The sequence below is a fragment of the Phyllostomus hastatus genome, unplaced genomic scaffold (genome assembly GCF_019186645.2).
Source record: "Phyllostomus hastatus isolate PE091 unplaced genomic scaffold, TTU_PhHast_1.1 phas_scaffold_60, whole genome shotgun sequence".
Taxonomy (NCBI): Eukaryota; Metazoa; Chordata; class Mammalia; order Chiroptera; family Phyllostomidae; genus Phyllostomus; species Phyllostomus hastatus.
Genome location: NW_025334038.1, coordinates 14,979,207 through 15,087,459, shown reverse-complemented (window position 1 = coordinate 15,087,459; position 108,253 = coordinate 14,979,207). Strand labels below are relative to the sequence as shown.

At 39.7% G+C, this 108,253-nt stretch overlaps 2 protein-coding genes across 5 annotated transcripts; both read left to right on the top strand.

Annotated features, from left to right (window-relative positions):
* Positions 1 to 50,919: 50,919 nt before the first annotated feature.
* On the top strand, positions 50,920 to 77,924 carry AMMECR1L (AMMECR1 like). Of its 4 annotated transcripts, XM_045825963.1 has the most exons (9): positions 50,928 to 52,072; positions 53,701 to 53,807; positions 64,757 to 64,840; positions 64,979 to 65,423; positions 67,791 to 67,901; positions 68,221 to 68,335; positions 68,995 to 69,085; positions 70,906 to 71,002; positions 72,678 to 77,924. In XM_045825963.1, exons 4-9 carry the CDS (start codon positions 65,017 to 65,019, stop codon positions 72,787 to 72,789), a joined length of 933 nt encoding a protein of 310 aa, XP_045681919.1. In that variant the 5' UTR covers positions 50,928 to 52,072; positions 53,701 to 53,807; positions 64,757 to 64,840; positions 64,979 to 65,016; the 3' UTR covers positions 72,790 to 77,924. The 4 variants fall into 4 exon arrangements, with proteins under 4 accessions (XP_045681921.1, XP_045681919.1, XP_045681918.1 ...); XM_045825965.1 differs by lacking the exons at positions 64,757 to 64,840; positions 72,678 to 77,924 and adding an exon at positions 71,925 to 71,985 and having other exon boundaries at positions 50,920 to 52,072; XM_045825962.1 differs by lacking the exon at positions 64,757 to 64,840 and having other exon boundaries at positions 50,932 to 52,072.
* Positions 77,925 to 80,640: 2,716 nt separating this feature from the next.
* POLR2D (RNA polymerase II subunit D) lies at positions 80,641 to 98,432 on the top strand. Its single transcript, XM_045826276.1, has 4 exons — positions 80,641 to 80,775; positions 86,910 to 87,090; positions 95,688 to 95,783; positions 97,217 to 98,432. The coding sequence occupies exons 1-4, from the start codon at positions 80,703 to 80,705 to the stop codon at positions 97,293 to 97,295; spliced, it is 429 nt and encodes a 142-aa protein (XP_045682232.1). The 5' UTR covers positions 80,641 to 80,702; the 3' UTR covers positions 97,296 to 98,432.
* Positions 98,433 to 108,253: the final 9,821 nt, after the last annotated feature.

Below are 108,253 nucleotides of genomic sequence, written 5' to 3'. Positions count from 1 at the left end.
AACACAACCATCAACATCTGAACCTAAACAAAAACAAAAACAAACTAAGCAAATAAGTAGAACAGGAATAGTATCACAAAAATGGAGATGACATGGTGGGAGGAGACTGGGGAAAATGGTACAGGAAATAAGAAGCACAGTTCATAGGTGCAAAATATACAGGGGGAGGTTAAGAATAGTATAAGAAATGGAGAAGCCAAAGTACTTACATATACAACCCATGGACATGAACTAAGGGGGAGCAGAATGGTGGGTAGCGGTGCAGGGTAGAGGTGAATAAAGGGGAGAAAAAATGAGACAACAGTAATAGCATAATCAATAAAATATATTAAAAAATAAATAAAATTGTGGGTTACTTTTGCTAGTCCTGTGAAACATGCCATTGGTATTTTCATAAAAATCACATTGAATTTTTCTATTTGTGTATCATGGACATTTTAATTATATTATTTTTTTCCTATCCATGAGCACAGTATATTCTTCCATTTATTTGTATCTTCCTCAATTTCTTCCTTCAGTGCCTTATCATCTTCTGACTGCAGGTCTTTTACCTCTTTGGTTAAATTTGTTCCTAGGTATTTCATGTTTTGGTGCAATTATAAATGAGATTTCTTTTTTGCTTTTCCTTTCTGTGTATAAATGCAACAGATTTCTGGATATGTGTTTTGTATCCTGCCACTTTACTGAATTCATTTATCAGTTCCAATAATTTTCTAGTGGAATCTTTAGGGTTCCCTATATTCAATATTACATCACGCACATATAATGACAGTTTTACTTCTTCCATTCCAATTTGGACTCCTTTTATGTCTTCTGGTCTGATTGTTGTTGCTAGGACTTCTACTACTATGTTGACTAAGGGTGGTGAAAGTGAACATTTCTGTCATTTCTGATCTTAAGGGAAACAATTTTATTTTTTTCCCACTTAGGATGATGTTAGCTTTGAGTTTCTCATATATGGCTTTTATTATGTTCAGGTATGACCCCTCTATTTCCCTTTTGCTGAGAGTTTTATCATAAATGGGTTTTATCATTTCAAATGTTTTTTCTGCAACTCAATTTGATCATATCATTTTTATTTATTATGTTTATGTGATGTGTCACTTAATTGATTTGTACATATTGTCCCAATGTTGGATTCCAGGAATAAATCACACTTGATCATGGTGTATGATTTTTTTAATGTGTTGCTAAATTCAGCTTCCTAATATTTCGAGGATTTTTGCATCTATGTTCACAAGGATTTTGACCTATAATTTTCTTTCTTTGTAGTGTCTTTATCTGTTTTTTTGCATAAGAATAATGTTGTCTTCATCCAATGGGCATGGGAACTTTCTCCTCTCTTAAATTATTTGTAATAGTTTGAGAAGAATGGGTGTTCATTTTTCTTTGAATGTTTGATAAAATTCACCTGTGAAGCCACCTGGCCCAGGAATTTTGTTTGGTAGGAATTTACTTTTTACTTTACTATTGCTTTGATTTCATTAACTGTAATTGTTCTGTTGAGATTTTTAGTTTCCTCTTGATTCAGTTTTGGAAAATTGTATGTTTTTAGGAATTTTCTCCAGATTGTCTAATTTATTATCATATAGTTTTTCAAAACTTCTTAACATATCTTAAAACTCACTGATGAAACCATGTGGTCCTGGTATTTTTTCTTTTTCTTTTTTAATCCTCACCCAAAGGCATTTTTTCATTGCTTTTAGAGAGAGAGGAAATGAGAGAGAAACATCGATGTGAGAGAGAAATATCAGTGTGAGAGAGAGAGAAGCATCAATTGGCTTCTTCTCGTATATACTTGAACTAGGGGTCACACTCACCTGTGCCCGAACCAAGGATCAAACCCGTAACCTAGGTACTTTCTCTCACCAGAAATCAAACCTGCAACCTTTTGGTTATGCAACGACACTCCAATCAACTGCACCACACCAGCCAGGGGTTTTCTTTGTGGAGAGTTTTTGTCTTCTGATTTTGTTCCTTCTTAAGTGTTGGTATTTCTGTCTTTCTAAGAATTTATCTATTTCATTTATTATCTTATTCTTTAGCATACAATTGTTTCTACTATACTATTTTTTTAAGATTTTATTTATTTATTTTTAGAGAGGGGAGAAAGGAGGGAGAAAGAGGGCAAGTGAAACATCAATGTGTGGTTGCCTCTTGTGTACCCTCTACTGAGGACCTGGCCTGCAGCCCAGGCTTGTGCCCTGACTGGGAATTGAACCAGCAACGCTTTGGTTCGCAGGCCCTCACTCAATCCACTGAACTACACCAGCCAGGGCATTTTTTTTTCTTTATTTACTTTATTTTTAGACAGAGGGGGAGAGAAGGAGAAAGAGAGGGAAAGAAATATCAATGTGTGGTTGCTTCTCACACACCCCCCTACTGGGCACCTGGCCTGCAATCCAGGTATGTGCCCTCCTGGGAGTCGAACTGGTGACCCTCTGGTTCTCAGCCCATGCTCAATCCACTGAGCTACACTAGCCAGGGTTACTACTATATTCTTATAAATTATTTCTTCAATATCAACTCCTTATAATTATTAATTTCTTGCTCTCTTTCTTCTCTCTCTGGCACCCCCACGATGTAAATATTGGTACACTTGAAGTTGTTCCAAATGCTCCTTACATGTATCCTCATATTTGGGGATTCTTTTTTCTTCATGTTGTTCTGATTGTGTGTTTTATCTCCCCTTTATTTCAAATCACTGATTTTCTTCTTGGCTTCATGTACTGTACTGTTTATTCTCTGTAAATTGTTCTTCATTTCAATTAGGTTAGTTTTCATTTCAAACTGGTTCTCTTATATAGTTTCCATGTCCTTTTTTATGCTGTTGAAGTTCTTTCTAAGCTCATCTGTTCTTCCCCTAAGTTCACTGAGCATCCCTGTAACCAGTGTTTTAAACTCTGCATCTATGCTTGTCTCCACTTTGTTTAGTTCTTTTTCTAGAGTTTTGTTCTGTTCATTCACTTAGGCCTTGTTTCTTGGGCTCCTCAATTTGGCAGCTTGTGTTTGTTTCTACATATTAGGTAGAGCTGCTATGACTCTCTGGCTTGGTAGAGTGACCTAATGTAGTAGGTGTCCTATAAAGTTGCATGGCCTCCCCTATCACCCAATCTGGCTACTTGAGGTACACCCACCATGTGGGCTGTGAAGACCCTCCTCTTGTTGTTGAGACTTGATTGCTGTTGGCAGGTCAATGCTGTTGGCATGCTGAACAACTGTAAAAACTGGCTGTGACCACTAGCCACCACTGCGGAGGGTCACCTCTGCAGCAGCCCATTCCACAGAACAGGACTTACTTCAGCAAGGCTCTAGTGCATGCTAAGTATTCCCTTTCAGTCTATGACTTGTGGAAGTGGTTGGGTGGTGGTGCTGTGACATTGTTTATAGGTAGCCACTGGGTTCATTGGCTCTGGGATTCCAGGAGGTGCAGTCCAAAATCAGCCACCATCTATGTTCTGTCTGGGTCCACCCAGCATAAGCTACAAAGTGATCTGCAGATAGTTGCTACTGGTGCTGGCCTTGGTGGAGCCCAAGTGAGGCCAAGCTGTGAATGGAAGCCAGCTGCTCCTAGTGCTGGATCTGGCACACTTAGAAAGTAGTACGTGGTTTGTTGAAGCCAGATACTGCTTGTTAGAGAGGATTTAGGAAAATCTGAAGAATGAGCCAAGACAAAACATTTTTATGGAAAAACCACTGGCAGCTTGTGTGAGCCAGAAAATTGGGTGGGATAGAGCCTCAGGGATCACCAGGTTAGGGCAAACAGTGTGATCCATACTGATGGAGCCTCAGATACGGTGCCCTCCTGCCAGCTCTGTGGGTTGAAGGCTCAAAAAAGGAACAGTGGCCTCTGCCAGCACTTCTGTCTAGGAGAAAGCAGTCCCCTAGCTCTCACCCTGATACCAGAAACTTCAATTCCTACCGTATGTCTCTGATGGTTTTCAAGCTGCTTCCCTCATTCTGGAACTCAGAGGGAATGAATCTGAGTTAAGTACATACATATATGGGCCCTTCAAGGGGGCTGCCCGGAATCCAGCAGTTTCTATCTTCCACAGCCTCAATCCCCACTGGTTTTTAGAGCTAGGAGTTATGAGGATTTCAGTTGCAATTTTGATGTGGTTGTGTGAGGAGGCAAGCCGTATTTACTTAGGATGCCATCTTCCATCATATGTCTTTTGATTGCAGCATTTAATTCCATTACATTTATAGTGATTATTGATAGATATGTATTTATTGCCATTTTATTTTTCATATTTTTATTGTTTTTTCTTCTTTAGAAAGACCCTTTAACATTCCTTATAACTCTGGCTTGGAGGCTAGTTCCTTTTGCTTTTTTTTTGTCTGGGAAGCTCTTAATCTGTCCTTTTATTCTAAGTGATATCTTTGCTGGTAGAATAATTTTAACTGTAGGGCCTTCCTTTTCATCATTTTGAATATTTTGTGCCAATATCTTTTGGCCTAAAAACATCCTTCTGAGAAATCAGCTGACAGTCTTATGGGAGCACCATTGTAGGTAACTACAGTAACTACTATTCTCTCACTACTTTTAAGATTCTTTGGTTTTTACCTTTGGCAGTTTAAAATTAGATTATGATGATGAATGTAAAACTTTGTATATATGCTAAAATCCATTAATGTGTATACTTTTTTCAGGTAAATTTTATGATATATAAATTGTATTTGAATAAAGCTGTTTTTAAAATGCAAGTTTCTCTAAGCAGACAAAAATCAAAATCATCTAAGCCTTCTCCATGCCAGATTCAGTGGCTGAAGACTATAGGATAATGTCTACAATATTCAAAGGAAAAGATTAACCTAAGAATTTTATACACAGTCAAAATGTCTATTAAATTAAAAAGAAATAGGCAAATTTTGGAAAAAGCAACTTAGGTTTGAAATTGAGAACAATGAGAAAGACTCCACAAACTCAAAAATGTAGAAGTAAAATAAACAGATTGGAGATGAAAACTGAAACAAGTTAAATATAAAGTGAAGATTAAGCAATAAGAGAATTACTAGGAAAATCTGATTTGAAATAGAATGTAAATAAAAACAAAGATCACTGAATTATTTTTTCTATTTAAAATATAATTACCATACAATATTATATTAGTTTCAAGTGTAAAACATAGTGATTCAACATATATATTCCTTGCCATATGATCATATTAAGTCTAGTAGTAGCCATCTGTCCACATGCAAAGTCATCATTACTGACTATATCCCCCTTCACCTTTTCCACTCAGGTCTCCAACCCCATCCCCCTATCACAACCACCAGTTTGTTATCTGTTTCTATAAGCCTGTTTTGTTTGTTCTGTTTTTCAGATTCCACATACAAGTGAAATTATATGGCATGTCTCTTTCCTCATATAACTTATTTCACTTAACATAATACACTCTAGATTCATCCAGAAGTATTTTTACAAATGGCAAGATTTTATTCTTTATATTTCTGAATAATATTCCATTTGCTGTGTGTGTGGCTATATACTTCATTATTCATTTATCTATCAATGGTCACCTAGGTTGCTTCCATATCTTGTCTATAGCAAAAATAATGCAATAAAATTGACTATTATAAATAATGATACAATGAATATAGGGGTGCATATATCATTTCAAATTAGTGTTTTTGTTTTATTCAGATAAATGCAAAAAATTGAAATTGTTGGGTCCTATGTGAAATCCATTCTTAATTTTTTTAATTTAATTTTTTGTTTAATTATAGTTGAAATTTATAATATTATTTTGTATGAGTTTCTGGTGTATAGCATAGTGATTAGACATTTATATACTGAACAAAGTGAGTTCCATGATATGTTTATTACCCTCCTGACATCATAATATGTATTATAATATTACTGACTATATTTCCTATGCTGTACTTTACAACCCTGTGATGATTTTGTAACTACCAATTGCTACTTTTTAATCCCTTCACTTTATTTACTCAGCACCCAACTCACCTCCCATCTTGCAACCATCCATAAATTCTCTGTATACATGAGTCTGTTTCTGTTTTGTTTTTTTGTTTACATTGTATTCTAGGTTCCACATATAAGTAATTGTAAGGTATTTCTCTTTTTTTATTGTTGTTCAACTACAGCTCTCTACATTTTCACCACACAACACCCCCACACCCACCCGTCTCCCCCTCCCACCATCAAACCTACCCACTTTGGCTTTGTCCTTGTGTCCTTTATACAAATTCCTTGATGGCCCTTCCCCATTAACTCTATTATCCCTCTCCCCTCCTCTCCTGTTACTGTCAGTTTGTTCTTTATTTCATGTCTCTGGTTGTATTTTCTTGTTCATTTGTTTTATGGATTAGGTTCCACTCATGGTGAGATCAAATGGTATTTGTCCTTCACTGCCTGGCTTATTTCATTTACCATAATGCTCTCCAGTTCCATCCATGCTGTTGTGAGGAGTAGGAGCTCCATATTTATTTCTGCTGTGCATGATTCTATTGTGTAAATGTACCACAGTTTTTGGATCCACTCATTTATTGACGGTCACTTAGGTTGCTTCTAGCATTTTGCTATTGTAAATTGTGCTGCTATGAACATTGGGTGCATAAAGTTGTTTTGAACCAGTGTTTCAGGATCCTTGGGGTATAATTCCACCAGTGGAAATACTGGGTCAAAAGGCAGTTCCATTTTTAGTTTTCTGAGGAAAATCCATACTGTTTCAACACTGGCTGCACTAGTCTGCATTCCCACCAACAGTGCACTAGAGTTCCCTTTTCTCCACAACCTCTCCAACACTAGTTGTTTGTTGCATTGTTCCTGATGGCCATTCTGACTACTGGTGTGAATTATCTCATTGTGGCTTTAATTTGCATCTCTCTGATGGCTAGTGATGCTGACTATCCTTTCATACCTCACTGGACCCTCTGTATGTCCTCCTTGGAGAAGTGTCTGTTCTAGTCCTTTGCCCATTTTTTAATTGGGTATTTCTCTTCATGGAGTGGAGTCATGTGAGTTCTGTATATATTTTGGAGATCAAACCCTTGTCCAAGCTATCGCTGGCAAATATTTTTTCCCATATAGTTGGTTCTCTTTTCATTTTAATGCTGTTTTCTTTAGCCATACAGATGCTTTTTATTTTTATGAGATCCCATTTGTTCATTCTTTCTTTTATGTCCCTTGCTCTAAGGGACATATCAGGGAAAATATTGCTGTGTGGAATGTCTGAGATTTCCTTGCCTGTTTTCCTCTAGGACTTTTATGATGTTACGACTTAAATTTAAGTCTGTTATCCACCTTGAATTTATGTTTTTGTGTGGTGTGAGTTGGTGATTGAGTTTCATTTTTTTTGCATGTAGCTGTCCAGCTCTCCCAGCACCATTTGTTGAAAAGGATATTTTTACTCCATTTTATGCTTCTATCTTGTTTGTTGAATATCAATTGATGATAGACACTTGGGTTTATTTCTGGACTCTCTGTTCTGTTCCATTCATCTATGTGTCTGTTCTTATGCCAGTATCATACTGTTTTGATGACAGTTACCTTGTAATATAATGTGATATCAGGTATTGTGATACCTCCAGCTTTGTTCTTCTTTCTCAAAATCTCTGTGCCTATTCATGGTTGTTTATAATTCCACATAAATTTTTGAAATGTTTGTTCTAAACCTGAAAATAAGTCATCGGTATTTTAATAGGGATTGCATTGAATCTATTCATTGCTTTGTATAATATGGACATTCTGATGATGTTAACTCTTCCATTCCATGCACACAGTATGTGAATCTGTTTATTTGTGTCTTCCTTAATTTATTTTGTCAGTATGGTGTAGTTTTATGAGTAAAAGTCTTTCACCTCCTTGGTAAGTTTATTCCTAGGTACTTTATTTCTCTTGTTGCTACACCAAAAGGAATTTTTTCCTGATTTCTGTTTTTCTGATCTTTCATTGTTAGTGTATGAAAATGCCTTTGATTTCTGAATATTGTCTTTGAACCCTGATATTTTGCCAAATTTGCTTATTAGGTCAAGGAGTTTCTTGGTAGAGTTTATAGGGTTTTCTATGTATACTATCATGTCATCTGCAAACAATGACAGTTTTACTTCCTCCTTTCCAGTTTGGATGCCTTTATTTCTTTTTCTTGTCTGATTGCTGTGGCTAAGACATCCAATACTATGTTGAACAGAAGTGATGAGGACATACTTTTCTAGTTCCTGATCTTAGTGGGAAAGCTTTTATTTTTTTGCCCATTGAGTATGGTTTTGGCTGAAGGTTTCTTGTTTATAGTCTTTATTATGTTGTGGTAAGCTCCCTCTACTCCCAATTTGCTGAGTGTTTTTATCATAAATGGGTGCTCTACCTTATCACATACTTTTTCTGCAGTACTGATATGATCATGTGATTTTTCACTTTCCTTTTGTTTATATTGTACCATCTTTGCATCTGTGGAATGACTCCCACTTGATCTTTTTAATGAATTGCTATATGCAGTTTGCCAATATCTTATTGAGAATTTTATCATCTATATTCATTGGAGATATTGGCCTGTAGTTTTCTTTCTTTGTTGTGTCTTTCTCTGGTTTGGAGGTTAGGATGATGCTAGCCTTATACAATGAGTTTTGGAGTCTTCCCTCTTCTTGGATTTCTTGGAATAGTCTGAGAAGGACAGAGGTTAGGTCTTCCCCAAATGTTTTATAAAATTCTCCAGCAAATCTATCTGGAGCAGTGCTTTTGTGTACCATTGTTACAGTACAAAAGGGGGGAGTGCCAAGGGCAGCTGAGGCAATATACTATTACCTGAATGAAACCCCCTCAAGTTCATTATGTCCGCCGCCAAAGGGAAGACATCTCTCAATGCCCAAGATTCATGAAAAGGAAAGGAATTTATTATTCATTTGAAATAACACAAACTAAAGTTCCCCACAAATGCACACAGTCCTCCCAGCACCCTCCACGTGGCAAAAGGGAGTGCTTCCAAAGCCTCGTGGCCCTGACTCTCACCCAAGCCTCATGGTCCCAACCAAGACACCAAAAGCTGCGTAGTCCTAAACAGACACGTGGTCCCAAAAAGAAAGACGCCCAATGGCTGCTGTGCCTCCGTTTAAATCCCAGCGCTAATCTTCCTCTGCAGCCTGATTTCTGGTTCCTCGTACAATTGGCCACAGCTGCCTGCATTCTGGGCAGGTGTGGCCCTGTGATGTGGAGCCAATTATCTCCAAGCTCTTCTGGACCCTATTACAAATCCCTATTTGGGGCTCCCCTCTTGGCTGCACCCTGTTACACCATAACTTTTGTGATTACTGCTTCTGTTTCACCAGCAGTTTATGGTCTATCCAGGCTTTCTGTTTCTTTTTCATTCAGCTTTGGAAGATTATACTTTTCTCAAAATTTGTCTATTTTACCCAAGTTTTCAAATTTCTTGGCATAGAGTTGTTTGTAGTAATATCTTATAATCCTTTGTATTTCTGTGGTATCAGTTGGAATCTCTCCTCTTTCATTTCTGATTGTGTTTATTTGGGTCCTCTTTTTTTCTTGATGAGTTTGCTTAAAGGCTTGTTGATTTGGTTTATCTTTTAGAATGACCTGCTCCTGGATTTATTGATCCTTAGAATTGTGCTTTTAGTCTCTATATCATTTAGTTATGCTCTGATCTTGATTATTTCCTTTCTTCTACTCTCTCAGTTTTTATTATTGTTCCTCCACTTCTTGTAGATGTAGGATTAGGTTGTTTAGTTTAAATTTTTGTGTCTTTTTTAGGTAGGCCTGTATCACTATGAATAAACCCTATTGACAAAAGACCTATACTCAGAAAATTACACAACACTGAAAAAAAATCAAGGAAAACACAAATAAATAGAAATATATACTATGTTCATGCATTGGAAGAATTAACATCACTAAAATATCCCTATTACCCAAAGGAATTTATAGATTCAACACAATCTCTATTAAATACCAATGACATATGTGACAGATATAGAACAAACATTTCAAAAATGTATATGAAATTGTAAATGACTGTGAATAGCCTCAGCAGTTTTGATAAAGAAGAACAAAGCTGGAGGGATAACAATACCTGATATCAAACTATATTACAAGGCCACTGTAATGAAAACAGTATAATATGGGCATAAGAACAGACACATAGACCAATAGAACAGAATAGAGAGCCCAGAAATAAACACAAGTCTCTATCATCAATTGATATTCAACAAACAGGATAGAAGCATAAAATGGAGTAAAAATAGACTCTTCAACAAATGGTGCTGGGAGAGCTGGACAGCTACGTGCAAAAAAAAACAAAAAAGAAAGAAAGAAAAGAAAAGAAACTCAATCACCAATTTATACCATACACAAAAATAAATTCAAGGTGGATAAAATACTTAAACATAAGTTATAACCCCACAAAAGTACTACAGGAGAACATAGGCAGGAGAATCTCAGATGTTCCACACAGCAAAATTTTCACCAATATGTCCCCTAGAGCAAGGGACATAAAGGAAAGAATAAACAAATGGGATCTCGTCAAAATAAAAAGCGTCTACATGGCTAAAGAAAACAGCATTAAAATGAAAAGAAAACCAACTGTATGGGAAAACATATTTGCCAATGATAGCTCAGACAAGGGTTTGATTTCCATAATCTAAAAAGACTCACACGACTCCACTCCAGTAAAAAAAAAAAACACACAACTCAGTTAAAAAATGGGCAAAGGACTAGAACAGACACTTCTCCAAGGAGGATGTACAGAGAACCCAGTCAGGCATGAAAGGATAGTCAGCATCACTAGCCATCAGAGAGATGCTAATTAAAGCCCCAGTAAGATACCTCTTCACACCAGTCAGAACGGCCATCATAAGCAAATCAACAAACAAGTGCTGGTAAGGTTGTGGAGAAAAGGGAACCCTAGTGCACTATTGGTGGGAATCCAAACTGGTGGAACCACTGTGGAAAACAGTATGGAACTTACTCAGAAAACTAAAAATTGAACTGCCTTTGGACCCAGCATTTCCACTGCTGGGTTTATACCCTAAGAAGACTGAAACACCAATTCAAAAGAACCTATGCACCCCAATGTTCATAGTAGCACAATTTACAATAGCCAAGTGTTGGAAACAACCTAAGTGCCCATAATAAATGAGTAGATTAGAAAATCATGGTACATTTATGTAATGGAATACTATGCAGCAGAAAGTAAGAATGAGCTCCTACACTTTGTGACAGCATGGATGGAACTGGAGAGCATTATGGTAAGTGAAATAAGCTGGCAATGAAAGACAAATACCACATGATCCCACCTATAAGTGAAACCTGATCAACAAGACAAACAGGCAAGCCAAATACAACCAGAGGCACTGAAATAAAGAACAAACTGACAGTAACCATAGTAGAGAGGAGAGAGGGATAATTGGGGTAAATAGGGGAATGGTCTATCAGGAACATGTGTAAAGGACACATGGACAATGCCATACTGGGTAGGTTCAAGGGTGGGAGGTGGGTTTGGGTGAGGTAAGTTCGTGTGGTGGGGTGAAAATGGAGACAAGTGTACTTGAACAACAATTTTAAAAAAGGGAGAGAGGAAACAATGAAATAAAATTCCTCACTCAACTAATCAGGAGTAGGGTGAAGGTAAAATTGTGTAAGACAGTGGGAGAGTTTTCTATGGGGTTTAAAGTAAAAATAAATTGTAAATAAATAAGAGTTCCTTTGGAGAAGTACAGCAATAACCATGATATTTCACCCAATATTTTATTGTTTATAAAATATGAAAAAGAAAAAAGACTCTCATTAGACAGGAAAAAGAATGTGAGCTGACTTAAGGAAGAATAGCACTTTTGTGAGGGTAGAGGGAAGAGTAAAAATTAAGGTAATGTACAGAAACTGGGCATAGTGTGAGAGTAAATAAAGTTAGCCACAACAGTAATACATCTCAGGAAGATTGTGAAATGGATTAAGAACAGGGAAGTGCACTTTGTGGGATATGGAATAACACTATGATAAGATATATGTAATCTGAGTTAAAAGAATAAGAAGTAAAAGACCATGAATGGTATATTATTGGTATATGAGTAAAGCAAAAGAAGATTAATTAAGATGCAATATGAAAGGGGGGATAAAAAATAAAAGCACACAAACAAAACAAAAATAAAATAAATAAATGGAAATAAGAGTAATTAAAAAATACACATTCTGAAATATAGCAAAGTGAAATTTGTCTCATCTGTTGGTGTTCACCTTCTGATCTCTTTCTGGAACTGTCTCCGGTTTTCTCACAAGTCCATGTCTTACTGTCTTACTGGACCATTTTTATGTATCCTCTGCACACTTTGGCTTCCAAATTTCGTATCACCTGAGATTCTGTTACTTGTTCATTCTGTTCTTCGGAAGATCGGTAAGGGATCCCATTTGGGTACACAAGCAAGTGGACTCAGCTCTCACCTACACTGCTACCATCTTCATCCTAGCTTCAATTTTTTAAGGCTGTTATTTTCCATATCCTTCATTTCTGACTGTATATTTCTTACACTGTTGAGGTTCTCACTAACTTCATTGAACATCCTTATAAACTCTGCATCTAGCAGATTGCTTATCTTCATTTTGTTTAGTTCTTTTTCTGGAGTTTTATTCTGTTCTTTCATTTAGGCCATGTTTCTTTGTCTTCTTATTTTGGCAGACTCCCTGTGTTTCTATTGATTATGTAGAGCTGCTATGTCTATTAGGCTTGGTAGAGTGGCCTAATGTAGTAGGTATCCTATAGGGTCCAGTTGCACAACCTATTCTTTCACCTAATCTGGTGCCCCCACAATGTGGGCTCTGTACACCCTCCCCTTGTAGTTGAGCCTTGATTGCTGTTGGCATGTTCTAGGTCAACCACCACCTGTGTTCTCTCTTGGTCCACCCAGCATAAGCTACAACATAATCTGTAGATGGCTGCTAATAGTGCTGGGCTTGGAAGTTCCCAGGAAGGGCTAAACTGTGAACCAAGGCCAACTGCTGCAGGCCCCTGGCCTGGGAACTCTTAGCAAAAGGTATGGAACTCACTGAGTCCAGATGCTGCTGGGTTTGAGTGAGCTTAGAGAAATCTGAAGCATGACCGAGACAACACATTTATATGGAAAAGCCACTGGAAACAGCATGGGTAGGCCTGAAAGTTAGGTGGGACAGGGCTTCAGGGAATCACTAGTGTGGGGGAAACAGTGTGAGCCAGTTTCATATGGCACTGGCCTGCTGGCTCTGTGGGTGCATGGCTCAGAAAAGGAACAATGGCCTCAGTCAGCACTTCTGTCTAAGAGAAAGCTACCTCCTATCTCTTACCCTGATGTCAGACAATTCAGTTCCTGCCCATATGTTTCTGGTACCTTCAATCTGGTGCCCCCATACTGGAGCTCAGAGGGAATAAGTCTGAGTTAAGTCCTTGCATGAACCCTTCAAGAGGAACTTCGTGGGACACCAGAAGAATCCATCTCTCTCAGCCTCAATCCCTGCTAGGGACATATCTTACTGGCACTAGAATCCTGGACTGGGCAGCCTGATGTGGGGCTTGGATCCCTCCTATAGGAGACTGTTCTGCATAGTGTGGGTCCAGCTCCCCTCAGGAGATGCACAGGACCCATGACCACAGATAGATTCTCCCGTGGGGAATCAGGCCTGCATTGTACCTAGGCCACTTTGAGACTTGCTTTTGCTAAAACTCCCTCACCCTAAATTGAGGCACAAACACTTACTGCATATCTTTAAAGTAACTTCCTAAAATCCATGCTAAACCTTCCAAGGACAAGTGTAACCAGTTCAACCACTTTTCCCTTTGCATTTGCAAATATCCTTCTTCTGTGATGTGATTATCGGCATCCTCTCCTTTGTTTTCTGTAAAAGGTAACCACCTAAAGCAAACCTGTGCATAGTAAATGAGGACCATCATGTAATGTGCCCAGAAAAACAATAAAAGCTTGTGAAAACAAGGGCCGAGGCTTTTCTCCTCTTGAGAGAGAAGCCACGTCATGTCATCCCTTTTCCTCCACAGGACTCGGTAGTTCATGTGAATTTGTCATATTTCATCCATAATGTGGCGGACCCCATGAGCTGAGGTCTGCATCACCCTCCCTCTTAAGATACCCCTTTTTATTTTCATCCACCACACGACATTGTGGGACCAGCCCATTCTGCATCTCTACCCCTCCTGCCAGTCTCTATGTAGTTTCTCCTTTAATTCTGTACTGGTAGACTTCCATTCAGCTCAATTTCTGGTGGTCCTTAATGATGACTGTTCTGTAGTTTAGCTGTAATTTTGATCTAATATGCATGTTAATATACATTTTAAGTCATGTTTCCAGGCACTTGTTGCATGAATTTACATCTTAAAATTCACAGTACAGTAAAAAGGCATTTTAATCTGCATTGTTAAAATTTCCTGAGTTTCCTAAAACGTCCAGGCTCGGTTGTAGGCCAAAGAGGACAGGATTGGCTCTTGTTGGCAGTAATAGACAGTAAAAGCTTTTATAATGTTACAAAATAGACTTGGGGGTGGGTAAACAATATACTGTTATCAAATAGACCCCCCTTCTGTTCTGGGGGTTCCCCCATACTAGGTTTACCTTACCTGCCACCAGGGAAAGACGTCTCTCAATGCCAAAGATTGATGAAAAGGAAAGGAATTATTCATTCAAAGAGTTATACAGACTTAGAGTATAATGAAGATTTAATGTCTTCATTAAAATACTAAAGTCCTTTAGAATACCCACAAATGCACACAGTCCTTCCTCCTCCCTCTGCCCAGTCTAGGGTACCGTATCTCAGGAAAAGAAGTAGGAGTCCGTGGTTCAGGTAGCCCCTTAGCTCCCGGCACCATCAGCTGTGTTGCCACCACAATCTCCAATTAATCCAAAACCATGTGGCACCTTCTCATGGCCCACCGGCAAGAGTCCTTTCACTCCTTTTCTTCCTAGCAAGGTCTCTCCTTCTTCCTAAGCCACGTAGCAAAAAGGAGCACTCCAAAGCTGCATGATCCTGACTCTTGCCAAAGCCACATGGTCCCCACTTACTCCAAAGTTGGGTGGGCCCCAACCTTCCTTCTTTTCTCTCTCATGCAGGCACGGTAACCAGAGACAGTTGCCTCCCAGTTCCACCCTGGGTTCAAGTCCCTCCCATCTCCCTGGCTCAAAATAATGACCACAGCTATTTAACATATCCATGAAACCAGTTAAAAGTTATAGATATGTTAAATGACCATGCCAGAGGTTACCTGCAAAACTGTTGCTATGCAAAACAGCTCTCAGTGGTCCTGCTCCATATGTCCCATCCCCCAGTTCAGACTTGTGTGGGTGAGGACATCCTATATTTTTATTCTAATATTTCCTGGACACCCTGAGTCCTGGATCCCATTACAAATCCCTCTTTGGGGGCCTCTGGCTGCACCCTGTTACAATAACACATAAAATTGCAATTAGCTTGATTTTTTAAGGTTATTCAGGAAGTCTTTATTTGACAGCACTCGCTTAAGACAGTGATTACAAGCAATAAACTTAATGTGAAGGTATCACAGCTGGAACTGAATATGATTTCCTTGAAGGTAAATTGTGAACAGTCTTTCATAGAAAGTTTAACTTCTAAAGAAACATTACAAGCTTAGCCAATAAATGTTTAGGGGTTAATGGCCATTGTAGAACCTGATTTAAAGATGTCTTCTGCCCTGGCCATTGTGGCTCAGTGGATTGAGTGCCAACCTGTGAAGCAAGGGGTCCCTGGTTTGATTCCTGACCAAAGCACATGCCTGGGTTGTGGGCCAGGTTTCCAGTAGGAAGTGTGTGAGAGGCAACCACACATTTATGTTTCTCTCCCTCTCTTTCTTCCTCACTTCCCCTCTAAAAATAAATAAATGAAATGTTAAAAAAATAAATTTGTCTTCTTATTTTACCTGCATTTCCATCATCCAGGCTGTAGGACTTTGCCACAACATGGTTCCCATTCAAAAGCATGATGCTTAAACTTCCTGAGTTCTGTGTGTATACAGGTTAACTGCCAGGACAGGGATTTTACATATGTTGTTTCATCTTTGAAACCAGAGGGCTACTGAGTCCTAGGCTCATGCTGCCTGACACTGTTCAGCCCAAAAACAAAGACAAGGACTGGATTATAATGTGCTTGTATTAATATCAAAGAGAGTAATGGGTCTGAGAAAGTAGCAGGTTAAAACCCTAACTTCCCCCTTCCCTTGAGCTTTCAGAAGCAAGTTTATATAGGAAAATGTAGGAATTTTGGAGGGTGAAATTCTTGGGGAAGAGCAGACGTACTGTTTCTCTTGGGAGGGGGAGCTGAAAGGGGAATCCTATAGCTTCTTCCCAAGTAGCTCCTTTGTTCCGGTGTAATCTCTCCATTAGCACTGGAATTCCTCTTCCTTTCTTCCAGAAAGGACTGTGGTTTATGGCCAGGGAAGTTAAGTATTCCCTGGTTAGGGAAATGAGTTATAAACTATTTATTTCAAGTGTCCTTGGTTAGAAGAGATAAGGTCTTGTGATTTACTAGCTGCATATAAATTGCTTGAATTGTTTGGCCTGGTTTAATTTTCATTCCTCAGTTTCCCCATTTTATTTGCCCAGGAATTTTCCTAGCTTCTTACTATCCTGGCAACTCACCTGTTAGAGGCAATTGATCAAAAAAGAAAGATGGGATTCAGAGAGGTTAAATGGCTTCATGGGCAGGTAGAAGAGCCTGAGTTCAAGCTTCAAACCTGTGCTTTTCTCCTGTACCCTCTACTCTTTCTGTGGACTCCTGATTTCTCTCCCAGTTTCCTCATTTGCATATTCATTTGGCCTTTTATCTAATGAACTAAAGAGAATTGACAAATAATTCTAACAAGTGTGTCCTGTATGCTCAAAACTGTCAGGTGCCTCATGTTAATTTAAACATAAAAAGACCTTTCAGCTCTGGCCAAGATGGAGGCATAGGTAGATATGCTTCATTTCCTTATACAAACAAAAGAAGGACAACACCAATTTAAAAACAAAGACAACTAGAAGTGCCAGATTGAACTGTATGGGAGTCCAACAACCAAGGAGTGAAAAAAGAAACACTCTTCCAGACTGGTAAGAGGGGTGGGGACAGGCAGCTGGGGCAGAGAAGACATGTGGCAAGGCAGTAGCAGGCAGATAGGGTGGGAGAGGTGGCAGCCGGTGAACCGGGGGTGGCGCATTCACATGTAGATAAACTATGAAGAACAACTGGGGAGTCAGAGAGAATGCACAACCCAGGTTCCAGTGTGGGAAAAGAAAGCCTCAAAAACCTCTGGCTGTAAAAAGCTGTTGAAGTTGCAATGGTGGGAGAAACTCCCAGCCTCACAGAACGGTTCATTGGAGAGACCCACAGGGTCCTAGAGTGTACATAAGCCCACCAACCTGGGAATCGGCACCAGAAGAGCCCAATTTTCTTGTGATTGAAAGCGGGCAGAGAGCCGAGCAAACAGCATTGTTCCCTCTTGCAACCCTCCCCCACAGCACAGCCAAGTATGTTGCCCCAACCTGGTGAATACCTAAGCTCCACCACTTACAAAGTAACAGGTGCACGACAGAGACATATGGCCCAAATTAAACAACAGATCAAAACTCCAGATGAAGAACTAAGCGATGAGGAGATAGTGAACCTAGAGCCTATCAGATGCAGAGTTCAAAACACTGGCAATCTGGAAGCTCACAGAAATGATTGAGCACAGCCATAAAATAAAAGAAGTGAAGGCTATACAAAACAAAGTCAAGAAAAATATACTGGGAACCAACAGTGAAGGGAAGGAAAACAGGACACAAATCTATGATTTGGAACAGAAAGAAGAAATAAAAATTCAAGTGGAATAGAATGAAGAAACAAGAATTCAAAAAATTGGGAGAGGTTTAGGAACCTCTGAGCAAGTTTAAATGTTCCAACATTCAAATTGTAGGGGTGCCAGAAGGAGAAGAGAAAGAGCAAGAAATTGAAAACTTATTGAAAAAAATAATGAAAGAAAACTTCCCCAATATGACAAAGGAAACAGACATACAAGTCCAGGAAACTCAGAGACTCCCAAAGAAGTTGAACTCAAAGAGGATCACACCAAGACATATTATAATTAAATTACCCAAGATATGGAGAGAGTCTTAAAAGCAGCAAGAGAAAGGAGACAATTACCTACAAAGGAGTTTCCATAAAACTATCAGCTGATTTCTCAAAACAAACCTCACAGGCAAGGAAGGGCTAAAAAGAAGTATTCAAAGCCATGAAAGGCAAGGCTCTACATCCAAGATTATTCTATCCAGGAAACCTATAATTTATAATGGAAGGTAAGATACAGTGCTCCCCAGAGAAGGTAAAGTTAAAAGAGTTCATCATCATCAGGCCCTTATTATATGAAATGTTAAAGGGACTTATTTAACAAAAAGGAGCTAAAAAATATGAACAGTAAAATGACAACAAACACAGCTATCAACAATTGAACCTTAAAAAGAAACAAAAACAAACTTAACAAACCACTAGAACAGCAATAAAAGCACAGAAATGTTCATCACATGGCAGGTTATCAGCAGGAATGGGGAAGGAGAGACCAGGGGAACAGGTACAAGGAATAAGAAGCATAATTGGTAGGTACAAAGTAGACAGGGTGGGGTGGTGGTGCGTGGGTTAAGAATACTATAGGAAATGGAGAAACCAGAGACTTATATGTGCATCCCAAAGACATGAAACAAGGGGTGGGGAGGGAATGGTTGAAGGAAGGGGGTTACAGGGTGGAGGGGGATAAACGGGAGAAAAAATGGGACAACTGTAATAGTATAGTCAATAAAATATACTTTAAAAAAGCCTTTTAAAGGGAAAAAGAGCAAGCATTTATTAGAGATCTAAAAGGATAGCTATTTGGGAGGTAGGAATTCAGACAGAAGCCCAAATACTGTTCCAATTACAAGACAAAGGTAATGTGTATTTTTATGAGAAAAGGAAGGGAGACAATTACACCAAATAGAAAGGAAGGTAGATAAACTAACATAGTGATGCTAATTCTAAACACTGTTTTAAATTTTCAGTCTATTAGTCATGAACTTCTTTTTTGTTAACTTTGAAAACAGTTCTTTGGGACACAAGTTGCTTTAGGCTCAATCTGTAACAGACCCACTGGGTTCTACTGCCTGCCACTGGAAAAAACTGTGGCTCTCAATGCCAGAGTTTGGTAGAAAAGGAAAGGGATTATGTATTTAAAAGTTATACAGGTTTAAATAATGGTAGAACATTCCCATTAAATCCCACTCCCTTTAACACACACACACACAAACACACACACACACACACACACACACACACAGAGTCCTGCCACCCTTTTGTTAAATCATGCTTGTTCCAGAATATGCCGACCAGATAGCCTCTCTTACAAAAAAAAAAAAAGAAGAAGAAGCCTGACCTTAGCATTCCAGATTGTAGCTCAGTATCTCAGGCATCCCCCATTAATCTATGCTTGGCTGGACAGATCCTGCAATCCACAGTTCCCTCAGCCCTGTCACAGCATTCTCCAGCTCTTAATCTGAAACCATGTGGTACCTCCTCATGGCAGGCTGTGGGGGATCCTTCTAAACCCTTTCAACCTGCATGGCCAAAAGGCATGGTGGCCTGTGGTTGAGTTTTACATCCCAGCCTGGATATTCCTCCATATCCCCAATTCCAACCCCTCCCACAATTGACTATACCTGCCAGCCCTCCACTATTCTGTCTTTCTCTGGCTGCCATTGTTAGTCCTGGCAGGCATGGCCCTGTGATGTAAAGGAAACCCCTTCCTGCTCTCCTACAGGCACAGCAACTGGGGAAAGGCCTCCTGGCTATATCATGGGTTAAAGTCATGCCCATCTCCCTGGCTCAGAATGCCTACCACAGCTACCTAACATATCTATGAAGCTAGCCAGCTATTACTTGTCAGGATGGGCTGGGTAGGACAAAATGGCACCTGGACTACAATCAATCATGGCGGCTGAACTATAACCCGGAAGAGATGGCTGATGTCAAACCAGGATGAGAGGGGAACCACCAATGATATGTTGCTGCTTTGTTCACAAGGAACCAATCCCCAGCTCCCATGGAAAGAGCCCACCAGAATAAAACCCTGCCGCATTCCCTGCTCGGGGCGACTTTCTTGGCCCCACCATGCAGACCGGGAAACCTCATCCGGGTGTGCAAATTCCAATAAAGTTCTATACTGCCTAACTTTGTGGCTGATTAGCATTTATTCCTCGAAGGAGCCTAAGAAAACCTTTCATTACTGGTATGTAAAGTGCCTCTCAATGGATCTATCCACTTCCCCATCCCCTAAGCAATGGCTGTGGGAGGGGGGAGTTCCTATATTCCTGGGCACCCCAAGTTCTGAACCTCATTCCACACCTGTTACAAATCCAAAGATTTGTTATTTTTTCCTGTTTTAACTTTCCAAAGATTTGAGAAATGAGAAGTCAGTTCCTCTGAGATAGAAGCTCAGGCTCCATTTTAAAGTGTCTCCATTTACATTATTGTTTACATTTACATATGTTATCTCTTTATCTTCACAATTCCAGGAACTTCTAATTTGAATATTGTCATTTATTTTTTAAGTGGCAAATACATGCAGATAAGTACACAATCCTTAGTGTAAGCCCAGTGGAGTTTCACAAAGCAAATACACCTGTGTAATCACACTCATATCGAGAAATAGAATATTACCAGTATTTCAGAAGTTCCTTTGTACTGTTTCCTAGCCCTTGATCCCAGCTTTCACCCCAAGAATAACCACACACCTGGTTCTTCATAGCATAGATTGGATACTGGAATAAGGGTCTCATTTCTGTAGCTGACAATGGATTGGTCATTTCTTTATTTCTGAATTTTTCTTACCTTAATTACCTGCTATAACAAAGTACCACAAAATTGGGTGGCTTAAACAATAGTAATTTATTTTTCACAATTGTGGAGAGTGGAAGTCCCAGATCAAACTGCTGGACAATTTGGTTCATGGTTAGAGCTCTCTTTCTTTATGTCTGGCTCATAGACAGGCTCTTCACTGTGTGTCCTCACATGGAGGGAAGAAAAAGAAAGAGCTCTCTTTCTATTTTCATAAGACAGAGTCCTATAAGATTACAGCCCCATTCTTTTTTTTATCCCCTCCCCCCCCCCCCGTTCTTATTATGTCTTTTAACTTTAATCATTTCCTAAAAACAGTTTGTATACAGTCACACTGGGGATAGGGCTTCAATATATGAATTGGGGGGGAGGGGCACAATTCAGTCCATAGCATAAGCCAGTGTTTCTCAGACTTGGGTGGCTTTAGAATCCACTGCAGAATGTATTGATTGAGATTTTATAACATGTCTAGAAAACACTAAAGAGGAGGCCTAAGGTGGAAAGTGTCCTCTGTATTGGTAACCTGTTCTATTAATACATTCACACTCTAGCTGAAACCACTCTGTCAAGTTGTAACTGAGCAAAGTGGGGCCCATGCACATTGTGCCTTGATGCATGACCCAATAATTAGTGTTGGAGCAAACAAGTTTTTATTTACAGGATTCCAACCTTGGGGGTGCTGATAGCACTTCTCAGAGCCCTGTTCCCCACAAGACCCAGCACTTCCCTTGCTCCCCATCAGGCTATAAGCCAACCAAGCCCAGTAGTTCCACACATCCTTATCTCTTCTTAAGTCGGCTGTGCAAATAATTGTCCATCCCCTCTGGAAATGCACTTGTAGATTGCAAAGTCTCCATCTTCTCACAGCAGCTCTCTGCTTCAGGATCTGGTTATGTTGTTCTCCACCTCCATGTAATAGTCTAGGAAAACATGTGCCATGTTACACTGCATTATTGTGAAGTGATGCAGACTCCATCCTGTGGAGTCCATATGTTGTGGATGGGACGAACAAATTCACACAGACTACAAAAGTCCTGTGGAGAAAAAGGGATGGCACAGCCACTGTCTGATAGAGAGAGGACCTTGACCCTTGCCAGGATAGGCTTTTATTGCTTTCTAATAGTATACATCAAAGAATGTTTTCATTCATTATGCTCAGGTTTACTGTAGGTGATTACTTTTTACAGATAAAAAAGGAAAGGGTGTTACCAATTACTTCTTACAGATTAACAAGGAAAAAATGTTGCAGATTCAAGGGAATGATAAGAGTCATTTGTCCAGTTACACTCCATCCTTGGGAGAATTAGCACAGACTTCAGGAAGTCACTTTAAAGAGATGCAGTAAATATTTGCTGCTTCAATTCAGTGTGAGGGAGTTTTAGCAAAAGCAAGCCTCAAAGCAGCCTAGGTATAACACAGGCCTGGTTTGCCACGGGAAAGCTGATCCATGGATTTGGCTCCTGTGTGCCAACTCATGCCTATCAGTTTTCCGATAGGGCTGGGCTACATTTGCCATTCTAAGTGGATAGGTTCCCTATAGTGAAGTCTGGGAAAACACATGTCCCAAGAGAGTGGGTTCTCTGCACATCCTCCAGAGAAGCTGAAGTCAGCATTCCCTGGTCAGAGTTCAGCATTCCCGACATTTTCCCCTAATCCATGCTTAATTCAACAGGTTCCTGCAATTCCCAGACCCATTAGCTTTGCTGGCATCTTCTTCAGGAAGGCTTCCCAGCAGGACTCCTATTTCATACTCCAGCTCCTACTCTCTACAGATCAGCATGCCTTCCTACACTACAGCCTGCTTCCTACACTACAGACCACATGATCTCATAGCTGCCTCTTCCTTACTACACCCAGCCATATGACAGAAACCTGACTACAAACTGTATGGCTGCTTGCTGCTTTTTCTCTCAGACCTCATGGCTGAATCCTTCATGGCTCCTTCCATATGTCTGCCTGTTCAGAGAAGCAGACATAGCTCTGCCCTCCCTATGGGTAGCATGGCTGAAACTCTCTCATGTGGCTTCCCTCTTCACTACCGACCATTGAGGTTGTTACCTACACTCTGTGCTCTCATGGAATACCTGCCTCTCTGTCTCTGCTCACCCTTAGTTTAAATCCTGAACCAGATCTTCCTTTGTGACTGCATGTCCACCCCCCACAAAATGAGCTACATTTTCCAGTTTCCCCTATCTTCTATCTTCTCTCAGCTGCCATCTTTAGTCAGAGCAAGAGTTCCCATGACACAGGTGATTCCAGGGAAGGAATTCACCTCCCTTGGCTATGGCACACGTCCCTGAATGCTCTCAGAGTCACAAAGACACCCTGTGCCTGGGGCAGTAGCACAAATATTAGCTTGCCTTTTGTTATACAAAGTATCTTAAGCCATATCATCAGCTTCCCCCACTTCCTAACCCCCAACTATAGTCTGTGGGGAATTTTAGGGGGCCCTCACTCTTCACTCTCAGGATCAAGCTGAAACTGCCTCTTTTTCAGCAGTTTCTCTTCCTGACCACCCCCCTAACTTATCCACCTTCTCTCTAGCTAACACACTTATCTCTTTGCAGCTTACATGAGGATTTTTGCGTCTGATTTTGAAAAGGTTGCAAATAATTGAGGAAACAGCATTTTTTTAAACAAAGGTTTTATATTGTACAAACTCGAAATGAGATTGATAAGCCAGGCCTTAACTGTCATGTGGGACTAACTTGAATGAGAAGGGCATAGGTAATGATTTTAAATCAAAATCTTTGGTAAATGTTCCAAAACATTTACTAGAATACCCTAGATTTCCCCATGTTAAAAGGCATTTCAGAAATATTTCTTTTAAATAATCATGTCTCCTTCAGGTATTGAGCACCAAATATACACCAAATACACTGAATAGACCTGCCTGCCCAGGCTCCTTTCCCAAACATATCTCCTTCTGCAGCCAAAAAAAAGAGGCCTGCCTATAATTGTGCATTTGAGCACCAACTCTCAGATTTTCTCTGACACCAACTCACTGTCCAATAATTCAATTCAATTTAATTCAATCCAATTCAATTCTGATACTAACTGACCAAAATAAGTATCAGACCACACAGGTGTAAGGGTTCAGTTTTACAAGACTACCTCCACTTCAGACACCAACTACAAGTTCTCAGAGCATCACCCATACTTCTGATGAACCATCTATAAATTGGATGTTCCCACACCCCCTTCTCATTTCCAATAATGACTTATAGAACTCAGGAAAATTCTTTAGTTATGTTTATTAGTTTATAAAGGATACAGGGCGAAGATGGAGGCATAGGTGGATGCACCATACTTCCATGCACAACCAAGATTGGAACAACAACAATTTAGAGGCAGAATAACATCCAGAACTGACGGAAAATTTATCTGAATGGAAGTCGGACAGCCAAGAAGTTGAAATAGACCTGTTCATCCAAACGGGTAGGATGGGAGGAGATGAGCAGCCAGGCACCGGTTGTGGCTCAGAGAACAGAGAGAGTTGGGTGCATAAGGCATCCAGGGGCATGTAAGGCATCTGGGGTGCACAAGATCTCAGCAGGTGGACCCTGAGTACGCAAGCGGCAACTGGCAGACCCAGTGAGGCAGTGATTGTGGAGCAGGGCAGAGCACACAACCCAGGATCCCAGTGAAGGGGCTGACATCCCACAGAGAATGGAGCAACCTCCATTGTTCCCTCTTGACCCCGCCCCCACATACAACATCACAATCTAGCAACTGGGGTGCCCAGCTCTGGTGAACACCTAAGGCTCCGCCGTAGGTGGAGTGACCAGACCAAAAAAAAAAGGAGAGAGAGAGAGAGAGAGAGAGAGAGATGGCTCAAACAGAAGCACAAATCAATGCCCCAGAATTCATCCTTTTACGCGACTAAGAGATAGCCAATCTATCAGATGCACAGTTCAAAACACTGGTCATCAGGAAGCTCACAGAATTGGTTGATTTTGGTCACAAATTAGATAAACAAATGCAGGTTGCGATAAAAGAAATGAAGGAAAATGCACAGGGAACCAATAGTGATGGGAAGGAAACTGGGACTCAAAAAAATAGAGTGGACCAGAAGGAAGAAAGAAACAACCAAACAGGAAAGAATGGAGAAATAAGAATTCAAAAAAACGAGGAGAAGCTTAGGAACCTCTAGGACATCTTTAAACGTTCCAGCATCCGAATTACAGGGGTACCAGAAGGGGAAGAGGAAGAGCAAGAATTGGAAAACTTATTTGAACAAATAATAAAGAAGAACATCCCCATTCTGGCAAATGAAATAGACTTCCGGAAGTCCAGGAAGCTCAGAGAGTCCAAAAGAAGTTGGATCCAAGAAGAAACACACCAAGGCACATCATAATTACATTAGCCAAGGTAAAAATGAAGGAGAAAATCCTAGAAGCAGTAAGAGATAGGGAGACAGTAACCTACAAAGGAGTTCCCATCAGACTGTCAGCTGATTTCTCAAAAGAGACCTTACAGGCAAGAAGGGGCTGGAAAGAAATATTCCATGTCATGAAAGACAAGGACCTACATCCCAGATTGCTCTATCCAGCAAAGCTCTCATTTAGAATGGAAGGGCAGATAAAGTGCCTCTCAGATAAGGTCAAGTTAAAGGAGTTCATCATCACCAAGCCCTTGTTTTATGAAATGTTAAAGGGACTTATCTAAGAAAAGAAGATAAAAAACATGTATAGTAAAAGGACAGCAAACTCACAATTATTAACAACCATACCTAAAGCAAAACCAAAAGAAACTAAGCAAACAACTAGAACAGGAACAGAACCACAGAAATGGAGATCACATGGAGGGTTAGCAACAGGGGAGTGGGAGGAGGAGAGAGGGGGAAAAGGTACAGAGAATAAGTAGCACAGATTGTAGGTTGAAAATAGATAGGGGGAGGGTAAGAATAGTATGGTAAATGTAGAAGCTAAAGAATTTATAAGTATGACACATGGACATGAACTAAAGGGGGGGTGTGGGTGGGAGAGGGTGTACAGCGTGGAGGGGAGTGAAGGGGGGAAATGGGACAACTGTAATAGCATAATCAATAAAATATATTTTTTAAAAAGGATACAACCCAAAAATAGCCAAATAGAAGAGATGATAAGACAAAGTATGGGAGAAGGGTAGGAGCTTTTATGCTCTCTCAAGGTGTACTGTTCTTCCAAGCTTTTAATGTATTTACCAACCAGGAATCTCTCTGAGTTCTGCTGTTTAGAGAATTTTTTAAAAGATTTTATTTATTTATTTATTTTTAGACAGAGGGAAGGGAGGGAGGAAGAGAGGGAGAGAAACATCATTGTGCAAGAGATACATTGATTGGTTGCCTCTTGCATACCCCCAACCAGAGATATGGCCCAAAACCCAGGCATGTGCCCCAACTGGGAATTGAACCAGTAACCCTTTGTTTTGTAGGCTGGTGCTCAATCCACTGAGCCACACCAGCCAAAGTAGAGTTATTATGTTTTGTTTTAGTAGAGATTTCATCATATAGGCAAAATTGATTAAATCATTGGCCTTTGATTATCAAATTCAATTCCTAGCCCTCTATCCTTGCCAGAGATTAAGAGGGCTAAAAGTTCCAACACTTTAATTAAATGCTCAGTTCCTCTCACAACAGGCCCCTCTGCTGAAGTTATCTAAAGGCCCACCATGAGTCATGTCATTAGCATAAACTCAAATATGGTTGAAAGTTTAAAGGGGTGCAGAAAGAAGGATCCCCAAGGTCACCATAACCTATGGTTGGGGGATGGGGGAAGGAGATGATACAGATCTTTCATAACAAAAGGAAGAGTAATAGCTGTGCTACCATCCCAGGCAAAAGGTGTACCTGATTTTCAGAATGTTTCCAGACTCATTACATAGCCAGAGGAAACTGAGGCCCCTGAATCACTGAATCACTTTTGCCCTGAGTAAAGATGGCAGCCAAATGAAGGTAAAGATTTGGGATGACTGGCATAAGTAGCACATTGTAGGAGGGGCCAGATATGAGGTCATGTAGGAAGTACCTGGTCAGCATTTAAAATAAGGGCAGTCGGAAGGAGAAGGGAATTTGGTCTGCCCTGAGATCTGTGGTGAGATAGGACCTATGTGGGCTGTTGCAGGAAGAGCCATAAAGTTCAGCCATGAGGAGAGAGAAGGAGGAGGTGGCCATGAGGAAGGAGCTATGAGTCAGAAAAGATTCTACCATGCTGCCTGTAGTGAGGAAGGGGCTACATCTGCTCCTTGAAGGATTCTGTCATGTGGCCTGTGCCAGCCACAAAGGTAGAAGCCATGCAGTTTGAAAAGATGTAGAAGGGCCCCCCCACCATCTTCCATGAGGTGTATAAGGAGGTGCCACACAGTATTGGACTAAGAGCTGCAGTAAGAAAGAGGAGACCCACTGGGAAGCCTGCCTGAAGAACATGGCAGCAAATTTGATGGAAATTGTGGGAACCTGCCTAACCAAGCATGGCTTAGTGGCAGATACCCAGAATGCTGAACACTGTGAATGGGGAATGCTGAGACTGCAGACTTTTGCTTCTCTAAAGGACATATGGAGAGGCTACTTTCTTGGGATATGTGCCTTCACAGAATTCAGCATGAGCCAGTACAACATAGCACATGTTTTCCTGGACTACTATATGGAGGCTAAGGTCAATGTACCCCAGATCCTAAAGGAGAGAGCTGCTGCTTTGAGACAACTGTAATAGCATACTCAATAAAATATAATTTAAAAATGTAATACTAAGAAAAGAAATGTACACTTGAAATCTATATAATTTTATTAACAAATATCATCCCAATAAGTTCAATAAATTTTTTAAGTTCTCTTACAAATATAAATACAAATATAAATAAATAAATAAATAAGGTGGCTACATTCACATTATTGCTTGCAAGATTCATTCATGTTTTTTTCAATTTAAGGTTGAATAATACTCTATTGTTTTATTTTTTTAATTTTATTTTAACATTTTATTTTAAAGGACAGAAAACAAGTATAGTTTTCTGTCCTTTACTCCCATCCCGGCCCACCCGCCCATCCCTCCCTACCTCCCCCACATTTCCACCACCCATTGTTTTTTCCATGTGTCCTTTATACTTGTTCCTGTATACCCTTCCCCTTTTCCCCTGAAATTTCCTCCCCTCTCCCATCTGGTCACTGTCAGCCTGTTCTCTATTTCAGTGTCTTGGGTTGTATTTTGCTTGCTTGTTTGTTTTGTTGATTAGGTTCCTGTTAAAGGTGAGATCATATGGTGTTTGTCTTTTACTGCCTGGCTTATTTTGCTCAGCATAATGTTGAATAATATTATATTGTATGTATAGGAATAATAGTACAGTTGCCTTTAAGAGGATGGCAACTTTGAAACCTATGAATGTACCTTCCAGAGGAGATAGAGAAAAATTTGCACAATCGGCTTAGAAACAGATAAAGATATAGGGACCTACTGTGCATAGTTTTGGCTTATAGCCTGGTGGGGAGCCAAGAAAGTGCTGTGTCTCATGGAAAAAGAGGGCTCTGAGCAAAAGTGTTCCCAGAATCCCCAAGGTTGGAATCCTATAATTAAAACCTAGTTGCTCCAACACTAATTGTTGGGTCATGCATCAAGTAACTATGTGCATGGGCCCCAGTTTGCTCAATTACAAAAGGACTTACTATAAATAACAAAGATGTTCCTATAAATCCTATTACTTGGGAGATCCTAAGGGTTTTAGGACATCTGTACCAGAAACTAGGGACAAAGACCAAATATACATTTCTTATTTTACCACAATGGTAATTGAGTTGAGAGTTTACTTCCTTTTTTTTTTCAGATTTTATTTATTTTTAGACAGAGGGGAAGGGAGGGAGAAAGAGAGGGAGAGAAACATCAATGTGTGGTTGCTTCTCCTGTGCCACCAAATGTGGACCTGGCCCACAACCCAGGCATGTGCCCTGACTGGGAATCGAACCAGCAACCCTTTGGTTTACAGGCCAGCACTCAGTTCACTCAGCCACACCAGCCAGGGCATGATAGTTTACTTTTAATTTTGATTTTCCACAGTGAAGGTATTGTATTTTAATTGAATTTTCCCCTCTTACGTCCTCAGATCAAGAGTTAGGTCAGTGTCCATCTTTTCATCTCCTCAAATAGTGAAAAAAGAGATCTCAGAAGGGCTTCACTATGTGTGAAAAGACAAAGCCAGCACCATTTGCGATTGTGGCACCATTTGCCTAGGAGGCCTATGACCTTGTTAAACATGACTGCCATTTTACTCTTATGAGTTTATGCCCTCAGGACTGAAAATTACTGGAAAGCAAGAGCAGAACATGACTAACTGCCCCCAAAGCCACAGGCAAAAGATAACACTGGATCAAACTGCAACTGATGCAAAACCTCCTGTGTTACAATGCCCCCAACAGTCCAGGGGCCACACAACAGCAATCCCCCAACACTTTTTTAATACAATTATAATTCAATAAAAGCTCAAAGCTCTCACCATTCAATGCTGGTGTATCTCTAACCATTATGCCCCTCTACATTTGTGAAGAGTGAATAACCACCTTTACTGTCTATACTTTCTTCTCTTTGTGAAATCTTTCACAGCCCACATCACTGACCATACTAACAATGTGTGTTCACTGGGAAATAAGCATTTTAAAGCCAGACTTGACTACATTCACAATTCATTAATAATTATTCCTATACATACAATAGAATATTATTCAACCTTAAATTGAAAAAAAAATGGATGAATCTCATAAGCAATGATGTGAATATAGCCACCTTTATTTATTTATTTATTTATTTATTTATATTTATAAGAGATCTTAAAAAATTTTATTGAATTTATTGGGATGATATTGGTTAATAAAATTATAGATTTCAAGTGTATACTCCTTTTTTAATACCACTTTTTAAAATTATATGTTATTGAGTATGCTATTACAGTTGTCTCAAATTTTGTCCCTTTTTCCCTCCTCCACCCAGCACTCCCTCAAGCAATCCCCCCGCCATTGTTCATGTCCATGGGTCATGCATATAGGTTCTTTGGCTACCTCATTACCTATACTGTACTTTACATCCCCATAGCTATTTCAAGTGTGCACTTCTAATAATATATCATATGTATATTGTTTTTGTGTGTTCACCACCCAAAGTCAAGTCTTCTTCCATCACTATTTATCCCCCATTACCTTCTTCTCTCTTTTTCACCTTGCTTTCCCTTTAGTAATTACCATACTGTTGTCTCTGTCTATAAGTTTTTGTTTTTTTAAGATTGTATTTATTTATTTTTAGAGAGAAGGGAACAAAGGGAGAAAAAGAGGGAGAGAAACATTGATGTGCAAGAGAAACATCAATCAGTTGCCTCTAGCATCCCCCCAACTGTGGCTCTGGCCTACAACCCAGGCATTTGCCCTGATAGGGAATTGAACCAGTGACCCTTCAGTTTTCAGGCCAGCACTCCAATCACTGATCCACACCAGCCAGGGCTGTTTTTCATTATTGGGTTTTTGTTTGTTTGTTTGTTTGCCTAAACCTTTCACCTTTTGACCTAGCCCCCTGCAACCTACCTTCCAAATAACAGCAGTCAGTCTGTTCTCTGTATTTATGAGTCTGTTGTCATTTTGTTTGTTCGTTTATATTGTTCATTAGGTTCCATATATAAGTCAAATCATATGGTATTTGTCTTTCTCTGACTGGCTTATTTCACTTAGCATTATATTCTCCAGGTCCATCCATGCTGTTACAAAAAGTAAGACTTCCTTCTTTTTTACATCTGAGTAGTATTCCATTGTGTAAATGTACCAGAGCTCTTTTATCCACTCATGTACTGATGTGCCTTGGGCCGCTACCAAATCTTGGCTATGGTAAGTAACACTACAATGAACATAGCAGTGCATATATTCTTTAAAATTACTGTTTCAGCTCTCTTCAGATAAATTGCCAGTAGTGAAATCTCAAGGTAATATGGCAGTTCCATTTTTAATTTTTGAGGGCCCTCCATACTGTTTTCCATAGTAAATGCACCAATCTTCATTCCCACCAACAGTGCACAAGGGTTACCTTTTCTCCACATTCTCACCAAAACTTGATATTTGTTGATTTATTGATGGTAGGCATTCTGACAGATGAGGGGTAATATCTCATTGTGGTTTTAATTTGCATTTCTCTGATTATTAGTGATGTTGAACATATTTTCATATGTCTATTGGTCATCTGTATGTCCTTATAGGAGAAGTATCTATTCAAGTCTTTTGTCCATTTTTACATTAGATTGTTTGGGGGGGGTTGGTGTTGAATTGTGTAAGTGCTTTATAAATTTTGATTATGAACTGTGGAGGACAGTGAAGGCTGGTGTCAAAGCTAAGGTTGAGTGCTTGCAAGGCCTCACTTGACTGCTTGCATCTGCAAGGTGGATCAAGCCAGCAGCGACAACAGCCAGGACCTGCAGGGGTTAAGAAGATAGTTAACTGCAAGCTTCAGCTTAATGCAACTGTAACTTTTGCAGAAGAAATATTTATCATTTAGGTAGCCTGGGAATGGAGCAATTATGCCTGCAGTTTTTCACTGAGTCTGCAAAACATCCTTGAGCTTTATCTAACTAACCATTATAAAATAAACATGGAAACCATGTTCAGGGTCATTGTCTCTCCATCAGAGGACAATGCCCCACCTGGCCCCCACTTTTCCTTAAACTGTCTGTGTCTGTGTCTTTCTTAATCTCCCGTTGCCCCACGTCAGGGAATACCTCCCCTCACTGGTCGTGGCAATGAACCCCTTATTAGATGTGTCATTGACAATGATGTTCTCCCATTCAGTGGGTTGTCTTTCCATTTTGTTGATGGTTTTCTTTGCTGTTCAAAATCTTTTTAGTTTGAAGTAGTCACATTTGTTCATTTTTTTTTTATTTTTCTCTCTTTCTTCAGGAGATATATCAGAAAAAATATTACTAAGAAGAGTGTCTAAGATTTTATTGCATATGTTATATGTTTCTTTCTTTTTTTATTATTTCAAGTCTTACAATTAAATCTTTAATCCATTTTGATTTTGAGTATGCTATCAGAAAGTACTCTAAATTCATTTCTTTATATGCACCTGTCCAGTTTTTCAACACTATTTATTGAATAGATTCTTTACACCATTGTATGCTCTTTTTTCCTTTGTCAAATATTAGTTGACCATAGAAGTATGAGTTTATTTCTTAGCTCTCTATTCTGTTTCACTGATCAGTATGTCTGATTTTATGCCAGCACAGGTTGTTTTGATTACTATGGTCTTGTAGTGTAATTTGATATCAGGTAGCATAGTAGCTCCAACTTTGTTCTTCTTTCTCAAGATTCCTGTGGCTGCATGGGGTTTTTTATGGTTCCATATACATTTTTTAAATATTTGTTCTGAAATATGTCATTGGTATCTTGATAGGAATTACATTGAATCTATAGATTGCTTTGGGTACTACAGACATAATGATGTTAATTCTTCCCATACATAGACAAAGTATATGCTTCTACTTATTTTTATCTTCTTCAATTATTTTCCTGAGTATCTTATAATTTTCCAAGAACAGATCTTTTAACTCCTTGGTTAAATGTAGTTGTAAGTATTTTTATACAATGTAAATGGATTTGTTTTCTTGGTTTTCCTTTCTTTTCTTAAAGTAAATTTTATTGATTATGCTTGGAGATGGAAGTGTTGGGAACCACCCTACCTCCTTTCAGAAGCTGTAACCCCCCATGGCTAAGGCTGAGTGAGCAACCTTGGGACCCTAAGCCACTAAGGAGACAAAGCTTATCTCCCTGGCAGGGGTGCCACCTCTGCTCCTTTTACTTCACCCTGCCTGGCCCCCAGTGCTTGATCAGTTAGCCAATGACAGGTAAGATTCCTCAAGGGAAGGATGACCTAAGACAGGCACAATCACAGGGCCCCCAGGGAACAACTTGGGGAGCTATAGAAAAAGGGGGTGATGGACCCTCCCCCCTCGGCTTTGACATAGCCTTAATCTTCATTCTGTCTTCAAGAAGTTTCCTAATCTCTTGGCTGCCTTACTTTCCCTGCTCAACCTAAGTCTGAAACAATGCCAGAGGTGGATGTGGCCCTGTGCTGGAAAGGGCAGGTTCTCCAGCGATCAGGCCTAAAAAATAATGCATAAAATCCTGTGAAACCTGCTTTGCTAATACCCTCAATTTAAATGATAAGGGTCCAAGCCTGAAATAAGTTGGTTTCCCCAAAGTTTTATGGCTCTTTAACTATCTGACCCTGACTCAGAATAAGCCCTCCAAGTTCTTTGAATGTTATCTATTGTTTAATAATTTCTGCCTGACAATGATTGATGAACTTTATTCCTGTGCAGACTGAACCCAATAAAAGCCTGTCAATGAAAGAGTAGGAGTGCTCTCCTCTTGAGAGGGTGGCTGAGGTGCTCTGAGACAGTTTCTCCTCTTGAAAGAGAAGCCATACCATCCCTTTTCCTCCACAGGACTTGGTAGTCCATGTGAATTTCTTGTATCTCATTCACAATGTTGCCGACCCCATGAGCTGGGGTCCACATCACAGAAGATGGTGGTGTTGAAGTAGGTGGGCGCATAACCCAATTCTCCCTGTGCCCAACTGGAACACTTAGCCAATCTTCTGAGGAAAAGATTGAACAGCCTACAGAATCCCAGCTTATATGAAGTTTGGAGGCCAAAAATTGTAGAGGACATTGAAGAACAGATGGTGAGGAGCTTCTGTTGGGATGCTAAGGTCCCTGGGATCTTCACGGGGACCTAGGCTGCTGTGGACCCCTCGTCTGCACCACCAAGCACCTGCTGCTGGATACCTGGAGGAGAGTTAGGGCACCAACTTTCTCCCCTACCAGAGCAGAGAGGGCAGCCTGATACCAGGAGGCACCTGGATGCTTGAAGTCGCTGGGGGTAATAGAGAGTAAGTAGGAGACACAAAAAGGCAGTGTACACCCACTGGGACTGTGCACACTGACCAGGTCATTACCGGAGAAACTGGGGAGCTGGACAACACCTGGAGAAGGGCTGTGTGAAAAGTCCGGCACTTGTTAAGAATGCTAGGCTTAAACAAGAGGGTTTTACTCGAAGAATAAAAAGAAGAAGGAGGAGGAGGAGGAGGGAGGGGGAGGAGGAGGCAGGAGAGGGGGAGGGGGAGGAGGAGGAGCGGAGGAAGAAGGCGACCCACAGTTACTTTGTAAGGAACTCTCTCAAAGCAGCTGGCTCAGTCCAAGGGTGATTTGAGCTGAGCACCTACACTGGAATCGGGCAGCTTGCTAGGCAGATGATTTGCCCTGATCACCCTGAGGCTGATTCAAGCTGCTTGCCTGCACCTGACTCAGGCTGATAACCTGGCAGCTGAGTCATGCCACTTGCCTGGAGGCTGACTGGTGCTCCTCATCCTACTGATTCTGGCTGCTCGAAGCAGCACTCACCTCAAGGCTGATTTAAGCCAAGTGCACCTGAGCTTGATTCTACCTGCTCATCCAGAGGCTCAGTGCCACTGCGCACCTGGCAGCTGACAGGCATTGCTTCTCTGGTGGTGGGGTCTAGCCACGGTGGGCTTTCAAAGAGCAAGGAAGAAGCCCATTGCATGGACCTCAGTGCAACTTGTGGATTAAAGGCACAGGCCTGCTGCAGATGGACAGTGGGGGCTCAGCAGCTCATGAAGGACCTGGGACAGAGGCTGAGCAACTGTGAATATTGCAGCCCAGATCTGCCCCCCATATTTGCAAAGCCATAGAAAGGGAGAAAAGCAAAACCCAGCCACCATCTTTCTGTGGCATTAAGGAGGACCACAGAACTCACTGAACAGGTTTAAACTCAGGTGGCTTTTTTTTTCTTCTTTCCTCTCTTTTTTTCTTTTCTTCCACCAAGTGAGACAATAAGACCTGGAGTTGCAGAAGATCCAGAGACAGATCCAAAGGGAGAGCACAAGACTAACCCCCAAAACTGAGACACTGAGGCAGATTTCACTTTTCTATCCCATAGAACTGGCATTTTATTTTTTATTTGTATTATTTCATTATTTTTACTTCTTTTATTTTATCAGTATTCTTTATTTCTCTTTTTTCTGTTTAGTTTTCTTCATCTTATTTCTCTGTTTAATTACATTGTTTGACTCGTTTTCCTTATTATCTCTTATTGTATTTTAATTTTCCTCCTTTCACTCCACTCATGTTCCAATAACACACTACTCTTGATCATGTACTTTCTATTCTGGTTATCCAAATCATATATATCTTGTCATACTATTTCTGTTCAAGTACTATTGTAAATAAATGTTGTTCCATACAATTGTAAATACTACACAGCATCCCTCCCTCATCTTAGTCCATTTCACTTTATTCCTGAGCTTTATTATTGTTTTGGTTAACTCTATTCACTCATACACTATGCCTGCTTTCTATCCTTTACTCTTACTATCTGCCATCATCTAACCTTGCAAAAGTGCTTTGTTTTCTGAATCCAGCCCACAGTCCTCATCACCTCTAATAAGAGTCTTATCTCTCTTTCACCTTTTGTTGAAAAGTGCCTAGTTGGGTGAAATATCACAGTTAATGCTATACTTATCCAAAGGATTGTCTATCTCTTCTCTACATATTGGTACTTTAAATCCCATTGAGTACTTTCCCACTGTCCTAATCCATTTTGCCTACCCCCTGCCACTAATCACATACAAGAATAGGTGGGGGCTGTGAGCATCAGTATACCTGCTAGAGGAGAGAAACCACCAACAAAGGAACCACCAACAGGTAAAAAAACAAGTACAACAAGAAAGCCCACACAAACAGAAGAAAGGGCAAATCTAGAGCATTCAGACAGGGGATCAAAGAGACCACACCACTGAATCCCATATAATTCCTACCATAGGAGTTCACCCTACAAAGACCACTATCAAAGCAAAACATCAGGAAGCACAGAACCAAACAAAAAGAGTCACCTAAAATGGGGAGACAAAAAAAAGAACCTGCAGTCAAAAGGATTGGAAGACTTCCCACTAAAAGAGCTAAATGAAAAGGAGGTAAGGAAACTATCAGATATAGAATTCAAAAGAATGGTTATAAGGATGCTCAAGGAACTCACAGACAACTACAGGGAACTGAGTGACAACTACAATAGTATGAAAAAGGAAATAGAAACTAGAAATAAAAATCAGAAGGAAGTGAAAAATACAATTTCTGAGATAAAAAAAAACACACTCAAAGGAATTACAAGCAGTCTGGATGAAGCAGAGGACCGAATGAGTTAGCTGGAAGACAAGGTGAAAAGAAGCACCCAGGTAGAGCAACTGCAGGAAAAAAGACACAAAAAATATGAAGATAGCTTAAGGGAGCTCCAAGATAACATGAAAGGCAACAACACTAAGCTCATAGGAATACCAGAAGGAGAAGAAAAGGAACAAGGGATAGAAACCCTGTTTGAAAAAAATAATGACAGGAACCTTTATGAACCTGGAGAGGGGGAAAAACATGCAAGTTCAGGAGACACAGAGAGTCCCAATCAACATGAACTCAAAGAAGCCAACTCCAAGACATATCATAATTAAAATGCATGTATTAAAGACAAAGAGAGAATCCTAAAAGCGGCAAGGGAAAAACAAGAAGTAACATACCATACATAGGAGCTCCGATAAGACTAGCAACCTATTTCTCAACAGAAACTCTCCAATCCAGGAGACAATGGCAAGAGATATTCCAAATAATGAAAAATAAAAGCCTGCAACCAAGATTACTCTACCTAGCAAGGTTCACAATTAAAATGGAAGATGAAATAAGGATCTTCCCAGACAAAAGAAGGCTGAAAGAATATATGTCCACCAAACCAGCCCTATAAGATTTACTAAAAAGATGACTATAAGAAGAAAGAGGAAAGGAGTGAAAGAGAGAGGAACATGGGTATAAAGGGGGGAAATGAACAAATACCTATCAATTATAACCTTAAATATTAATGGATTAAATGCTCCAATCAAAAGACATAGAGTAGCTGAATGGATAAGAAAACATGACCCACACATATGGTGCCTACAAGAGACCCACCTCAGGACAAAAGACCTACACAGACTGAAAGTGAAGGGCTGGAAACAAATACTCCAAGCAAATGGACAGGGGAAAAAAGCCAGGGTAGCAATACTCATGACAGACAAAATAGACTTCAAACATATGGCCATAAAAAGAGACCCAGAAGGTCACTTCATAATGTTCAAGGGAAGAATTCATCAAGAAGACATAAACATTATAAGCATATAATAGGTGCAACATAGGTGCACCCAAATACATAAGGTAACTCTTGGAGGACTTCAAGGATTATATAAACAGCAACACACTTATAGTAAGGTATTTTAACACCCCACTGTCAAAAATGAATAGATATAACAAAAATTCAGGAAGAATATTGCAGTGTTGAATGATGCCCTAGATCAAATGACTTAATAGATATATACAGAACAATTCATCCCAAAGAAACAAAGTACACATTCTTTTCAAATTCACATGGAACATTTTCAAAGATAGACCACATGATAGGACACAAAACAAGCCTTAACAAACTCAACAAAATTGAAATCATATCAAGTATTTTCTCTGACCACAAGGGACTAAAACTAGAAACCAACCAGAAGGAAAAAACTCAGAAACACTCAAACTCATGGAGATTGAATAGCATGCTATCAAATAATGAATGGGGCAAGAATGAGATTAAGGAAGAAATCAAAAAGTTTCTAGAAACAAATGAAAATGAACTCACAGCAATCCAAAGCTTATGGGACATAGCAAAGGCAGTCCTCAAAGGGAAGTTCATAGCAATACAGTCCTACCTAAAAAAAAGATAGAAACATTTCAAATAAACAATCTAATCCTACACCTGCAAAACTGGAGGAACAACAGCAAAGACAGCCCAGAGCAAGTAGAAGGAAGGAAATAACCAAGATCAGAGCAAAATTAAATGACATAGAGGCTAAAAGCACAATTCCAAGGGTCAATAAATCCAGGGGCAGTTCCTTCTAAAAGATAAACCAAATCGACAAGCCTTTAAGCAGACTCATCAAGAAAAAAAAAGAGAGGACCGAAATAAACACAATCAGAAATGAAAGAGGAGAGATTACTACTGATACAACAGAAATACAAAGAATTGTAAGAACTTACTACAACTATATGACAAGAAATTTGAAAACCTAAGTGAAATGGACAAATTTCTAGAAAAATATAATCTTCCAAAACTGAGTGAAGAAGCAGAAAGTCTGAACAGACCAATGACAGCTGAAAAAATTGAAGCAGCAATTTAAAAAAACTCCCAACATACAAAAGCCCTGGACCGGATGGTCTCAGAGGAGAATTCTATAAAGCATTTAAAGAAGAGCTAACCCCTTTTCTTTACAGATTATTCCAAAAAATCCAAGAAGTTAGAAGACTCCCAAACTCTTTTTATGAAGCCAGCATCATCCTCATCCCAAAACTAGATAGAGACATAATAATGAAAGAAAAATTCAGGTCAATATCACTGATGAATATAGACACTAAAATCTTCAACAAAATGTTGGCAAACTGCATCCAGCAATACATTAAAAAGATCATACACCATGACCAAGTGGCATTCATCCCATGGATGCAAGGATGGTACAATATTCTCAAATCAATAAACTTAATACATCACATAAACAAATGCAAACACAAAAATCACATGACCATATCAACAGATGTGGAAAAAGCATTTGATAAGGTACAGCACTCATTCATGATAAAAACACTCAGCAAAGTGGGAATAGAGGGAGCATTCCTCAACCTAATAAAGGTCGTATATGAGAGACCTACAGCCAACCTCATACCCAATGGGAAAAAACTAAAAACTTTCCCACTAAGATCAGGAACAGGACAAGGTTGTCCACTTTCACCACTTCTATTCAACATAGTATTAGAAGTCTTAGCCACAACAATCAGACAAGAAAAAGAAATGAAAGCCATCCAAATTGGAAAAGAGGAAGCAAAACTGACATTGTTTGAGGATGACATGATAGTGTACATAGAAAATCCTATAGATTCCACAAAAAAACTGCTCAACCTAATAAGTGAATTTGGCAAAACAGTAGGGTACAAAGTCAATATTTGGAAGTCAAAGGTATTTTTGTACACCAACAATTAAATATCAGAATCAGAAATTAGGGGAAAAATCCCACTTGATATAGTAATGAGAAAAATAAAGTACCTAGGATTAAACCTAGCCAAGGAGGCAAAATACTTATAATCAGAAAACTACACAACACTGAAGAAAGAAATTAAGGAAGACACAAACAAATGGAAGCATGTACCATGTTCTTGGATTGGAAGAATTAACATCATCAAGTTGTCCATAGTACCTAAAGCAATTTATAGATTCAATGCAATCCCTATTAAAGTATCAATGACATATTTCACAGACATAGAGCAAACATTTCAAAGTTTTATATGGAACCATAAATGAGCCCAAATAGCTGCAGCAATTTTGAGAAAGAAGAACAAAGCAGGAGGGACCACAATATCTGATATCAAACTGTATTACAAGGCCACTGTAATCAAAACAGCCTGGTACTGGCATAAGAACAGACACATAGACCAATAGAACAGATCAGAGAACCCAGAAATAGATCCAAGTCTCTTTTGTCAATTAATATTTGACAAAGGGGGCACCAGTATAAAATGTAGTAAAAATAGCCTCTTCAAAAAATGGCATTGGGAGAGCTGGATAGCTACATGCCAAAATATAAAATTTTATCACCAACTTACAACATACACAAAAATAAATTCAAGGCAGATAAAAGACGTAAATATAAGTCATGACACAGCAAAAGTTTTAGAAGACAACATAGGCAGGAAAATCTCAAATATTCCATGCAGCAGTATCTTCCTTGATATGGCCCCTATAGCAAGAGATATAAAGGAAAGGATAGACAAATTGGGATCTCATCAAAATAAAAAGCTTCTGCATGGCTAAAGAAAACAGCATTAAAATGAACAGAGAAATAATCATATTGGAAAACATATTTGTCAATGATACCTCGGACAAGAGTTTGGTCTACAAAATATATATAGAACTCACACGACTACACTCCAGGAAGACAAACAACCCAATTGAAAAATGGGCAAAAGACCTGAACAGACACTTCTCCAAGGAGAACATACACAGCCACAGACATATGAAAAGACCCTCAGGATCACTAGCCATAAGAGATGCAAAATTAAAGGCACAATGAGATACCAATGCACACTAGCCAGAATGGCAATTATAAACAAATCAACAAACAACAAGTATTGGAGAGGATGTGGAGAAAACAGGACCCTAGTTCCCTGTTGGTGGGAATGCAGACTGGTGCAGGCACTGTGGAAAACAGTATGGAATTTCCTCAGAAAACTGAAAATGGAACTTTGTTTTGACCTGGCAATGCTATTGGGATTATATCTTAAGAACTCTGAAACACCAATCCAAAAGAACCTATGCACCCCAATGTTCAGAGCAGCACAATTTACAATAGTCATGGGCTAGAAGCAACCTAAGTGCCCATCAGTAAATGAATGGATCAAAAAACTATGGTAAATTTGCATAATGAAATACTACACAGCAGAAAGAAAGAAGGAGCTCCTACCCTTTGAGACAGCATGGGTGGAACTGGAGCTTTATGGTAAGTGAAATAAGCCAGGTGGTGAAAAACAAATATCATATGATATCACCTTTAAGTAGAACCTAATCAATAAAACAAACAAGCAGGCAAAATATAACCAGAGACAATGAAATAAAGAACAATCTGACAGTAACAAGAGAGGAGGTGGGAGGGGATAATGGGGAGAAAAGGGAGAAGGGATTTCAGGAACAACTATAAAGAACACACGGACAAAACCAAGGGGGGGTGAATTGGGGGAGGGAGGTTGGGTGGGTGGGGTTGGAGGGAGAGGTGGGAGGAAAATGCAGACAACTGTACTTGAACAAGAATAAAATAAAATTAAAACATCAAATTATATTCTATTGTCTCTGAGATGTCTGAGATCCTCTCCATTAAGATAGACAAACACAAACAAAAAGAAACAGAAAGCAAGTGTCCACATTAAAGGTAGAAAGCTCACAAAATAAAAGAAGAGCTTCAGAAGGCCTGAATTTAAAAAGAACAGATTTTCCTAGAAGAGATGGTGCCAGGGTAGAACCTGAGTACAAGTTGGCAGCTGATACTTGTATGGTGACAAAGAAGATGGGGAAGGGGAAGAAGATTCCTCAGACACTATTTTGTTTAAGGACCTAGCCAAGTATAACATTAAATTCAGATACCTATTTGATGGTGTAACCCTGATGATGTCCCCTCAAATACACCTTAAGTGTAAGCATGCTAACAAATGTTTGTGATAGGGGCAAGTTCAAGCTTTACAAATGAGGTACACCACCACGTGGACTAAACCCAAATCTGGATAGATAGCCTCTTTCCTCATCCAAAAAAACATTTGTACCTACCCCTTAGGGTCCCTTTCCTGATATGTCCTATGTAAACAAGTAAGGATGAGAAAACTGAAACTCAAATATCTGACCTAATAACAAAATGAGAAGAAATTCCTTGAATCTGAATCTTCCATTAAGATGAGTGAAAGCTAGCAAACAGGAAAAACAATGCTCTGATAAAGGCCAGAATAGAGGACTTCTGGCCAAGATATAGGTATAGGTAGATACACTTTGCCTCCTCACACAACCACAAGAAGGACAGCAAATTTAAAAACAAAAAATAAACAGAACTGTCAGAAATTGAACTGTATGGAAGTCCGACAAGCAAAAAGTTGAATAAGAAACATTCATCCAGACTGGTAGGAGGAGTGGAGATGGGCAGCCAGGGCATAGAGGACGTGCATCCAGGCAGCAGCTAGAGAAGCAGAAGTTCCCACATTTGCAAGCAGATAAATCAGGAGGAACAAATGGAGAGCAAAACAGACCTGCAACCCATGGTTGCAGCATGGGGAAACAAAGCCTCAAAACCTCTAACTGTAAAAACCTATGGGGGGTGCAATAGCAAGGATAAACTCCCAGCCTTGCAGAAGAGTTTGTTGGAGATACCTACAGGGTCCTAGAATGTACACAAGCCCACCCACCTGGGAATCAGCACCAGAAAAGCCCAATTTACTTGTGGATAGTGCAGGGTAGTAACTGAAAGCCAGCCAAGTGCTGAGCAAGCAACTTTGTTACCTCTTGGAGCCCTCCCTCACATACAGTGTCTTAATGTGGGTTGCCCAACTCTGGTGAATACCTAAGGCTCTTCCCCTTACTATGTAGCAGTTGTGCTGAGATTATATATATATATATATAAAACTTTTTTAATTTGAATATATATATATTCCAAAAGAATATATATATTCTTTTATATATTCTTCTAATATATATATAATATATATTCCAAAAGAATATATATATTCCAAATGAAAAAATATATTTATATATATTTAAATATATAATATATATAAAATAAATATATTATATAATATCTATAATATACCTATTATATATATAAATTATTATATATTCCAAATGAAAAAACAGATCAAAGCTCCAAAACCAGAACTGAGTTGTGAAGAGATAGCCAACCCATCAGATGCAGAGTTTAAAATACTAGTAATAAGGATGCTCACAGAAATTATTGAGTATGGTAGAAAAATAGAGAAAAAAGTGAAGGATATGCAAAGTGAAATTAAGGAATATGCACAGGTAACCAACAGTAATAGGGAGGAAACCAGGACTGAAATAAACAATTTGGAGCAGAAGGAAGAAACAACATTCAACCAGAACAGAATGATGAAAAAAGAATTTTAAAAAATGAGGAGAATCTTAGGAATCTCCAGGACAGTTTTAAACATTCCAACATCTGAATCATAGGGGTGCCAGAAGGAGAAGAGGAAGAGCAAGAAATTGAAAACTTAGTTGAAAAAATAATGGAGAACTTCCCAATCTGGCAAAGAAAATAGACTTCTAGGAAGTCCAGGAAGCTCAGAGAGTCCCAAAGAAGTTGGACCCAAAGAAGCACACACCAAAGCACATCATAATTACATTACCCAAGATTAAAGATAAGGAGAGAATCTTAAAAGCAGCAAGAGAAAAGGAGATAGTTACCTGCAAAGAAGTTCCCATAAGACTGTCAGCTGATTTCTCAAAACAAACCTTGCAGGCAAGAAGGGGCTGGAAAGAAGTATTTCAAGTCATGAAAGGCAAGGACCTACATCCAAGAATATCTAGCAATGCTGTCATTTGGAATGGAAGGACAGATAAAGTGCTTCCTGGATAAGGTCAAGTTAAAGGAGTTCATCATTACCAAGCCCTTATTATGTGAAATGTTAAAGGGACTTATCTAAGAAAAAGAAGATAAAAAATATGAACACTAAAATGACAACAAACTCACAACTATCAACAAACAAACCTAAAAACCCACAAAAACACAAGCAAATTAAGCAAACAACTAGAACCGGAATAGAATCACAGAAATGGAAATCACATGGAGAGTTCTTAGTGGGGACAGGGTGAGGGGAGACTAGGGGAAAAGATACAGGGAATAAGAAGCATAAATGGTAGATACAAAACAGACAGGGGGAAGTTAAGAGTAGTATGGGAAATGGAGAAGCCAAAGAACTTACATGTATGACCCATGGACATGAACTAAGGTGGGGGAATGCTGGTGGAAGGGAGGGGTACATGGCAGAGGGGAATAAAAGGGAGAAAAATGGGACAACTGTTAGAGCATAATAAATAAAAAGTATTTAAAATAAAATATATATAAAGGTCAGAAGAGGCTCAACCTAGCAGAGATTTTCAGATCTAGGAGGATTTACTGCTGAAAGACATATGGAAGAAAAGGGGCCCTATATTAACTTGACAAGCTGGGGGAAAGCCTGAGAGGCAGCCTTACGAGCTCAAAGGCATAACTTAACCACAAAGGATGGGCTAAAATAGAAACTTACTAATTAAAAGCAGTTCATGTCTGGTGTTCATGTCTTATGCCAGTATTTTTCCCTAACAAAGGTCAATCTTTACTTTAACTGAGCCTCTCTATTGTTTCTTGGCATCTATGATAACAAACCTCTGGAATGTCAAGGTAACTTACTTTCTTCCCAGACCTCTAGGGCACAAGGAAGGGCTGAAAATCCCCTGTTGTTATTGTTATTATGTTAATTGTTGATTGTTAACTATCTTTTACCCGCCTATGTAAAAGAAGTATGTGTCTATCATTTCACCTTTTATCCAATCCCACAGTTTTCCCTGCTTTGCTTTTTCCTGCCTCCCCTAATATATCACCAGTGGACTTCATGTAACCCCCATATGACTCCTCCTTTGATTCTAATGTATAAAATAAGATGTTAAATTGCCATTCTCCAGAGCATTTCTCAATTATTTGAAATATTGCTTCCCAGTAATTGTCATCAGTTTGACTTCAATAAACTCACCAAAAATTCTCTACGGGGTTGAATGTCCTTTTTTTTTTCTTTTGAATTTTAAGTACATGTTATTGATTATGCTATTAGAATTGTCCCAATGTTCACCCTCTCTTTTTCTCCCCTCTGCCCAGTACCTCCCTTCCCTCCAGCAATCTTCCCCTTAGTTCATGTCCATGTGTCATGCATGTAAGTTCTTTGGCTTCTCCATTTCCCACACTTCTCTTAACATCCCTCTGTCTATTTTGTACCTACCAATTATGCTTATTCCTTGTAACTTTTTCCCCATTCTCCTCCTTCTCCTCCCAGCTGGTAACTATCTAGATGATCTCCTTATGATTCTGTTCCTGTTTTGGTTGTTTGCTTTGTTTTTGTTTTTTAAATTCAGTTGTTGATAGTTGTGAGTTGTCATTTTAATGGTCATAGTTTTGATCTTCTTCTGCTTAAATAAGTCCCTTTAACATTTCATATAATAAGGGCTTGGTGATGATGAACTGCTTTAGCTTTCCCTTGCCTAAGAAGAACTTTACCTGCCCTTCCATTCTAAATGATAGCTTTTCTGGATAAAGTAATTTTAATTTAATTTTAGTTGTATGTCCTTGCTTTTTAAAACTAAATACTTCTTGCCAGTCCCTTCTTGCCTGCAAAGTTTCTTTTGAGAAATCAGTTGATAGTCTTATGGAAACTCCTTTGCAGGTTACTCTCTGCTTTTCTCTTGCTGTTTTAAGAGTCTTTATCTTTAACATTTGACAATTTAATTATGATGTGTCTTGGTGTGGTCCTCTTTAGGTCCAACTTGTTTGGGTCTCTCTGTGCTTCCTGGACTTGTATGTCTATTTTCTTTGTCAAGTTAGGTAAGTTTTCTTTCATTGTTTTTTCAAATAAGTTTTCAATTTCTTGTGCTTCCTATTCTCTTTCTGGCATCTCTGTAATTCAGATCTTGGCACATTTGGAGATGTCCCAGAGTGTTCTTATTCTCTCATTTTTTAAAATTTTTGTTTCTACTTTATGTTCTGGTTGACTGTTTATTTCTTCCTTCTGTTCCAATTTATTGATGTGAACCTTGGCTTCCCTCCCCTCACTGTTGTTTCCCTGTAGATTTTTCTTTTTTTTTTTTTAGTTTTTTTTTATAGATTTTATTTAATCATTTTTATACAGAGGGGAAAGGAAGGAGAAAGAGAGGGAGACAAACATCAATATGTGGGTGCCTCTTGTGTGTCACCCATCAGGGGCCTAGCAACACAGGCATGTGCCCTAACTGGGAATTGAACCCGCAACCCTTTGGCTTGCAGGCTGGCTCTCATTCCACTGAGCCACACCAGCCAGGGCCCTATGGATTTTTCTTTATTTCACTTAGTGTAGTCTTCATTTCTTCCCTTATGATTTTGCCATACTCAATGAGATCTCTAAGCATCCTAATCACCAGTGTTTTAAACTCTGCATCTGATAAGTTGGCTGTTTCCATTTCACCTAGTCCCTTTACTGGGGTTTTGTTCTTTTATTTGAGCCATATTTCTGTCTCCTCAATTTTGCAGGCTCCATGTGTTTGTCTCTGTGTATTAGATAGAGCTGCTTTGATTCCCTGCATTGGTATACCTCTTGTACCTCTTAGTTTACAATTTGTATACCAAGTTGTATTGGGCAGATCTTTAATCACTTGGGTAGGGCAGCCCTCTTCAGTGGTTTGCAGCCTTGTATGTGGGGGAGGAGTCAGAGAGAAGGCAATAATGGTGCCTGACTGCTAGAGGCTTCTTTGGCACTTGCCCTGCTTCCAGTCGCTTATGTGAATGGCACCACTCTAGCTGTTCCCCTGGTGGTGATACTCAGAGCGTGTGGGTTTGCATATGTTGTAGGACCCTGCAGGCCCTTTAAATGGACTCTCCTGAGAGACCTGCAGTTTCTTCCGCCATCCAACTCCCTACTGGTTTTTTACAGGCAGGAGTTTTTAGAATGTATTTTCCCAGCTCTGGAACCCTGGGCTGTGCGGTCTGGCCTGTGGCTAGCTCCCCAGGTATCCCTAATGTGGGGCAAACTGTTCTGCCAGCCGCCTGCCACCACCTCTTCACTTCCGCCTCACTGCCACCACATGTCCTTTCTGCCCCAGTTCCCCATCTCTGCCCCTCCTACTCATTGGATGAATGTTTTCTTTAAATCCTTGGTTGTCAGACTTCCATACAGTTCAATTTTTTGGCAGTTCTGGGTGTTTTTTGTTTCGAAGTTAGTTGTAATCCTTCTTACAGTTGTGCAAGGAGGTGAAGGTTGTCTGCCTACACCTCCATCTTGATTGGAAGTCTTGAATGTCTCTTAAATTGATAGACAGAACCACCAGAGGAGACAGTAGAAAATAATCATCTCTTGTTGATACCTTGCATGAATGTACTATAGCACCAGGAATGGGAGGACAATCATGCTAGAATTCCACCACTCATATTACTGCAAAACAAAATTCATTTTAGACTGTAATAAAGTATTTGAGCAAAAAGGAACTGCAGCCAGGAGACAAGAAATTCAGGTAGCAACCTAAATTTGTGTTCCACTGAAAAAAAGGGGAGGCCACATTTTTTTATAATAAAGGCTCCCTCTCAGATTCTCAATTAGGTCCATTTTATGTAAATGAGGCTTTCAAATTGTGCAGTTCTGATTGGACAGGGCAGATCTCAGTCCATTGGTCAAAAGACAAAACCAAGTTTTCCTTGCAGTGGTCAACTCAAATTGCATAAACAAGAGTGGCATAGTGTGGGAGGTTTCAGTGTGAAGGTTTTCCTGATACATACAGTAATGAGAAGCCCCTGTCATCAAATTACTGTTATGCTCTTATTATTCATAGTGTATGGGTCCTTGATTGACCATGGAGTGTATAACTCAGCAGATAAATTCCTTCTCAGGGTTCACATCAAATGAATCTTTTTTTTCTCGGTGTCCACAAATAAAATGTGACTTTCTAAAGCATCTAAGGTACTTGCCAGTTCCTGCTCACTAGGTCCATTCAACAAGATGTTACCAATGTAATGAATCAGTGTGATGATCTACGGAATGTCAGGAAGATGAAGTTCCCTACAAGCAAGATTATGGCAGAGAGGACAGATGACATAACCCTGAGGCTTGACAAATGAAGATGTATTTTTATCTCTGAAATACCTTTTTCCTCACTGATTCAGTTGCCATTTTAACTACTGCAATGTGAGGATGAACTACATTGAGGTTGCAAAATAATATGAGCTCTTACAAAAAAAAAACTTAAATCTCTAGACTCAGAGAAAGAAACGAGATTGTTTTAAAATAATGTTGAATAAACAAATTCAGGCAAAATCATTCAATATGTATTTAGTATTCATTCAATATGTATTGAATGGCATAGTAGTCTGTGCAGTAAAGAAAAAGAACTGTAGTTGCATATAACCAAAGAGGTAAATTTCTGGAACATAATGTTGAAAGAAACAGACATGAAAGAATACATACTGTATAAGTCCATTTCTATGACATTCAAGAATAAGCAAAGCTAACCTATGGTGACAGATGTCAGAATAATTACCTTTTGAAAGGGGAGATGGGCAGAGGTACAAATGGAGCCTTCTGAGCTGCTGGAAATTCCTACATCTAGGAATATTTATAGAACAAATGGATGCGTGACTTCAGCTTTCCAACTTGGTTTCATTTATTTCACTGGTAATACGAGCAGAAGTTTAGAAACTTTTTGAAGTTTGTATGGACAGAGCTGATTCTGTCTTGAAGCTCACCTACCATCTTAACTTCTGAGTGAATAAACCTGAATTTTGATTGCTTCCTTTTTCCCAGGGGGACTCTGGAATGTGTAGAGGCTTCTGGCTAATTATGGAATTTCCATTTACCCTTCCTCTGAGGTGAGGCACACTTTATGTTATACAGCTCTTAGTTCACCCTGGTGCCAGAGCCTCCCTGTATCTGGTCCCTTTGTTCCCTCTGATCACCCATACATTCCTTTCCTAGCATATAGGTCCATCTCTTAAGAGGTCAGGAGAGAAAAACAAGTGGTCTAGGGGGTGAAAGCTATAGAGATCTGAACATCCTGCTGTGCCCAGGGACCACATTTCTGTACATAAGTTCCTTATCAAATGTATCAACCAAAAAACTAAATTCATTTGCCTCATTCTTTGGTCTCTCAGTCCCTTTCGTGTTTAAGCACCACTTTGCGTATAATGGTCTTTTCATGGAATAATGTTAAATCGTGTACCCAGGTGACATACATAGTTTAAAATACATCCTATCAGAGTAATATGGTCTAACTTAACCACAAACAAAATAATGTGGGTCTTATTAGTTTAAATAAACTACTTTATATTTCTGAAATAACCGATGTACTCATTTATATATATAGATAAAGGTTTGTTTTAATCAAATAAGGATTCATCATTCCTTTTAAGTGCCCAACTGGACTTATCTTGTGAAAGATACACAGGAGACAGGCACTATCTCTGTAGATTACAACTTCTCTGTGCCTGCCTTTTGTGAAAACTGGAACATAGATTCAGATTCTATCTCCTACCAAGACCAGACTCATGTCAACCTGGAAAGTAAAATAGATGAAATCTATATCACTCAACAATATCTCCTGTAAATCTTATTTCATTACTCAGATTGGCAAATGCCTTTAGTGCTTCAATGCATTGCTTCTCCAAAGTGCAAATCAAAAACAATGTGTGTTTCTGCTGTGCTGGCTAATTTCACCCTTATCACAACATCCTAATATTTACTAATGAAGTTCACAGCTATTAGCATTTTTGACATGCTATTCCTATAACAGCTTTATGTGTATAAACTTATTTAAATCTCATAATAACCCTGAATTAGATACTGCTACAAAACCCATTTTACAGATGATAAACCAAGTCAATGACATATTAACTTGCCCTAGGTTCACGAATATTCAGTGTCAGGGCTGGAATCTGAATCCATGCATTGTGATTCCAAAGTTCGTTCGTTGGTTCATTCGTTCATTCCTTCCTTCCTTCCTGATTTTATTTATTCATTTTTAGAGAGAAGGATGGGAGAAAAAAAGTGAGAAAAATATTGGTGTGCAAGAGATACATCAATCAGTTGCTTCTCGCATGCCCCCAACTGGGGACTTGACCCACAACCCAGGCATGTGCCCCAACTGGGAATTGAACCAGTGACCTTTTGGTTCCCACACCAGCACTCAATCCACTGAGCCACACTGGCCAGAGCCAGAGTGCACTTTCTCAATAATTACCATATATTCTTTTTTTAAATTGAGATATAATTAACATAACATTGTATAAATTTAAGTTACAGTGCACTGAGTTGCTACATGCATATGTTGCAATATTATTAATTACTATAGAGTTAGCTAACACCTCTGTCATGTCCTATAATTATCATTTCTTTTTGTGGTGAGAACAATAAGATCTATGGTAAATAAGATACATTTACCATATATTTTTAACCACTCAGGGCATTAGGGAGGCAAATGATGTGTTTTGAGGTAGTTTTTGGTAAACAGTGGTACAGCTATATCATAGATTGGAATGACATTTCAGAACCACGTAGAGAGCTTGGACCAGCTAGTTTTTCTGCAGGTCACCTTTCCCATCTGTATTATTTTCCCAGTGCTTGCTGGCTTTCTTCTTCACTTATTCATTAAGGCCACAGATAATTATATCCCTACTGTGTACAACCAGATTTATTATGTGTAGGAGATGAGAATATAAATAAGACACAGCGTCTCCTAAATAAGACATATATTGCCCTTGGTTTCTTCCTCCAGTTCATAATTTGATTCTGTTTACCTTTACATCATTTGCTTGCTGATGTGAGGTGACCCCAAAGTGACTTTTTAAAAATCCCAACCTTTGCCTTTTGGTATTAAGCAACAGTAGCAGCATCTAAGTCCTGCTTCTTAATCAAATGCCCTTTTGACAGCACAAAGCAAGGTTTCCATTTCAATTTTGGAGTGTTTCAAGTCCAGCTTAGTTCCATGATTTACCTTCCCACAGCCTGATAATCAGGGACCAATAGCTCTTACCTGCAGGCTGTTAAATGACAATCTGGTACTACATTTGGAGCAATAGTTAAGGCCCTTTTTCACATGCCATGTTTTAAGACTTTCAGCTGGAAAGACCTTCACTACTTGAAATTGATTCTGATTATTATAAGTCAGGATTCAGTGTTATTCAGAAACAAACCAAAAAACTGACCTCTGGATATTGCCTCCTATATTCCTCGCTTTCAGCTATATGAACAATCTAATTTGTAGATTTTCAGGTAGCTGGGTTGGAAACGAAAATGTGGCCTCAACAGCAGATAAAGCATGTCAAGACTGAGAGGAATTATGAAGACTGCTATAGAAATCACTTTAAAAAAACTGAAGTCACTTGTTATACAAAGCACCACAGCCTCTTCCTTTCTCTCTGGTTATTTACCATGTTCTCTTTGAGAGTCCCAGGTCCATGAGGAACCAGTCAGACATTGTTTCCTCAGTTTTTGTAGCCTACAATTACGTAAAAGTCTGTAGTAGTAGATATTATACTTGAGTACATATTGCATTTTTATACTACTTTTCTTTGCTCACTGAGGACAAACCTGTTAAGGATTCCTTTGTGCATAAACAGAATAGCAAAACATAAAACAGTCTGTGGGCTCAAGTGTTGTTAATAAGACTGGCATTGCTTTAAAACAAGAAAGACTTTTAGTGCAACTCCATCTGTGATTAAAAATAGAAGTGCTAAGTCATCAGTTCAAATAATAAGTACGTGGAATTAAAATAATTTATTCTTAATTTTTAAAAAATGTTTTCTATTGTTCTTTTTGAGGTCCTTGCCCTGCTGGCGCTGAGGAATGTGCTTAGTCGCTTTACTGAGTTATCCTGTACCGTGGGTAATTCCACTGAAGTCATCTCCAGCCTAGAAGTTCTGAGGCTCAAGGCAAAGATACGGACTACTGACAACCCCCGAAAAATTAATGCAGTTTGCCCTTCCTGGGCCATTAGGAAGCTGGCACCGGGCCTGGGACCCTCCTGGAGGACTTCGCTGGCCAGATGGTCGGCTTGATTTAAAGCTGGTCAGAGCTGCTCTTTCCTGGCTGCTTTGGAAGGCCACAGACGGGTCGGGTAGGGCAACGTGAGCCTCGGCGCTCGGGAAGAAAAGCCGTGGACTGCTAAGGGTTGTGCCCTAACATAGGGTAGAGCAGAGCAGCCAGGCCAAAAACCCAAGCCAGCGTCCGCAGCCACCGCCCACTGAGCCTGCTTTGCAAATCCCAGCCGGCCCACCGCTCTCTCCCACGCTCACGTAGCCGAGACGTCTGGCGTACGCTCCGCCTCCCGGCGTGACAGCGGCCCCCTAGCACGTCCGACTATTTGCGGCGACAGCCTCTTTACGCTCTTCTCTGCAGGTCCCTCTTTATTCCAACTGTCCAGGATTGGGCCCCACCACTGCAAAACAGCCAGCTAACTTCAACTCTAGCCAATAAAGTGCGCGGGCTGGGACCACGTGACAGCAGTGACGTGTGCTCCGTCGGCGCCCAGATCTCGTTCGTTTTCGTAGATCGCCTAGAGGGCGTGTAGTCTACTGGAGAACTCCCTACATCCGACCTCCATTACCGCACTGCCTCCGGTGGCTGCTGGGATACCGGGCGCCTGGTCTAGGCACTACTCAGTCCTCCAGCTGCCCGGGAATACCTCCAGTTCGGCCGCGGCCCGCCGGCCTTCCTTGCCCCGCCTCGTCCGTGCGGCGCGTCCGGTCCGCTCGCGGGCCCACTTCTCTCGGGAGCCCCCACCCAGGCGCATGGCTCCATGAAGCAGAAGAAGACAGAGCGCGAGAGGTGCCGTCCGCCCCGGCTGCGCCTGGACCAAGAGAGAAGGTGGGAGGAACTGGGGCTGCACCTCCTCCGCTGGGCTTCCTCAGCCCGGGAAGCGGAGCAACCGGGCTGCAGGCCCCTGGGGTCAAGGTGACGGTCTGGGCAGCGTGGGTTAGGGGACCCTGGGCGTCGGGGAAAGGAGGCGGCATGCGGGCGAGGCCTGCGGCCCGCGTGTCCCTACTGAGGGCGGTGGTCTGAGGCTTTACTGGGAGTGGTGGGCGGTAGCCCCTGCCCTAGGCGGCGAGGCGAGGCTCCTGCTCCTTTCCTCACGCTCTAGCGTAAACAGTCTCGGGTCCCGGTAAAGTTTGGGGGTCTCCGGCGCCTCCTGGCGGCCCCACCCGCCGCCCCCTCCTCGCTCCTCCTCTCCCCTCCCCCCCCCCTTCAGTCGGGCGTCTGGATTCCACCCCAGCGGCTTGGCCCCGCTGCTCCTACCCGTCGCTGGGCTGTCTACCCTACTCCTCCTCCCAGCTCTCCGTACTCCTCCTTCCTCAACCCCCTTTTTTCTTACTTTTCGCCTTTTCTCTTGGTCTGCTTTGCCCCTGCTCGCCCGGTCTCTCTCTTCCCCGCTCTGCTTGGTCCTTTTCTTGCTTCACTCTTTCTCTTCTTTTTTTTTTTTTTTTTTTTTTTGCCAACCCCACTTTCAGTCTCTCCTTCCTTACCTACCCACAGCTCCCGTTTCCTTTGTTTCTTCATCCCAGGTTGTGGGGTTTGCCCTTCATTCCCTGCCCTTCTCTATTCCGCGACCTTATCGGAACTCCTCACTTTGACACACTCACCCTTTTATCCCGGTGGGCCTATCCTCTTTCACTGCCCTCTTCTTGGATAGAGTGGGTGGGGCCGGAGTCTCCAGCTTACATCTTTGAGAATAGCTCAGTTCTCTACTAATAGGGGGTGGGGAGAGTTGGTGAAGAGATTTATGCAACACTAAGGGTAAGGATAGATGGCTGTTACTAACAGTTTTCTTCTCCATCTGGAATAACAAGATGGTATGTCCTCAGGACCTGGCACTGGCATACTATCCAGTAATTCTTCAGCACCATCTTTGCAGAGGATTTGGGAATATGTTTGTATTCTGAAACCAGTGGAGAGCCTTGAAATGATATATCTTGGCCTTAGAGCAAGTTATGGTCTAAATTAATGGTGGAGAAAGTTTTAATGTGTATCTCATGTTCAGGTTCAGTAAAATCTTTGATCTTCAATGTTCTCATTTCTTGGTGATTCAGTACAAGGGACTGCTATTGCCGCCTTTTATTTAGATTTTGAAATGTTTTGAAGTAAGGCAAGCCTGTTCCTTGGCTGTTTGTTTTTTAGAAATTGCATGGTTGAGCCCTGGCTGGTGTGGCTCAGTGGATTAAGCGCTGGCCTGTGAACTGGCATGCAAACTGAAAGGTTGCTGGTTTGATTCTCAGTAGGGCACATGCCTGGGTTTTGGGCCAGGTCCCAGGTTAGGGCCTTGCAAGAGGCAATGGATGGGTATTTCTGTCCCTCTTTCTCCCTCCTTTCCCCTCTGTCTAAACATAAATAAAATATTTTTAAAATTGCATTATTGAGTTGTAGTTTTTCAAAAACCATCTCTTACCTCTACACTACCTTGATTTTGTTTATTCACTACACCTGCATTTCCATCTTAGGTACAGGAAGAAGGAATGGAATCAGAAGGAAGAAAATTCATTTCAGAGACAAAGTAGCTCCCCTCTTTTGTAGCTGTTACCCTGGAAATACAAACTTTCTGCTTTCAGTGAGTATAACCTTGAATATTAGGAATAGAATTTCTTTTTTTGTTGTTGTTATTTTTGTTTTTCTTTTAGACCTATGTTAGGATATAGGTTTTATTTGGTTGAATCTTTGTACTTCAGTGAGAAGGTCCTAATGTGGACAAAATTCCTTCAGCTTGCTTTCTTTTAAAATAATTGAAATATGTAAAGATAAGTTTATTGTTCATAATTCCAATAGAATGACCTATGACGTAGATGGTGGTGTAGCATTACACTTACCCTCTGTGTCTTTAGTACATAAGCCTGGCTGTGCTCCCTCCCAAATTACTACTACATTTTTTTAAAGACAGTCAAAGAGCACAACTCAGATTAATGCAATTCCTCTCCAGGTTAATTATTAGGTCTCTAACATACAGTTATAATCTTAAGATTTGGGGGACATTTTGCCCAAAGTCTGTTGTGGTGATACTATTATCTTGGAAAAAAATTTGAACAAAGTCCTGGAAAAATGTTTATTACCGCTGCATCCCCTTGAGTTTATTAATAATGTTATGCCAACACTTGTAAGAGAGTTTTTCAGAGTTGCTTCACATTGTATTGAAGCCTCACAAACCATCCGTTGGGGGGTTGGGGGAGGCGTTGGGGGAGGCAGGCAGGAAACAAATACTTTCATTTTACAAATGAAAGAACAGGCCTGGACAGATCTGGCACCTTGCCATAGGTCACATAGTAAAGGGAGGGGATCTAAAAACAAAACTTTTGACTCCTATGTTTATGTTTTTTCTTTAAGCTAAGCTGACCTGAAAATATGAAGTTCTGTGCAGTTTTCTAAATCTGTAACTTTTAAAGCAATTATATAGGTAGATCTGTATTTTGCAGGGCAGTTTTTCATACAGCAAGTGTTTTGTGTATGTGTTATGATAGGGTTTCCAAAAATACAGAAACAATTATTTGAAGTGATTACCACAAAGTTTGTAGGGTGTATTTTTTGTTTTGTTTTGTTTTTTTAACATTGTTTATTCTATTACAGTTGTCCCAATTTCTTTTTTTTTTCTTTCTTTCTTTTTTTTTTTCCATTTTGCACCCAGCCCACCCCTCTCACCCGTGGTCAATCCTTTCTCCCTTATCCATGTTCATGAGTCATTCATACATGTTCTTGTTTGTGGCTTTTTCATCTGATTGTTTTTTTTGGAATATTTCCATAAGTAGGCTAGAGTTGTAGCCCAGGTGCTTTCTTACTACTCATGATGCAATTATTGGTTTAGACAAAAAGTCCGTTTAGTTTTTTCCATGAGAAAATACATGTTTTACATTTTCACCAGTAACTTTATTGATTTGGATATTTTAAATATGTTGGCTATCTCTTGCTGTTGGCTTCTAATGGGTAGAGGCCAGAATAAACATCTTCCATTGCAATAAGACAGCCCCACAGCAAAGAATTATTTGACCGAAATGTCAGTAGTACCTAGAAACTTTGTAAACCACTTGACATGATCAAACAGTCACAGCACCTTCTCCATATACTGCACAAATCTTTTTCTGTGTTTCAGTTTAATTTTTACCTTTCTTAAAATAATAAAGCAGCCTTGGCTGGTGTGGTTCAGTGGATTGAGTGCCAGCCTGGGACCTAAAGGGTGGCCAGTTCAATTCCCAGTCTAGGGCATATACCTGGGTTTTGGGCCAGGTCTCTAGTAAGGGGGCGCACAAGAGGCAACCACACATTGATGTTTCCCTCCCTCCTTTCTCCTCTCTAAAAATAAATAAAAATTTATTTTTTAAAAATTTTAAAGCATAATATGCCAAAAATGTTGCTTATTTTCTTCCATCTTAAATATTAAAATTGCTACACAAAATTCACCACTTTTGACTTTTATTTTTTTAATGCACACTGTTATGACAGCTGTTAGAATACAGTCTAACAAAATTGTTTCAAAGTTTTGGCCAACCCAATATTAAATTGAATTTCTGTTTTAACTCTCTGTCACAAAGGAAACGACACCCTTGTTTCCTTCTGTATAAAGCTTGGTTCGAACAGACATCTGGACACCAATAAGAAGGAGGAAAGAATTCAGAAACCACTTTTTTCTTTGCCTCTTTCATACCTTACAAATCTTTTTGGTATAAGGTCACACCCTCTAATAAACTGTTTTGTAGCTTGTTTTCAAAAGGTGAAACTGGAGGGGGTTTTTTTACCTCCAAGCTTTTCTAGATATTTTAATGTGGTTATTGTTTGAAATCTTACTACTTGGATTCAGTGGTTCTATTAGTATTCAATACATACCAAGTCTTCTATAATAATAGCATATTTATCAAGTTTAGTTTCTTTTTAGTATAAGCTTAAAAGAGGACCCAAGTAGAATAGAAATGTGTACAACTCTCAGACAGCCCAATATTCTTTCTTATGTTTTCTGGCATTCACAATGAAAAGAACAGTGGATGACTTACAAGTTGTTGCTCTCCAAAGAGGGAAAGCATTAGGTCATTGAAGTAATAATCACATGTTAATAATGATATTTTAAACTACAAGGTGGTTCTTAATAGAAGTTCATTATGAAGGTACTTACTTCTGTAGATATTGTAAGAACTCAGAGCTATATTGTTTTTGGAACCAACCCTACTTTTATTAATAGAGGTAATGGTAATGGTTATAGTACATACTTTAAATAGTAGTTACATGCCAAAGAACTTCTAGGTGCTCTTCATATCTTGCACATTGACTGCTCACAAATGACCCTGTGTTGTAGCAGGAGCCCAGTTCCACAGAGATATGACAAACCGACAATCAGCCTGAGTTGGCATAGCCAGTATGTGGCAGGTCATAGCCAGTATGTGGCAGGTCCTAGAATGTAACCCCAGAGCCTAGGTTCTGTTTTCTGAAGATGAACGCTGCTACAGGAAGATGTCAGTTTGGGATTTTTGTTTGTTTTTAGATTTTAGTTTGAGAGGGAGAGAAACATTGATTGGTTGCCTCTCTTGCATGTCCTGATCTGGGACCAAACCTGCAACCCAGGCATGTGCCTTGACTAGGAATTGAACCCATGATCTTTCTCTTTGAGGCACGACGCCCAACCAACTGAGCTACACTGGTCAGGGCAAAAGACGGCAGCTTGTTGTTTACAGCACTTAGGGGTCTTAGAAGAGGCCCCCTAGTAAGGGAGGAAGGTCCTCTACCCAGCCAGCCACTTCAATCGTGGTGTCCTCAATTGAAAACATCCCCTCAATACTGGTCTTTATTTTTGAAAACATCAATTTATAAGACATCATTTGTATTAATTCCTGAAATCATACATTGCCCTCAAAGCAAATAAAAGGGCTCCATCATTCATAAAGAAAATAAAAATTCTTCCCAAGTGCAGTTGAGAAAGTAGGTTTGGCCTATTAAAGGAAAGCCTTTAGCAACCTAAAATTAAGTATCACCTGAGGCCAAGTCCAGGACTGACCAGTTACTGGTGTGTTTCAGCAAAGAAGACAGCTGCCAGCATAAATCAAAGAAGTTAATGTACGGGATATTTGACCTGATGTTTTAATGAATTGTCACATTGGCTATCCATTTTACTATGAATGAAACCATTCCTAGTTTTTGAACAGAGTTGACATTGTTAAAAAGAATAGATATTTAAAATTTAGCTTCAGTTTCTGACATACTTCACAGTTAGCACATTACAATGGAGCCCAGTACCTAAAGACTATGGCACAAAGTTTCGTGCCATCAACTTTCTTCTTATAAAAAATGCAAACTTGCCTTATCTGGTGTGGCTCAGTGGGTTAAGCACCAGACAGAATCAGAGGGTTGCTTAACCCTCTGATTAGGAATCAGAGGAATCAGTTTAATTACTGGTCATGGGCATGTGCCTGGGTTGCAGGCTAGGTCCCTACTTAAGGGCGTGTGAGAGGCAGGTGATAGATTTTCTCTCCCTCGTTTCTCCTTCCCTTTCCCTCTCTCTAAAAATAAATAAAATCATTTCTTTATTATTTTTTAAAGATTTTATTTATTTATTTTTAGAGAGGGGAAGAGAGGGAGAGAAACATTAGTTATGTGAGATAACATCAATCAGTTGCCTCTCACATGTCCTCAGTTGGGGGCCTGGCCTGCAACCCAGGCATGTACCCTGACTGGGAATCGAACTAGTGACCTTTCAGTTTTCAGGCCAGCACTCAATCCATGGAGTCACAGCAGCCAGGGATAAAAATTTTTTTTTTTCTTTTTCTTTTAAAGCAACCTTAAATGAAGTAACTAGGAGATCTATAGATAAAATGGCTGGTGTGTATATGTAGGATCCTGAGTTAGGTGTTGTGAAAGACAAAGCACAAATGCCACCTGGCCTCTGAGACTAAAGTTGAGGATGATTTCATTGTTGGCTGGAATAAAAGTGGTCATAGAACCCTGCTCAACTTTCTTGCAGAAAGGGAGGAAGAGTCATCTGGTTTTTGTTACAGGCCCTGAAGGAGGGCGGGACACCTGAGTGCTGCACGTTAGGTAAATACGTGGTGATTTTTCAACACTGACAGCATACTGTATTCAGCACTTGCTGGATTAGGAAGCCTCAAGTGAAGAGGTAAAACAGTAATTTATGAATTTGTCTCCATCTGGTGGAAATCCATTTTACCTAGCACATTCTCAGTGAACTCAAGTGAACAGAGGAAAATTAGGTAACTAATACTGGCTCTTAAAGTAGCCTTTGAGTTTAGTTTTGAAAGTAAGGAAATGAAGGCTTGAGAGAGTGTCAGTGATATATATGTCTGTAAGGCAAAGGTTTTTACACTTACAGTTACTTCAGATGAACTGACTTCACACTGTGCAGTTACTCCTACTATGATCAAAGTACCATTGTTGGTAGTTTTTTATGAAATTTTTAGAAAGAGTAAGATTTCCCACACCATTTCAGAAGACACGTTGAGTATGTCTTTAGTGGTATTATTATTTAAGCTGGTCAGACAGCAGGTTTGTCTCTTGTATTGAAATTCTGTTATTCTGAGGTATCTTACACTGTACTCTCAGACACCAAGTTGTTGGAGAAGTGAGTCCCTTATTGTAGGTTGGTCCTAGAAGCTGAGTCTGGGTCTACTTGGTAATAGTGAGATGCCTGCTTTGTTGGAATAGGCTTAGAAGAATCTCCAACCTAAAGAGAAAATTTTTATGGAATTAGTAGATAATGGTTAATGTTGTAAATACAAAGTATTTACTACCAGCACCCTGTTTTATTTCACATTCTTTATTGTACTTCACTTAATGTTTGCTTTATACTGACAGATAAAGTATTGGTCTCCTTTAAAATATGCCTTCAAAATAATTGAGTGGAGGAGGGGAGATGGACTGAGTAGGTAGGCTACAGATGAAAAATATTGAAGCTGGATATTGGGTTCGTTATGCTGTTTCATTTTGTTTGTGTTTTGAATTTTTCATGTATTTAATTTTATAGAATAAATTTTTAAAGTGACACAGAAAGTTGGTAGGGCTACCTTTGGTCACTGATTGAGAATATCATTTGAATTGTTTCCTTAAGTGATCTGAAAAGTGCATGGGCCTAAAGAACCACAAGATTTGGGTTGGTTCTTCTCCCGCAATGTGTGTGTGTGTAAAATTGTCATTCAAGTACAGTTTCTCCATTTTTCTTCCACCTCCCACCCTGAAACCGAAACATAATTATTAAGAACAAATGAAAGAAATAGATGTAGGTAAAGATGTCAGCTAAATAAGGTTAAAATTACTATTTTTTTATTGGTGAAGTACAGTAGTCTCCATTTTGCTCCCACAACTCTACCCCGTGCCACCCATCCCTACCTCCCACCTACGATCCTACCCCCCTTTGGCTTTGTCCATGTGTCCTTTAAACATGTTCCTTGACGATCCCTCCTCTTTTTTCCCCCATAATCCACATTCCCTACCCCCTGGTTACTGTCAGTTTGTTCTCTATTTCAATGTCTCTGGTTATATTTTGCTTGCTTGTTTGTTTTGTTGAATAGGTTCCACTTACAGGTAAGATCATATGGTATTTGTCTTTCACCACCTGGCTTATTTCACTTAACACAATGCTCTCCACATCCATCCATGATGTCACAAAGTATAGGAGCTCCTTTCTTTCTGCTATGTAGTACTCCATTGTGTAAATGTATCATCATTTTTGATACACTCATTTTCTGATGGGCACTTAGGTTGCTTCCAGCATTTGGCTATTGTAAATTGTGCCGCTATGAACATTGGGGTGCATGGGTTCTTTTGAATTGGTAATTCAGGATTCTTAGGGTATAAACCCAGCAGTGGAAATGCTGGGTCAAAAGGCAGTTCCATTTTCATTTTTCTGAGGAAATTCCACAGTGGCTGAACCATTCTGCATTCCCACCAACAATGCACTAGGGTTCCCTTTTCTCTATAACTTCACCAGAACTTGTTTGTTGATTTGTTCCTAATGGCCATTCTGACAGGTGTGGAGTGGTAATTGCATTGTGGTTTTAATTTGCATCTCTCTGATGGTGAGTGATGCTCATTTTTTAAAGAGATGGAAGGAGAGAGAAAGGGAAACATTGATTTGTTGTTCCATTAATTGATGCATTTGTTGGTTGATTCTTGTACATGCCCTGACTGGGTATCAAACCCACATTCTTGGTGTATCATGACAACGCTCTAAACAACTGAGCTACCTGGTCAGGGATGGGTTGCTTCTTTAATTTCAAAATCGTTGTTTGGGAGGGTGTAAGAAATTGTTAAATGGAATGAGTTGTGACCATGTTGACTGCAGATCAGTAATTGCCATTGTGTGTAGTCAGAATATTCCTAGGCTTCAGTTCCTGAAAATCTTCTATTGCTGTGTTGTAGGGTGTTTCGCTGCTGCGGTAGTTGATAACACCTGCTAAAGAACACCTGAGTTGCCACCATCTCCTAACACCTTGCTGTTTTCTTCAGGTTTGTTTTAGTGTAATAAGAGTGAGGAAATTTTTTTCTAACCTTTGTGTTTCATCCCTTCTTTTTTGTTTCTTTGAATTTTGGGCTCTTTAAAGGCAGAGCCTCTGGGTGGTTCTGTTGTTTCATTAAACACATGTCCTAAATCCCTTTCCTACAGCTACATAAAAGGTAGAAAGGCAAATAAGAGCTCAGAGGCCTTAAAGTGACATCCATTTGTGAACTCAAATGATAATGTCAAGGGGACTGGTAAATATTTGGGTGATGGCTTAGGTGTTGGTTTTGAATTTTTCCTGCTCTATTTTTCTTGGCAAGATTCTGCCACCTATTTGGCTAGCTTTTAGTATACCCTTGAATGCGGTTTGTTTTTCATCATGCCTTTAGGAACGGGACTGAATCCAACGGCTATTATTGGCAAGCCTCACACTTCTTTGTGACTTGGTGGGAAAACGAAGGCCTTGGAGTCTAACAGATAAGATTGTGGTCCCAATTTTAATTCTTCCACTTAGTGGTAGTCTAACTTTGGGCAGGTTTTCTGACTTATTAAGCCTGAGGTCCCACTTCGCTTGAATAGGTTTGAGGGTTTGTGAAACCCTGTGTAAAGAGCACCAGTGCAGAGTAAGTTCTGGCCCTCCAGTAGTTCCTTACTTGCGGGAGCAGCTAAATAAATTGACACTTAAGTGTATGAAGTCCATCACATACATTAGTCTCATTATCCTAATAACCACATGAGGCAAGTCCTATTGTTCCCATTGTGAACAAACTGAGTCAGAGAGGTAATCCTGAGGGACTCAGGATTTCAACCCAGGCCAGTGACTTTGGAGTTAACGTTTTCAACCAAGACATTCTGCTTCCTCTCTTAATAGTCTGAACAAGACAACAAAGTCCATGCTCAGAAACAGTATACTTTTTGAACGTTTTAATGGATCAAGTACATAAGGTTTTTTTCAAAAAGAAGACCATTTCAAGCCCCACTTGAAGTTTACAAGCTATTTTTCCTTGGTTATAGACAACTTACATCTCACAAGGAACTGCTATAGATGCAAAAGTGTGTATTTTATGGATCAGCATATATCAAGAAAATAAATATTTGTGAAATGTTTATGTAATTCAACTTAAAAATATCTGATTTGATTTTTAAAATTATAGAGTTTATAACCAAAAACCATGTTGTAGAGCAATGTCTAAAAAGGCAATCGTGTGCTATGTGTTCAAATCATAGAGAAAATTTTAGGTAGAACAATACATATATAATTTGGGGGAGGGCCAGCACTAACATTAATGATTTGGAAAAAAAGCAGTATTCTTTTCTCATCAACAGAATTTTACAGACTTTGGTATAATTGACATTGAAATAATTAGGATCTATTCTCCTGATTCTGTTGATTATTGACAGAACAGAAAGGGGATCATGGTCATGTTATAGCTATACATTTTTACCTTACGCTTAAGGTGTGTTAAGAAAAAAGATTTAGTGATTTCCAGCCAAGATGGAGGCATAGGTAGATACACTTTGCCTCCTCGTACAATCAAAAGAAGGACAAGTTTAAAAACAAAAAATAACTAGAACTGCCAGAAGATCAAACCTACAACCAAGGAGTTAGAATTTCATCCAGACTGGTAGGAGAGGCAGAAAAAGGCATCCAGGTCAGAGAGGGATCGCAGTAAGGTGGCACTTGGAGGACTAGGTTGGGTGGGGTTGTGGCTGGCAGAACAGGCCATCCCACATTTGCATGCAGATAAACTGGGAAGAACAACTAGGGAGTAAGACAGATTGAGCAACCCAGGTTTCCAGCCCAGGGAAATAAAGCCTCAAAACCTCTAACTATAAAATTCTGTGGGGGTTGCAAAAGCAGGAGAAAGGAGAAACTCCCAGCTTCACAGGAGAGTTTGTTGGAGACACCCACAGGGTCCTACAATGTATACAAACTCACCCTCCCAGGAATTAGCACCAAAAGGGCCCAATTTGCTTGTGGGTAGCGTGAGAAATTATGAGAGCCAGCCCAGAGCTAAGCAAGTGGCATTCTTCCCTCTTAGACCCCTCCCCCACATACTGCCTTGCTCTGGCAAATACCTAAGGCTCTGCCCCTTACTACTCAATAGGTGAGTGGACACAAAAAAATATGGCCCAAATGAAAGAACAGGTCAAAGCTCAAAAAAGAACTAAGCAATGAAGGGATAGCCAGCCTATCAGATGCAGAGTTCAAAACACTGGTAATTAGGATACTCACAGAAAAGATTGAGTATGATCAAAAAAATAGAGGAAAAAGTGAAGGCTGTAGAAAGTGAAATAAAGGAAAATGTACAGGGAACCAACAGTGAAGGGAAAGAAACCAGGACTCAAATCAGTGATTTGGAGCAGAAGGAAGAAATAAACATTCAACCAGAACAGAATGAAGAAATAAGAATTCACAAAACTGAGGACAATCTTAGAAACTTCCAGAAGAACATTAAACATTTTAACATCCAAATCATAGAGGTGCCAGAAGGAGAAGAGCAAGAGCAAAAGATTGAAAAATGAAGGAGAACTTCTCCAATCTGGCAAAGGAAATAGACTGAGGAAGTCCAGGAAGCTCAGAGAGTCCCAAAGTAATTAGACCCAAGGAAGCACACACCAAGGCACATCATAATTACATTACCCAAGATTAAAGAGGAGAGAATCTTAAAAGCAACAAGAGAAAAGGAGACAGTTACCTACAAAGGAGTTCCCATAAGATTGTCAGTTGGTTTCTCAGAAGAAACCTTGCAGGCAAGAAGGGACTAGACAGAAGTATTTCAAGTAATGAAAGGCAAGGACCTAGTAATACTCAAGATTGGAATGGAAGGGTAGGTAGATAAAGTGCTTTCCAGATAACATCAGGTTAAAGGAGTTCATCACCACCAAGCTCTTATTAAATGAAATGTTAAAGAGATTTACCTAAGAAAAAGAAGTTGATCAAAAATATGAACAGTAAAATGACAACAAACTCAACAACTGTCACCAACTGAACCTAAAAAAAAACCACAAAAGCAAACTAAGCAATCAACTAGAACAGGAACAGAATCACAGAAATGGAGATTATATGGAGGGTTATCAGCGGGGAGGGTACTAGGGAAGAATTGGGGAAAAGGTACAGAGAATAAGAACATAAATGGTAGGTACAAAATAGACAGGGGAGGTTAAGAATAGTATGGGAAATGCTGAAGCCAAAGAACTTAATATGTACAATGCATGAACATGAACTAAGGTGGGGGAATGCTGGTGGGAGGGGCGGGTGCAGGGCAGAGGGGGAATAAAGGGGAGAAGGAAAGTGGGACAAGTATAATAGCATAATCAATAAAATATATTAAAAAGAAATAGATTTAGCATAAATGATCCTCTGGTTCACATCAGATGGGACACTCTTTTTCTGGCCTGATGCCACATTATGTTAAGGTAAGTAGCTTTACATAAGTCTGCTTTGCTATGACAGGGCAGAATGGCTACCTCACAAAAGGACTATGAAGCTTGGGTCATTTGTATGAATAAAGGTTCCTACTAGATTGTAGCTTTTCTTGAACGAGCCTTTAAAAGGATAGAGAAATGTGGAGAAATTGAAGTGAGTTCAGAGAACTAAGGAAACAGTAGTATCAGAAAATGATAGCTGTGGGGGTGCAGAAAGATGGGAGCCTTGTGTTAGAAGGTGTGCTAAAGCTCTTTCTTGAGAATGACAGCTAACTGCATTTCACCTTCACTAAGGTCTGGGGCTGAAGTTACATATATATATATATGTATTTAGGTTAGTGTTGCGGAAGATGCTGAAAGGATGTGGTTAACAAGGAGAAGCGTGGAGGTTCCTCTGGGGTCCTTTAAAAATAGAGTGGTTGAGTTTGGATCCTATGAAATGGTAGAGAAAGCAACCTGATGAAGAGTCTGATGGGTCAAGTATAATTTTTTGTCTTTTTTGAAATGTCCTCTATCATCTAGCTTCACAATGGCTACCACCCAACTCTCTCTTCTGCCCAGGAGAGTCCTGGGCAAGAGAACTTTGTTGCCTGCCTCCATTCATGGTGATCATAGCTTTATGGGAAATTTTTTTTAAATGTCCCCTTTAGGAAAAGTTTGGGAGTTGCTGGTCTGGAACTCAGGATATCTTCTAGCCCTACTGGTCTGAGACCCTTTGTGACTATGTGACTTGGGTGAGAAAGAGAATTAATCACTCTTGCCTCTCTGTGGAGACTCTTTTTCTTTGGTTTTTGTTTTCTCATTTTGCCTTCGGTTTTTGATTTCTCCTTTTAGCTAACCATTTGAATTAATGTTTACCTATTCCTTTCTAGAGTTCTCTAGCATTCCAAATCTCAAGCACTGAATCAGGATGGGAAAAAGACGTTGTGTTCCTCCACTCGAGCCCAAGTTGGCAGCAGGCTGTTGTGGGGTCAAGAAGCCCAAGTTATCTGGAAACGGAACACACGCTCACGGGAACCAGTCCACAACTGTCCCTGGCTCTAGTTCAGGACCTCTTCAAAACCACCAGCATGTGGATGGCAGCAGTGGTCGGGAGAATGTGTCAGACTTAACTCTGGGACCTGGAAACTCTCCCATTACACGAATGAATCCCGCATCGGGAGCGCTGAGCCCTCTTCCCCGACCCAATGGAACTGCCAACACCACCAAGAATCTGGTGGTGACTGCAGAGATGTGCTGCTACTGCTTTGATGTCCTCTACTGTCACCTCTATGGCTTCCCACAGCCACGACTTCCTAGATTCACCAATGACCCCTAGTGAGTAGATCATCAGGACAGGACAATGAGAAAGGCATGATGGCATCTTTCTACTACTATAAGTAGAGAGAGTCTGCTACTTATAAAATCTTTAACATGATATGGGCAAAAGGGAGCAGTAATATGATAAATGTCTAACAATATTTGTAATGTTCACTGAATTTGGTATTGGAAGGGGACCAGGTTACATTTAATCTCTCAAGTGGAGAGATCCACTATCACACCATTGTGGACCCCAGTAGTGTTGACTCCAAGTAAATTGGGAGCATCTGAGGGCCAGGTTAGAAATTAGGAGCTCATTTAGTGGGAGCTGTGATGCTCTTAATAAGGGTCCCTACTTTGTTCATTGGCAATCTCATGGTAATTCCATAGGACCACTGGCATCCCACCTAGAATGTCAGAATCTGCTTTACTGTTTTTAATTCAAGACTGTTGTTTGTCCCCAGCCTTCTCATGTGTCAGTGATATAAACAGGGAATGTGTATAAAGCTTAAAGTGAAGAAATTCATGCTAGTGTTTACTCCTTTCTCAGAATTGGAAGCAGCTCTGAGCTAGCTTGCAAGAGCTTGCTTTTATTTTTTTATAAGATTTTATTTATTTTTAGAGAGATAGGAAGGAAGGGAGAAAGAGAGGTAAAAACAAACCATTGATTGGCCTCTCACACACCCACAACTGGGGACCTGGCACGCAACCCCGGCATGTGCCTTGACTGAGAATCGAACCAGTGACCTTTTAGTTTGTGGGATGACAGCCAACCTGCTGAGCCACACCAATCAAGGCTGAAAGAGCTTTTTTGGTTTTGTTTTTCAAAGATGCTTTTGGAGCACTCATTGACCTGAGGTCATTCACTCCTCAGCTGTCAGTGCATAGGAAGGCATTGCACAACCCTAGTGGGCAGGGAATGGAGGGGCATGAAAAAAAAGTCCTTGTTCTTGGGATGCTTGTTGACATGGCAAACCACACATACAAAGCTAAATAGTGTGTGTCACAGAGTGTGGACAGAGGAGAGGGGAAGTCACTCGTGTAAATTGTGTCAGAGAAAAGAATATGTAGAGAAAAAGCCCACTGTTCAGGGCAATACTGCCATGGTACAAAACAAAACAAAACAAAACAAAAACAAACCTGCTGAGCAGCTGGAAATGCTCAGCTTTGGTCTGAGTGGGATTGGATGTATCCTGTAAAGGAGAGAGACAGGTTTGGAAGAGTGGGTGGTGGTTGCAGCATTGCAGGGTATAGGCTGTTATATCCAGTGGTTTATAGTCTCATCTTACAGAGAATGAAATACTTGGAGGGTTTTTGAGTGGGTGTTGAGACAGTAGCTCTGGCAGGTGCTATTCAAGTGTTTTAGTGCACGGGAAAGATATGTAGCTAAGAGATCGGCTTTGTAATAGTGATCAAAGAAGTAGGTGACTTTAAAGTTTTAATTTGCTTTTTAGAAGTATTTAACTCAAGAATCTAAGAGGTAATGGCATAGGAGTTTGGCAAAATCTGAGGAAGAGTGACAGACCTGTGACCTCTTTCTAAAAAACCTGTCATCATCAATCTGATGTATCCTAATGAAGCATGGCTTTGGCCTAGAAACAGAGAATGGCAACTTCTACTAAAAATAAGCTCTTTTCTGGAAACATGGTTTTTCTTTCCTGAACACTTAAGAGCAGGAAATATTTATAGTTGCCAATGGCAGAAATAATGATGGGAACAATGTGGGGTTGCATCAAATGCTTACAGGTAAGGAGGAGAAGTTGTATAGATCTAGTGTGTCTTCATGAAGGTTGGAATTAAGGAACTTGGACATTCAAAGTGAGTAAAGAAGAGGAGAAAGACAGAGAATTAAAAGGAAAAAAGTGGAGTCTTGAACTTTTTTCAGGACTGGTTCTGAGGAAGAGAGAAAGAGGAATAAGCCCTGGCTGGCGTAGCTCAGTGGATTGAGCACGGGCTGGGAACCAAAGTGTCCCAGGTTCGATTCCCAGCCAGGGTACATTCCTGGGTTGCAGGCCATAACCCCCAGCAACTGCACATTGATGTTTCTCTCTCTATCTACCTCCCTTCCCTCTCTAAAAATAAATAAATAAAATATTTTTAAAAAAGAGGAATATATATAGCACATACATGTGGTATCTAAACTGACAACAAGGCACATAGGAAAGGCTGCCCAGAGAGTCTTTCTTCATACTCCCTTGTGAGTTATCCTCTGCATTTCCCTTCAGGAACTGCATGACTCCCAGAAAGGCAGAGAGTCCTTCAGATAGCTGGCAGCTCAGAAAACATCTATTTGGGGAATAACAAATGAACAGGAATAAAGCCAAGGTTTTGTTCTTACCCATGATTAATTTGGGGCTGGAGAGTGTTTGTGTTTTGCTTTTTTAGTCCGCTCTTTGTGACATGGAAGACAGGGCGGGACAAGCGGCTTCGTGGCTGCATTGGGACCTTCTCAGCCATGAATCTCCATTCAGGACTCAGGGAATACACGTTAACCAGGTAATTGAATGAGGCCTCAAATCGGTGGAATAATTAACAATCAATGTATCCACGAAATTGAAAACAACTGCCTGACTTTATGTCTTCTAAGTAATAAAGAATGAACGTTCTCTTTTGGTAATCAGGAAATGGGGAGTTTTAATCTGATGAGTCACCACTTTAATCAAATATAGACAGTTAATAGAATCAAGTTGTTTTTTAGCACATTAGTATTGATGATAAAAATTGAGCTATTCTCTGCATAGCTCAACTTATAAATATTCAGGCACATGCTCCCAACTCTAGAGTGGCCTCACTTATGTTTTCTGTTCTCTTCCAGTGCACTTAAGGACAGTCGATTCCCCCCTCTGACCCGAGAGGAGCTGCCTAAACTTTCCTGCTCTGTCTCCCTCCTTACTAACTTTGAGGATGCCATTGATTACCTGGACTGGGAGGTGAGAACAGCTGCATTTGGAACTCTGCATCTCTCGTTGCATTTGGGTTCGGGTTAGTACATGGTAATGTATCTCCTTCATTGAGAGGGCATAAGAATGTGAAAGCTAAGTTTGGAAGCAATTGTGAGCAACATAGGTGACAGAAAAGGTGCTATAATATTAGAAGCAGAGAGTTATGAAGACCTTCTCTTTCTTCCCAGTCCACTCTGGTTCACATCCTCTTCCCATATGTCTAATAAGAAAAAATAATGAGGATAAAGCACAATATTCCAGATCCCTCTGGGTAAGCCCTTGAGTAAAAGTTATTAGAATCATTTGTGAATAGTCATGAACTCAGATCAAAACTCCGTGGTGTATTCATTTAATGGAATAGATAGTAGGTAGACTATTCAAGATTATTACATAAGCTATTGAAATCATTTATTTCTACAGTCTTTATACTCTCAGAGAGCTGGCTACATGTAGAATCACACCTTATTTCAAGCTTTGGGGGGTGGGGTACTTCTATACCTGAGAGTCTGGTAGTGATGATAATCAAGAGGTTCTCCTTTTCTCAGTCCCGGATCAAGCTGGTCAGGGGACAATGTCAGTTTACATATGGATGGCTAAAGTTCCCTAAGTAAATGCTATTGATTTGGTTTTGGTTTTTTTTCTCATAGGTAGGGGTCCATGGGATTCGAATTGAATTTGTCAATGAAAAAGGCATCAAACGTACAGCCACATATTTACCTGAGGTTGCTAAGGAGCAAGGTGAGTTGGACAAATGGAATTTCAGTAAACAGTACTTTATAGTGTTGCTGACTAAAAAGCATGACAATGGAGTGTGTGTCTTTCACCCCAATTGCAACCAAGAGTAAGTGCCTTTTTTCCTCTCAATATCTATCAGATTCTTATAGAATGAAAAAAATAAACTCTCTTAAAGATGCAGAAATTGGGAAAAGAAAAGGGGTAAAGATTACTCTTACTTGCTTAATTCACTTTCAGTGAATAGCTTTATTTATTGTCCTCCAAGATGGGTAATTATAGCAAAATTCCACAAATCAACTTGACCATATTGTGGAGTTCATTGTTAAAGGGAAGCTGCACATATTGGGGTTTTGAACTCTTAGTCATAAATTATTAAACAGTATTATGCTTAGAAAAAGACAAAACATAACTTCTTTTTTATAAAGAACTTGGGAGAGGTAGGGAAAATAACTTGGTAACACTAAGTAACACTAAGTTGTTAACACTAAGTTGCAACATTAAAGGTAGGACATAGGTTGGGCAAGTTTTCTCTTTAAAAGAATACATTTAGCCCTGGCTGGTGTAGCTCAGTGGATTGAACGCTGGCCTGTGAACCAAAGGATTGAGGTTTGACTCCCAGTCAGGGCACATGCCTGGGTTGCAGGCCAGTTCCCAGCAGGGGACGCAAGAGAGGCAACTGTACATTGATATTTCTCTCCCTCTCTCCTTCCCTTCCCCTCCAAAGATAAATAAATAAAATCTTTAAAAAAAAAAATAAATAAAAATACGTTTAAATGTTGCTTGTGCATTCAGTGGTATGTAGTTCAGTATATCTGAACTAATTATGTGGACAGCAGTTGCCTTGTTTTTGTTTTTGTTTTAATTAATTTTGAGAGTGAGGGGAAAGGAAGGAGAAAGAGAGGGAAGGAAACATCGATGTGTGAGAGATACATCAATCAGCAGCTGCCTCTCACAGCCCCCCAACAGGGGACCAGGCCCACAACCCAGGCATGCGCCCCGACCAGAAATTGAACCAGCAACCTTTCAGTTTGCAGGCCAGGGCTCAATCCACTGAGCCACACCAATTAGAGTGCCTTGTTGGTTTTATTGTGGTTTTGTTTAAACTTTTTCAAGAGTAGTGTGGATATGACATAAAAAAATTAATAAAATGACATAAAAAATTTAACATTTCTTTACAAGGTGGCACACCATAAGTATTTTCTAATACTGAAATGTGACAATAACTTAGGTAAATAATCAAATAACGTTTGCCATTTGAAAGTTGATTGGGAAAATTGTAAAGTGGCACATTTTGCAGTAATTTAGGGAGTTTTCTTTGGTTTTCAGATTGATATATTTGGTTTTATCTGTTTTAAAATGTGTAAGAACAACATGATAGTATATGTGTGAACAACTTTCCCACCCATCCGGAAGGAATAGCTTCCTTCCTTCCATTAATTCTGTATGATACATAGTAGATCTCCTAGAAATCCTCGAAATGAAGAAGGGCCACACAAAGGAATATAAGCTGCAGAATTTGATTTCTCTCTTTCCACAGAACAGCCCTGGTTACCAGCACTAGGTCAATAACCAGTCTTATGTTGGGATTACCTCTGACAGGAAAGACACAGGAGCAGGGAGCCTGGCGACAGCCACATGTCATGTGTCAGGTCATAATCTCAAATCTCCAAGGTTTTCCTTGGTCTGTCAGTGAGGCAGACAACTCAGTGCCCAAGGCTTCCTTTGCCCCTCCCTAGCAGACTTGGCAGTTTCTCTCCTCTCATGGTGTTGAAACATGTCCCCTCTGTCATTGTGCATTGACCTCAGTGTGTGTCTCTTCTCAGACTGGGATCAGATCCAGACAATAGATTCCTTACTCAGAAAAGGTGGCTTTAAGGCTCCCATTACCAGTGAATTCAGAAAAACGATCAAGCTTACCAGGTAAGCCCCTTTCTCATTTTCCTTGTCATTTTAATTTAGTTGGGTTTGGATGAAGGGTACTTTTGATAGCAAGGGGAAAAAAATTTTTCTCTGCTTTCTCTCTAAACCACAGAAGTATTGTAAGGTTGAGGCTCTGAGGAGACAGTGATAGCAGAGTTAGACTCCCCAGCATCATGAGCATCTTGACAGCTAATCCAATAGCAGGAGGAGCAGGGCTGGGCCACTCAGCAAATTGTGGGTGTCTTTGCCAGACTTAATTTTTTTGGGAGAGACTGAGGGGGGAATTTGAAGTCAGGAGAGAAGGCCCTCAGTGCAGAAGGCCAAGGTCAGTTGAAGTCACATGCAGTCAGGTGGCAAGGATATAGGTGGCATGTTAAAGGAATAGTTTTTGTAAAAAGTTAAAAGGAAACCTGCTTGTTTGGGGTGAAGGGTTCTTCGGGGAGGCTGCCTAGTGTGGTAGAAAGTACATGAACTTGGGGTCTGAAACTCAGCTCCACCACTTAGCTATGTGACCTGGGTCAGTTATTCTGCCTCTCTGAGTGAGAAAAAATTTCCTGTCTGTAAAAAGTGAATGATAGTGCCTTGGGGTTGTTTTAGGTTGTGTAAGGTATGTATGAGGAATTCTAGTCCAGGGCCAGGCAGTAGATGTCAGTTCTCTTCCCATCCCTACTGAAATCGAAAACACTGAGAGGTTTACCTTCTGTGGGCTTCAGTGGGCCTCTGGCCCCCTAATCTATAAAATGCTAAATAATCATATAGTAACCTCACAGGTCTATTTGGAAGATAACCCAGTGTTTTTGAAATGCTTTGGATTCCCCCCCCCCAAAAAAAAAACAAAACTTCAAATACAAAGCATTATATCATTATTATTATTATTATTATTATAATTTATTTGAACAGCCATTTCCCTGTCAAAATTCAGGAATAATCACCTTGCAATGGAGGAGTGATTACAGTGGGAAAGAGATGGCTCTGGGTAAGGATTGTCACACCCAGCTCCTGTGGTCTGTAGTAGGCTCCATAGGTTTGTAACACCCCATGCTTTGCATCCTGACTCATGGCTCTTTCCAGAGCAAAGCCAAAGTGCTATGAATTCTGTTCTAATGACCCTGTGATATGATATGGCATATTCATCCAGGAATTGAGACCTATCCTATATAGCCCCAGGATTCTTTAACCTGCTTCATGAGAATTTGACCCAGAGTTAGATTACCTGTGCCCCTTTGGTTATAAATAACTCGTTTGTTGCTTTTTGCAAACTAAGGTTGCATTTCTGTTAATTCATTTTAACCTGAGTAGATAATGCAGTTTATACTGGGCATTGGTTGCATCATCTTCCAATCTGCCACCCATGTAATTTGACTTGAAATTCTTCCTCCAGGCCCCAGTTGCAGATTGCTTAAGAGCAGCCTGATGATAAGCATATATAGTGTTTAAAGGTGGGATGTGCAGAAAACACATTCTCAGGGGTATTGTGATTGTGCTTTTTCATCTTGTTCATTTGTAATAACATTGTTTTTTTGTGCTGTCTTTCATTTTCTGTAAGTAAGGTTGCTCTTGGTCTTCCATTTTATTCTTTCAAAATGTGGAATAAGCTTTTGGTTTTCTCTGCTGAGTGACTCTCCTGAATGAAATATTTGGGGTTCATAATACCCTTCCCTGTTTCCTTACACAGGTACCGAAGTGAGAAGGTGACAATCAGTTATGCAGAATATATTGCTTCACGACAGCACTGTTTCCAGAATGGCACTCTTCATGCCCCGCCCCTCTACAATCATTACTCCTGACACAAGGCTGCATGACCAGTCCCACCCCCCTGTGGCCACGAATGGCTATGACATCATTGGAGCAGATGCCTCCTCTTCCTGGTCCAGTTACTTCTATTACTGCACCATTTTATGATGCTAGCATCCGTTGCCAAGTCTGCCTCCAGCTGACCGGTGGGGGCGGGGGGACGTTATATTGAATGAAACAACTTGAGGGGCCCAAGCCTTATCTCAGCCTTTCCTCATTATGGGGTTCCATTGGATTGGGGCTCCTCCATGACTAGTGAGAATTGCCGTGTGGGTTCAGAAGATCCTTGGCATGCAAGTGGCTACCTGTGTGTTGGCCACACAGTGGAAGCTGGAATTGATGATTCTTGAAGGCTCAACCCACAGGCACCCTTATAGCCTCCCCAGATTAAGGAGGTGTATTCCCTGGCAGTCTGGGCAACGGAGACCAACAAGAAACATTTTTAGGTTGTTTTAAATTCCTTTTTTTAAATCTCCAATTTATTGCATACCAACAGTTGATCACAACCTCCATGCTTCATAAGTGGACGCCATGTTAGGGTTGAACGTGGGCACTTTGAGTCCTTCGAGGCTCCTGGACAGAAACCCACATCGTATTGGATGGCGTGGCATATCTCATTGCTCAATCAGCTTTGAAGGATTTAATTTTCATCCTATTAGCAGTTGGATGTTCTGACACTTCTTCCATTGAGTCTCCTGGTATTGAACAGAGAGAGCTCTGTGGTGTAACCTGCTGAGGAATGAACTGGGATGCCTGCAGGAGGTCCTGACATAATTGCTACATGCAGTGTGAAAGGAGAGACTGCTTCCTTACCACCCGGCTACCTCACTCCTTTACTGGTAGCAGTGCCTATAGCTGGATCTAGGTTCACAGAAGACATACTCAAACAAGCACCTGGGTTGGGCTTTAGAAAGACACGTTGTCACAGGAGAGAATATAGGATCTCCAAGCTATTTTTTTTCTTTTCAGGCAGCCATCTTTAAGGGACTTAAAAAACAGTGGAATTTCTTTTTCTAGTTCCCCTGTAGAAGTGAGAAAACAGTTTATAATTTAGTCCTTTATAGGACTTAAGAACAAAGCTGTGTAGTTAAACAAGGTGAATTGTTATCTTGCTTAATATGCTGGGAATCTTCACTGCATCAGGGCAGAGCCAAGTAGCTCATTTTATTCTAGGTCATTTAGATTTTCATGTGGCATATTTCCCTTTCCCAGTGTTGCTTACTCTAAATAGCTCTCAGCAACTTTTCTCTTTCCTCTTGCCTGTTCTCTCACTGGTGGCAAAGTTTATAGAATTAAGGAGTTGGAAGGTGCTTTGGAAACATTGTCATGGAGGCACTGCTGAAATTAATCACAGGTAGGAGGTGGCCAGTTGGAAGAAAAGACTGTAAGGGTAATACACTGGTTTTCAACAACATGCAAGTGGATTGGGTGTCAACCTGGTGGACAATGTTTTGATTTAATTTATTTTAAAAAGTTTATGTGGTGATGGTATGGCTTTCCAGAATGGGCAGATAGTAAAGTCTAACAGAAATGGGGTGGAGGGAACAAGGACACAGTGTAAGAAATGACATGTGCTATTACAGGCATTGCTGTCTCATTTCCTGGAAGAGGTGAATAGAGGTGAGGTGAGCAGATATGCTTGGCATCTTCTGTTCATGAGGATGTGGACTGCAGGGGGAATGGGCCAGCAGCAGGATGCCGGGCTGCATTCCTGCATCCTGCCACTCTTCCTACAGAGTTATTGAAAACTATTGAAGATGAAGGATTCTTTCATGATTTCCTGCTGCTGAGAATAATAAATATCTTATTACACACGCGACAACAGTTATTTTAGGTGCCACGGATTGATGTCAGGGTGGTCAGTTTGGGACTAAACCACCCACCTTCAATTTGTACAACAGTATTGATACATAGGGCTACACTCATTACTGTTCAAATGTTCTATGTTAAAAGTTGTGTTTAATTTCTAAAGATTTAAAAATCAAAAAAATTGGTGCTAAAATTTTATCCCTGAGCATGCTCAGTGAAACTGGTCATGCAAGCATTTACAGTGCCATGCTCTTCAAGCCTTTTTTTTTCTTGTAGAAATGTTGCCCTATTTAATTTTATTTTATTGAGGGTGGGGTAGGATACCTGCCATTTAAGGAAATGAACAAAATTTAAAACCTGCAAAATGCAGGGGAAAGGGAATCAGTGCACAAGAATTGGGCTGGTTAAGACCAGCACCACACTGCAGTGGGCTCAGTATTTGTGGAGAAGCCTTACTCTGCACGTTCCTTCATGCTCCATACAAGTCCAGCCACGGAAGTGCTCGAGGTCCTCTTGCTTGTCAAGAGTACTTGAGTTGACGAAAAAAATTATTTGGCCCTGTAAGCAATGGCACTATAAGTGTCCATTCCAAATGGGGCTTATTCAGGAAGCAGTCTGGAAGTAGATGGTCATGGTCACCTCATAAAGATGTGTGGCAGTGGCTCTCTGGAAAGATACTAAGTCTGGATCATCCATGTGGCAGCTTTGTGTAGGGGGATGATGGCTCTAAACTGAAACTGAACTGCCTTCCACTCACTTAACCAATGCAGTGATGAGGATGGCCAATGTGTGAGTGGTGGGTTTAAAGAGAAGGGTTTTTTTGCTTGGTGTTTTGTTAGTCCTTGTGCTGCTCAAGCTGAACAGTAGGTGACCACTGTTTTAAAGGGACCAGCCCAACTTGGCTGGTTTGGTTCAGAATTTGTTTCATCCCTAGCTGTGAGTGCCTTTTGATCTGGAAAGTTAGGTTGTCTCATAATACCCACAGCTGGGACATTCTCTCTGTAATTATGAATTGTGTTTGTTTTATATTAAAAGAGAATGTCTTTGATCTCACTAGAGTTTGTTGGTGTTAGATTGTTTCCACTGTGAGTTTCTTAAACTTTTTCGCTTCATAATTAATAAAGCAATTCATGTTAGAGTCTCTTTCAACATGAAAGGTTTGTAATTGAGACATTTTATTGTTTATAATAAAAATAATCTATACAGGAGTGTTAGGTGTTAATTTTAATATTTGCACAAAATCTGTTTTCCATGTTAACACCTACAGTTTCACTAACTGTTGATGTCGTTTTTCTGTTGAGATTCTGGAGCTTAGGGAGCTTGTGGGGCTTTTTTTGTTTTCTGTTTTCATCCTTATTTCCCTGAAGCAAGAGACTTTGTATGACCTTCAAGTGCAAGGACTTCATACCAATTCTTCACATTACACTTGGTTGCCTCTTGGCTATATAACTTCTGAGTGCAAATCATTGAACTCTTTAACAAAGTATTGTAGAGAATAAATCATAATGGGTAAAAATTGTTTGGCCTCTTTTTTTGGAACATTGGTAACAGTCAACAACAATATAGTATTCAGTCAGGCTGCATATTTTGTGTGGTATTAATGACCTCCAATAACCATGCACTTGTGTGTGTGTGGTTTTAGCAATGCTGCTGATGCTTCAGAGTCAAGTTTCCTGAACCAGGGTTCATGAACCCTTTCAAGTTTAGTCTGGAAGAAGGTTCATAGATCTCGTTAGCTTTCCATTGAAACCGATTTTGCCCATAAAGTTAAAAACTTTAGTAAGGGGGGAAAAATGCTCAAACTTAAGATGATTTGGAGACATGAAGCAAAGACATTGGGACAATGGTATGTTCTAACCTAAAAAAAAATGTTTATTCTTGGATGGCCCAAAACAGATGAGATGTATTTGGAAAAAGTGACAAGTAGTTTTTCAAACATTCATATTCTGCAATTGTCAGCCTTCAGTTTAAATTTTTGCAGGTAGTAATTTTTTTTTTAAGATAACACAGTTCTGAGGCCCTTACACTTGGCAGAGCTCATAAGCATATGGCCAACATGTAAGGTGTCTGGGTTAGATAATTTTAGAAATAAACTACAAGCAACTGATTAAACATACAGTTTGATAATAACTCTGGGTTGTTTGAGAGGAATTGTTTCTTCAAGAGAAAAGAAGGTTCTAGAGATGAATATTCCATATTACATGTAACAACAATTTCATGTTACTGTTCCAAGTGGGACTTGGTGGTACACTGTAACAAAATTTGCCATATTAACTTATCCTTATTGTCTGAAATACGAACTAAGTCATCTGGTCAGAGATCAGTGGTGCTAATTCTGATGCGAGTGGAGGTGGGGAGGTACATTAGAGCTGTTTCCATATTAATAACAGTATGTGACCTTGGCTTGAATATCTGGCTTTGAAATACTACTTACTTGTTGAGCTAGTTGACAGACTTGACTCAAACCAATACTGTACAAAGAACTTGTAGTAGCATCCTGAGGAATGAAATGCAAATCCCATTCTCTCAGTCTTTTTCCTTATCTAAAATGAAGCTCTGACAGATTCTAGGATCTCTGTCTTCCTGCTGCTTATTCATTTTCTATGTATATTCTGTAGGCTACAGTGAACTAACTGAAAAACAAGTCACCCCTCTGATTTCAAAACTGTTGATAAGGGGAACCAAACAGGTCTCAAGTTCACCCAGTCACTCAATCCCCTACCACAGTATGGCCATTCTGGTTACCAAAGAAGTAACCTGGGGTGCTGACATTGAAGCCTTCATAGGCTGTCAATCAGACCTGAGATGGAATCTTTGCTGTTATTTATGAGCCAGACAAGTAGCTGAATTTCCTTTTTGTGACAGGAGTATGCATCTCTAAGGCAGCCTGTTGATGATGCTTTGCCCAGGCCCCAGCACAAGCTGTGAATGGCTGGATGGCTGTTGACTATCCACACTTGTCCAGTGCTAGGTGTAGATGGGAGCTGTGGGGCCAGTGTGAACTTTCCAGAGCTATGGGCATAGACAAGAAGCAGCATAATTGGTGTGCTCAGCCCCTCAATTCAGGATAATCTTTTTGAGAGATGGGTACTGAAATAGGCCCAGATTCACCTCAAGAAGAGTTCTCATGTCCTGACCAGAGCCACTTGGTTGGACATCATCCCTCAGAAGCAAAAGGCACTGGTTGACTCCTGATTCCCAGTTAGCCTGAGTTGTGGGTTCTGTGCCTGGTTGGGGCACATGCAAGAGGCAGCTGATCGATGTTTCTCATGCCAGTGTTTCCCTCTCTCCTATTTCTCCCCTTCTCTCTCTTTAAAAAGGCTCTCAAAGCCAAATGGACATTACCACAGGCAGATAGGACTTAGAATCAAGTTTGGAACTCCAAGGACAACCTGGAGGTTTTGGTACCTATACAGAAGTCAAGGACAGTTTGCAGAATAACACAGCCACCAACCCCTCCCCCAAATACCCCATACCTTTGTATTGCTAGACACTTCTTTTGTAGCACCAGTATGTTTCTAGCAGCAGGTGCCACAGATTTCTTTATGATAGAAATTGGAGATTCTCTACAATAACCTTGAGTATATGGAAAACTGAGAAACATTGTCATCCTATTTTAGAGGCAAAACATCTGGGTCCAGGTAGAAAACAATGAGGGATTCAGTCCACAAGGGATTCTTTGAGAAGTACTCTAAAAGGTTATAAAAAGTGGAAGTTATTCTTTTGATTAAAAAAGTGATATAGCAACATTAATGAAAAGTGTAACATTGCTCCATGTTTGTATAGTTACTGTGACATTTAAGAGTATTGAAATGTGAATTTACCTTAATGAATATTCAGCTATGTATCTGATGATTTTTTTCGTGTTACCGCTCCTACATCTCTGACTACATGTTGAGGAGCAGTGCCAGCTCCTGCTCCCGGATCCTCTTGTGACTCACCTACTGAGAACCAAAAGTGATCTCTTGCTCTCTGTATTATTCTATAGCACTTTCTTTGACTTTCTTTCATACCACTTGCCACTTTCTGTCTTTTATTCTGGAAAATAAGTCCAGATCTAGCATCAGCTATTCTTGGTGAGCTCCCATTGTGGAGAGATGGGTGACTGATGGTATTTTTTAACCCTGGAGCATTGCACATAAATATTTATTGTTTCCTGAGTGAAAATGGTGGACAAACCAAGCTGTGAAACATCACTACATATATTATTTGTTATTTTCCTTCTCTCTTCATCTGTTGTCTTCTCAATAGACCATTGTATGTGCAGAAGGTACCAAGTGTTGGATATCCAGCTAGCCCTTGGGCCAGCACATGGTAAGGTACAGTAAGTAGGAGTTGCTCTGTAAAGGCCTATTGTATGGATAGATGGAAGAAAGAGGCCTACACTGAACTGCAGGCCCATTTCCCACAGCCAGCTGCTGGATGCCCCAGAACTCCTCATCAGTACATCTGTTCACAGCTCTAATAAACTGTGTAGGAAAGCACTTTGAAACTAATAAACTCTGCCAGTACTATATAATCTATTATTTTACCCATGGACCAAAACGAGGCCAAATACTAAACCTGACAAGCTCAGGGAAGGCCCACATAGCAAGCCTTACAAACTTGGAGACTGAAAGTAACCACATAATATAGTCTGAAGATAAAAATTCCTAACAAAAAATGGGTCATGGTGCATAGTCATGTGCTAGGCCTGTAGCTTCCCTGACAAAGGTCCAGCTTTACCTTTGAAATTGTCTATTGTCTTTATGCACCTAAGATAACATACCTTTGAAATTTTCTTTTCCAGATCCCTCAAGGCGTACCCACTGTATCAGAGCGAGAGACCACAGCACCCCTCATTGTTATCTTGTAACCCAAATACCATCTTTATGAACTGTAATGTCTTCTACATTGGTGGGCACAGACCCAACAGTACAGAAGTATGTGTCTCTCCTTTTTACTTTTTTCCAATCCCGCCCTCTTAATCTATCATCAGTGGATTTCATGTAATCCTGCTTACCCATATTTCGCTATGTATAATGCACACCCACGTTTTGTGCATTATTAATCCCATGGTATGTGATCATTATACCCATGTTTAATGTGCATTCTTATTTTTCCCCATAAAAATTTGGGCAAAAAGGTACACATTATACACAGCAAAATGCGGTATGTATCCTCCTTTGATTCTAATGTATAAAATAAACTGCAAAACTGCCATTCTCTGAAGCACTTTCTGTCTCTGGAGATTTTGCTTCCTGTCAATTGTCAGCTTTGATCAAATAAAGTCTTATAAGGCTTTTTCTTAGGCAGGAAGTTCTTTTGTCAACATACCCAATACATTTCTTCTGGAAATACAGATTTAAAGCAAAATAATTTTGTAAAAATTTATAAAGCAAAGGAATATAATGTACATACTCTTGTCCGGTAATTCATTTTTTTAGTTAACAGTTTACATGATACCTAAACACTGTTCGCTACTGAGCCAAGTCATGCACTAGGGTTATGCCCTTTATTATACAACCTTCTTTTCTCTGAAATTGAAAACAGCATTTTTCATTTGTTTTTCTATGATGGGCCAAATGTTTCAAGAGGTGCTAAAGGCTTCTCAATATCACTGTCCACAAGCTCAGGAGTATCAGAATAATCCACTAAGGGAGCATCTAGAGATCTTGCTTCTAGGAGTGTCGCCATTTTGGTTTAAATAAACTCATAAAAATTTTTAAGAATCCACTACAAAGCAATCAAATTTTTTAAATGTTTAAGGCACTGGAACAAATTCCACTTTATGTTTTCGGAGTTACATACCCAGCTTTCCATCAGCCGGAGTTCCTTGGGCCAATTAGCGCATTCCCACGTCTCATCTAGTCTTTACCCACACTTGACAGGTGAGAAAGCTGAAGCTCAGAAAGGATAAGTGATCTACCCAAGACTCGTGACCCAGGTCCCAGTAGAGAAGAGAAACAGCATGTTTTTTCCTTTGCGGGCCGCAACCTTCCCGACTCCGCCCACCCCACCTTTGGGCCCCGCCCCCGGTCCCGCCTTTTCCTTGGCCCCGGCCGGCGGCTCCGCGCGTCCTCTTCCGGTGCTGTGGGTGTCGGCGTGAAGCGCGGCGATGGCGACGGGCGGTCCCGACCCGCGTGGTGGCGACGTAGAGGAGGACGCTTCACAGCTCGTCTTTCCCAAAGGTGGGCCCTGGGGCTGCCCGACTACTTTGCATTTTGGCGTGGTCACTGTAGGCCTAGTTCTACCCCGCTCCAGGTCCAAGGCTCGGCAGGTCCAGGTCCTGCAAGGGCTCGAGTACCCGGCACTGTGTCTGGAGAGAGGGTGCCTGGGTCCCTTGGCGCCTCTCCACACTGCCCTGGGGCATCTCTGGCTACCTGTTGCAATAGTTTATTTCCTCTACTACACTGCGAAGTGCGGGAGAGACGTATCGGAGATAAACAAAGCCGACACTAAAGTGGTCAGGACGGATTTTAATCAGCAATACGTTATTAGAGAAGAAAGCCTAGCGTGGATTGAACTCAACTTCTGTTTGTATAGTGGTGACTGGGCGTTTTAAAGGCAGAATGAAGGAATGAGGGGGCGGTAAGAGGGTGCTAGTCGGGACAGGGAGACGAAAATTACGAAAAGTGGGTAGGGTAGTTGGTCCGTTTGAAGTGCATTTGGGTTTTTAGGCTGGCATTTGTGGAAATTAGGTTCCTACCCTCCCACAGCCCTCCCTCTGTTGGCTGAAACAAACAGTAAGTTATTTTGACAGCTCTTAATATTCACAGGCAGGCTCTTTGAAGGAGCTAGGGTCATCCTCGGGATTCAGCCCTGAATTGTTAGATATCATGTCAGTGTTTTACTCAAGCCTTTGTGGGCTGAAGTTGAGGCCTAGTCAGGAAGAGACTCACAGGACTCTGGCTAGTTTGGTCAAGGAGAGAATTTTTGTCAGTGGTAGTATGTGAAGCACATTTGCTATCAGGGAACTTCCTCTATGCAGTGTCATGTCCTTTGTAATTTTGAAACCAAAAATAAAGAGAAAGCTTAAGATTTTAAAATAAGTTTTGTAGGTACTGAAAAACAAAGTAAATGGGGGAGACCTTAACAATACTTTCCTGTTTAAAGAATTGTTATATAATTTTTCACAATAAAAAGTGAAACTCCCTACCCTGTCTGGTGTGGCTCAGTGAACTGAGCGCTAGCCTGCGTACCAAAAGATCACCTGTTCCATTCCCAGTCAGGGCACGTGCCTGAGTTGTGGGCCAGATCCCCAGTAGGGGGCGTGTGAGAGGCAACCTATAGATGTATCTCTCACACACTGATGTTTCTCTCTCTCTTTCTCCCTCCTTTCCCTCTCTAAAAATAAATAAATATTTATTTATTTGTTTTATTATTTTTATTATTAAAATTTATTTTATTTTTATTTGTTAATAAAATCTTTAAAAAATTTTTATTTATTTACTTTTAGAGAGAGGAGAAGGGAGGGAGGAAGAGAGGGAGAGAAACAACAATGTGCGGTTGGTGGGGGTCATGGCCTGCAACCCAGGCATGTACCCTGACTGGGAATCGAACCTGCATCACTTTGGTTCACAACTCACGCTCAATCCACTGAGTTACGCCAGCCAGGGCCAAATTATTTTTTTTAAAAAGTGAAACTCCACACCCTTTCTTCCAGAGGAAACTACTATAGACAGGTTAGTACTTGTTCTTCCATATTAATTTTATGCTTATTCATAAATATACACATAAATTCTTTTCTTTGCAAAATGGGATTATGCTATAGAAATCATACAGCTTTTAAAAATTTTGACGGTATATTGTATAGAACTGTCCTATTCTTTTAAAAGGTTAGATAGTACTTAATGGTTGTACTGTAATGCTATTCATCTATTGATAGATTGCTTAGAATTTTTTATTTCATAGACTCAAGTGCAATTTCCATAGGATAGCTTACATAAGTTTTTTTTTTTTTGCATAATGACAGTATACATTTGTTTCTTTTTAAAAGTGTAATAACCAAGAAGGAGCTGGTTTTCTTAATTTCATGATAAATTAAACCAATTTTTTGTATTTGGGTTTTGTCCGGGTACTTTTTATTTAATTTTTTTCTAACACTCTGAAAATACTTGTTTTATAAAATCTGGTACACATGAAAATTGTATTGAATGGATATATTTAGATCTTAGATCCTATCAATCTTTTATCATTAACTTCTTAGTTAATATAGGCATATAAAGTGTTATGTATTTTAGAACATATGTAGATATACAGAAACAACAGTAAGTATTTAAAATATAAGAAAATCCTTTGCTATAGGATGGAAAGTAAACAAATGTGTAAAATTAATTGTAGGACTGAAAGAATGGAGATGACTGAAAGCTACTGAGTATTTTTAGTGGCAATTTTCACAAACATATTTGCCCACAAATAAAGTTTGTCCTTTATCTATGTGATATAATTAACAGCAACTCGACTGAAGAAATTAGAAAATAAGCCATTTTTTCTAGAAAGGAATATAATCCCAACCATTCCCTACCTAAACTAAAGAAATCCCCTATTTTTGTACTTGAGAGAAAAATGCACAGTATAAGAAGACCATCTGAAATGGCCACCCCTGTCATGAAACACTAATGGTTGCAATGAAAGGTCCTCAAGGAAATTCTCAGATGAGGTACTGGCCAAGGAATTATTTTCCTTCTTAGAGGAATGGGGATTAATGAATTGTGGCTATTGCTCTTAAAATATATGCAGAGAGGGGTAATATCATGTAGATCCCCTGATCTAGTTCCTTTTGTTTTCCAAATAAAATATGTATAGTGTGTGAGTGTGAGAAATTTCACAACAAAATGGTTTGTTGTGGTTAACTATGAGTAGACGCTTTGGTCCTCACTTTCCATAGTTATAAAAAAGTGTTTGTACTCCCTCTTCTCTCCCCAATTATGATTTCAAATCCTGGAAATGCTTCTGTGGTAGGTCTCAGGCACCCCACTCCCCCCACTCCTAGGTCCTCCAAGTCACAATTAGACTGCCTTGACCTTTCATTAGTTGAAAAGAGTGAAAGTGATATATAAGTAGTACTTGGGCATTGCCCTCAGTGAAGAGTAGAGACAGATGCCTAGTCTCCTGGTGTCCTGAATTCTATCCATTGAATTTCACAGGTAAATTTGTTTAGTGCAGAAAGGGAAGCATCTCTAACTTTGGGCACTTTTCCAGAAGCCTTCAAAACATCAACAACTATAACAAGCTTGGAGGTCATTAGCCGTTACTCTTGTTTAGCCTTTTAATTTTCATTTTGTAAGGCTGCACTAATGCTTCAGCCTCAGAAGCTGAGACTAACACTGTTTAGCTGCTATTGCCTTTCCCCTCCCTGATGTCACTTGTTACTTTCACTTCAGAGACATTAGGATCATACTTCCTGATATTTCATGTGTTCTGTACTCATTGCTCTGAGGCAATAATTTCTTCACCTGTACACCACCTCAGAGGTTTGGACTGGAATTAACTCTGAGGGACCTCTTCTTCAAACTATGCTGCCCTCAGGTAGAAAGTAGCTTTGGGGTGCCTATTATATTCAGTAGCAGTGAGAACCTTTCAAATACAGTTTCCTTTTCACACCCCCCTCCAAAAACACATGTGCATATATACACACACCGTTGTGAAAAGAGTGAAGTTCCTGTGACCTGGCCCAAGAAATGGAAGGCATTAATCTGATGGAGGTGTTCATGATTTCCCCAATAGTAAGTGTACCTGTGTCATATGTAAATGCCAAATTGCAAATAACTTTGGATTTTTCTCACAATTGCTTCCTGTTCATCAATGTAGCATTATAAACATGAACTCATGTTTATGGATGGTTTCTACTCTGGGGGAACTCACTGATAAGGGTAAAGCAGATAAAAACCAGCTCCTACACTTCGTAATAAGTATTAGGAATGTATGCTCCTAATGTGAGAGAGATAATGATCTTCCAAAGGAGATAATAACATTTTAACAATGCCATCCTGAAAATATAGCTAAAGGTTGCCAAAGGAATTGGAGAGGAGCCAATTCCTCTCCTATTATGGAAACGAGCCAAAGCTTTCTTTTTCTCTTAAACTTAGTTTTTAAAGATTGCCCATAGAGACCGCTTATGTTGCTTACTGGTCCAGAGAATTATTTTAAATGAGTATCAAGGGCAAGAGGTTTGCGTCATGGTAAATATTTGAGTTAGATTTAATTGACAGATTATGTTTGACTATGAAATCTAGAGGAAATGGGCATTTAGCTGAAAGCTCAATTCCTGTGATACAGTAGGTGGTGACTTGGGTGAATAGATTTGTGCAGGTACAGAAATAGAATTTGGGGTACATTATTAATATGTGCTTCCAAACACTTGGCCCTCCTTAATATAATACCTTATTTTGTTGTGTATAGTGTGTACCCACATTTTTATGTGCATTATACACGGGATTATTATACCCATGGTATGTAATTATTATACCCATGTATAATGTGTATCCTAATTTTTCTCTCCAAAATTTGGCCAAAGAGTGCACATTATACACAGCAAAATGTGGAAATTCTTAAAATGAGAATTTATTCACAAATGATATATCTGATAAAGAGTGGATAGCTCAAATATATAGGGAACACATACAGCTCAATAACAAAAAGTCTTCCTATCAAAAAATGGGCAGACAGTGCATGCTTTTGCAGTGCATGTACTTACAAAAATGGGGAGGAAGACATTTCTCCAAAGAAGACATACAGATGGACAATAAACATATGAAAAGATGCTCAGCATCACTAATCATCAGGGAAATACAAATCAAAACCACAATGAGATACCACCTCTCTGTGAGAATGGCTATCATCAATAAATCAACAAATAACCAGTGTTAACGAGGATGTGGAAAAAAGGGAATCCTCATGCACTGTTGGTGGGATTGCAAATTGGTGCTGCCACTATGGAAAACAGTATGGTGATTCCTCAGAAAAGTAAAAATGGCCCTGGCTGGTGTGGCTCAGTGGACTGAATCCTGGCCCGCGAATCTAAGGGTCACTGGTTTGATCCCCAGTCAGGGCACATGCCTGGGCTGTGGACCAAGTCTCCAGTGGGGGGCATGTGAGAAGCAACCACACATTGATGTTTTTCTCCCTCTCTTTCTCCCTTCCCCTCTGTCTAAAAGTAAAATAAGCAATATCTTTTTTAAAAGCCCCAAAACTAAAAATATATCCGGTAATTCCACTTCTGGGTATTTACCCAAAGAAAGCACAAACACTAATTTGAAAAGATATATGCACCCCTGTGTTCACTGCAGCTTTATTTACATTAGCCAAGCTATGGAAGCAGCCTAGGTGTCCATCAATAAATAAATGGATAAGAAAGAAGTGATACATATATACAATGGGATCTTACTCAGCCATAAAAAGAATGAAATCTTGCCATTTGCGACATTGATAGACCTAGAAGGTAGTATGCTGAGTGAAATAAGTTAGACAAATACTATATAGTTTCACTTAATTGTAGAATCTAAAAAAAAAAAACAAGCAAACGAAACAAAAAACAGACTTATAGAAACAGAGGCCAAAAGGATAGTTGCCACTGGGGAGGTGGATGAAGGATGAGTGAAACAGGGAAGAGGGAATATAGTGTACAACATTGTGATAGGTGTGCACAGTGACAGATGGTTACTAGGATTAGTAAGGTGATTACACTGTAAGGTTTAAAAATGTCAAATCACTATATTGTACCCCTAAAACTAATATAACATGATACAATATTGCATACCAACTATACTAGAATTCTTTAAAAGTAAAAAAATTGAGAGTGTAACATTAGTATTATGAGTTAGAGATTATGAGCTTATGCAAGCTGCAGAGAAATAATTGTTGGTTATGCCCCATTTTGAAACCAACAATTGGCCTAATTAGTCTAATGTGTCTTTTTTTTAAAGACTTTATTTATTTTTAGAAAGAGGGAAAGGGAGATAGAAAGAGAGAGAGAGACCAGGACTGAACCCACAACCCAGGCGTGTACCCTGAGCAGGGATTGACCTGGCAGCCTTTTGCTTTTAGGACAATGCCCAACCACCTGAGTCACACAGGTCAGGACAATGATGCATCATTTAATAGCACATCTAAGTTAGGTTCTTTGATATCTGAAACTCTAGCCCAAGTGAGCTTTTTAGTATTTCATGAACTCCACCATACTTTGTGGTATAAAGTTGTTGGATATGAAGTGTCTGGATTTCTGAAGGGACAGAGATTTGCTGTTAGTCTCAAATGCAAAAACCAACATTTAGAAACTGACTTCTGAAAGAATATTTTCAGCTGACATTTGTGCTTCTCACAGAGTTTGAAACAGCTGAGACACTTCTAAATTCAGAAGTTCATATGCTTCTGGAGCATCGAAAGCAACAGAATGAGAGTGCAGAGGATGAACAAGAACTTTCTGAGGTCTTCATGAAAACGCTAAACTATACAGCTCGTTTCAGTCGTTTCAAAAACAGAGAGACCATTGCCAGTGTCCGTAGGTGAGTGCCAAAAGAAAGGTTGTTTTGGTTTGGTTTGGTTTGGTTTGGTTTGTTTTTTTAGAGATATGGGAAGGGAGGGAGAAAGAGAGGGAAGGAAACATAAATCAGTTGCCTCTCACCCACAGCCCAACCAAGTACTGAACCTGCAACTCAGGCATGTGCCCTGACTAGGAATCATCTGGGGACCTTTCTCTTTGTGGTACGATATCTAACCAACTGAACCACACCAGTCAGGGCAAGGAAGTTTTTTTATCAATGCAAACTACTGGACATCTGCAGGTAGAATGCTGTTTCATCACCCACCTCCTCCCCACCCTGTATAATCTGTAGGATTAATGTATATAAAATAATTTCTTTGTCAAAAATTTCAAAATTGCTTATAAGGCCAAATTTCTTATTGGCCACCTTTACTACCCCAAATCCCAGTCATCTCCCTACAAAGTAATCAATGTTAGCAGTTTGTTGCTGGCCCTTCAGATCTTTTTTTCATGCACTCACGTATATACACACATATATACACACACATACACACATATATATATATATGCGTGCCTATAAAAATAAAAAACAGCATTGTTTTGTGGGGGTTTTTTTAAATGAAGTGGGCTTATTTATTATTCATCTGAGATGTCTTCAAGATTTTGTAAGTTAATAAATATAAATGAGAGGCATTTTTTCTGGATCTTCACTTTACCTTTCAAAATCAAAAAGTAGCTAGCTTTTAGCACTTTTTCCCAAGACAGTGCTTCTCAAATTGGGTTGGCTATGCCCTGGGAAACAGTGATGTGCGGGGTGTATTGAAGGTCCCAGGAAAAGTGGCACATCCTCCTGAAGTATCAGTTTTACTGGATGGTAGTTGATTTAAAAAATTTCTACATTAAAGCAGATACCAGCATATTGTGGACTAAAACAAAAATATATATATATGAGTTCTTGAATTAAATCATGAGACTTAAAACCTTGCAGTTGCAGAAAGTCATTTGAACCTTTGCCCCAGCTCACCTAGAGGTACTTATTTGCTCTACTATGCTGAAAATGTTTGAAAAGTACTACCCTAAGGCAAAACAAATGGACAAAAGATGTATATCATAGATAGTCTTCAGAGAACTATTTATAATAGCCAAAGGTGAAAAAGATAACCTAACATTCAGCAGCTATTAAGTACATTGTGGTAAATCCATCTGATGGATGACTATGCTGTCATTAAAACCTGTGTTAGAAAATAAAATTGAGAACCTCTAGCAAAGATGGAGACGTACTAGATTTGCTTCACTGCCTCACCCAACCATAAGAAAGATAACAACCAATCTAAAAACAAAAAACAACCAGAACTGCCAGAAAATTGAACTGTGTGGAAGTCTGACAATCAAGGATTTAAACAGGAAATATTCACCCAGAAGGGTAGGAGGGGTGGAGAGGACACAGTGTAACACTGCGAGGCAGTGGCAGGGTAGCAGGTGGGGGCAGTGGCCCAAGGATGGGACAGTCCCACATTAAGGTGCAGGAGATAAAAACCTGGAGGGACAACTGAGGAGCGAGTGATCGTAGTTCCAGGCCATACCATGCAGCCCAGGGTCCAGCAACAGGAGAATAAAGCCTCATAACCTATAAACCTGTGGGAGCTGGCGAGACTGAAGCAACTGCCAGTCTCTCTTGAGAGTCTGTTTAAAGAGCCCACAGGGCCTTAGAACATCTGCAGACCCACTCTGGGAATCAGCAGCAGGGCAGCAACTAGAAGGGCGCCAGACACTTATGGGAAGTAGGGGAAGTGACTGGGAATGGGTTGAGAACTAGCAAGTAGCATTGTTCCCTTTCACTCCTCCCCCACATACAGCACCACAAAGCAGCAAAGTGGGCTTCCCCACCCTGGCAAATACCCAAGGCCTCTGCTCCTTACAACATAACAGGTGCACCAATTATGGGAATCAAAGCAACTCTGTCTAATACACAGAAACACAAGGAAGCTGCCAAAATGAAGAGACAGGGAGATAAGGCCCAAATGAAATAGATCAAAACAGAACAAGAACTAAGCAAATCAGAGATAAGCAGCCTATCAGATGCAGAGTTCGAGGCACTGGTGATCAGGATGCTCAAAGAAACAACTGAGTGCAGCCATAAGATAAAGGAAGAAGTGAAGGCTATACAAAGTGAAATAAAGGAAAATGTACAGGGAACCAACAGTCAAGGGAGTGAAGCCAGGATTCAAACCAACAATTTGGAACAAAAGGAAACAAATATCCAACTGGAACAACAGGAAGAAACAAGAATTTTAAAAAATGAGGAGAGGCTTAGGAACCTCCGGGACAACTGTAAATACTCCAACATCTGAATCATAGGGGTGCCAGAAGGAGAAGAGGAAGAACAAGAAATTGAAAACTTATTTGAAATAATAATGAAAGAAAACTTCCCTGATTTGTCAATAGAAATAGACATACAAGTCCAGGAAGCTCAGAGGGTCCCAAACATACTGAACCCAAAGAGGGCTCTACCTTTATCTCTAAATCTCTAAAGATAGAGACTCTTAAAAGCAGTAACAGAAAAGGAGAGAGTTACCTACAAAAGAGTTCCCATTAGACTATCAGCTGATTACTCAAAAGAAACCTTGCAGGCAAGAAGGGACTGGCAAGAAGTATCCAAAGTGATGAAAAGCAAGGACCTACATACAAGATTACTCTACCTAGCAAAACCGTCATTTAGAATGGAAGGTCAGGTAAAGCTTCCCAGACAAGGTAAAGCCAAAGGAGTCATCATCACCAAGCCCTTGTTGTAGGAAACATTGAAGGAACTTATCTAAGAAAAAGAAAATCAAAACTGTGAACAGTAAAATGACAACAAACTTAAACCAACAACAGAATCTAAAAACAACAAAAACAAACTGGGCTAGTAACTAGAACAGGAGCAGAGTCGTAGAGATGAAAATCGCATGGAGCTTTGTTAACAGGTAGTGGGAGGGGAGAAAATGGTGGAAAAGGTACAGGGAATAAGAAGCATAGTTGGTGGGCCCTGGCTGGTGTGGCTCAGTGAGTTGAGTGCCAGCCTGTGAACCAAAGGGCTGCTAGTTCAATTCCCAGTCAAGACACATTGCCTGGGTTGCAGGCCAGGTCCCCAGTAGGGGGTATATTATAGGCAACCACACTTTGATGTTTCTCTCCCTCTCTTTTTCCCTCCCTCTCTCTCTAAAAATTAAAAATAAAAAAAGCATGGTTGGTGGGTACAGAATAGACAGAGGATGTTGGGAATACTATGGGAGGTGGAAAAGCCAAAGAACTGATATGTATGACCCATGGACATGAACTAAGGGGAGGGGAATTGCTGGAGGAAATAGGGGTACTGGGAGGAGGGGGGCAAAAGTTGGGAAAAAATGGGACATCTATAATAGCATAATCAATAAAATATGCTTAATAAAAATAAAGAAAATGAAACTGAGAGATGTTCATGAGTGTGTGGAGGTGGAAGAGGGTATAAGGGGGATAAATGGTAATAGGAAAAAAACTATTAAAAAAAAGAAAGGTGTTCTTGGGGGTAAAAGGCAGAAAACTGTACTTGAACAACAATTAAAATTAAAAAATGATTAAAAAAAGAAAGATACTAGCCCTGGCTGGCATAGCTCAGTGGATTGAGCACAGGCTGAGAACCAAAGTGTCGCAGGTTTGATTCCCAGTCAGGGTATATGCCTGGGTTGCAGGCCATGACCCCCAGCAACCGCACATTGATGTTTCTCTCTATCTCCCTCCCTTCCTTCTCTAAAAATAAATAAAATCTTAAAAAAAAAGATGCTTACATATATTAACTGTACAAAAAATGAAGGTGATAGAACTATATATGAAGTATAGTCTGTTCTAACAAACGTGTATGTATTCAGAAAGAAAAGATTGGAAAGAACTGTGTGGGAAGCTTCCATACAAAACTACAAATTCTTGAGCCTAAAAAATTATTTGAATGAATGAAGGTAGACTTACATATTTAGCAATGAAAGGTCTTCATACTGTAAAAATGTCATTTTGCCTCAAATTAATGTATACATTTGCCAGTCTAAATCCTCAAAAGAAATGGGTCACTGAATAAAATGATTTTAAGTTTGTAAGAATTTTCAAAAAAATTTTTAAAGAAAAATAAAGGGGAATTTGCCCTGAAAGATATTAAAAGACATTAAAAAGTGTCAGTACTTAAAATAGTGACACTTTGGCATGAGAATACACAGATCATTGAAACAGAATAGAAAATTCAGAAGCAGACTTCCAGCCAAGATGGAGGCATAGGTAGACACACTGTGCCTCCTCACACAACCAAAATAAGGACAACAATTTAGAAACAAACAACCATGACTGACAGAAAATGGAACTGTATGGAAGGCCAACAACCAAGGAGTTAAAGTACACACATTCATCCACACCAGTAGGAGGGGCGAAGTCAGGTGGCCAGGTGGAGAGGGATCACTGCAAGGCAGCAGCTGGTGGACCCAGTGCGGCGGACTGTGAAGGGGCACAGTACACAAGGGAGCTGGCAGGCCAGGCGGTCCCACATTCCCTCACAGATAAACCAGGTGAAACTGGGGAGCAAGATAGACCACACAACCCAGGGTCCCAGCATGGGGAAACAGCCTCAAAACACCAATTGAAAACACCTGTGGGGTTGAGGTACCAGGAGAAACTTCCAGCCTCACAGGAGAGTTCATTGGAGAGACCCACAGGGTCGTAGAACATACACAAACCCACCCACATGGGAATCAGCACCAGAAGGGCCCAATTTGCTTGGGAGAAGTACTTGAAATCTGGCAGAGAGCAGAGCAAGTGTTACTGTTCCCTCTCAGACTCCTGCCCCACATGCAGTCTCACAACCTGGCAACTGAGTTGCCCCACCCTGGTGAACATCTAAGACTCCGCCCCTCACTACTTAACAGGTGCAACAAGACAATAAAAATGGCCCAAACGAAAGAACAGATCAAAGCTCCAGAAAAAATACAAAGCGACAAAGAGGTAGCCAACCTATCAGATGCACAGTTCAAAACACTGGTAATCAAGATACAGAATTGGTTGAATTTGGTCACAAATTAGATGAAAAAAATGAAGGATACACTAAGTGAAATGAAGGGAAATGAACAGGGAACCAATAGTGATGGGAAGGAAACTGGGACTCAAAGCAATGGAGTGGCCCAGAAGGGAGAAAGAAACATCCAATCAGAAAAGAAGGAAGAAACAAGAATTCAAAAAAATGAGGAGAGGCTTAAGAACCTCCAGGACATCTTTAAACGTTCCAACATCAGAATCATAGGGCTACCAGAAGGGGAAGAGGAAGAGCAACAAGTGGAAAACTTACTTGAACAAATAATAAAGGAGAACTTCCCCAATCTGGCAAAGGAAATAGACTTCCAGGAAGTCCAGGAAGCTCAGAGCATCCCAAAGAAGTTGGACCCAAGGAGGAACACACCAAGGCACATCATAATTACCTTACCCAAGATTAAAGAGAAGGAGAGAATTCTAGAAGCAGCAAGAGATAAGGGGACAGTAACCTACAAAGGAGTTCCCATCAGACTGTCAACTGATTTCTCAAAACAAACCTTACAGGCAAAAAGGAGCTGGAAAGAAGTATTCCAAGTCATGAAAGGCAAGGACCTACATCCAAGATTGCTCTATCCAGCAAAGCTTTCATTTAGAATGGAAGGGCAGATAAAGTGCTTCCCAGAAAAGGTCAGGTTAAAGGAGTTCATCATCACCAAACCCTTATATGAAATGTTAAAGGGACTTATCTAAGAAAAAGAAGGTAAAAAATATGTATAGTAAAATGACAGCAAACTCACAATCATTAACAACCACACCTAAAACAAAAACAAAAACTAAGCAAAACAACTAGAACAGGAACAGAACCTCAGAAATGGAGATCACATGGAAGGTTATCAACAGGGGAGTGGGAGGAGCAGAGGGGGGGGAAGGTATGGAGAATAAGTAGCATAGATGGTAGGTAGAAAATAGATGGGGGGAGGGGGTAAGAATAGTGTGGGAAATGTAGACGCCAAAGAACTTATATGTACAACCCATGAACATGAACTAGGTGGGGAATGTGGGTGAGAGAGGGTGTGCAGGGTGGAAGGGAGTGAAGGGGGGAAATGGGACAACTGCAATACATAATCAAAATATATTAAAAAAGAAAATTCAGAAACAGATTCAAATAGAAATGTATTATATTTTATATGAGTCTAATATATGGCACTGTAAATTAGTGGGGAAATATTTTACAACAAACTCTGAATTCCTAAGAAATTAAGGATTTAAATGTAAATTATGATGCATAAAAGTGCTGTGTGATAATAGGAGTGAATGTATATATTGTCTATGATTAGCAAGACTTTTTTCTTAAAATGTTTTATTTATATAGAAGGAGGAAGAGTGGGAGAAAGAGAGGGAAAAAAATATTGATGTGAGATAGAAACATCAATCGGTTGCCTCTCAACCATGTCCCAACTGGAGACTGAACAACAACCCAGGCATGTGCCCTGACCAGGAATTTAATTAGCTCCCTTCTTCCTCTTTGTGGGATGATGCTCCAACCAATTGAGCCACACTAGTCAGGGCTGGTTAGCAAGACTTTAAATGTGGAGAAACAATTGACTCTAGTTGAATGTAAGTTTTTGTGAAGGCAGGGACTTGGTCATATTCATCATTGTACACATTAAATAATTAGTTGAATAAGTAAATGAATTTGCATAAATATCTTTAAATTTTCCTTTTACAAATGCATAAAATAGAAGTATGAACAAACTGGGAAAGGATTGATATCCTTAGATGATACCCACTTTGTAAAAGCTTAGTCTCTAATGGCTTGATTTATATCAGAATTTCAAACTTCTCATTCACATGAAATAATGGTCATCTTCAAGGAAATCAAAGAGATTGTAAAACAGCTAAGTAGATTTTAAAGATTAAAAAGAATGGGAAACCTAGTGTAACAAGAAGGGGAAATAGGCACTGTATTTATTGCTGATAAAAGTATTCTCTGGTAAATCCCTTTTAGGACACTGTCTTCTCAGAAGCTTTCCAGACAGTCATGTCCTTTGAATAATTCTACTTTCAGGAATTTATTTTTAAACCACACAGTACTCAAGTGCACTAAGAAGTATGAATTTATAATGATGTTCAAAAAGCATTGCAAAAACTGACATGTTCAACAACAGGAAACTTGATGTATAAATTAAGGCACAACTTGAGTGGAATGTGTTGTTTGAGGTAATTATTTGGGTACTAATATGGAAAACAGTTACTCTGTTGAGTGAAAATGGCCAGTTTTAGAGGAACATTTTGTTATGATTCCATTCATCTAATATATATATATAAATAAAGGGATGGTAGGGGACCTCCATGAAAATGTTAATACAGGTTATTTCTGTAGGATTTCAGGTTCTTTTCACCTTATTAATACTTTTTGGTATTTGTAAATAAGTGAGTGCTCAATTTACAACATTCTGAACCTCTTCCCATGTAACTAAGATTACTGTATGTTCTTTACAAAATTAATATAGCATCAAGTAACAAAGAGTTACAAAACAGAATGTTTGAGTTTATATTCTAAACCATGTAAAGATGTTTAGAATGATATACTAAGATGATATATTGATTTCGTTTAGGTGGTAACATAGGTAGGTTTCCTTTTTGCCTTTATTTTCTATATTTTGTACATTAACATACATGCTTGTAATAGAGTGATAAGTACAGTAAATGTTTTGTTTCTGAAGAGGTAAGATTTTCTCTGAAACCACATTTACCATTGATGAGTGCTGTTTTAGAGGCAGAGGGGTATAAATCCAAGATATGATTTGCATTGATGTCCTTTTATTTTAATAAATTTGTTTACTTTTTAAGATTTTATTTATTTATTTTTAGAGAGGGGGGAAAGGAGGCAGAAAGAGGGGGAGAGAAACAGCAGTGTGTGGTTGCCTCTCACATGCCCCCTACTGGGTACCTAGCCTGCAACCCAGGCATGTGCCCTGACTGGGAATTGAACCAGCAACCACACCAGAAACTGGTTTGCAGGCCGGGACTCAATCCACTGAGCCACACCAGCCTGGGTAACATTGTTCTTTTATACAGTTTGTCATTTAAAATAAGGTGTGGTTTACAACTTATTTGTACAAAGTAGAGTATGCCTTCGCTTATTTATTTATTTTTAAAATAAATTTTTAAAAACTTCCTCCAGGTTAAATATCTAATAGATTGGGGCATCTAACATATGTGTTTGACATACAATTAATAACAAAGGAAGCAAGGAAGAGTGTTAGGAAGAGCAGAGAGCAACAAAATAAATTCCTAGGAGAAAGGTTGTGTTAGTCCTTGAGGCATTTTGTGGTTTTTCAGAAGTTACAGTAGTAGGTCTTCTCTGCCTAAATGTGCTGTCTTCACTTTAATTGTCTCCACCTGATTTTGTTGTAACTTCCTGTCTCCAGGAATAGGAATGGGGAGTGATTTGAAAGTGGGATTTTACAGCCACCCTAACCATAATAGAAAGGTTGCAAGTACTTTACTTTTTCTCTTGCTACATTTGATTCCATTTTTCCTATTCATGAACCTTTGATTTTGTTTTCTTTTAAATGTCTTCCTGATGATTAGCTTGTTGCTTCAGAAGAAGCTTCATAAGTTTGAGTTGGCCTGTTTGGCCAACCTTTGTCCAGAGACTGCTGAGGAATCCAAGGCTCTGATCCCAAGGTTAGTATGAGTTATGTTAAATTCTCTGTATTGGATATATTCCTACAAGTAGAATTATTGTGCAAAAAAAGTGTTTGCATTTAAAATCTGGATAGATAAAACATTGAATGAGAGGACCTTTTTTAACAATGTGAGAATGATGATTTTGTAGCATATCAATTCTTACCAAAAATGTGGAACAGCTAAAACTCTCATACACTGATGGTAGGGGTGCACATTAATACAGTTTGGAGACCAATTTGGCTAATTGGCATCTAATGAGGTTAAAGATGAATATACCCAATGACCCAAAAATGTCCTTCTGGATATATGCTCTAAGAGCTACTCTTTTCCTAAAGATTTTATTTATTTATTTTCAAAGATATGGGAAGAGAGTGGGAGAAGCATCAATTGACTGTTTCTTGTATGCCTCCACTGGGGACCTGGCCTGCAACTCAGGCATGTGCTCTGATTGGGAATTGATCTGGCTACCTCTTGATTCTCAGGCTAGCACTCAATCTACTGTACTACACCAGCCAGGGTTCATATACTTTTTTTTTTTAAGGATTTTATTTATTTGTTTTTAGAGAGAGGAGAAGATAGGGACAAAGAGAAGGGAACATCAATGTGATGAGAGAAACATTGATCAGTTGCTTCCCAGGGACCTCGCCTGCAACCTCGGCATGTGCCCTGACTGGGAATTGAACAAGCGACCTTTTAGTTCACAGGCCAGTGCTCGGTCCACTGAGCCACACCAACTAGGGCCCATTCATGTACTTTAAAAGGAGATATATATTCCATTGTCCACTGCTGCATTGTTAGTGATAGCAAAAACATGACAACAATCTGTCAGTCAACAAGAGACTGGACAAATAAACCATTATATGACCATACGGTATTTATTGTATAGCAATGAAAAAGTCAGTGAGCTAGAACAGCATGGAATAATGTCAACAAAGGCTGGGGTGAATTTCCAAAACAAATTGCAAAAAGATACAGTATGATGCCATTTCTTATAAAGTTTAAAAACAGTCCTGCATATTGCTTATAGATATATTTTACACATATATAATAAGTATAAAAATATGCATAGGAATGATAAGTACCAAACTTAGGATAATGGTTACTTCTGGGGAAGAGAGGTGAAGGTGTTGGGATAGGGAGTATGCACGGTCATTGGGTTGTTCCTGATATGCTCATTAAATCTAAATCAAGTAGGGATTACTGTTAAGGTTAACTTATTTTCTATACCTTTTGTATGTTTGAAATACTTCATGATGTTTTTAAAAGGAAAGGCAAGGAATAAATATAGTTGAAAGGTAAAAGTATCAGTGTTTAGGGGTAAATGGAGAGGTGGGGCAACTGGTGCTCAAATATTGCTATACATTAAAGATAAGTGTGGGGAACATTGTCAATTGCTAAGAGACTTGCTTCTTTTGGTTTTCTTCTTGTAGCCTGGAGGGGCGGTTTGAAGATGAGGAACTGCAGCAGATTCTTGATGATATCCAGACCAAGCGCAGCTTTCAATATTAATCTCCAAACATTACTACTTAGGGAACCACATCCCCAGCATGGCACCACTGTCCCCCAGGATCTGGGACCAACTTGCACAGAAATTCTATCATAGAAGGCATTTGGGCTTTTGGATACAACCACCCAGCTTTGTCTTGGTCTGGGTTGTTATTTGAGACTTGACTGTTAAATCATAATGACCATGTAATCTTGGAGAGGACTTGCAGTGGCTGCTTGTGGCTTCCTGAGCTTTCCTCTGGAAACGTCGGGGTGGGGTGATAAGCATATAAGCTGTAGTTTTTGGCCCCTGTGTTATTTTTTATTTCTAATATTTTATGCTTTGATTTCAATGTGTTTCTAGTTTATGAAACTATACTAGAACATACAAAACTGGTATGGGGAACAATCTTACCTAAATGCAAAAGGAAGAATTAAACAAGACCTGTACATTGTGTGAAATTCTTGAAGATAGGATGGTAGTAGTGTTAATGACCACGCCAGAGCCTTGACATTATTGGGCTTAACACAGGAGACCGGAAGAAGCTCACAATGGAAAACAGTCACAACTGAGGATAACTGTGCTAAGTATTGTGGGACTGAAGCCTTGAGGTAGACAGGTATTTTTCCTTTTTTCTTACTGTTGCGGAATGTAGTTTTAGAGTAAGTGATCCTAAAGTACTTACTTTATCATTCCCAAATTTAGATTTTTTTTTCCTTCATCTGCCAGATGTGAAGGTCTGAACACTTTGAAGTGCCCTTTTAGGTAGCATCCCATCCAAACCTCTGGCTTGCTACTTGGCAACAAGTGTTATCAGATGGGAGTAATTTGGAAGGAGGGAGCCTGCCCATTCCTCAGTCAGTACAGTGAAGTCAATCAATCTGATACAAGTTGGAGAAAACATTTTAATAGCTGAACATTCTAACTTTTATCTTTATGAAGGGAAATATACCTGTTTTTTTCCACAATTTGGAATTCTTTTTTTCTTTCTTTTTTTGTTTTGTTTTGTTTTGTTTTGCACTTGTTCCAAATGAATTCATGATCCAAGGAAAAGGTTGAGGAAAAACGTTGGCTGTAAAGGTCAAGGTGATTTTGTGTTAGTTGCTAAAGCAAAAATAAAATATTCCTATTTTTATAAATTCTTTCAATTTCTGAAATGACATGGTTTTGTCACCAGTATTCTTATTTAATATTTAAAGGAAATGAAAGGTATTCCTCAATTTAAGAAAAATTGAAGTAAATAATGTGTTCATCCTTGGATAACTTCTTTGAGACCCATCAGTGTTCTCAGTATTATCCACATACTATTAGATACTATTAATTTTCTCCTCTATAATTTTGAGAAGATTGAGAAAATATTAAAAGCCTATTGGTATCTGACATATATTATGTTCCAATAAATGTTAAGTATTGTGCTCTGTAGATGAACATGTATACATAGGTAATAAATAAGCTTGCTTCATAGAAGTTAGTACAAGACTTTGGTAGCATATTAACTGGTGATGGTATCAGTCTATGAACACAAACAAAATTGCTTATTCCTTAAGTCTCCAGAATTATCTTTTAATTGAGGCAGTTACATGTGCAGGTAGGCACCAAGCAGTAGACCAGAAAGAGCAGATCTGGAAAGCAGACTTGTATTACAGCCCAGGTACTATCTGGCAAGAGCAGCATAGTGCCACTGTCTTCACTGCTGTGCCCTTGGTGTGCCAAGAGTCTGTGAGCTCTATGAAGGTGGGAAAGTATGGAAAGTGCCAGGAAAATAGGCATTAATTAATGGTAGTAAGATCATTAGAAGCAGATTTTTAAAAATAACTCATACTAGGAAATACTTGTAAAAGCTACCTCATGCTATGTTCTAGATTCAAAACCTCATGAACATATTCTGCTGGGCATTGTTCTCTGCAGTCCTGGCCAACTCTCTGTTTCATCATCAGATTCTCTAATCATGTGTGAAACACTGTTAGGCCTACTGTACTATGTTTGCAAAAGCAGAATTAAGGGGCACATTGAAACAAAACAAAAAGATACGCTGTCAAACCCTCACTTCACCCGAAAGCTACCAGAAGAAGCTTTTTTAAAAATTCTTAGTCATTCTGGTTTTATTGAAATTAATTAAACTTGAGACTCAAAACATAGCATTACTGGAGGGACCTGAGCACAAGTCATTTTTTTAAACATTGATTTCAGTTTATGTTTAAAACCATCAAAGCCTACATAAAGATTTGTATGTGACTAATTAATGTTGTATTACTCATAGTCAGAAATAATCCAAATGCTCACAAACTGAATAGATAAATGTGATACATATTTTTTCAAGTTTTTATTATAAAAAATTTAAGTATACAGAAAAGCTGAAAGACTAGCACATTGATCATCTATATGTTCATCAACTACATTTAATATAACAATATTTGCTTTATCTAATATATTTTTGCTACAAAGCATTTGAAAACACATGACACTTCATTGAAATAGTTAAATGTGTTTTTCCTAAATGACTTCCTTCTGTAAGCAGTATTGGACTTAGGAACACTGATTAGAAGTTTCAGATATTTAATATTTAGTTCATATTCAAATATCCCCTGGGGAGAGTTTGGGGCTGAAATTCAGTTCCCATGTTGGTATAATTTAGTATTATATAAAAGCAGTTACCACCAAGGATTTAAAATGACACTTGTGGAATTCCGGCCAAGATGGAAGCATAGGTAGACACACTGTGCCTCTTTGCACAACCAAGATAGGGACAACAACAATTTAGAAACAGAATAACAACCAGAATTGACGGAAAATCGAACTGTATAGAAGTCAGACAACCAAGGAGTTAAAATAGACACATTCATCCAGACGGGTAGGAGGGGCAGCTGGGTGGAGAGGGGTCCTGACACAAAGAGTGATGGGACTGGTGCATCCCAGGCTTGCAAGACCACCGGGGGTGGACCCTGGGCATGCAAGCAGCAGCTGGTAGGCCCTGGGTGCAGGGTGGCAACTGGCAGACCCAGCAAGGCGGTGATTGTGAAGTGAGGCACTGCATGCAACCCTTGGTCCAATGCCGGGAAATAGAGCTTCAGGGCACTGATTGAAAAGACCTGTGGGGGTTGAGGCACAGGGAGAGACTTGCAGCCTCACAGGATTGTTTGTTGGAGAGACCCACAGGGTCGTGGAACATACACAAACCCACCCACATGGGAATCGGCACCAGAAAGGCCCAATTTTCTTGGGGGAAGTGGTGGAAGGGACTGAAGTAGGACGGAGAGTGGAGCAAGTGCCATTATCCTGAACCCTGACCCCACCTACTGCGTCACAACCCAGCAACTGGGTTACCCCACCCTGGTGAACACCTAAGGCTCCACCCCTCTACATAACAGGTGCGACAAAACAAAACAAAAAAAAATGGTCCAAACAGAAGAACAGATCGAAGCTCCACAGAAAATATAACTAAGCATCCAAGAGATAGCCAACCTATCAGATGCAAAGTTCAAAGCACTGGTGATCAGGATGCTCACAGAATGGGTTGAATTTGGTCACAAATTAGATGAAAAAAATGAAGGGTACACTAAATGAAATAAAGGGAAATGAAAAGGGAACCAATAGTGATGGGAAGGAAACTGGGACTCAAATCAATGGAGTGGACCAGAAGGAAGAAAGAAACATCCAATCAGGAAGGAAGGAAGAAACAAGAATTCAAAAAAATGAAGAGAGGCTTAGGAACCTCCAGGACATCTTTAAATGTTTCAACATTTGAATTATAGGGCTACCAGAAGGGGAAGAGGAAGAGCAACAAGTGGAAAACTTACTTGAACAAATAATAAAGGAGAGCTTCCCCAATCTGGCAAAGGAAATAGACTTCCAGGAAGTCCAGGAAGCTCAGAGCATCCCAAAGAAGTTGGACCCAAGGAGGAACACACCAAGGCACATCATAATTACATTAGCCAAGATAAAAATGAAGGAGAGAATTCTAGAAGCAGCAAGAGATAAGGGGACAGTAACCTACAAAGGAGTTCCCATCAGACTGTCAACTGATTTCTCAAAACAAACCTTACAGGCAAAAAGGGGCTGGAAAGAAGTATTCCAAGTCATGAAAGGCAAGGACCTACATCCAAGATTGCTCTATCCAGCAAAGCTTTCATTTAGAATGGAAGGGCAGATAAAGTGCTTCCCAGAAAAGGTCAGGTTAAAGGAGTTCATCATCACCAAACCCTTATATGAAATGTTAAAGGGACTTATCTAAGAAAAAAGAAGGTAAAAAAATATGTATAGTAAAATGACAGCAAACTCACAATCATTAACAACCACACCTAAAACAAAAAACAAAAAACTAAGCAAAACAACTAGAACAGGAACAGAACCTCAGAAATGGAGATCACATGGAGGGTTATCAACAGGGGAGTGGGAGGAGCAGAGAGGGGCGAAAGGTATGGAGAATAAGTAGCATAGATAGTAGGTAGAAAATAGGGGGAGGGCAAGAATAGTACGGGAAATGTGGAAGCTAAAGTACTTATGACACATGGACATGAACTAAAGAGGGGGAATGTGGGTGGGAGAGGGTGTGCAGGGTGGTGGGGAATGAAGGGGGGTGGTGGGGCAACTGTAATAGCATAATCAAAATATATTTTTAAATAAATAAAATGACACTTGTGAAAAATGAAATACATGTGGTCACTGCCCTCAAGTTGCTGTAAAGAGCTCTGATTGGACAAAATACCTGTATGCCACCCCATGATGCAAAAAGGGCCTAGATAGATTGTAGGCCCAAAGTAGATTTTGATCACCAGTATGTCTGCATGTGACACTTGGTCTCTTCATCATCAGTGGGAGGGCAGTTTGGAACTAAATGGGCAGAATGGTGACAGTAGAGTTGAGGCAGGTCTGCTGAATGTCACCAAACATGGAGTAACATTCAGACATGAGTTATGTGGTGCGTCTTACTAGTAAATGTTAAGTAGAAACAGCTCCATTTTCAGAAGGATCAATGGGGAGCTGCAAGGAGATCAAGAATGTACCTGAAATTATAAAATGAGATAGAGTTGAGGTTGTGGAGAAACAGCTCAGAAGATACTTGGAAATTTTGAAAGACAAGGCAAAGCTGCCCAACAGAACTTTCTGTAAGGGATGAATGTTCTGTATCTGTGCTGCTCAATAAGGTACCTGATAGCCACATGTAACTGTTGAGCACTTGAGGCTAGCATGACAGGAACTGTGTTAAAAAGGTTTTTATCATTAAAATTTTAAGTATTTGCATGTACTTAGCGGCTATAGCACAGGTCTTAGCTCCCAAGACAAATGTCCTGTAGGGCGTTGAAATCGGAGGGTGTTGGCAAGATTAACACTGTTTACAAGAGTAGCAATGGTAACCGGTGACTATCAATCAAAATTTCGTCCCTAAATTTCTGAAGTCTAAAGTTGTATATCACTTTCTACACATCTCTGAATTTAATTTTTCTAATGCAAGTTGTTTCCTCAAATCTGTTCCTTCTCTACTAATGCTCATAAACAAAATTTTGAAAGTTGTTTTAAGGAAATATATGGAAATAGTGAAAAAATGAATCTCACCTTTTTATGAGAACTTCTTTCCTAATTACTTTGCCTTTCAGTAGGCTGATAACTTATATGTGGAATTTAAAAGACAAAAGTCCCTACACCAAGATTGCAGGTTCCAGCCTTGTTGAGGGCACATACAAAAATCAACCCATGAATATATAAATAAATGAAAAAACACGTCAGTGTTCTTTCTCTCTCCCACCCCCCTTGCTTTCTAAAATCAATATATTTAAAACAAAAAACAGCCATGGATGGTGTGCCTCAGTGGATTGAACACCAGAATGTGAACCAAAGGGTTCCCGGTTCAATTCCCAGTCAGGGCCTAGGTTGTGGGCCAGGTCCCCAGTGGGAGTGTGTGAGAAGCAACCACACATTGATGTTTCTCTTCTTTAGATAGAGAGGGAGACATTCTTCCCCTCTATCTAAAGAAGAGAGGGTAACATTCTTCTTCCCCTCTATCTAAAGATAAATAAAATCTTTAAAAACAACAAGATTTATCACTGTAGGGGAAATGGAGTCAGTCAGGCTCCATCACCTGGATATCCTGGGAACTGAGACTTAGCAGCATTTCTATAACTGCTTAAGAGCCCGCATGCACAGAATCAAAGTCTTATATAAGCAGTGATAGTCTATGTTGGTGCCCTGCTGGGGTTTTTGGTTTGTTTTTTTTTTAACTTTTTTTTTTTATCGTCGTTCAAGTACAGTTTTCTGCCTTTTCTCCCCCACCCCAAGGTTTTATGTGCACTTAGTGTATAAGAGAGGCAGGACTTTCTGCAGTGTGACTCGAGGCTTGCTGCACATGTGGATCTCCCCATCCTGGAAAAAGGGCATGTCAGACATCCCGATGGCTCCACTCATTTTCTTTTGTCTGTCTGAATCCTGTGTGATCTTGCCCAGCCTTGAACAGCTCCAAGACTATCACTTTTTAAGACTTCCAATATTTATATTTTGTAATTCTTATAAACGTGGGCCAGGCACAGGATACTTTCATATTCAGGGACTGATGTTCTTTTAAATTCAGATCACTCTCTATCTCTTGAGCAGATATTAACACCAACCTGTGGCAATTCATGTCCTAAATACATTATCCTTGTTAATAGAGAACTTAACAGTTCTTCATGTTCAAAGGTAATTGAAGTCATGAGATATCTGAAAAACAGTACTTTCTACATGGTCATGGGAGAAATAAAAAAGATGGCAAGGAAGGATTATATAAAAATTAAAAACAAATTGCTAAAAAGGCAATCAACCGACTGATAAAATTTATAGCAGAGAAGACAGGCAAAGAAAGGGTGAAAATATTTTATTAAAAAAACTTTTAAAAGTTTAAATATTGACTCCAATTTTAGGAAGGTCAAAGGATATGGACATAAATTACATCCAGTTACCAAATTAATGGGTAAATGTTGAATCTAATTAATTTTAGAAGATTTAAGATGAGGTGACATTTTTCTTTTTTTTTTCCAAGATTTTATTTATTTTTAGAGAGGGAAGGGAGGGAGATAGAGAGAGAGAGAGAAACTTCAATGTGCGGTTGCTGGGGGTTATGACCTGCAACCCAGGCATGTACCCTGGCTGGGAATCGAGCCTGCGACACTTTGGTTCACAGCCCAAGCTCAATCCACTGAGCTACTCCAGCCAGGGCCAATTTTTCTTAAAAAAAAATACTATAATGAGCATATTGCCATTTGATGAGCAATTTGCATGCAGTGCTATTTTATACACATGAAGATACAAAAAGAAAACAGGATGCAAGCTCTCACAGTCTGTAGCCTCACTAGGAGAAATAAAAGAAAATGTATTTTCTGTTTACCATGCTTTTCTGTATTAATTGTTTTATTTTTCTAGTCTTCCAGTGGAACTGAGTGAGTTATATCCTTGCCTTCGTCTTCTTTGTACAGTCTTAGAATTTATACCTTCTACATATTTTTAGCACTTACCCTTAAAATTTAGCACTCAGTTGTCTTAATGAAGTCTTTACCCTCCTAAGTAATACAATAACCATAGCATAGTTTTTTTCTTCTTTTTTTAACATCAATGTGCGGTTGCTGGGGGCCATGGCCTGCAACGCAGGCACGTGCCCTGGCTGGGAATCGAACCTGCGATACTTTGGTTCACAGCCCGCGCTCAATCCACAGAGCTACACCAGCCAGGCACCATAGCATATTTTAATTCTAATCACATGTCAACCTCCAAACCTCCATACCCCTTTCATGCTATTTTTGTCCAGGACTTGTTTGACCCTGTTTTAAATTACTTCCAACGCACACATATTAGTTGTTTTATAGTCAATGCATAGATTTGCCCACATATTTATGAATTTACTTGCTCAGTGGTGTTTCCTGCCTCATTCCATCCTCCCTTTGTTTCTCACAAAGACCCTCCTTTGGTAGGTCTTTGAATTAGATTGTGAAGGTAAACATTCTCAGCCTTTCTTTGGTCAAATATGTTTTTCCCCCAGAGTACTTTGAAGATACTATTATTCCATTGTCCTGTGATCTCTATTTTTGCTGATAAGAAATCTGACAGTTTTAATGTTGTCATGATTTTATGACTTTCTTTTTGTGTGTGTTTTATAATTTTACCACAAGGTGGCTAGGGATGGATTTGTTTTCACTTATTCTCTGGGAACTACTGTGCTGTTGTTGTATGTGGGTTTGTGTTTTTTATGATTTGGGACAGCTCTTAGTCATTGTCATTTTCCTGCATTTTCTTTTCCATTGTCCCTCTTCTTTCCTTCTTGACTTTTATTAGATATTTGACTTCCTTATTCTCTCTCTTTCCCAGAATCTCTTTCATATTTTTCACTTCTTTATCTCTTGATGATATATTTTGAGTGATTTCCTAAAATCTATTCAATCACTGATTCTTCAGCTATGCCTAATGTATCCAGAGTTTTTTTAAACAGCTTTATTGAAATATAATTGACATAGCTGGTGAACACAATACAATATACAGATGACATGTAGAATTGTACACCTGAAACCTATATAATTTTATCAACCAATGTCACACCAATAAATTCAATAAAAAATTTTAAAAAAGAAATATAGCCCTGGCTGGTGTGGCTTAATGGATTGAGCCTGGCCTGTGAACAGCCTGCAAACCCAATGGTCAGCAGTTCAATTCCTAGTCAGGGCACATGCCTGGGTTGCAGGCCACGTCCTCAGTCAGGGGTGTGTGGGAGGCAGCCAATAGGTATTTCTCTTGTACATTGACATTTTAAATAAAAATAAATTAAAAAAGAATCTACTTAGCCTTTCCTCTGTTCAACTCCATTAAACTCCCTGCAGATTTAATTGTTTATGCTCTCCACTTGCATCTCAGCTATACTTTACATGGGTTTTATTAGTTGGATAAATAAATAGTAAACACTTAATAGGTCTCTTGGACACTATTCCAGGCTCCAAGGATACAGAGACAAGCAAGGCCAACAAGATGCTTTCAGGAAGCTTACAGTTTAATAAGGGGAAATAATGAAGTAAACAAGGTAATATTCAATAGTGATGAATGAATGAAAAAAATAGGTAGCAACTGAGTGACAGAGAGGACTACTTTAGGTTGGCTTCTCTGAGGTGGCCTGAATGAGCGACAGCCCTGTGAAGTCTGGAGCAGAACCTATGGATCAGAGAATATGAAATGTAATGTCCCTAAGGTGGGAAAGAACTTGAGAGAAACAAGGATAGTGGGCCTGAAGGTTAGCATGTAGCTGTATAGGGAAGGATGGTAGGAAGCTGTATGAAGGGGTACAGCTATGGAAAAGGAGCTGGTAGGGGAGACAAGGGGTCAGAACAGGCTCTCTCTGAGATGGAAAATACTTGTGGATATTCATCTGTTAATAGGAATGACCCAGGAAGCTGAGACATTTAGTATGTATGGTAGAGGAAACTTCAGGAACAAAGCCTATAAAAGAGAGAAGAAATGGGATCCATTAGCTAAATGGAAAGGCAAGATAGGAGCAGAGAGACCATTTGTTTTAGTAGAAAGGAAGGCAGAGAATGTGGACACAGAGGGCATGCATGTTGGCTAATTAGATTTCATTCTGCAAAGACAAGTGTCACTAGGTTCATTTAACTACAGATATCCCTTGTGTCTAGTGGGCCCAGCTATCCTTTATCCACAGAGCATGTGCTTATTTTATGAAATATCTGTGTCTCCAAGCTTTAGAATGGAACAGTTCATAATCTTGACAGTGCTAGTGCAATAAACAGGTTGTTACTGGAAAGTGCAATTTGAGAGAAGAGATGTATGAAATAGTCATTTTGGAGAGTGGGAAGTTGAATGAATGGGGGAAATGTAGTCAGATTGGAAAACCTGGAGGCTATATATATGAATCTATTACAAGTGCTACAAACCAAACAAAAGTACAAAAAGAGGGAGTTATTGAAAGAAAATTGAACTTCCAAACCTTAGGGCAGGAATACAGGAACAATTGGAACCAGGCACAAAAATGCTGTGTGTCTTCTCTTAGTCTTTACTCATCTCTTTAAGTTAATTTCACTCTCTCATTACTGCCTACCTTCTTCCACAGAACAAAGAATAGGCTTCTGACTGCTCCTGAGTTTCATTGTCTTGACATTGTGTCACCTGGATTGGTTCAAGCTCTCTTGAACCCAGATTCAGAAATCCCAGGAAGAACTTTAAACAGTCTGTTTTGTGTCTGGTGCCCATGTGTGGTTGTGGCTGTAGAGATGGGAACTGTAAAAACATTGCAGTTTTCTGAGGAACACATGGTCAGAGGGGCAAGCTAGTGGAAGTGGTGTTCCAGATGAGGGAAGAGGTTCCTGGGAGGGTTATATAAATGAAAGCATCTCCCAATATAACCTAGTGATTGCATTTCTGAAAATTACCTTCTATATCAAATATCTTGAATACAGAAAAAGCTCTATGTCCATAGCTGATTCGCACACTTTTTCTAATAGAGAAATGGCATAGCATGTTATGGTCACTTGTCCACAGAGTATTACTAACCTATTAAATAAGTGAGTTTTGTTCAGAAATTAATGGTTTACAACCAAGGTATCGATCTTGATGTCATTACACTAAGTGTAATAAGTTAGAGAAAGACAAATATTATGATCTCAGTTATATATGAAATCTAAAAAAAACAAACTCCTACAAACAAAACAGATTGGTGGTTGCCAGTGTAAGGGATTGGGGTAGGGGTTTGGGGAAATGGGTGAAGGTTGTTAAAAGGCACAAACTTCCAGTTATAAGTGTTTGGGATGTAATATATAGCATTGTTATTGCAGATAATAATACTGTATTATATACTTAAAAGTTGCTGAGTAGATCTTAAAAGTTCACACCACTGGAAGAAATTGTACAGTGTTAAATGTCAGTTAAATCTGGAAAAATATGTAAAATTTTATCTATAGAATATATAAAATATAAACTGGAAAAATGTATAAAACTTAACATTTTTTATTTGACTTAAAGT

What these genes read in the sequence shown, in the direction of transcription:
- AMMECR1L (XM_045825963.1), top strand. Translation starts at nt 65,017, where the DNA reads ATGGGAAAAAGACGTTGTGTTCCTCCACTCGAGCCCAAGTTGGCAGCA. An exon ending in AGGGAATACACGTTAACCAG is followed by an intron (nt 67,902 to 68,220) that starts GTAATTGAATGA and finishes GTTCTCTTCCAG; the next exon opens with TGCACTTAAGGACAGTCGAT. An exon ending in AAAACGATCAAGCTTACCAG is followed by an intron (nt 71,003 to 72,677) that starts GTAAGCCCCTTT and finishes TTCCTTACACAG; the next exon opens with GTACCGAAGTGAGAAGGTGA.
- POLR2D (XM_045826276.1), top strand. Translation starts at nt 80,703, where the DNA reads ATGGCGACGGGCGGTCCCGACCCGCGTGGTGGCGACGTAGAGGAGGAC. An exon ending in ACAGCTCGTCTTTCCCAAAG is followed by an intron (nt 80,776 to 86,909) that starts GTGGGCCCTGGG and finishes TGCTTCTCACAG; the next exon opens with AGTTTGAAACAGCTGAGACA. An exon ending in TCCAAGGCTCTGATCCCAAG is followed by an intron (nt 95,784 to 97,216) that starts GTTAGTATGAGT and finishes TTCTTCTTGTAG; the next exon opens with CCTGGAGGGGCGGTTTGAAG.